The following is a 138,382-nucleotide window of genomic DNA, read 5'->3' as shown; positions in this document are numbered from 1 at the left end:
AGGCAGTCTACCATTTATCTCCTCCTCTGTCAGCCCTGATCTTATTAGGCACCCAACCACAGATCTGGGAGGGAAAAGACAGGCTGGAATATTCAGGTAACACCCAATAACTGGCTCCCACATCCAAAAGAAAGGATACAAGTAGCGTGCCTGCAACCTGGAGACATACCCTGGGCTCCTCCATCGTGATGCTTGTGGGATCCAGCGGCCCTGGGCACTATCACACTTTCGTTGCCACGCTGAGTATCTTGGATAAGTTGGGCTCCTCCCCATGTGCGGGGGGCATGGGAGGGACTGGCCCACCTTGCAGAGACGAGGAGGGACAGCTGGGACACTAGCGAGTCAGCTCCCCAGTGTTCTGGCTGTCCACACTTTGGTAGGATCCAGACGGTGGTCGCAGTAGTGTCACTGGGTCCTTCTCGGATGTCTGGGAGTGGTGTGAAGTGGGGACCGAACCCACGAATGATTCCTGGACCACAGACTCTGGAGACCAGACTCCAGGTGCAGATCTAACTTTATTGAAAAAAATGTGCTCGCTTATATACAGATCAGGCAATGGCTGCCATCTCATACCAGCAGCAAATAGGGACCTTCCTGATGCAACCGTCAGCCCCACTTACTGGGAGTTTCTGGGAGCTCCTGCTTGAGGCGGAAGCAGCCAGGGCCCTCCGGTTCCGGTTCCAGACGGCCCACACGTGCCTGACAGCACAGGGTCACGGAAGCAGAGAGCAATCTAGGCTTCTAAGCCACCAGCGAGGAGGCCCCACAGCAGAGTAGGGCAAGCTCTTGCCCAGTGGCCTTCCTTGCCACACTTAAAGCATGGTCTGGGTGGTGTAGGTTGGGTGCCTCTTCTTTGAGGAGCAGCCAGGAACTGGCAATTGTTCCTATTACAGGCAGCCTCATCTGCTTTTTTCTGTTCCTCCTGGTTGTTAAAAACCTTAAAGGCCATGCTCACCAGATTCCTTGGGGGGTTTGAGGGCCATCCTCAGCCTTTTTCAACCATATATATATATATATATATATATATATATATATATATATATATATATCGGGAGCTGATTGGGAGATAAAATAGGTATTAAGGATCACCATATCTTCCTTTGACTCCAGGTCCACCCTAGATAATGCTGGAGTGAGGTGATCGAGACATTCAGCTGGGTTTTCAGTGGGTCTCTGAGTTTATCATAGTTGACTGCATGGTGGGCCGTCACCCACCATGTGGAGGCTAGCCACCATGTTACCATCCTATTTCTGCTAACCCTTCCAGGAGCATTATTTTGATAATTCCATTTGGGCCCTTCCCTGGGCACAGCCGTTGCCCCTACTGGAAAGTATTGTCTAGGCGGTGGGCTTCATCAGCATGTGCCTGGGTTGTAATCCAAGCCCTTTCCTTTTCTTCAGAGGTAAGGGTAGAGGACAGGACTGTATATAAGTCATGCCAAATGAGGCCATAGGTCTGAACAGGTATTTAAACTCTTTGGTATAATTATTAGGGTCTTGGGAATAAGATCCTAGTAGCTTCTCAATCTAGGAAAGATGGGTCATTGAAAAGGGGTCTGCACTTCATCCACCCCTGCCACCTCTCACAGAGGAAATAAGGGAGCTGCTGGAGGCTGTGAGCCACCAGTGCAGGATTGGGTGTGAGCTTTGGGGGGTGAGGAAAAAGGAGATGAAGGGGGAGGAGAAGGCACAGAAGGTTCAGCTTGGGGAGGAGGAGCCGAGTCTTCAATGTTGAGTAAGGAATCAAGCACTTTAGGTTTAGGAAGAGACTCCACGCTCTTAGGTGATACGGCAGGGACAGGCTGCCCCTGTGTCAGGAGGCTAGGGAAAGTTGAGCAGGATTGGTAGAGAGAAGGGCAAGAATGGAGAGCAAAGAAAGCCTGAACATATAGAACCTCTGGTCATTTACCATTGCATCGGAAGAAACTCTAAATTCCTGAGAATATTATAAGCCCAAGTGCTGTTTTGGGGCCATTGAGACCAATTGTCATGCCTATACTTTGGCCAGACATGACTGCAATAAAAGATGAGCCAGATTGGCTTTATGGAGTCCCTGAGTAGAAGAACATCTAAAGAGTGTAAGACATCCCAAGGAGGTGTCCTGGCTTGGGCTTGGGTGAGACTGATGAGACCCCATTGTAATAAGAAACGCTAAGAGGAAGTGAAGTCTGGTGAGAATGGGGGGTGGTCAGTGAGGAGGTAGGGGAAGAGTTAGTGAGGACATAGGGGCGGAGTCAATAAGGATGTAGACCGAGAAAGTAGAGTGTGGGGGAGGTGGGGAATCAGTCTCACCAGAGCAGATTGGGGTGGGGGGGACTGGTTAAACTAGACACACACCTAGAGAGCCCTAGGCAGGGGTGGGTCAAGCTAGACAGAGAGGGCCTGTAGACAGGAGTCACTCACCAGGTGCAGACAGGAAAAATTGTAGCGAATGTACCACAGCCATAGGAAAGACAGTGGTCTGATGGTGGAGTTTCCTTTCTCTAGTTCTAGGGGGTGGCAGAAGGCAGATTGACCCTGGGAAAAAGGGAGGAGATCCAGTGACTCCTGACCCGCTCCCCATCCGAGTCACAGCACCAAATGTAAAGTCTGCAGAAAGGAAACTCCATGCAGTTCAGAAGAGCAGACTCGGGCTGCCCGAGAGCTTATGGTGGAAAATGAGCAATTACATAGGAAGAGAGGTGTGGCCACAGTGGAAGTGGATGTGATCTCAGAGGATGGATGGGGAAATACCTCGGACTGGGGGACCTCCCATTGCTCCCAGGCATGCCAGTTGCCAGGGTTATAAGGGCTGGGGGGGATCCCCCTCCCCAGCGAGGGGGGAAAATTACAAGGGGGGGAAATTACAAGGGGAGAGAGCCAAGGGAAGCAGTCATTCCTTCCAGGCTTCCCTAACACTAGGGATATCTGGAGGGAAATGGAGATGGACAAGTGTAGAGGAGCATGGCCCAGTGGTAGGGTGGCAGCCTAGCAAGTGTGAGGCACTGTGTTCAAATCCAGTAGAGCCAAGAAAGAAATAAGTGAAAAAATGCAGCCGTTCCACATTTGTGTGTATATGTGTGTGTGTGCGTGTGCATGCCAGTGCTGAGGCTTCAACTCAGGGCCTGGAAGTTATCCTAAGTGTTTTTCCTTAAGGCTGGTGGCTCTATCACTCGAGCCACAACTCTGCTTCCAGCTTTTTTGCCGATTAACTAGAGATAAGAGTCTCACAGACTTTTCCAGGCTGGTTTCACATTATAATTCTCAGATCTCAGAGTTGTAAGTAACTAGGATTAAAGGCATGAGCCTTCAACTCCTGGCCACTGCAAATAATTTACACATTCATCAAATTACTAAAAATTGAGACTAAAGAAGTTTCTAACCATATAACATATACATTCAAGGATTTAACTCAAAGATGTAAACCCCGTAGACCCTTAAATACTCACGAGCTAGTTATTATCTACACAGATGTGAGCACAAATGCTGTGAAGCATGTAATAGGATTGGATATGATATGTGTCGACTCATCACCCATTGTATCTGTGAAAAGTGACTTAAAAGATAATCTGGTGCTGGGGAAGGGGATGTATTTCAATCAGTAGAGTACTTGCTTAGCATGCACAAAACTCTGCTTCACTCCCAGTATTTTGGAAATTAAAGCTTCCCACAATAAGCAAACACTAGTATATAGAATACAGTATTATAATAACAATGAGGTGGAGCGTTCAAAGAAGACAGAAAATAGGGGAATTTAAACCAATAAAAAGATGACTGATGGAGCACTGGTGGTTCACATCTGTGTATCCTAGCTACTCAGGAAGCTGAATCTAGAGAACTGTGGTTCAAGGCCAGCTCAAGACAGAAGAGTCCCTTTTCAAAATAACCAGCAAAAACCTGGACTGGAGGTGTGGCTCAAGAGGTAGAGCACGAGCTGAGCAAAACTAAAAACAAAACAAAAACAAAAAACAAAGGAAACCAAACCAAAACCAAAGAAACATGGAACTCAGACCATAATCTGTTCTTTATTCAGTTGCAAAAGAAATTAAGAAGTAATTCAACAAAACAGTTTCAGCAAATACTCCTGACAAATAACTTTACATCTTTCTAAATAGCTTGATGCCTGTGTTTATGTAATCATTAAGTATTTGAAAGGGTCATTTATGGTTTTTAAGTGACAGGTTATAGCATTTTATGGGAGAAATTACAGGCTGTGAATGGTATCTAATGTGGGCATTTGATGAGGTCTCTGGACACATCCTTTACACTTATCAAGGGGCTAACATGGTTGAAATAATGGAGTGATGTCCATACCAAATACTAATTTCAGAATTACTCCCTTACATTTATGTGGCAGACTACCACTTTATTTATTTATTTTTGTTGGTCTTGGGGCTTGAACTCTGGGCCTGAGTGCTGTCCCTGAGCTCTTCAGCTCAAAGCTATCACCCCTTCCACTTGAGCCACAGTGCCACTTCCAGTTTTCTAGTGGTTAATCGGAGACAAGAGTCTCATGGACTTTAATGCCAAGGCTGGCTTTGAACCGAAATCTTCATATCTCAGCCTCCTGAGTACCTAGGATTACAGGTGTGGGCCACCAGCTAATTCATGGTCTTGTGTGTCGATAGGCAATATTTATGGAGGAAGTAGCTTGGATTACAGGGGTGAGCCACCGAGCCTGGCTTGGCACGCTACCATTTTAAAACTGTTTCCACACCCATGATCTGGTCTTGTGTGTCTTTTGTGTGGCACTGGGAGAGAGAGAGAGAGAGGCCAATGTGGCTGCAAGAGCAGAATTAAGTCCCAGGCTTGATTGTAAATTGCAGAACCTGGACCCATCATATTGCCTGACTCAGGGCATTCTCTAGCTATCATGTGAGCTAGGAGAAGGTCCATCTAGTGCTGTGTGAACTTGTAAGAGTCACATGAGGTCTCTGAAATTTAGTTTCTTCATCAGTAAAAATAAATGTTAAGTAAGCTAGCAAATAGATGGGCATAGCTCAGGACCCAGCTCTTAATAGACACTCACTAAGTTGACATAAGTTACTGTTATTGTTGGACCTTTGGGAAATAGATAGTACAAATTAAAATCAATGATGTGGTGAGGAATCTGTAAGTTCAATACATCACAGGATATTAACAAAGAAAACCCAAGGCCGGTGCCAGGAGCTCATATCTAGTAGCCTGGCTACTCAGGAGGCCAAGATGTGAGAACTGGAATCTAAAGCCAACCAGAGCTGGAAAGCCTGTAAGACTCTTTTCTCCAATTTGCCACCAAAAAGCCAGCAGTGGCATGTGATTTTATATAGTATAGCACCTGCTTTGAGCGGAAAAGCTAAGGACCAGCACCCGACCCTGGGTTTAATCCTCAATACTGGCACAAAAACAAAACAAAAAAATCTCAAGGGACTGAACGACTGCTGTTTACCACATGGAAACCCGTGGGTTTAATTTTCAGCCCCAAGAAACAAAACTAAACAGGCACCGTGGTGCAAGTCCATAGTCCCAGCTACTCTAGAAATCAAGGCAGGAGACTCTTTGTTTTGTAAGAAGAAATTCCTGTGGGGGTGGGGGGAGGGAAATGGGGACCAAGACATGAGAAAGGACATCAATGTATGTGAAGTAATGCACCTTCTATCTGGTGAATATAATGTAACCCTTCTATTAATTACAATAAAAATATATGGAAAAAAAAGAAGAAATTCCTACAAATGCACAAAAGGCCGACCACGGGAGGACACGGGGAAGATGGTATCCAAAAGCCAAAAGAAGGATGGCCTCACAGATGCCAACCTGCTCATGCCTCATAGGGACATAAATTGCTCACGTTTTCTTTGTGTTGGAGGGAGGTACTAGGCATTGAACTGCACATAGGCAGTGCCTGCTCTGCTGTGCCAGCCACGCCCCTGACTGCATGAGCCACGCCCACCACAGAGCCACGCCCCTATACTGAGCCATGCCACTCCCATGAAGTCACGACCCTCCCACTCAAGCCCCCAAACCCTTGCTTTAGTTAATTAATTAATTAATTTATATTTTATTTGCGGGGGGTGGTGCTGGCCTTGGACTATGATTTTCTTTCTTTTTTTAATTTTTTTTTATTGTAATTAGTAAAAGGGTTACATGATATTTGTGGACTATGATTTTCTTACCTCTGACTCCCACCTGACTGGTACAACAGGTATGTGTCAGTCACCACCCCTGTCCTCTGCATTTCTGGTTTGAAGGTAACCAGTCTGAGGTGCTCTGTTATGCTCAATTAACCAACGAATACAATGTGCTTCAGGAAGAAGGAAAAATAGTATTAAAAGGAAGGTCTAGGGCCACGACTGTGGCCTAGTGGGAGAGTGCTTGCCTAGCATGCATGAAGACCCGAGTTTGGTTTCTCAGTACTATATACACAGAAAAGCCAGAGGTGGTGCTGTGGCTCCAGTGCAGAGTGCTAGCCTTGAGGAAAAAGCCCAAGGACAGTGTTCAGGCTCTGAGTTCAAGGCCCAAGACTGACACACAAAAGAAAGTAAAATAAATAAAATCAATTGCTTGTCTCCATCTGAGTCAGACACAAGGGAGGACAAGTTTTCTGGCTCACAGGCTGGAAAGTTCTACAGGGTGCCCTTCAGAATGAGAGGTGACACAGACCGATATCTGGCACTGTAGCCTTGACTAGAGCCACCACAGTCCACATCTGCTGTCTTGCTTCGCAGCTTCTGAAGTTCCTAGCTCCCATAGGGAACCCCCCGCTTCCTAGGGGATGGGGTAGAACCCAGCGTCCAATAGGGAAGTCATGTCTAGAAGGCTCTGGTTTCACCCCCCAGCACCCCCAAATCACCACAGGACAGAAATAGAGAAGCATTGACAGCACGAGACCCACGTCTCACGGCTAGCTCTTCCTTAAAAATGTGCTGACTTAGGGGAGAGACATAATCCAAAAAGAAATGCACTCTTTAACTGTAACTCCACTCTACATTACCTTTGTAATAACAAGAAATTAAAATAAAAAAAAAAAACGCTGACTTCTGGGGCGGATAATCAGCCATCAAGACAGCAAGAATAACCCCAAATGTGTCTGGCAAGCACCCTGCAGAGTCCTAGAAACTAGTTCCCCAAGTGACAAAAACCCACTCTAAAGAGAGAGCAATGCTCTCAACCCCTGACAAGCTAGGCACCCATCCACACGACCATCCAGCTACCCAGGAACTAAGTTGGGTAGAGTAGTTCATGTCTGTAACCCCAGTGACTCAGGAGGTGGAGGTAGAAGGACCAAGATCCCAAGTCAGCTGGGCAGAACGCAAGACCCATTATGTACAAGAGTGACTAAACCCAGTGGACGTAGTGGTACAAGCCTACAATCCCAGTGACTTGGGAGGGGGAGTAGGAGAACCAAGGTCCAGAGCCCACTGGGCAAAAATGTACAACCACTCTGAAAAATAGCTACAGTAAAAGGGATTGGGGGCGTGGTTCAAGTGGCGGGTTTGCCTATGAATGCCCTGAGTTCAAATTCTAGTGCTGCTAAAAAAAGAAAAGGTTCAGAATGGCAAGATGCTGGGGCAGAGTTGGGCACAGAGGCCGGGCAGCAGCCTGGCTCGGGCTGCGCCCTCCCTGAAGCTCCCAGTCTTCAGTGATGACAGGCTCGGCTGGGAGGCCTCCAGGCCCCAGGGATGAGCGTGCCCCGCTGGACAGTCTGTCCTCTGCCGGCACACACAGGAAATCGTGGCCTTCTCCCCCACTGCCGGTGACTCACTCGTGTTTGGCCTTGTCCTCTCTAATCATGGCATCCTGTCCCTTTCCTGCGGTCTGGCTGTAAAGGCCAGTCTGGTTGACTCTAAAACTTCTACCTCGTATCCAACTTCATTTTGTCCTGTCCTGTCCAGCCAGCACAGGAGAGGAGGAGGGAGCAGGAGTGGGGGAAAGAGGAGGCGAAGGAGGAGGAGGAAAAGGAGAAGGGGGAGGAGGAAGAGGAGGAAGAAGAGGAGGAGGAGGAGGAGGAGGAGGAATATACAATAGGGAGGAGGTAGGGGAAGGTGGAAGAGGAAGAGGACAAGGAGAGGGAGGAGGAAGAAACCCCCGTGGCTCCGTGGGGTGCCTTTGGTCACCGCTGTCTAAGGCAGCTTCTGTGGTTTCACATCCAAGCCTGGGTGCTGTCTCTGGCTCTCCAGCTTTCCTGTGCTGCACTGTCTTCTGATTTTTTCTGATGTCTTCTCTTACTCACAGGACCCGGGCAGGGGAGGAGGGGCGGGCAGGAGTAGAAGGGAAGAGAAGTGATGATAAGTGACATGTGACCCCCTCTTATCCATTTGGAGACGACAGGAAGAGGTCCACAGACAGGATAAGATGTAGCAAGACACATCAAAACTAGGCTTGATCTCCAGTACTGTAAAAACATTTAAGAACAAACAAACGAGGGGCTGGGAGTTTGGCCTAGTGGTTAAAGTGCTTGCCTAGCATGCATGAAGACCCGGGTTCGATTCCTAGGTACCACATACATAGAAAAAAGCCAGAAGTGGTGCTGAGGCTCAAGTGGTAGAGCTCTAGCCTTGAGAAAACTCAAGGACAGTGCTCAGGCCCTGAGCCCAAGCCTGGGACTGGCAAACAAACAAACAAACAAAAAAGTATATAGAGAAGCCAAGCACGAGTGGCTCACACTTGTAATCCTAGCTACTCAGGAGACTCAGATCTGAAGATTTTGGTTTGAAGCTAGTCTGGGTCGGAAAAGTCTGTGAGACTTAATCATCAAAAAGCTGGCAGTAGAGCTGAAGTCGTAGCGTGCTAACCTTGAGTTCCATCCCCAGTAAAACAAAGGAAAACAGAATGTGCAGATAATATCAAGGTTGTGTGTGTGATGATTCTGCTCATGTTGTATCAAGGAAAGGCTCACAGAAGTGACCTTTGGGTTTAATTATAATGGACAGGCAAGGTTTGCCAGAAGAAGGAGATGGGAGAATACTGCAGCTAGAGGAAGTGGCTTGTGCCAAGACCCTGAAGCACACGTGGCACCTATAGATTAGGACTTCCTGAGGCTCCCCGCTTCTGAGTCCAGCCTCCACCTTAGCCTAGAGAGAGCACCCTGGGTGGGGGAAATGAGGTGTCCCAGGAATCCTGGGAGACAGAGCATGAAATTCCACCCTTGACCACCAGGTGTCACTCACGCCACACACAGCAGCCATGGTTGGGCTCTGTGGAGTTTAGTTCAGGACACAGGTACAGATGAACTGTCCAGGAGGCCATGAGTCCTCTGAATTTCATCCAGGTGGATGTGGCCTGCACCATGGTGCTTCCCCCAGCTCTGAGCTGCGGTAGCAGGATCATGTCCGGGGAGGGCTGTTTGTATCAGCCAGCCCTTCATGCCCTCCTGAAACCCAGCTTTGATCTTGGCTCCCCCTGGAAAGCAGGCTGGGCAGCATGGTCAGCCTCAGAATATATCTGTAATAAACAGGGCTCAGGAACAAACTCCCATCCCAAAGAGCAGATTCAGCCTCCTGCCCAGTTCTTATCAGGGTGAGCTTAGCAGGCACGCTGCGAACCCCAGGGGTCCTTTATAACTCTTGCTCAAGCTGGATTGCTTGATCCTACCTTCAACCTTCATGGCTGACTTCTGAATATTTCCAGGCCAGCGTGGGAAGAGGTGGTGGGGATTTCTCCTGGGCTCAGAGAAGCCAAAGCATTTCTTTCCTAGTTCTGACTGACACTGGAGAAAAACCTCCCTGGCCTGGTCTTGCACCATCTGGTTGCTGGCACTCAGAGACTCCAAGTGTCCCTTTGTCCTGGAGGGGCCACGGTGCTCAGAGGTTTGTCTGCATTCACAGCTGTGGCAGGCACCCGTCATTCTGCTGTGGCCTCCTGGAAGGACACTGGCCTGAGGTCCCTCTGCACAGCCTGCTGAGTGTCCTTTCAATCTCCTGTCCATCATCTCCAGTGGTCCCCAGGGGTCATGTCCTTCCTGTCCCACCGCCAGCTGTCCTGTGCTAGTGTCATGGGCTACCCCATTTCCCTGGATACCATCTGTTCCCAGTGCCAGCAGGCTCTGCTGTTTCTTCCCTCCCATCCAACCCCCTGCCTAGCGCTCACCCTGGCTCTCCTCTCTGCAGTGGGAAGGTTCTGGTTGATTCTGGGGAGGAGAGAAGTAGCCCTCTGCATGTTTTCTTCTCTTTTCCTTCTTGTTTTCTTTTCCTTTTTGAAAGACCAGGTCTTGCCCAGGCTTCTTTAGGACATGAGATCTTCCTGTCTCTGCCTCCCAAGTGCTGAGATTACAGGTATGTATCACCACACCCAATTCTGAGTTGTTTATTCCTGAACTTTTCCATTACGTATGTTTGGAGCAAGGTTGACTGTGGACAAGAACTCTCTCACCAGAAGGTGGGTTCCTATGTTCTCATGACAGAGGGGAGAAAAAGTAAAACCCAGGGAAGAGAAAAGGACAGTGCCGTCAGTTCTGCTTTTGCCTGGCCACTGCCGGCTCCAGGGGCGGGTCCTCTGTTTCTGTCTCTCATGCTGCTGTGGAAGTTCTTCCTGCCTCCCCACGGAGTGGGGTACGTTGTCTCCCAGCACACACGCACACATGCATGATCTTGATAAAGGCTGTGCTATTGGTAAGGTCTGGAACATCAGGGAATAGTGTGTCTCAATAGGGAGGGAGGGGTTATCATAAAGAGTAGACCCCTACAGCTCTGCTGTGTTCCTTCTGTCCTCTGAAAGCCTTTTGACCAGCCTGGCTTCCAACAGAAATGCTCTGCTTTTCAATTCCAGAGGCCCGAAATGTGAAAAGGACTCCAGCAGGTCTGCCTTTCCATTGTATCCCTTCTGGCCTCCTGTAGCTGCCTCTGGTGGCCTTGAGCTACCAAAGAGGATGGTGAATTGCTTGAAATCAGCCTTTCCATTTCTTTCCCTTTGTGTGTCAGCTTCTGTCACTGCTACAGAAATGCCCAAGACCATCCAGTTAAAGAGAGGAAAGGTTGGCGGGTGCTGGTGGCTCATGCCTGTAATCTGAACTACGCAGGAGGCTGAGATCTGAGGATTGTGGTTCAAAACAGGCCTGGGCACAAAAATCTGCAAGACTCTTTGTTTAAATTTTTTGTCAGTTGTGGGACTTGAACTCTGGGACTAGGCCCTGTCTCTGAACTCTTCAGCTCTGGTTTTCTGGTGGTTAATTGGCGATAAGAGTCTCACAGACGTTAGTGCCTGGGCTGGCTTTGAACCACAATCCTCAGATCTCAGCCCCCTCAGCAGCTAGGATTATAGCAGTGAGGCACAGCGCCCGGCTTGTGAATATTTTTGGCTGGGCTGGCCTTTTATCTGGTAGAGCCATAGGCTAGATGCTAGGTTCAATTCATGGCCTTTTGGGGGTCACACTGCCAAAGTCCAGTATTCTCTGGACAGTGGTTCCTCTTGGCACTCTGGCCTACCCAGTGGCTACTCCAGGTTACATAATATTCCCAGTGGGCATTGCTGCGGATGACTTCTGGCCTTGGTTGAGGAAACATGTGCAGATCACCTGAGGCCAGGTAAGGGGACACCGGGCTAGCCAGCCCAGGAGAGTGCCTCGGCAGAAACCATAGCCACATAGACTGGCCAAAGGGCACAGGGTGTTGGTGTGAGAGCGTGGGAGGGTGATGTATGGCAGCGTGGAAGCCTGGACGGCGATGCTGTGGACAGCAGGAAGATGAAGGAGGGCTGGCAGGATGCTGCTAGAATGAACGATCTGCATTTCATTGAGACTCGTGTGCCGGAGTCCACGAGGCCCGAGATTAAATAGCCCGTCGCCTGAATGCAGAAAAGCAGAAATAAATCAGCCTTTACTGCAAGCAGGGTGGCAGGGAGTTAATTAGGAAAGGAAAAAAAAATACATTTGGACTCACAAAATGCTAAGCAGGAGGGCAGCAGCTTGGCCCCCCTCCCTCCAGAGGGTACATAAAGCCTGCGAGGGTCACCCTTGAAAGTGCCAGTGCCCCAGAGAAACAGGATGCCCACCCCCTGCCTTGGGGAACTGAGCAGGTCCTGCCTGGTGATGGGCTCACCTTCAGTTAGTCTAGGTGATGCACCCTGGGGAGTCTGCCATACATCTCCAGGCTTTGGTCTCCTCCAGTCAGGCAGGGCTCTCCCAGTCTCTCCCTGTCCCTTTTCTACTACGGGGGCTTCTGGCTACCTCTGTGTCATTGGGTATAGGGGATCCCTTCTCATACCTGAATAGCCTGCCATATGTCAGGTCCACTTGGACTTCAATGCTCAACAGTTTCAGCAGGGAGTGCCTGCTGGCCTCCTCCCTTCCCCGCCTGCCTCGCAGGGGGCTGAAATGTGATGAGACCACGCCCATCCCTCACAGAGAGGGTGAGGCCACACCCCTATCTCTTCTTTTCTTTTGTCATTCATAGCATTTGAACTCAAGACCTGGGTGCTGTCTCTCAAGGCTAGCACTTGTCATAGCTATACTTCCAGTTTTCTGTTGGAGGTAAGAGTCTCAGGGAACTTTCTTGTCTAGGCTGGCTCCCAGCTCAGCCTCCTGAGTAGCTAGGATTACAGACATGAGCCATCAGCATTGGGGTTTATTCATGGATTTCTAAGGATGGGAATAGAGAAGAGTGATCACAAGACACAATGCCAGATGCCGAGGACAGAGTGAAGCTCAAGGCTGTCCTAAGGGAGGTTAGGAGTCTGGAATGGTTTACACTGGCAAGTGGTCATATTGCAGAGAAAGATCCTCTGGACACAGGAAGGGGAGTAGACTTTGGAGGTTTGCACAGGTGAAAACCTTACTGTGTCCAGCAGGAAGGGGAGGGGAGGTGGCCTACACTGGTGTGTGTGTGTGTAATGACATAAAGAAAAGGCAGGATGGAGTGGTATGCTCAGGCTTGAATTCTACTGTGTGGGGCTGCCTTTGGACCTGGGCAAAGCTTCTCGGGCCTGGCCCTGCCCCCTTTTCCTTCTGCTACTAGCCAATCCCCATGGCTTGTTCTGTGGCCCCACTCCAAAGAGCAGCCAAAGGGGACCAGAGGTCGGGGGGGTCAGGACTCGACACCCAGTCTTGGTGAAGAGCAGCTCGAGAGTAGCCGCAAGTCACATCCTGTGAGCTTTACCTCCCTGGATCAGCTGACAACATCTGATGCCCAGATGGGCGGCATGGAAACTTCTAGATACAGCCAGATGCCCGACAGGGAGAAAATAGATCTTAAAAATAAAATCTTTGTGGCTCTTAGGCTGACAGTGTGAAATCTCCATTTGCAGATTCCTGGGCACATCTGTGCCTCATGTCTTTTACATGTTTCATGCGTGTATCACACATGCTGCCTCACACTTGTTTTCCTCTTTCTGTGGGAGATGCAGGGAGCGGTCTTGCTCCATCCTACATCCTATCAGCCAGATTCCATGGATTGCTCTACTGGTTTCCAGACGTGTATTTTCTTTTTTTTTTGCCAGTCGTGGGCTTGAGCTCAGGGCCTGAGCACTGTCCTTGGGCTTTCTCAAGGCTAGAGCTCTACCACTGGAGCCTCAGCACCACTCCCAGCTTTTTTTTTTTTCTATGTTGTAGTACTGAGGAATCGAACCCAGGTCTTCGTACATGCTAGGCAAGCACTCTACCACTAGGCTAAACACCCGGCCCCTCAGACATGTATTTTTCTGTGATTTTGGGTGATTGTGGGCAGTGCTATCTGGACACTAGGAAATATTTCTGAGATGCAGAGGCTTAGGGTGTCCATGCTGGGCCTTCACACTGCCTCTGTGGGCCTCAGTTTCCTGCTTTGTGGCATGGGATGTCAGCACTCACTCCTTCCCAGAGTTCAGAGCACCAGCATTTGACAGTGGACACAGCCAAGCCGGGCGGATCGCAGGTGTCTGCCTTGGACAAGGGTGGCTTGGAGGTGTGGGGGCTGGCCCGAGCCAGGCCAGCCAGAGGACAATGCCCAGCCCTGCAGAGCAACAAGACCTTCCCTTGACTGTCAGGCGCAAGGATTAGGTGCGGAATAATGCAGTCCGGGATCAAACCTGCAGCTGTAACTCAGGCCGCAGACACTGCCAGCTCCATAAATTTCACCGGAAAGTGCAGCTTTAGCAGTTTGTGGACAAGAGCAGGGGGAGGCTGGGTGAATTACAGCCGCGGGAGGCGGCGGGGGCCCCCTGCCCACCATTGTTAGCCCAGCCGGCGATTGATTACTCGCTGGCTCTAATGAAATTGAATTTTAATTTATTTCCAGACCATGGTGGGGGGCGAGGGAGTGCCAGGGAAAGGTGGACTCGCCTCCGGAGAGGGGATCATTCTGTAAGGGGAGACTGCAGATAAGTCCTAGCTGATGGAAAGAAGAGTCAAACACCCCTGGGACTCTAGCATTAGGTTTTGGCAGCTTTGGCCTCTGGGCGTTCTCCCTATAAAGGTGTAAATTTGTAGGAGCCCTCGGAAGGGGGTCCCCCTCCTGTTTGTAGGTACTGGAAGCTTTGTCAGGTAAAAGGAGATGTTGGTGGAAGGTAGGGGATGATGGTTAAGAGGTCCTCAACTTTTTCACTTTTCCAATTGTCTTCCCCAAATGATTTATTGAAAGCCCCCTTAGCTCACTGCTAAATATCTGTCCGTTGGCTGGTCTATCTCTATCATTTATTTGTCTATCTTTTTAGCTGAAGTTTAAACTAAAGACCATTTGCTAGGCAAGTACTCAAGAGATGCCCTTTACGTCAAAATTACGCCCCCACCCCTTGGGCCAAACCCACCACCCATGACAGGCCCCTCTTCTAGAGCCACACCCTTTGGCTCAAGCCATGCCACTATATGCCCCTACATTTGGGCCACACCCCTGCAATTTGAGCTTCCTACCCTATCTTGAGTCACACCTCTACTGCTTGGGTCATGTCTTCAGTCTCCCTTAACAATCTTTTTCTTTTCAAAGAATTGTTATTGTGATGGTGATGTACAGAGGGGTTACAGTTATGTAAGTCAGATGTTGAGTACATACATTTCTTTTGGCGTAGTGGTACCTCTTCCTCCCTTCTTCCCAGTTTCTCCCTCCTGGTCTCCCTCCGCTACAAATTGTGTGGTTTATTTTCAACACAGTGCCAAGTGAGTATCACTGCTGCATTTGTTCACCCTTTCCCCTATTTCTGTGCTCTCCCTTACCTTCCCCAAACAGATTACATACCAGACAATAGGCACAGAAAGCAGAAACAGCAACAAAGCAGAATAAATAAGAGGCAAAATAGCATAAAGCCTCACTTCTGTTTTCTTGGAGTTCATTTCAATAGGCATCACTTTATATGATCTTATGCCTGTAGTTATTGAGCCCTTGTGGTCCCCTCCTTGGGTGTCGCTGTCACTATGGTCATTTTCTTTTTTCTTTTTCTTAATTTTTTTTTTTTTTACCAGTCCTGGGCTTGAGCTCACGGCCTGAGCCCTGTCCTTGGACTTTCTCAAGGCTAGAGCTCTACCACTGGAGCCTCAGCACCACTTCTGGCTTTTTTCTATGTATGTGGTACCGAGGAATCGAACCCGGGTCTTCGTGCATGCTAGGCAAGCACTTTAACCACTAGGCCAAACTCCCGGCCCTCATTTTCTTCTTTCTTTCTTTCTCCCTCTTTTTTTTTTTTTTGGTCAGCTGTGGGTCTTGAATTGTGAGCCTGGGTGTTGTCCCTGAGCTCTTCAGCTTGAGGCTAGTGCCCTACCCCTTGAGCCACAGCGCCGATTCTGGTTTTCTGGTGGTTAATTGGAGATAAGACTCTCACACACTTTTGTGCCAAGCTGGCTTTGAACTGCCATCCTCAGATCTCAGCTTCCTGAGTAACTAGGCTTACAGGTGTGAGCCACCACGCCTGGCTGGGACTAGTCATTTCAAGTAGCACCTGTGTTACTTGATGCCTGGGCTGGCATAGGCTATGTTCCTCCTCCTCCTTCCCAGTCACACACCACTACACCCAGCCATTGGTTGACATGGAGTCTCACCAACTTTTATGTTCAGGCTGCTCTCCAACCACAACCTCCCAATCTCTGCCTCCCCAGTGGTAGGATGATAGGCTCCAGGCACACTCCCCATGTCAATCTGGTTTTTGGAGGGATTTCTCAGCTTGGGGTCTTCCATGCATGGCTCCCCCATGTCAGCCCTCCAGTGCTTGCTTTTGTAGGCCATGTGGGTCAAGCTGCCAGGGCTTCCCCCAGTGGGAATGAGCTGGGGTGCGGGGCAGAGGAAGAACTGGGGTCTCTCGAGGGCTGGCCGAGGAGGGGCTGGGACACTGTGGTAATCCGGGGACAGGGTTCTGGGTTGGGGTGCCAGGCCCCCTCTGAGGACACTTGGAGAAATAGAGGGCAGGGCATCCACCTGCTTGGGGAGGGCTGTGTTCTGCCATCGGGGGCACAGGTGCCGCTCATGGCCTGGCTGGGGCTTCATGGACCTTTAAGACACGTCACCTCAGCTGCAGGCTCTCAGTAGGAAAATGGCTCGGTGGGCACCTGGGGACAGGGGCCTCTTCCTGCCCCAGGTCTTGCCAGCGTGGCTTTAGACCTCTGCCTCGCTCAGATTTGGGATCACGTCATGCTTCACTTTTTGGTTGAGATGAGGGTCTTGTTAGACTCCCCCCACCAACCTCAGAGCTTGCCTTGAACCATAGACCTCCTATTTCTGCCTTCCAAGTAGATAGGATTATTGCCATGAGCCATTGTGCCCAACCTTAGCTGTCACCTTCTGTGTTGACAGGCCCAGATAGGGACAGACACATGTCTGTGTTCCCACAACACATGAATGGGAGAGCTGGGACCAGCCACAAACATGGGCTCTGGCAAGTTTGACTATGAAGTAAGTGCAGGTGGGCCTGGAACTCATAGTCTTTCTGCCTCACTCTGGGATTACAGGAACTCACCACTGTGCCCAGCCTGATCGACTGAGCTTCCATGGATTCCACAGCCCCAGATCAAGACTGATGGGTCCCTGTGAGTGGGACATGTCCATCAGGTGTCGGGGTCAGGAAGAATGCCCCTCCCCCCAGCACCCACCAACCGCGATCCTCTGGATCTCAGATTCCTGAGTGGATAGGATTACAGATGTGGGCCCCCATGCCCCATCCCTGTTGTTTTTCAGAAGGAAAAAAAATGAGTGTGTCTAAGCTTCAACAAGCTGGCTTAGGACTCTGCTGTTTGGCCCATGTGAGGTATGTTTTTCTGATGAGCGATCAGTATAATGGAGCAGAGATTTCTGACTCTAAGATGGGATAGTGGGCTTGTGAAGGTGGGTCTTCAGGGGTTGGGGTGCCCAGCTGGCCACAGTCTGAGGAGGAGGATGGGAAGAGGGGAATGGGAGGGAGTGGGAGGGAGGGCAAGACACCTGTTAGAGCCTGGAGGAGGGACCATCACCAATAGGGCTGAGGAAAGTTGAGATTGGGTTTGCAGGAAGGCTCAGAGGACAGCGGTCCCCATTTACCCCTGTAACTTGACACCCCATGGCATAGTGTGAGCAGGCACACCAGTGTACCCACCCCCACACCAGCGTGTGTATGAACAAGTTCATACCCAAACCCAGACACAGCCACTGCAGGGTGCAGAGAGTGTACCCACCCCCACACCAGCGTGGGTATGAACAAGTTCATACCCAAACCCAGACACAGCCACTGCAGGGTGCAGAGAGGCCTAGATGCCACTAGAGGGGGCTAGAGGCCTTCTCAGCTGCAGCATTTGCCAATCTCCCCCCCCCCCCTCTCTCTCTCTCTCTCTCTCTCTCTCTCTCTCTCTCTCTCTCTCGCTCTCCCCCCTCACAGGCTCACATGAAAAGGAAAGAAAAAAAGAGAGAGAGAGAGAGAAAGAAATCCCTGGAAAAGTCTAGCAGTTGATGGTAATTCAGGCCGATGACAGCCATAAATTCTGGAGGCCAATAATAGTAATAATAAAGTAGGAAAGCATCAGGCCAGATTAGAGCTGTGTAGTACTCTCCCCTGCCAACGGGGCCATTGGCTAGGTGTGAGGGCATCGGGAGAGCCCTTCTCCACCCCACCCCATCCCAATATAGAGAATTCAGGGAGCTGTCAATTTATCTCTGGCCTGGTGGTACTGGGGTGGGCTTTACACTTGCTAGGCAGGTGCTTTGCCACCTCAGCTATACCTCTCACCTCTTTTTGCTTTAGGTTATATATATGTTATTATATATATATATATTAAAAATAAGCCAGTCACTGGTGGCTCATACTTGTAATCCTAGCTCAGGAGGCTGAGATCTAAGGATTGTGGTTCAAAGCCAGCGCAGGCATGAAAGTCCATGAGACTCCGATTAACCACCAAAAAACTGGAAGTGGCACTGTGGCTCAAGTAGTAGAGCACTAACCTTGAGCTGAAGAGCTCAGGGACAGGGCCTAGGCTCAGAGTTCAAGCCCCATGACAGAGAGGGGGGGGGAATGTCTTGGAGGTTTTTCCCCAAGCTGTCCATGAGCTTTAGCCTTTCTAATTCTTGCTTTCCTCCCTAGAATCACAGACATAACCCACTGCACCTGGTTTGGTTTGTTGTTTGACATGGGAACGTGTAGCCTCTTTTAACTTTTCACCTGGGTTGGATTTGAATTGCCAACTTTCTCATCTCCACACTGAGATGATAGAGAGTGAGTGGGCCTGTGGATTTTAACTGCAAAAACTGCCTTCAGTATTTCCCATAACCTCAAATTAAAGTTAGCATTTTCTTCCCTGGGGAATGGAGTCCAGAAACCAGGGGGCATCAGGCAGCACCCTGGGGTGGTGGTCATGGTAAAAAGCATGGGTAGCTCCTGTCCCTCCCTCCCTGAGTCTGTCACAGGTGACCGGAAATATCATCCATGCTCATGGTAGTTTTGAAGCAACTGAGCTGTTTGGCCCCTCATGACTGAGTCTTGTTATTCCTTATACTCACAAAAACCCCTAACTGACCACATGACAAATGTACTCTACGTATTTTTTTATTAAAGAATTTATTAACGTTGATTTTTACATCATATTTTAAATGAGAAGTTTAACAAACAAGTGTTTAAGAAGGGAATCTCTATTTACAATCACTGGGACTTAGTATTTAGAACTTAATCAAAATTAGGCTAAGGGTTTGTATGTCATAGAAACATATTAATTTATGAAATAAAACATTATGTCTATAGAGTCATAGGTTTTTACTCTATGTATTTTGAGAACAGCATGTCTACCACGTTGATTTCCTGCGCAATTCTATGGGATTTATTTTATTTACTTCAAAATGTTATTTTGAAGGGCGTGTGTGTGTGTGTGTGTGTGTGTGTGTGTGTGTGTGTGTGTGTAGGATGGAGGGTTGTCCGTGGGCTTGTAGAAAGCTTCGAGGTTCAGCTGGGCACCGTGGCTCACACGTGTAATCTCAACCAGGAAGAGAAGAGGTGGGGAAGATTGAGGTTTGAGGCCAAGCCTAGGCAAAACAGTTGTGAGGAACCCCTCTTCCCCAGTCTCAACTAATCAATAGTGATTCCCGTTGTCATCTCTGGGATGCCTATGTCATGAGCGTCTCCCAGTCCCCGGCTCCCAGGGACTCCTTGCTGCGAGGCCCAGGGCAGGCCCAGGGCACAGCTGCTTCACACCCCCGTGCTCAGTGCCCGCCCTGTGCTGGGGAACGGAACCGATCTTGATAAGGGCTGTTTTGAGGGGCTGAGGGTTTCTCTCTGTCCTCTTCCCTCCCCCGCCCCTCCCCCACCTGTCTTACGAACTTGGGGGGAGAGGGAGGCTCCTGGCACTGACCGGCAAAGAGGAAGGGAAGCTGCTGTGTTACGTTCATTTCCTGTCAGCCAGCCAGTGTGGAAACTTTCAATACAATTTTGAGCCAGGCACTGGGGGCTTCAAAGCGGCCCAACCTGGGTGTAGCATGTGAGGTGCCATAACCCCCCCCCCGCCCTGTGTACCCCCTTCTCCAGTGCAGCCAGGCCCTGCTGCATGTCAGCCTGGCTTCCTGGCACAGGTGGTGGCAGCTATGAACTGAGAAGGAAGACACTGGTTCAGAGAGACAGGCTTTGGGGGTACCGGGGAGAGAATGAGGGGTGCTGGGGGACCCTCAGACAGGCTGGCTCCTCAGTGCTGGGGGGCAGTGAGAGGGTCATAGGGGACCTGCCAACACTGGGTGTGGCTCCTCTGCTGTGGCCCAGTCCTGAGGGTGCCCCAGTCCTCCATCTGCCCCTGGTTTGACCTTGACCTTGAGGCCTGACCTCTCTGGGATTATATCCAGGGAGGCAGCAGGGAGAACTCCCCACCTTTCCATCCCAGCTGCCTCTCCCTTGCTGTGAGACCTCTCCCTTCTGAGCCTCAGTTTCCCTAGCTGTGAACTGAGGGTGGGGCTGACTGTGGGAATGGAGAGGTGCCAGGTTTAGAAATGGGTGTGGATGGGACTGGAGCCTGGAGAGGGTGCACAGGGGAGGACCCAGCAGCGAGGGCCAGCACAGGGGACTGGGTTGGCCAGGAGGGTCAGCCTGTGGCCCTGCAGGTGCAGCCGGGCAGTGCCCCGCTCCCAGAGGTCCCGTTAGCCAGCCGGGAAGGAGCCGGTTCCACTGTCTGCTTTCTGCTGCTTGACTTTAATGAAGACAAAATTTCAGAAGACGCCTGGCTCAGAAAAAAACTTAAGATACCAACAGAGGAAGCCAGGTGTGGTGACTCACACCTGTAATCCTGGCTATTCAGAAGGCTGAGATCTGAGGATCACGGTTCAAAGCCAGCCTAGGCACTAAAGTTCTGAGACTCTTATCTCCAATTAATCACTAGAAAATGGTAAGTAGTGCTGTGGTTGACGAGTAAGGTGGTAGCATTGAGCCGAAGAGCGCAGGAACAGTGCCTAGGCTCAGAGTTCAAGCCCCATGACCCACAAAGAAAGAAAGAAAGAAAGAAAGAAAGAAAGAAAGAAAGAAAGAAAGAAAGAAAGAAAGAAAGAAAGAGACACCAACAGAGGAATCAAGGAAGGGCACCGGGCATCCCAGCTCCTTCTGCTCCTTCCCTGAGCTGCCAGCAGGTGACCTCATCCCCTGTGTTGTTCTAGATTTTTCCTCTTCCTCCTCCTCCGGCCCCTCCTCCTCTGCAGTATATTGGGGGGGTGGGGGAGGATAAGACCTGGAAGAATGAGACCAGCTCTAGGAAAAGCCGGATTCCAGAATGGGGGGGGTGTCTTGAGGGTTGGGGTGCCTGCCTCAGGACCTCCATTCTGAGAAGGCCTGGTCCCCCACTCAGTGGAACAAAAGGCTGGGCAGTGGCCACCCCAGCGCAAGAACTGGGGGCCTGGCAGGTGCCATTGGGGGCTAAGCAGCAAGGACAATAGGCCCCCATTATTCTAATCCTCCTGCCTGCTTCTGCCTGTTGCCCTGGGCTGCAGAAGGGCGGAGGACAGACACCACGGGCACCACGGGCACCACGGCCACCACGGCCCCAAACGCCCACTCAGGAGCCTACATTTACCCTCTCAGCCAATCTGCAGAGAGGCCCAGCTTAGTAGCTGTGTGACGCTGGTCAAGTGACGTAACCTTGCCAGAGCCTCAACTTTGGGCATCTGTCTAAAACAGAGAAGAGAGACCAAAGGAGGTCTGCAGAGGAGAATTTTAGGAAGAAGCGAAATAGCATTTTAGGATAGCGGAGAACTCGTTGTAGCCAGGCACCAGTGGCTCACATCTGTAACCCCAGCGACCCAGGAGGCTGAGATCTGAGGACTGTGGTTCAAAGCCAACCCAGGAAGCAAAAGTCCCCCGTAAACTTTTATCACCAATAAAACACTCAAAAACTAGAAGTGGAACCTCAGGGACAGAGCCCAGACCCTGAGTTCAAACCTCACAACTGATCCCCCCACAAAATAAAATCATTGTAGGTTTGATAAAACCCAAGAGCAATGGTTGGAAATGTTCTGGGAGTTATGGTGCCTTTTAGGAGACTGAGAAAACTGCATTTTCTCCCCAAAGAAGTTCTTTTGTTTTCTGCAGTCATGGGTCTTGAACTCTGGGTGTGAGTGCTGTTCCTGAACTCTTCACCTCACGGCTGGCTCTACCACGATCCTCAGATCTCAGCCTCGCGGTAGCTAGGCGTGATCCACCAGAGCCTGGCCAGACGTTCACTTTTGCAAGCGTGATGTGGCCCTGGTACTGAGCTACGCGGCCAGTGTCTGAGTTACCAGCCTGATACAGGCACCACGCCTGGCAAGGTCTCCAGGCTCAGGGTGCAGGCCCCGAGCCTGGCCAGCAGTGACCAGCTGCACAGTGGCTCCGCTCCCTGGAAAGCCAAGGATGTCCAAGCCCAGTGACAAATCAGAGCTGTAGCTGCAGCCTGGAGTCCGCCAGCTAGGTTGGGGACCTCCATCCATTCAGGAAGAGTCCTTGTCCTCAGTTGAGTACCATCAGAAGACAGGGGGCAAAACCAGCACTGATTCTTTCCCTTTTCTCTTTTATTCATGTACTTTTGGAGGGGTAGTACTGGAGTTCGAACTTAGTGCCTCACCATTGTCAGGAAAACTCTCGCTCAGGTGGTAGACGCTTTCATGTTCAATGTTTATTCCTTAGAGAATCTAGCACTTCCTTCTAAAACTGTGACGCGCCTCCTCCTCCTCCCGTGTAAGCTGGGATTGTAGCCTGCGCCAGCACGTGTGGACATCCTTTCCAGCCTCTCTCACGCGTCACCCATCATCTCCATCCACCCCGTTCCTCCGGGCTCCGCACAAGCCGCAGGTTTGGTTATTTTTCCACAACCCGCCAGAGGATTCTGAAGTTAAACACACGAATGTAAATAAATCAGCCACGCTTTTATCTGGGACTTATTTCTGGTCACATGTGTCCCCTTGGCACAGTTTCTAAGTGGGAAGCTCCATGGCCTCTGCATGGTGGACATTTACTATTTAATTCCAGGCTCCGCAGGGGTGGGGGCAGAAGGCCTTCCAGTCCAGCACCTCCCAGTCCCGTGCTTTATCTTGCCTTAAATAGCCAGGGCTGAACTCCGAAGGGAGCCCTGGGTGCCTCCGCAGACACCATCCAGCTTATTTCGCTGCTTGGGAAAATGATACCTCGGTGCTAACAGAATCCTGGAGGGGTGCCGGCTTTGCTCAGACTCAGACCCGCCGTGCAGGGGTGGTCAGATCATAGATCTAGGAGGGACTATGGATCCTAGCTCCCTGGATTGTCCTGCGAGAGTGCAAGTGCCAGAAATACAACTGGCTACATAGCGCGCTGTGTGTGTATGTGTGTGTGTGTGTGTGTGTGTGTGTGTGTGTGTGTGTGTGTGTGTGTGTGTGTGTGCTTAAAGGATGAGACTCTTGATTTACTAAGTTCTTCCACTATTCATATCTTGATTATGTGGCAAAAACCTAGCAGAAGATCGACCCAGGGAATTTGAAATGAGGTGCTTTTTTCTTCCTCCTGTGTCTATGGGAATTGCTGCAGGCTATAAAGTAAGGGAGGCCAGAACAGCCACTTAACTCAAGATAAAAATTTATTTCTGTTGCAAAGAAATCTGAGCGACAGTCCTGGGTGTACAAATGTCACCAAAGGCTGTAACTCCTATCTTTCTGCCCTGGTGCTCACCTCAGAATTCCAACATGACTACTAGAGCTCCAGCCATCACGTCTGCATTCCAACCCACAAGCTGAAGGGATAGGCAATGGGTTTGTCTATTCCCCTGCCCTCCCCTGCCCCCCCCCCCGCCAAAATACTGGCTTACATTTTTTTTTCTTTTCTTTATTTTGTGTGTGATACCAGCGCCTGAACACAAAGCCCTAAGCTCTCGAATTGCTCATGACTGCTGTTCCACCACTTGAGCCACACCTCCAGTCTGGCATTTTGCTATTTAACTGGATATGGAGGGTTGAGGACTGCTTTGCATGGGCTGGATTTGAACACAACTTTATCTTTACTTTCATTTCACTTCCCTCTCTCGCTCTCTCCCTCCCTCCTTCCTTGAACCACAGTCTTCTTGATTTCTACTGAGTAGCTGGGATTACAGCCATGACATAAACCATGCCTGGCTGGCTTATACTGTCATTGATTAGCCCTAGCTGTTATGTAGGTGCACACAGATTCCCAGAATGAAATCACTGGAGGGGGATCCCAGCCTGGAGGGGTGTGGCTGGCTGCGCTTGGGTCTGTCCTTGGCAAGTTCACATCAAACAGGGAAGGTGAAGTTTCTACAGCAGCAGGGCCTTTGTCCCTGGGCAGGGACAGCATGCCCCCTCGAGGGCCCTGCCCCGCAGGAGCCCCAGGCCCTGCAGCATCAAGAATGAGAAAAGCTGCCAAGAGGGTGAACTTGATCAGTGTGTTATCCACGTGCATGGAAGAGCACAAGGCAGTTCTTCCGGGCGATAAAGGGATGCTCATCAAAATGTTTCGACACACCAGAATGGATACAGCCTATCCAGAAATGAGGGGCATGTGCCCTACTGTGAGTTGAAGCCGAACCCCACCCCAATTTCCCAGCATCAATGGTTGTGAAGTCAGAGCCCTCTTCCTGCATCGCTCCCTGTCTTCTTTTGGGGGATTGGAGATGGGGGTTCCAGCCTCGTGAGCCCAATATCTAAGGTGAGTACCTCCCTTTCTGGGGACCTCCTGGGTCCCTGGGGGCTCCGGGGACACTCCACATGGCTCTGAGTCCCTTGGGGCTTGAGCCAGGCTTGCTGGGGAGATAGCCAAAGACAGAACCCCGTGCAGAGCACCGAATGGAATAGAAAGAGGGAGAGATTTTAATGCAATACAAACAACGGCATGTCTTCTGCAGCCCTGGCGAGCAGACGGCGCCTCCCCGTGCCGGCAGGAACTCCATACCATACATTCAACTGTGTCCCCGCCGTGGAGGGGCCTGGGGCCTCGGGCGCTGCATCCCATCCCGGGCTGGCCCTGTTGCTTGACCGCCGCCCGCTCCTCCCCACACGCGCCTGTCTCCTGGGACTTCATGGTGGGAGGGCACAGCCCGGCCAGGCCGGCTCTGGGCACGGTGGGGTCAGTGCCTGCGGGCTCTTGGCTCACAGCTGGTCCTCGTCCACCCAGATGGTCTTGCGCTGCTCCTCGGAGATCTTGTCCTTCACGACTCTCAGCAGCTCCTCCACGCTGCTCCACGAGTCGGCCTCCACCGTGGCGTAGAGGCACGGCAGGGCCTCCAGCTCCTTCTCCTTCAGCCGGCACACCCGCAGAAACTCCTCCTCTGTCTCTGGCCGGGGCAGCAGCTTCCTGGTGGGGAGACATACGGGGCCCCGTGGGGAGGCTGCAGGACCTGCTGTCCACCCTCCTGCCAGCCAAGGGGCAAGGGGGGGGGCTGAGGGCAGTGGGGCTACACCCCAGCTCCACCTTCTCTACCACCGGTCCACTCTGCTCTGTTCTTATTCTGGTCCTGGGCCTTCAACTCAGGGCCTGGATGCTGTCTGTTCTTTGGCTTTTCTGCTCAAGGCTGGTGTTCTACCACCTGAGCCACACTTCCACTTTGAGCTTTTTGCTGGGTCATTGAAGATGAAGAGTCTCATGAATCTTCCTGTCCTGTCTGCCTTTGAACTGTGATCTTCAGCTATCAGCCTCATGACTTGCTAGGACAACAGATTGCGAGCCACCAGCGCCTGGCTCTACTGTGTCCCTTTATGTGGTACATTAGAAGCATTTTTTTTTTTTAAGGAGTGAGGATTAAAAAGAAAGTTTTATGAGGGAAGTGGTGAGTATTTGAGCTCACATTTGCTAGGCAGTGCTCTATATCCCGTTTTTCCATCCCGTTGCCAGGTCTTTTGCTTTTAGTTTTTCACGTAAGCAGTCTCACACTTTTGTCTGAGGATCCTGGCCTCAGACAGTGAGCCTCCTTACCTCTGCCTCCTGAATTGCCAGGATTACAGGCACTCCACACTCTACCCAACTGCTTTCAGAAGCAGAGCCCAAAGGCTCAGAAGTGGGTCTTGTAATTCTGTGCTGCTTTTTTGTTTTCCTAGCAAATTTCATCTCCTATGTGACACCATGTTCCAGTCTACCCACGGAGCACCTCCCCGGAGCAGCCCCGCACGTGCTGGTGTGGCTTGGTGGGAGGTGGTGAACAGGGCCAGAACATTTCTGCCTTGTTTGTTCTGAGACACAGAGTCTTGCTATGAGGCCCAGACGGTCCTCAAATTCATGCTCCTCCTGTCTCAGCCTCCTGAGTGCTGGGATTACAGGTGGCGCCATCATGCCTGGCTCAGTGGCGTGTTCATCTCCTCCCTTCGTGGACAGACTCCCCACTGACAGGTGTCCTGTATCTGGTGAAGAAGAATCTAGGGGTCTACGCTGTCCCAGTCCCAGTCCTGCCATCTGGATGATGGCTTGGGATGTCTATTTGGTGGCTATATGGAGACACCAGGGACCCTGGATGTTGTCCATTCCGGTTACTCGGGCCCCAGCGCCATCCTCTTGCTGTCCCACCCCACATGGATCCTGAAACAGTTCTCAGAGGCGATGCCTTGGCTACAGCCAGAGCCAGAGAGCCTCCTGCCCCTGCCCGGGCTGGCTCCTCCCACACTGCCATTTTTGCCTGAGGGCACTGGTGGCTCGTACCTGCAGTCCCAGCTGTGCAAGACACTGAGATCTGAAGATCTGGGTTCGAAGCCAGCCTGGGCAGGAAAGTCTGTCAGATGTATTTTCAAATTAACTACCGAAAAGCCAGAAGTGGAACTGTGGCTCAAGTGGGAGAGCTCCAGTCTTGAGTAAAAAAGTTCAGGGACCGCTCCCAGTCCTTGAGTTCAAGCTCCAGGACTGGCATATAAAAAAAGGAGGGGGAGGTTCACCTTGGACCCCAGCTGGTGGCCCTACTAGAAGGTGGTGGTGGCTGCAGGGAGTTGGATGTCACGGGGTGCCTCTGATGGGGCTGCTTTTTCCTGGGGCTTGCCCGCCCCCTCCCTCCCTGCTCCCTGGCTGCCATGAGGTGAGCAGCTCTCTGCCATGATGCCTGGACATGACACAGAACCAAGCCACTGGGTGTTGAGCCTCTGGAACCAGGAGCCATAATCGCTGTCCTCTGCTTTAGGCTGATTTTCTCAGAAGTTTTGTCATCGTGAGGGGATGGGGCAAACGGACTGACACACTTGCCTGTGCTCTCCACACACGTGAGCTAGCATCTGCCTTCGTGTGGGTCCCATCTTTGGGAAGGCTCTGTCCTAACAGGAGGTACCTGGGTAGCCCTGGGAGGTGTGTGTGGGGGAGGTGGTTGGAGGGCAGGGCCCACCTGAATCTCTTGATGTTCCTCTCCGACACCCGTATGAGCAGCACGATGGGGTAGATCTTGCACTTGATCAGGTCTCGCACGCAGCTGATCCCTGCTTCCAGCAGGCAATGCTTGTTCTGGAAGCACAGCAGAGGCTGATCAGTGGCCGCCCCGCCGCCCCTGTGTGCACAGGGACAGACAGACATGTAGGGACAGAAGCTCCGAGTGCTGCCAAATGAACCAGGCAACAACACAAGGGAAACTGGCCTCTGAAAGATGAGACCACACACATCACATGGTTTGTCCCACCATGCAGAGTCCGCAGAGACATGTGTCGACAGAGGCCAGGCCAGCCCTAGAGAGGGATGAACGGGCCGTATGCCACTCCAGCTGGAGGGGAGAAAGCGCTGGAAAGATGGGCTGGCTGGAGGTCCTGAGAGCACCCAGGGTTCTCACCCGTGGGCCTCACAGTTCCCTGCTTCACTGAGCTAAGCAGAATATCAGGCCTCATATCAAAGGAACACATAAAAAGCTGAGCATGATGGCAAATGCCTGTAATCCTAGCACTTGGGACGTGAAGGCAGGGAATTGTGAGTTTGAGTCCAAGGAAGGAAGGAAGAAAGGGAGGGAGGGAGGGAAGGAAGAGAAGAAGAGAAAATAGGGAGTGGGCAAAGAGGAAGAAAGGAAGGAAGAACTAGAAAAGAAACAGTGAGCTGGGCACAGTGGCTCATACCTATAATCCCAGCTATTCAGGAGGCAGACATCAAGAGGAAAGAGGTTCAAGACCAGTTGGACGAAAAGTTAGCAAGACCCCCATCTCAACCAATAAAAAGCTGACTGTGGTGTTTTTTTTGCCTATCATCCTAGCTATGCAGGAAGTGTAAAAGGGCGGATCACAATCCAGGTTAGCCTGGGCACCACACATGAACCCCTGTTGGGAAAATAATGAATGTGAAAAGAGCTAGGGTATGTGGCTGAGGTGGGTGAGCACCTGCCTCGTAACTGGACTGAGAGAGGGGGGGAGAGATAGAAGGGGGGGAGGGAGAAGAAAGGCAGGAGGGAGGGAGAGAGAGGGGGGAGAGGTGGGATCCTACAATGTATCTGTGAATTTGTGCAGTGCACACAAGTGTAGACCCAGCACCCAGGTAGAAGCAAGTACCCAGAGTGCTTGGGGCCCCTTCACCCGCCATCCTGGCTCCCATAGCTGGCATTTGCCTGACTTTGCATCTGGGCCCCAACCACACCTGCCTGCTTCCTCTCCACTCTGGCCATCAAACTTCTTAACTACTCAGACCCAACCTTAAACATGACAAAGTATTCTGGCCCTCCAGAAGCTTGGCCTCAGCTTTTACCCACATATTGGGAAACCCACCCAGGCACTAACCTCGCTGCCTCAGGCCCAAGTGCTGCACACAGGAAGATCTCAGTGTTTGGGGCAGAGTCACACATGCCTGGCTCCAGCATTTTCCAAAGGGCCTCTGTGCAGACACATTGCTGCCTCGCTAGCCCCCTTTCCCCTGGCTGGGCTATGTGACACCTGTCACCTGCTGTCTCTCACCCTTGTGTCACACCCCAGGTACACAAGGATGAGAAGCAGAAACAGAAGGTGGCTACAAAATGAACCTGTGTCAGAGCCCCTAGAATATGGGCAGAGGAAGGAAAGAGGTCACCGGGGTGGGGAGGGGAGGCAGCGCTCACTGGCTGGAGACCTGGTAGTGACCAGACAGGGGTCTCGGGCCCACCTGTTTCCCGGCACCCTCACCTTGGCTGCCACTGCTTGGATGTTGGCTGGGACGATGCATTCAAAAGTGTTGGCGTTCTTCTCCCGGAAGTAGATGATGGGCTCTGTCTTCTGCTTTTTGAGGAATTCATCTCTAGTAATGATATCTGGAGGAGGTGGACACAGGATGGGTGAATGGGAGCCCTTCTCAGGCTCCACAGAAGTCAGTCAGATCTGTTTCCAGTCACTGGGAAAGACTCTCAATGTCCTCACTAGTCTGAGTCCTTGAGGGTGGTGTTGGGGCCACACACTCCCCATATCTGGTGGGGTGGATGGGGTTACAAGTACAGGATCCTGGATTCTCAGGAACTGTAGTGTGACATTGTTATTCCCACCCCCCAGAGTTCAACCACAAAGAATCCCATCCATGAACCCATGTGTCCATCCATCCATCCATCCACCCACCCATCCATCCATCCAGCTGTCTATCTGTCTGCCCACCTGTTGATCCATTCATCTATCCATCCATCCATCTGTCCATCCATCCATCCATCCACTCACCCACTGGCCCACCCATCCACTCACCATTCCATGTAGCCATCCATCTGTCCATCCATCCATCTGTCCATCCATCATCAGTCCATCCATTCACTCACTCATTGGCCCACCCATCCATTCACCATTCCATGTAGCCATCCATCCATCTACATATTTATCCACCCATTATTTATCTACCAATCGATCCATTATTATCTATTTATCATCTGCTCATTCATCCATCCACCCACAACCCACACATGCATCCTTTTTTTCTACCCATTCACCCTTCTACCCAACCATCATCTATATACCCACCCATTATTTACCCATGGCCCATCCATCATCTGCCCATCTATCCATCCACCTACCTATCTACAGACTCATTCACTTATTTATCTACTGCCTACCCACTCTTCATCTATCCATTTACCTATCATCCACCCATCTATCTACTTATCTGTCCATCCATCCATCCGTCTGTCCATCCATCCATCCACCCACCCATCCATCCACTGATTCAACTCTACTAAGGACCTAACAGGGATTTTTATGCCAAATTAGCTGTTACTGATCAGCTAGGACCACAGACAATCACAAGACAATTTCCTGGGCACAGTTATGGCTCCCTTCTGTGGAAGCATTGTGGAATGGGGGAGGGGAGGAGGTCCCACTGGCTTGCTGGGTGATTCGGATTACATATTTAATTTCTCTGTGCCTTAGGATCTCCTTTTATTTGTGGGGGCTGGGGAAATAAGTCCAAGCCTGGAAATTCTGCTTGGATCCAGGCTGACCTCAGTGGCTCTCACCAGCGACCAGGGTACAAACTCAAGGTATGTAGGAAAAGGGTCTGGAAGGAGGATAAACTTTTCATTTCTACCACAACAGCCTCTCTGAAAACTAAGTAAAGCAAAACGGCTGGGGTGACTCAAGTGGTAGAGCATTAGCCTAGCAAGCGCTAGGCCTTGAGTTCAATTCTTGGTCCTGCTACTAAATAACTAGCTAGCTAAGTAAGTAAATAGATCAATATAGATGACTCTAGCTGAGATTGGGGGGTGGTGAGTATCTAATGTCATGCCAGTCTGAAAGGTGAGCCCATCATCACTCCCCTTCCATGTGTGGGGAGGCCAAGTCCCAGAGCGATGGGGTGACTTGGCTGAACCCTTATGTGGGTGTCCTGAGCTTTGTCTTCCTCAGTATAAAACAGGGCAGGGGAAGGCCAGGGCACTCTGATGGTGGCAGGAACATGAAGATGCCCTGCCGAAGTGGGCTCTTTGGTGGGGAGGCGATGGGAAGTGGGTCTGGGAGGCGCTGAGGTGTCCTGGTGATGGGGGTCCCCGCAGCATCCTCTTGTCTGAGTCTGCCCGTCAACCCACCTGATTTGCAGATGGTGAACTCCATGGCACCCCCCGAGTTGAGCAGCTTCTGAACCAGTGTTTTGGCCAGCACAGTGGGCGTAAAGAGCACAGGCCGCCGGCGCTCACAGTGGAAGGCTCGCACCAGGCTGTAGGGGGTGAGGCTGAGGTTTTTGCTGAGTTCGTTCTCGGGGTCCAACTCTGGCAAGGGACAGGAGAGGTGGCTGTGAGAGGCATGAGAATCTAGGGATGTGTGAGGTGACCAGGCCCACAAGGAGGCAAGGTGAGGAGTTTGCACCTGTGTAAGCCCTGTGTCTCACACCTGGCCTGGGCTGGGAGGTGATGGATGATCAAGGAAATCTGCTCAGAGTTGGGCCTAGAGGAGGAGGCAGTGGTGGCCAGGGAGAAAAGTGATCCAGGCAGGGGAGCAGATGGATGCAGGGATCATGGATAGTGAAGATCAGCAGGGTATTGGAAAGCCTTTGGGGACCCTTAGGTTCTGGTAAGCAGGCAGTGGGAGCAGGGCCTCCTACTTTCTCCCAAGTTCTGGGGATGGGATGTGTGTGTGTGTGTGTGTGTGTGTGTGTGTGTGTGTGTGTGTGTGTGTGTGTGTGTGTGTGTGTGTGTGTGTGTTTTCCAGGCAGCTTGAGGCCCTCCTTCTCACAAACCAGTGACCTGCCTGTCCTTTTCTTTCACCCCTGGCCTGGCCAATCTTCCAGACTAACAGTGCTGGCCTTTGTCCTCCCATCCCCTGAGCAAGGCACAGCCTGGGGAGAGGAGGGGAGTAGGCAGAGAGGGGGTGGCTGGCCATTGGCTGGGGGACAGGGCACAGGGCACCAGGTGGCCCCTCATCAGTGAGATAAATGGCAAAAAGCACTCAGTAGAGAGAGAAATCAATAAATAAACACTCCACAGCCAGCAGCTTCAATTAACGTGGGAAGCTGGGCTAGAAGCCATGATGACAAGTGTCAATCATGCGAGAGCTTGGCACTGCAAGGTACCCAATGGAGGCCAACTGTATCTTCCCTCCCTTACCTTTTGGGAGAGCAGGCCCCATCTGGGGATGGAGACACCCCTCTAAGTGAGCGTCTCCACGAAGCCACCAGGGGCCCAGGCAGTCGCCACGCACCTTCATGTTTCTCTGCCAAGAGCTTGGTGGCATCCAGCGAGGACCGGGCCAGGCCGCCCAGGGGACCCCCAGAGATGATCCGGACACGCTCGTTGCTGTTCATACGCTTGTACTTATTTTCCGATCTGCTGACAAACTAGAAGGACAGTGTGTGTGTGTGTGTGTGTGTGTGTGTGTGTGTGTGTGTGTGTGTGTGTGTTGGGAGGGGGGTGGGGAATGGATGGGGGCGTGGCACAGGGAGAATGGTCCTCTGTTACTAAGCTGCCTCAGTAGACTTCGGTTCCAACTCTGCCAACCCCAGAGCCTGTCCTGTAAGGACTGAAGATACCCAGCAGGTGGCTGCTGGTAGGCAAGTAGATACATTCCTGACTCATAATGTAAGAAATAGTTATGAAGACTGTGTCTATGGACCTGATATTCCTGATACTACCACATAATGTGTGAGCCAATATTCCTTATATAAGGAAAATGGTCCAGACAAAAATGGTTTCTTTTTTGGAATTAAACACAAAAGAAAAAAAATCCTTTCTGGTTTCAAAGAGTTAAAAATGTTTTCATGGCCGGGAGTTTGGTCTAGTGGTAGAGTGCTTGCCTAGCATGCACAAAGACCCAGGTTCGATTCCTCGGTACCACATACATAGAAAAAAAAAGCTTGAAGTGGTACTGAAGCTCAAGTGGTAGCGCTCTAGCCTTGAGAAAGTCCAAGGACAGTGCTCAGGCCCTGAGCTCAAGCTCAGGACTGGCAAAAACAAACAAACAAACAAAAATATTTTCATGGACAGATAAGATTTAAACAATCTGCTAGCTCCCCCTACTCCTTTTTTTTTTTTTGGCACAGGACTTGAATTCTGGGACCCTGTGCTCACATGGCTTTCTTGTTTATCACTGGTGCTCTACCACTTGAGCTAGGCATCCAACTTTTAGCTGATTACCTGGAGATGGAATCTCATGTACTATTTTTTTTTAATCTGGCCTAATCATGAATTGAGATCACCTGAAATTAACCTCTGCTAGAATGACAGGTGTAAGCTACCTGCATCTGGCTAGTTTTTCCTTTTTGTTTGGTTATCAGAATGCTCAGATAAATTCAAAGTTCAATCTGAGGCAGTAATCTGAACTAAATATTTGGAATGGTTTTGTTTTCTTGACACATGAGATTTTCTGATTTTTTTTCTATTATTCTTTTAAAAATACAATTTGACTGCCATTATTAAGGTGCTATTCAGAGAGGTTGCTAATTCAAATATTCTAAGATGCTAAGATGTTTAAGCTGCTTTGGGCATAAGTTACTTCAAAGCAAGTGGGACATTTTCCTCTACCAGGAGCAGAGAACTATCTAGCAATATGTTATGGAGTGGATTAAACGGCAGGGGTCCTAGGGCATGGCGAAAACTTGTCAGTTATAAACAGAAAGCCTGTCTATGCTGAGGTCACCCACCCATCTCTTTGTGGTAGGCAGAGGGTGGAGCCAAAGACAATGGAATGGGAAAACCAGTGGGTTCTAGAGGGCTTTTACCTGGAGGAGCTGGCCAAAGAAGAAACTGGCTCTGGAGAGGCGGGGGCTGACTCGGGGGTCACTGATGGGAGGTGGCTCTTCAGGTTGTAGGGTGTTCTGCAAGGAGTTGATCAGTCAGGGAGACCAAGAGAGCGGAAGGGGTGTGGCAGGAGCTGAGAGCAGGAGTTACTGTGGAGAAACAAACTTCCTTCCCACCTCCCCTCTGCCTGTCAGGCAGCAACACAGAGCTGCGGCCCGACGGGGCGCAGCCTAGAGGCTGGGAGAAGGCCACCCAGGTCCAACAATGGCATTCTCACATCATTGGAATGATCCAGCCGCCATAAGCTTCCCTGTTAAAAAAAAAAACAACGGTAGCCCAGGAGCTATCTGTTCTCAAAGGGAACAAACTCCTCTGCAGCTCGCCATCCCAAAGATTTTCATGGGTGCTGGTTCCCAGACTTGAGGAGGTAAGTATCAAGTTAGCAAGGTTTCCATCCCTGTCCCCCGGTGAGCCTCCTTACCCGGAGCGTCCGCAGTGTGTGGTGGGTGCCATCTGTCTCCTCCCGGATTCCCCGGTGGACCAGACGCTGAAGCTTGACCAGGAGGAGCTGCTGGGCCCTGGAAGACAAGATGAGGAGCCTCAGGGGCTAGAGCATGAAGTGGCTGGAGCCCCACTGTGGAAGATAGGGCTGGGACCAGTATGTATCTCCTGCAGACCCACTTCGGGACGGGGGCAAAGGCTTCCTCAGGCGAGGGCATTCTTATCTGTGAATGTGGTAGAAGCGGGGCTGCTGTCTGTCTCCCAGCTGGAGGAGCTGTATGGAAGTCCACGGACAGTGGCTAGACAGGGGATCCAGTCTCCAAAAGTTCCCAGGTTCACTGTGATCAGTGATTAGGGGGTAAGCACCAGGCCTGGTCATTTTTAGGCTTCATTAGCACTGGGAAACTTACTGAGGGAGCAGGGCATGGTCCCTGGGCTCAGGACAGATGACCAGAGGAGGGGTAACACGGGATCTTGTATCCACCAGGCCAAGGCCGGGGGTTCAGGCTTCTCTGTGAGCCCCCTGCAGACACCCCATCTGCCTTCCGCCCCTTCCGGCCCCCAGCCTCACCGGCTGTAGCTGGGGATGGTGCCCATGTCCAGGTCGTGGTCTGTGAAGGGGTCGACCCGGGCGCACAGCCATTCATGTCTGTCCTGGTACATGGTGTCATGGACGTGCACCACGTCGTCACAGCGCAGCGACATGGAGCAGGCGTCCAGCTGGCTGGAGATGTTCAGGTTGAGCCGGATGTAGAATGAGTCCCCTGACGTGATCACACCGTCCTCCATGTCCTTCAGAAGTTTCCGGTACCCTGTGGAGGCGGTCCAACCCCTGTCACCTCACAGCCACCATCAAAACCCTGAGTCACCCTCCATCCCCCCTCCTGGGCAGGACAGTGGTGGGAGCTTGTGGATGGGTTAATTTCTCCCTGAAGGGCAAGTGTTCACCTGTGAGTTTCTCTAGTTGAAGCTCAGAGCTAAAATTTGTGCCGAAGTACAATTACCATTATTAGTATTCCTGCAGTGGAATTTTTTTGTTCCCAGACAAGGTCTTTCAGTCCTCCTGCCTCAGCCTCACCAGTACTGGAATTACAGGCATGTATCACCATGCTTGGCTGGCACTTGCTTGTTTTTTTCTGTGGCCAATTCCTGTCTGTGAATGCCCCTTCCAAGGAAACTTTATCCAGATCGCTATCACCTCGCTCACTGTGCCTCATTTTCTACACAGGGAAACAAATACAGAAAACCTTTGGTCCGGATGCTAAAGCTCAATCTAGATGGAGCAAAATATGGCAGTGTGTTATTTTTAGGACTGCATTGTTACTCTACACTTCAAGTGCTCATTCTTTCTCCTTGTATGTACATTTGTCCTGGTGGCAGGTTGAGGTTAGGATGAATAACTCTGCTATGTGTTATTTCTGGTGCTCATTTCTCTTGGACACAGACATGCAAGTGATTGCTGAGAGTTATGTGTTTCCCTGGGGCATACCCTTACCAAGGGATTCTCTCTAAGTTGGTTTTGGGGCTTGAACTCAGGGCTTGGACACTGTCCCCCTGAGTTCTTTTGTTCAACACTAGTTCTCTACCATTTTAAGCCACAGCTCCACTTCTGGTTTTCTGGTGGTTAATTGGAGATAAGAGTTTCCCAGACTTTCCTGCTTAGGCTGGCTTTGAACCATCATTCTCAGTTCTCAGCCACAGGCCTGAGCCACTTGTGATTATCATTTTATTTTATTTGCTAGTCATGGGGCTTGAACTCAAGGCCTGAGCACTGTCCTTGGACTTTTCTCAAGGCTAGCACTCTGGCACTTGAGCCAAAGCACCAGTTCCAGCTTTTTCTCTGTATGTGGTACCGAGGAATCAAACCCAGGTCTTCGTGCATGCTAGGCAAGCGCTCTTACCAGTAGGGCAAACTCCCAGCCCCATTTTTTTTAAATTTTTGAGTAAATGTTTTGTAAATAACTTTGGAAGAAGGAATAAGCACAGTATGAACTGTGAATATTATGAAATCAGCAAACTGTAAACATCTAGGGTATCAATCCATAATGCAGGGGACAATGCAATGAAGGGAACTAAAATACTTTCACAGCCCTCAAATGCCACTCCACCCAGTGCAGGGACATTCCCACCAGCAGGAGACAAGCTCCTGTGACCTGGGTGTGGAGAAACAAGAGATTTCATATTGGGTTGCCCTTGAGCCTCTTTGTTTTGTCCAGGGCATCTCAGAGCTCCTCCCCCGACCTGGCTGGGATAACCTGAGCTAAGTTCAAGATGGCAGGGCCATGCTGATACACAACTCCAGAGGGTGCTGCTTGCACCTGTTAGGCTGAACAGCCAGGCTGCAGAGATGCGTGTATGAGAGGGGGTGCCTGCCTCACCCATGGTAGAGGGATGGGGTGGGGGAGGACTCAGCCCTGTGTTTGGGGACAGAGCATCTTTATTATCTGCAGCAGTGCAAACACTGCTGGAAGGGACGAGGGATCCGCTAGAGGAGTTGGCTATTTATTCTCTGCTGAAACATTCATGAGCCCTGTGGTTAAAAATAAGATCCAGCTGCAGAGAAAATCATGCAGGAAAACCCAAGGTGAGAATAGAAATCAGATTTGGGGAACCAAACAGAGCCACATTGCCCGGGAGCTAGAACCGACAGAGGAGCTGTGATTGGAAACCGCAGGGGGTGAAGAGATGAAGGCAGGGGAGGCCAGCTCACCCTCCTGGGGTTGGGGGAAGAGGACCCCTGGATGCTGTGATGTGGTCCAGGGAAGATGAAAACTTCCACCAGGCAGAGTCTGGGCAGAGCTGACCCGGCTAGGACTACTGCGTCCAATGAAACCAGTTAGGCAGCAGGAAGCCCAGCATGACGGGGCATGGAAAAGCTTTCATTCCCCAATTCTCCTCCAAACATGCCCGCTGGACCACGCTCCCCTCACTGGGGCTGACAGGGGCTTGGTGGGCCCAAGGTCGGGGAGCCCTGGTGTGTCTGGGTCCTCACCTTCCTGGTTGACCTTGTAGTGCAGTGTGATGGGGCCGCTGCACCTCTGGATGGTCCAGCGGGCCTCCTCCTTCGTGCATGCGTCTAAGGGGACGCTCTGCCGCTCCCCTCGGATGCATCCTTCCAGCTAGGAGCAAAGGCATGGTTCCTCAGGGCTCTGCCAGCCAGCTCAGGGCAGAGTGGGTAGGCTGCTTGTCCCCTCCCCCGGGCAACAAGATCCAGTGGTGGCTAGCATGGACAGTGGTGGCCAGCTCAGGGCCTCCTGGGGGGTTGAGGAGGACATGTGCATGGAGGGGGGCTGGTTTCTTGGGCCTTGGGAGCCCCCAACTCCTCACCAGCAGCAGTTGGTGGCCCTCGTGCAGTCCTGCCCTCTCCGCCACGGAGCCTGGCTTGACGCTGTGGATGAAGCTGCCCCGGGCATTGCCCCCGAGCAGAGTGAGCTGGCTGATCAGGCCGTCGCCGCTGAGCGTCGTGTGCTGCACTGAGGCCCCGGGTCCCCGCACATGGCCCCCCAACGTCACTGAGGGCCGGAAGGGTCTGGGGTGGGAAATAAAGCAGTGGTCAGCTGGCAGCTGGGCTGCCTAGGCCACGGCCCTCAGGGTCTCTCCGGCCTCCGGGTTCCAAGTCACAGATGGATCTACGACCCAACTACTGGCCCTAGTTCTGTCTTCTTGTTGCCACCAGAGACGGGACTGCCCAAGCCCTGGACTCTGTGCCTCAGTGATCACCGTGGAGCCTGGAGACTGTGAGGTATCTGCATCCTACCTCCTCCTCACTCACTCTATAGCTCCAGAAAACACCCCTCTCCCCTCTTCCCCTGCCTGCCCCCGCCCCCCAGGCCACCTTTGCCTCAACCAACCATACCTTTCTAGAGAGAACTTTCTAAACATGAGGTTGACCTGCTCCAGATCGTAGGCATCCAGGCCCTCAGACTGGTGGGAGGAGGAGGAGGAGTGGATGGAGGGGGGACCGAAGGAGCAGCGTTCATCTGCAAAGGAGACAGGGCAGGCTGTTAGAACCCAGGAGCACCAGCAGGGAGCACTGAAGCGTATCTCTGGATAACCCCAGCACAGCCTGTGATGACCTTCTTTCTTTTTCCTTCAGGTTTTAGATTAGATTGTGTGTTTTGACCAAGGCCAAGCTCTGATCCTGATCTTCTCATCTCTACCTCCTGATTAGCTATGACTACATGCCCAGCTCTCTTAGTTTTTTGGGGGGGGATTGTAGGGGGTTGGTTCTGGGGCTTGAACTCTGGAGCTTGGTGCTGTCCCTGAGCTTTTGTGCTTAAGGCTAATGCTCTACCACTTTGAACCATGGAACCACTTCTGGTTTTCTGGTGGTTACCTGGAGATAAGAATCTCATGGTCTTTCCTGCCCCAGCTGGCTTTAAACTATGATCCTTACATCTCAGCCTCCTGTGTAGCTACGATGAGAGGCATGAGCCACCAGTGCTTGGCTCAGCCTGATTGATTTTTAACTAGGCTCCTAGATTTTCATTTTGTGACCTCTTGAAATCTCATCGCCCCTACCTCTCAGATCCCCAGGTTAGGGGACCGGGGTCTCTCCTACCCCTCCCACTCAGGCCCCAGGGAAACATGGGGTTGCTTTGCAGAGCTTTGGACTCTGGCTTGCAGATCCTGTTCAGGGCTGATAACAAGAACTCTGCAGAGAGGATTCCCCCGCCCCCCACCCTGACACTGCAAAGTACTTTGGATGGTTGCCCAGGATTCTCTTCCTTACTTCCCCTCTGCAAGACTCATCCAGCTCCACTCATTACCCAGCCTTTAGTAGGTGCTAACCTCCCTTTAATACTCCAGCGCATCTGACAGGGCCCAATTAGGGATGGCCACTAGTCTTTTTGGTTCATCCACAGGCCAATCAACTGGCAAGAGGCCCGAGGCAGGGCTGGGGATTTCAGGAGCTGGCATGGCATAGCAGCAGGGGTGGGGGGGCAGATTCTGAGCCAGGCTCCCTAGCCGCCAGCTCTGCAGGATGACAGGGCACAGCCACCCGCCTGCCCCCCCCTCCTCCCGCTGACCTACCCAGATGTGGCTCAAGCTTGCCCATCTGCAGCTTTTTGCTCTATTTATTCACAGCAGTGACACTGTGGTTTGTCCTGGGGAGGACTTGGGGATGGAAAGCTGTGTTCTGGGCACCTGGTGTAGGGTTGGCTGGACCCGGCTTCTTGGCTGGCACAGCACATGCACATTCTGTCCCCTGAGGCCCTGGTTCCTGGCTCTGTGTATGACTGTTTTGGGTTCATAGGCATGTCCACATGGCCCAGCTCTGCCCTTGGGAGGCCATACCTCAGTGATGAGTGTCCACCTCTGCTTTAGGGGACCAAATATCAACTCCAGTGCCCCTGCAATGCAAGCACTGCCCCCCCCCCTCAGCCTGGCACTCTTAAGAAATGGAAACTGAAGCTTTGCCAAGGTTCCTGCTCCCCTCTTCCCCACCCCCTTGTTCTTCTGTACCCCGGAGACCCTAGTTTTTCATCCGAGAATGACAGGAACCACAGCCCCTCAGATAGCTGCTGTCCCCAGCTTGGCCTTGCCTTGAGTGACAAAGCTCAGGGACAGCGCTCAGATCCCAAGTTCAGCAACAACAAACCTCTGTGGCCTTGTGCAGCATCAGGTGGATCCAACTGGGTCCAAAACCAAGAGCAGCTCCCCACCCCACCCCCATTACCCTTACCTCAGCTCCAACCCCAAGCAAAGCTCTGAATGCCTTCCACACACTTCCTGCAGCCCTACTATGCATCTCACCCACGCACCCTGGCACTTCTGCCCTGGCCAGGGCTCCCCCCGGGCCTCTCGGAGGCGGCAGGCAACATACCATCCAGGTCCAAGGTGTCAAAGCCACCGCTGTCGTTATCCTCTTCCACAATGCTGCAGGGCGGGAGGGTGGGAAGGGCTCTGTGGTGAGCATGCAGGGAAGGGGGAAGCTTCTAGAACAACCAAGATGCCCAGGTTCTGAGAGGGCCATGTGAAGGGAGAGGAAGGGTGCTTTAGGGTGCAGAGGAAGGGAGAAGAGGGCCAGAGGTGGCTGGAGGGTAGAGTGGGGGGAGCTGGCTGTGTGGGGAGCCTGGGCTCACTCTCGATGCATGAGACCCCGACAGTACCTGCCATCCCATTTTGGCTTTGCTGGGTCCTCGGACAGCAGAGGGGCATAAGCCCCTTGTGGACCACAGGGCTGGCCTGGGGCGGGATACCATGTGGGGAGTTCCCACATGCAAGGCCAATGGAGGGGCTCAGGAAGGGCTCCAGATCAGGCCAGGGAATGTCATGCTGTGAGGCCCCAGCCAGCAGGACTGGGGATGGTCCCTAGTTTCCCGGCTTCCCCTTGCTCTCAGCCCCAGCGAGCTGTCAATGCCATTATTATTATTCACACTCCAAGCTCACTGGGAACAAAGGGCTGCCAGGTGCCAGTGACTCCCGCCTGTAATTCTGGCTACTCAGGAGGCTGAGACCTGAGGATCAAGGTTCAAAACCAGTCCAGGTAGGAAAGTCCATGAGACTGTTACCTCCAATGACCACTTAAAAGCCAGAAGTGGAGTTGTGGCTCAAGTGGCAGAGCAACAGTCTTGAGTGGAAAAGCTCAGGGCCAGTGCTCAGGCCCTGAGTTCAAGTCTCAGTAGCAGCATAAGAAGGAAGAGAATCCTCACCTCCATAGCCACCTGGCCCTTACAGATTATGATGGCTCATTTTGTATAGAGATAGATAGATATAGATGAACAGATCAGGTGGATTTGGGGAGGTGAAGGAGGGCGGGAGCAGCGTGTACTTCTTAACATTTGTCCAAAAAAATGCCGCGTTCTTGTGCCTTGAGATCAGGACCCTTCTTTCTGGGCAGCAGGGGCCAGGGCCACAGGGTGTGTGTGTGCGTGCTTGTGTGTGCGTGTGTGTGTGTGCGTGTGTGTGTGTGTGGTACTGGGGTTTGCTAGACAGGCTTTCTACCACTTGAGGCATGACGGTTTTTGCTTTCGTTGTTGTTCAGGCAGGTTTGAGTTTTTGCCCAGGTGAGCTTCCAACTATAATCTTCCTCATCACTGCCTCCCGAGTCAGGGGAAGGAATTACAGGAGTCTATCCACACGCTTGGCTTGTTTGTTGAGGTGGGGGCTCATGAACTTTTTGCAGGGCTGAGCTTCTAACCTCGGCCCTCCCAAGTTCTCTCTCTCGAGTAGCTGGAGTCAGACAGGAGCCTTGTGCCCAAGGCAGGTTTCATCATCTGACAGTCGCCCTCCCTGCTTGCCCTAAGGTCGTGGCTTGGGGGTGGGGGCGCAGGTAAGTGTGCATCGCCTGGTGGTGGTGCTCACCTTCGGTGAGGCATGTCTTCCTTGCAGCGCCGGACGATGGAATCGGTCCCTGGGGGCTCGGCCGTGGTGGACATGAGGCTGCTTCGACTGCGATGAGGCTGCTGGAAACAGGGGCACAGTGGGGCTATGGCAATGCCCCCCCGCCCCCGGGCCTAATTGCTAAGCAGCTGGGACCCACAGCAGATGTGCGGAGTGATCTCAGCCAGCGGAGACTGGGGACCCACAGGGCTGGAGGCACAGCTGCCCGCTGAATGGGGTGGGCCCCGAGCAGAGCTGGGAGCTCTGCCTCGGGACTCTGAGCCCTAGGTGCTCCTGTGCTCTGAATACAGAGAAGATCATGTGTATGTGTGGGGGGCAGGTAGAGGGGGTCTGCACTGGAGGGGTGGGAAACACTGACCCAGGCCACTGTCCGTGGCTGTCGTGGCTAAGAGTCTCTGATAGGGCTCAGGTACCTGGGGCTGGGAATTTAGACTCCTGGGCTTCATTGCTGTCTGGCTGGGGTGAGGGACCTCAGGTGGTGTTGGGGACCCTGGTGCTGGGGAAGTCTCCCCCAGGTGGCTCGCCAGGATGAGAAGCAGAATTCTGGAGTCGCAGCCTTGCCTGGTGCCAGACCCTACCCACCCCCCACCCCAGCCTGGGGCCCTCCTCCCGCCAAGTGTTAAATTGGGAAAGGAGGAGGCAAAGAAGGTGCAAATGTGTTGGGAAGCCTGCGGGCATTTTTCAACAAACATCTGGGAATGGGGGCTGCAGCCCCAGGGCAGGGGTGTGTGTGTAGGGGGGCGGGGCTCAGCTTACCATATCACAGAAGGAGCCCGTGGTGGCCGGGAGCGAGCGAGAGGAGCCGGGGCTGCAGCCTGTGCAGTCATCTTCTACCCCCTTTCCTATCCTCAGTGGAGGCCAGACCGGGTGGGAGAGGGAGAGGTCATAGGGGTGGGGAGGGTTGTGGCAGAAAGGAGGGAGAGAAAAAAGGAAATCAGAGATGGTTGGTGCCACAAACTGCCACTCCTCCTGGGCCTTGCTGAGGCCTCCTCTTCCTTGCTCTGTAAGGGGCTGTCTGGGCTGCTGTGTGTCCACCACGCCATCCCGGGGGAGACAGCTAGGCCATCCGAGTCCCCTGACCTCCCGCTCTGTGTCTGCACAGCTCATCTTCCAGCCCCTCATGGCCAGGCCCTGCCCTGCCCTGTTCTTAGCTGACCCAGAACCTGGAACGAGGAAGCCCAGCAGGCCCAGCCCCCTTAGGAGTGGAGTCCAGGCCCTGGGGTGTGGTTCTCTGTCTGCTTGGGGACACCACTCTGCTTCTCACAGGCCCCAGGCTCTATGCATACTCCTTTCAACAACAAAAAGGGCCTGGAGATACCAGAGCGAGCTGGACCAGGCCTGAAAATATTTGCCAAGAGCTCAGGCCAACTCCCCCCGCCCCAAAGCCTCATTTCCAATGCTGTCCCGCTCTGGGTTCAGGACTCCAGGGTAGCAACGTTCAGCACTGTGCACTGCCTGGGTCTACCCACTCTCCTGTCCTCCCATCTACTGTCAGTCTGTGGGACAAACTCCATCTTCCTTACCAGGCAGCTTCAACTTCCCTCTCGCCTTCCCACCTCCCACCTCCGCACTGGGGCATCCTCCCCACATGCCGCAGGGAGGGGGGCAGGGGCACGTGGGATTTTGATTACATGGGATTGCTCCCTGCTGAGATCCCCAGGACGCCCCCAAGGTGGTAGATGAGGGTGAGAGGCAGGAGACACTCACTAACCTTGAACTTCCGACACCCGCTTCAGGCTGATGGGGGATTTGGTTCTCTGCAGCTGAGAAAAGAGAGGGCATGAAGTTTGAATTCAGGACTTGATGCTTGCTAGACAGGTGCTCTGCTACTTGAGTCAGGCAGACAGTCTTTTTGGTTTCACTTTTTCCAGGTAGGGTCTCTTATGTTTTGGCCTGGGTTGGTTCAGGACTGTGTCTCCTATGTTAACCACAGGGTAGAGCTAGCCTGCCTGCCTGCCTGTCTTAAGGGTGAAGGGAACAAATAAAACAAACAGACACCATGCCTTGGTATGAATTCCCTCTCTAGGGCTGATATGGCAAGTCATTCCAGGCAGAGCCCTCGGTGGCCTGCAGGGGGCGCCTGTTCCCCACCCTCCAGGTTGGGACTGATTGACAGCTGGTACCTGGACGCCCTTCAGGTTCATCCTGCGCCTGGGAGGGTGGTAGGGCAGGAAGTACTTGCTGTCCTCCGGGGAGTCCTCGGAGGTGGAGGAGTCATCCGCTTCCTGCCCGTTGGTCCTGGGGCTGGTGTCCCCAAAGTGCTGGTTGATGATGGCAGCTGGCAGGCTTCGGGGTAGACTCTGCACACAGGGGTGGGGGGCTGGTGCCCGGAATTGCAGCTCCTGATCCTCAGCCCCCCCCATTTCTCCTGCCTCACTTCCTCCCAGCAGGGCCTTGGCCTTCTTCTCGGGGGACAGGCTCCTGGACTCATACTCAGGGGTGTGTTGTGTGTGTGTCGTGTGTACCAGTATACCGGGGCTTGAACTCAGGGTCTGGGCGCTGTCTCTTAGCTTTTTCACTTAAGGTTAGCCCTCTGCCACTGGAGCCACAGCTCTACTTCTGGTTTTCTAAGGGTTCATGGGAGATAAGAGTCTCATGGACTCCCCTTCTCTCCTGGCTTTGAGCCTAGATCCTTAGATCTCTGCCTCTGAGTGGCTGGGATTACAGGCATGAGCCACTAGTGTTGGACTTTATTTTCCAACTTTGAAGCTAATTCAGGTTCTGTCGGCAGTGTGCACAGGGGGACGGGGCGTGCTGGCCAGCAGTCAGCTGCCTCCTGTGGGGGCCTGGTCGTGCGAGGCCCGGCCCACCCACCTGGTCGAGGCTGCTGCTGTCCCTGGACAGGCGTCGGAGCTTGCTCTCCAGGTTGATGATGCAGGCCTCACGCCGCACCATCTCGATGCGCATCTCGTCGTTCCTCTCCTCCAGCTCTCGGATCTGCTTCCGGTACTTGTCCTTCTCCAGCAGGCACTGTGAGTACTGCGTCTGGGCTTCATCGCGGGAGTGGAAGGCCTGCAGGATGGAGACACCTGACCTTTCACCCAGGAAGACCCCCGGGGGTCCCAGGGACATCTCCCACCCAAGGTGGCGCACTGTGTCTCTCGACTGACTCTTGGTGAGATGGGCCTCAAGTGGCTGAGCATTGGCAAGGGACCATGTGAAAACTCCAGCACTGCCAAAAACCAAAACAAAACGAAAAACATGTTCTGCAGGTGAGCCCTTGGAGTCTTACTTAGGCCCTGTGAGCCCCAAATGCCTGTGGATTCCAGAAGCCTCCTAGATGGCCAGGGTAGGTTTAATCTCAGTGCCTTGTGCTCCATCATGGAGTCACAACCTGGCCTTTCATGCTGCAGCTATTTTCCAGATAAGGTCTTACGCTATTTTTACCTTGGAGCCAGCCTCAGACTACAATCTTCCTATCTCTGGGACGGCAGGCATACACTTCCATGCCTGGCTTGGGATTTACGGGCCATTCCTGTGTGAATGGCCTGGGGCCCAGGGACTGGGTGTGGGTGTGGGTGGGGCTGGGGCAGCGGGGCTGGGGCTGGCTTGGCGTACCTGGTCCCGCTCCCGCTCCACCTCCTCCAGCTGCAGCATGACAGTGTTCATGCGGTGCTTGTACATCTCACAGTCCTTCCCCAGCGTGGAGCACTTCAGCTCCAGGTCCTCCTTCTCCTCCAGGTACTGTGGGAGAGCAACGTCACAAATCAATGCGGGCCACAAGCCATCAACAGGTCAGGGTGGGTGGCTTACTTTCTAGCTGTGCTGCCCAGAGCGGCTTGTCCCACCCCACATGGCCGGAGCATGGCCTGCCCAAGAAGCAACTACCTCACCCAAAGGGATCATGATCAGATGCTGCTCAATCAGCAACAGATGCAGGAGGACAACGCAGAAGCACTGTGTGCCCTGAGTGGCTTCTTTCCCCAGTTAGTCCTTGGGAAGCATGTGGCTCACGCCTGGAATCCTAGCTACTCAGAAGACTGAGATCTGAGGATCATGGTTTGAAGCTGGCCCAGACAGAAAAGTCAGTGAGACTCATCTCCAATAGCCACCAGAAAACCAGAAGTGGTTTTGTGGCTCAAGTGATAAAGTGCTAGCCTACCACAATGTTCAGGTCCTGAGTTCAAGCCCTAGTACTGTGTACTGTGCATGCATGTGCGCGTGTGTACGTGCACACACGTGCACGCACACACACATGTGCACACAAGCGCATAGCTCCTAGCGGGCAGGGATCAGGCTGGGCAGACGCTGAGCCTGGGACTCCCCAGGGGCCGCTACCTTGTCACGAAGCTCCTCGGCCTGGCGCACCTCCTCCTGAAGGTTGTAGATCTTATTGACAAGCTCCTGCCGGTCCTCTAGCGCCTCCTTCCGGTCATGTTCCAAGATGTCCAGGATGGCTTTGTCCGAGTCTGGGAGGCTGCGCTTGCCGGCCTGGGAGGTGGGAGAAGCAAGGTGAACAGGGAGGGCGGGAACAGAGGAGGTGGATGGGGAGGGGGCTGAAGGTTTTGTGCCAGAGGAGGCGGAGTTTCTCTTGGGGACTTTAAGCAGCTTATCATCTAAGAAATTGATCGCCTGGAAAGATGCGGAAAACCCACTGTGTCCAGTGGGAGCTCACGCCGAGTGTCCTGCCAGGAGCTGCAGCTGCTTCTCCTGACTCGTGGGCCATGATGAGTACACCCCCAGATCCCCAGAATGCCACACCCAAATACCCAATAATCTGCTCCAACTAGTGCAGGATTCAGCCTCTGCTTGAAGCCTAGCCATGGCCCACCACTGGTCAGCCTTGTTGGGCCATAGTTTGTTTTATTTATTTATTTATTATTTATTGCCAGTTCTGTGGTTTGAACTAAGGGCCTGGCACGGTCCCTGAGCTTCTTTTGCTCAAGGCCAGCACTCCACCACTTGAGCCACAGTGTCGCTTCTGGCTCTTTCTTTCTTTCTTTCTTTCTTTCTTTCTTTCTTTCCTTCCTTCCTTCCTTCCTTCCCTCCCCCCTCTCCCCTTCCTTCCTTCCTTCCTTCCTTTCTTTCTTTCTTTCTTTCTTTCTTTCTTTCTTTCTTTCTTTCTTTCTTTCTTTCTTTCTTTCTTTCTTTCTTTCTTTCTTTCTTTCTTCCTTTCGATTGTGGGGTTTGAACTCCGGGCCTGGGCATATCCCCAAACTCTTCAGCTCAAAGCTACTGCCCTGCCCCTGGGCCTGGGTACTGTCCTTGAGCTCTTCAGCCCAAGGCTACTGCCCAACCCTTGGAGCCACAGCCCCACTTCTGCTTTCCTAGTAGTTAATTGGAGATGAGTCTCTTAGTCTTTAGTGCCTGGGATGGCTTTGAACCTTGATCCTCAGATCTCAGATTCTGGAGTAGCTAGGATTACAGGCATGAGCCAACCATGCCCGGTTTAGGCTTTTTCTTTTATGTGTTGCTGAAGAATCAAACCCAGGGGTAGATGCATGCTAGGCAAGCCACATTTCCAGCCCCTAGGGGAACATTCTATAGGGTGGAGAGGGGGCATCTTTTCCTTTTGAGGTGGGCATGTAGTTGAGTCTCTGACTGTCTAAGGATAAGGCTACTGATGCGCATTTTCCTTCTCATGGCACAAGGCATTAATTTCTGGGTAGATGGTGATTCTCAATGCATGTGACAGTGAGTGGACCTTTTATTTTGCAGTACTGGGATTTGAACTCAGGGCCTCATGCTCTTTAGGCAGAGGCTCTACCACCGGAATCATACTGCCTGTTCTTTTTTTCTGTTTCTTTTCTTTAGGTAGAATACAGTGCTTTTCCCTAGGCCTGGACAACGATCTTCCCATCTGCCTCCCACACAGCTGGGTTGACAGGCCTGGGCCTTCATTTCTTATTAGACACAAACTTACTTTTGTTTAAAGTATATCTCCTATAATGTCATGTCTCTGATAAGGGGGTGTGCTGTGTCACCCCGCTTCACAGAGGAGGAAAGCAAAGTGGTCAAGGTTGACATGCATTATCTGTGCCTTGCAGTTGGCAAAGTGGGACTGTGGACTCACCCAGACAGGGGTGGGCACGATGGCAAAGTCTCACCGGGCCCCGCCCATACCTGCATCACCATGGCAACGCCTCACCTGGATGACTGACTGCAGCTCCTGGATCTTGGTCTTCAACATCTCGTTTTCCCGCTCTAGCTCCAGGACCTGCTCTTTCTTCGGCCGGCTTTCAATGTCGTTCTTCAGTTTCAGTGACTGGTTTCTTTCCAGTTTACATTCCTCCTCCATCTTGTTCAGCCGGTGCTTCAGTTGGTCGATCTGAAACCCCAGAGAAGCAGAGGGGTGGGGGTACTGGTGGGGGGCACAGGGAGGTGCCCGTGGACCCCCAGACCCCACCCCAGACCCCTTCTTGCACAATCCAAACTCTGTCCTCCTCCTCCTTCCTGTTGGTGGCAAGGAAGGACTCCGAAACACTTTTCTGATAGCCATGCCTTCATAAGCTCAGTGGTAGAGACTTCCCTGGAGGGTAATTTAGATTTTTTTGGGGGGAGGGGTTTGCACTCACTAGACAGGTGCTCTGCCACTTACACTGCACCTCCAGTCCTCTTTTCATTTTCAGATAGTGTCTTAATTTTTTTTTGCCAGTCCTAGGGCTTGAACTTAGGGCCTGGACACTGTCCCTGGAAAGGGCTCAAGGCTAGCGCTTGGTCACTTGAGCCACAGCGCCATTTCCAGCTTTTTCTGTGTATGTGGTACTGAGGAATCGAACCCAGGGCTTCGTGCCTGCTAGGTGAGCACTCTACCACTAGGCTATCCATCAGCCCAAGTGTCTCAATTTTTATCTGGTGGGTCTTGGGCCATAATCCTTTAACCTAGCTTCCTGTGTAAATGAGACAGCAGGATGTGGGCCACTGTGTTGTGTCTGGCTTGTTGGATGAGATGGGGTGGTAACTTTTTGCTCTGACTGATCTTGAACTGCAATTCTCCCGATTGTCACCTCCCAAATAGCTGGGATTAAGGGCATAATGCCTATACCCAGCACCATTTTCTGAATATAAATATATGAGAGAAAGAACCTTAAGAAATGTGGCAGGCAGAGAGCGCAGCTTTGCATAGGACAAAGCCACTTGTACCGGCCTGAGATCTTGGACAAAGGGCCACACAAGGAAGCAACCTGGAGCAGAGAAATGACCAGGGACTCGGCTAGTGGGACGGCCTTCCCTTCTGACACATCTTTTCATTTTTAGTGTATCTTCAGGTAAGTGTCTAGAACAGGAGAACATTTTAGTGTGCAACCTCTCGGATTGATCATGCAAAACCAATTCCTTTCAGCATCTCTGAAGATTAATTAGCCCAGTGTTCCAGGGAGGGAAGGGGGGCGGCCCACATTTCCTATACCATTGCAGGTCTTACTCTGCCCAAAACTCACAGTGCAGAAATTCAGCAACCCAACCACACCAATATTATATCTCTTACAAATGGAACAAAACAACACCAAAAAACCCAAGACCAACAGCCAAGAAAGCGGTAGAGGCAGAATCTAATATAGAATTTCACTGCTCACACCCTGAGCTGAAATGCTCTACTGCCCGCCAGACCACAGACTCAATTCACCGGAATGCTCCTGGATTGTTTACCGATCTGTCTGCCTCACTAAATCCTAAGTCACCCGAGCAGAGCTCAGGTTATTTATCCCTGTGTCCCTCGCGGTGCTTAGCACAGTGTCTTACACATGGCAGGTGCTTCATAAATATTCCGAGAGACTATTTTCCACCCAGCAACCAGAGTGATCCTTCTCAGATATAAATCAGCTGTCACTCTCCAGCTCTCAATCCTTCAGCAGCTTCCATCACAACTGGAATAAATCCCACAGTTCTCACCATGGCTCCTATACATGGAGCCCAGCTGGCCCCCTCATCTTTCCCATTTCCTCTAGTACCACTGGCTCATTTGGTTTCGACCTCACTGTCTCTCCTGACATTAAGGGAGAAAAAAAAAAAGCCAAACTTAAAAAACCAAGCAGGCCTCTTCTCTAGGGTCCCTGAAGTTATATTATCTTCCCTTTCATGGCTTGTTCCCATTCTTGTTCACTGGTTCCCTTTTTAGATACCATTCCTGACCATTCTAGATGAGAGAGCACTTTGCTGGGCATGGTGAGGCATTCTCATATTCCCAGCTAATAAAAAGAATTGTGAGCTGGGCGCCCATTATCCTAGCTACTCTGGAGGCTGAGATCTGAGGATCTCAGGTCAAAGCCAGCCTGGGATGAAAATCCTGGGAGACTCTTATCTCCAATTAAACACCAGAAAACCCGAAGTGGTGCTGTGATTTAAGTGGTAGAGTGATAGCCTTGAGCTGAAGAGCTCAGGGACAGTGCCCGGGCCCAGAGTTCAATCCCCATGACTGACAAAAAGAAAAAAAAAGAAAGAAAGAAAGAGAAAGAGAGAAAGAAAGAGAAAGAAAGAAAGAAAGAAAGAAAGAAAGAAAGAAAGAAAGAAAGAAAAGGATTGTAGTTCAAAGTCAATGGGGACAAAAATTTAGGGAGAGCTCTCCAACTCAACAAATAGCCAGGTATAGCTATACATATCTGTCATCCAAGGAGGCAGAGGTAAGAGGATCTCAGTCTGAGGCTAGCTTTCAGAACTGGTGAGTGACCCTTTCTGAAAAATAACTGAAATTGAAGAAGGGATGTCAGGGTAACTCAAGTGACAGAACACCTTTCTAGCAGGTATCAAGACCCTGAGTTCAAACCCCAATATCACCCAAACAAAGCCAACATAAAAGCACCTTTCTTCATTCTGTTGTCCTTCCATCTTCCAGTCCTGATAGCACTCAGCCTACCAGGGTTTGATGGACATGTTTTCTGATTATAATGTGCGCTCGCCGACAGGCAGCACTCTCAGCCTTAAGGGTCAGAGCATTGTGACATTCGATAAATGCAAGGAAGGGGTGGATAACACAAGCCCCCTCCCTCCTCTACTTAGCAAGTAAACTTGTGAAGCATGTCAATCATGTGGCTGGTGGGTGTGCACTGATAAATGAAATGACTGTCCCAGTGGGCTGAGAACAGCATGCTGAGCGGTGTGGATACAGGCATGATGGACAGGCCTGGCCCCAAGGAGCTCAGCCTCTGATGAACAGGTGCTGTGTTTATTTCCTCACTCCTTCTCCTCAGCCTGGTAATCTGCAGCCCAGGTGCTCCAATCTCCCTATCATAATAGGGCGGTGTTCTCCTATTTCTCCTCTCATTTTTCCTGAGGCAGAGAACAAGGATGCATGCTTGCACATGCACAGAGCAGATCTAGGTGTATTGAGCTCATGGGGGCTTTAGGCGCATACTTGCACATGTGCAGAGCAGATCTAGGCGCACGGCGCTCTTGGGGGTTTTACTGCATGTGCTGTACATGCGCAGACTGGATCAAGATACATGAAGCTCCTAGAAGCCTTCTGCACATGCCAGCACATGCACAGAGAAAGCACAGGTGTGAAGCACTGCTGTCTGCTCACGCATGTGCAGGACATCTGTAGACCCCTTCCCTCACTGTGTGGGCAGGAAGATCCTGGTGGGGAGAAGGGGTGGGAGGAGTGCAAGCATTTTTCTGCAGGTGCCTATGATTTTTTTTTTTTTTTGGTGTGCCAGTCTTGGGCCTTGAGCTCAGGGCCTGAGCACCGTCCTTGGACTTTCTCAAGGCTAGAGCTCTACCACTTGAGCCTCAGCACCACTTCCTGCTTTTTTCTATGTATGTGGTACCGAGGAATCGAACCCAGGTTTTCATGCGTGTTAGGCAAGCACTCTACCACTAGGCCAAACTCCCAGCCCACTCATGATTTTTAAAATGGTATTTCTATTCATTTATTTTTTGAAAAAAAAAGAAAAAAAAGTAAATTCAAATATATCTGGGGTCCAATATTTTCTTCAAATTGTACTTCAAGCAAGAAAAATGGGGGCAGGACCACCACAAATGCTGCAGTTATTAAAAGGTAACAAATGAATTCTGTACCTCCTGCTGGTGTAGAGCCCTGGCTTGGTGACCAGGACTCCATCCCTCCCCAGCCAGCCCCCCAACCCATCCCCCCAGGCCCCACCTCAAGCTGGAGGTCCCGGCTCCTCATCACCGCCATGTTCTTCTCCTCGCTGAGCTGGGCGTAGCGCATGGCCAGGTTGTAGTTGTCATCCTTGACCTTGACCAGCTCGTCGTTGTAGCCATCGCGCTCCTCCTTCATCTTGTGGTAGCGGTCCTGGAAGGTCTGCAGCTCCACCCGCGTCAGCAGCAGCTGCTTCTTTTCATCCTCCAGCTGCCGTGCCTTGGCCAGCAGCTCGCAGCGCTGCAGGTCCTTGGCCTTCATCTGCTGCTGCAGCTTGATGACCTCGTTCATCAGGAAGTGCGTGAGGCCCTCGTGGCCCTCCTCCACTGTGGAGAGGGGGCTCTGGTCAGGCCCCAGGCTGGGGAGGGGCAACCAGCTCCCACGAGGCGGGGGAGGGGGGCAGATGTCATTTATTTACTCATTTGTTCACCAACGTCTTTCTAAGCTCTGACAGACCCTTCAGCATTGGGGAGTCAAGATGAGCAAAACAGCCCAATGTTGGTAGAACGTAATGCCTAAGAAGAGGGACAGGCATTAAAGAAGAACAAAAAAATTCAGGTGGTTCTGTGGCTCAAACTGGTAAAGGGCTATCAATGAAAGCTCAGGGACAGTGCCCAGGCCCTGAGTTCAAGCCCCAGGACTGAGAAAGGAAGACAGGAAGGAAGGAAGGAAGGAAGGAAGGAAGGAAGGAAGGAAGGAAGATCAGGTCACACACATATAGCATTCGTCTGTGTGGGTTTCACAAGATAAAGGCATTATGTGTCCATGACTGAGTGCAGTGTGGGACCAGAGCCAGTCTGGGTGGCAGCAGTCAGAGAAGGGAGAACTTTTCCTAGGAGAAAAAGTTCAAGGGAAAGTGCATCATCCTGGAGGGTATACCACCACTGTCAGGGCCACATGGAGGAGGGAGGGGCTTCCAAAAGTGAAGGACGATTCAAGTGTTGGAACAAAGGAGAGGAAGAGTGAGATGGAGGCAGAAAGGGGAGGCCAGGAGGACTTGGGAGTCCAGGTCTTTATATAGAGGAATGGAAAACCATGGGAGGGGCCCAAGCAGGAGACAAGGCATGAAGAGAATGGAGAAAGCATTAGAGCCAGCCAGGAAATGAACGAGGGGTTGAAGGTCTGGGAGGGGATGGCCTGGAGACAGAGGTCTGAGTGAAGAACGTTTAGGAAGGAAGATTGTGTAGACATGGTGTCCCAGGGCTCTGGCCCACAGACCCTGGCAAGAGAGCAGGGAAGGCAGACATAAGCTGCGTACCCCCTCCTCCCAGCCTCTGGCTCCACAGATGAGATGTTTCACCAACACCCCACCTACTGTGGTTTGCCCCTGTCATCTGCCTCTCTCCATCAGGTGAAATTTGTGGTAGACATCCCAAAAGTCCAGCATGTGACAGACTCACAGCCTTCACATTGTCCTTTTGTGGGACACACATCTCCTGGTAGAGACTACATGTTTCTGAAGGCAGTGTCACTCACCCACAATGGTGGAGAATCTTCGAGTGGGCTCCTTTCCTGTCACCAGTTTGTACAGCTCTGGATAGTAAAATTCTAGGCTCTCCAAGAAGACCACGTAACCCCTTTGTCCCTTGGTATGCAGAATGTCCAACAATCGGCCTGCAAGGGGGGGGAGATGGTGAGCAAATCAGCCCTGAGAAGCCTGAACAGGGGTGGTCTCCCTTTGGGGGTCATATCCCAGATATGTCTCCACCAGCTTCTAGCATTTGCATTACCTTGGAGTCAACATGGCAGGCCCTCAGCAGGTTTTCAGTGAGTATTTATTTATCTTAGTTGAATAAAAAGGTAGAAATGGGATACGTGGGATCTTAGCCACAAGAAGTCATGAGTTTTGGGAGTTTTTTAATTGGCCAGGGCCAAAATCACCCATGCATGTATTGGGTTTTCTGTGGCTGAAGGAGGCTGGAAGCACACGGGATATATGTTTTCAGAGATTCTCATGGGAAGATCAGTATTTTAGTGGGAGCTAGGGAAACCACAGGCAGGAGACAGAGCTCTTCAGAGGGGGTGTGCCCTCAGAGATGACTGTGGGATCTCAGTTGCTATGAGGGCTCCTGGTGGGAAATGTGATCTTTTCCCACACAGAGCCCAGAAGCCCCTCCCGGAGCTGAGCATCATGCCCTTGAAACTCTAGGCAATGTCCTTGAGCTTTCTCAAGGCTAATGCTCTACCACTTCTGGTACTACAGCACCATTTCTGGCTTTTTCTATGTATGTGGTACCAAGGAATCAAACCCAGGGCTTCGTGCATACTAGGCAAACACTCTCCCACTAGGCCAAACTCCCAGCCCCCGGTTGTGATTTTTGAGTGGGAAATGAATGCATTTTAAGACATTTGCAAAGCTGTAATGTGGTATCAAGGTATTTATTTGCTTATGGTACTGAGCTTTGAACTCAGAATTCCACAGGCAAGTGTAGCAGGCCCAGATTACGTTGAGATGGGGTCTTGCTAACACTTTTCTTTTTGCCCAGGTTAGCATGGACACCAATCCTCCCATCTTTGCCTTGCAAATATCTGGTATTACAGGCACAGGCCATCACACTTGGCCTATTTATTTATGCATTAGCCAGTAATCAGGGCTTGAACTCAGGATCTAGTGTCTTGCTTGGTTTGCTGGAATTAGCTCTCTAGCCCAGCTTTTTCCCGGTTATCTGGCAGTAAGAGTCCCATAGACTTTTCTGTTTGGGTCGGTGTGGACTTCCAATCCTCCAGATGTCAGTCTTCCGAGTAGCGAGGATTATAGGTGTCTGGCTGTTTACTGCTTTCTATTTGTTGACAAAGTTCACAGGGATTATGAATCACTAGTATGACTTATTGTCTGCCAACATAATTGAAGGTGGTGCTAACATTCAGCTTATGGTTGTCAACTCCAGCTATAAATTCCAGGGGTCTGGGGGTGTGGCTTAAGTGGTGGAGTGAGTTCAAACTCCAGAAGTAAATAAATAGGAGGTATGAATTCCTCCCCGTGGCAACCTGAGGGAGCGTCTGAGTTATACAGTGGGGACAGCGGTGGGTAGTGCTCTATGGACCCCTGGCTTGGAGCTGGACCATCCTGCAGCAGGTGGGGGCACGGTGGGGGGTTACCTGCACGGTTGATCTTGGAGGGCAAGGTGGGCGCACTCAACACTTCATCCTCATCCTGCTCATCAATGACCTTGCACTGCCGCAGGTAGGGCGTGAGCTTGGCAGGGTTGATGTAGCGACTGAGCATGTGCCGATTGCACTCCACGTTCTCCCACAGGGCATCCTCCTCGTCCTTCAGTGTCTCCATGTAGTCCTCCATCTCCAGGCCTCCTTCCCGGACACCTAAACTCCAACAAGGTGGACCCAAGAGTTGGGGATAGCCCTGAGCATTTCTCTGAGAGTATCTTGGTAAGTTTTATTATTTCTTTTCTTCTCCTTCTTCTTTTTTAAGTTTTACTGTTAAGGTGAGATACAGAGGAGTTAAAGTTACGTAAGTCAGGGAATGAAAGGAAAGAAGAAAAAAAGAACAGCAAACAATACAATAAGAAACCTCTTGCTTCCATTTCTTTGAGTTTATTTCAATAAACTTCATTTTATATGATCATATGTATCTACTATTGAGCCGTCTAATTAACCATGTCCAGGTGTAATTATCTGGATTTACTTGTAGATATATAGGCACATTCTAATGACTACAATGAGGAAAACTGTGCAGCCTATGTGTCTTTGGGTCTGGCTTACTTTGCTTAGACAATGAGGTCTGCATGCACAATGGAATTCTATGTTTCTATCAGAAAAAATGCCATTGCCCCATTTGTAAGGAAATGAAAAGACTTGGAAAAAATTATATCGTGGTAAGTTAAAAAAAAAAGTGTAAGTTGGGTACTGGTACCTCCCGCTACTAGGGAGGCTGGGATCCTGAGGATTGCAGTTCAGCGCCAACTCAGGCAGAAAAGACGCTACCTCCCAAATAAGAAGCATAAAATGCACTCATGTGTGGTTCAGGTGGGATAGTGCCTGTCTAGCAAGAGGCACTGAGCTCAAACCTGTACTGGAAAAAGAAAAAAAAAGTTCCCCTTCTACAATTAATAGGTGTTAATAAATAAGTACAGTGGAGAAAAAAAGTACAAAGTATATATGTGTGAAAGGAGGATATGAACATAAATGCAAATATAAATGTATTCATTTATATCTAAACGTTCACAGTGAAAAGATAAGCCATAGCACTTCACGCTTGTGTATAATTTGGTGTATGTGCTGGTATTTGGGCTTGAACTCAGGGCTTTGTATTTTTACTTGGCTTTTTTTCCCCTCAAGGCTGGTGCTCCACCACTTGAGCCCCACCTCCACTAGTTACTTGAAGATAGAGTCTCATGGATGTTTTCTGTCTAGGCTGACTTTGAACCTTGATCATCAGATTGCAGTGTCCTGAGTAGCGGGGATTACAGGCGTGAGCCGTTTTAGGGAAAATACATGTAGATATAATTCAGTCTTTTGATTTCATTTTGCTCATTTCATTTGATTAAGATGTGGTCTTGATAGTCCGCCTAAGACAGATTTGAACTCATAACCCTCCTAGTCCAGCCTCCTGAGTGTTGGGATTAAAAGTATGCACCAACCATTGCACCCTACATAATTCATTCTTTTTTTCCTTTTCTTTCTTCTCTCTCTCACCCCCCCCACTCCCCCATCCCTGGTGGCACTAGGGATTGAATTCAGGGTTTCACACTTGATACTCAGTCACTCTACCTCTGAGCCATGCCCTCTTCATGCTGGTGACTGTTTTGAGGTAGGGTTTCACTTCCTTCTAAGGAATGTAGCTGGTATGTGATCCTCCTATTTTCAGCTTCCTGTCACAGCTGAGACAACAGAATCACACCACAATGCTCAGATTCTTCTGCTGAAGTAGAGCCCTGCGGACTTTTCTTCCCTAGTTGTCCTGGAACCCTGAGTTTCCTGATCTCAGCCTCCCAAGTAGCTGGGATTGTAGGGGTGAGCCACTGGCGCTGGGACAACACAGTCGGTGTGGAGATGTTTTCTTCATTTCGTGAAGAAACATTATCCTTTTAAAAGTCATTATTTTTCTCTAATAGCTGCCCTTCCTGCTCCAGAAAAATACATTTTCTGGGCTCTCCCCACTAATGGAATTATACTGTCGTCTTTTGTGGCTAGTTTCTTTCATTTAGCATAATTTTTAAGAATTCATTAATGTTGAAGCACATATCAAATTCTCCTTTAAAAAAATTGCCAAATGTAAAGAAAATGAGAAAAAATAAAAATAAAAAAATTGCCAAGTGATTTTTTTTTTTGGCTAGGCTGGTCTTGAACCACGATCCTACCCCTGCTTACAGCTGGGATGACAAACACTTGCTACCACACCTTGTCCTTCAAGATTAAGAGTCATACTAACGTTTTGCCAGGGCTTCCCTTGCACCGGGATCCTCCTATCTTCACTTCCCAGGTAGCTAGGATTATAGGCGCTGGCCACTGCACCCAGATCCCAAATGATTTTTCATTGTAGGGCTATGACCCGTGTTGTCTTGCCCCTCATCCATGGATGGACGTTTGAGTTATTTCTGTGGTATGAGCGGTGCTGCTATGGGCATTCCTGAGCAGGTGCTGGTGTGGATGTATGTTTTCAACCTCTAAGAGTGCAATGCCTGAGACATACGGTCAGTATGCATGTAACGTTCTGGGGCGCACGGCAGCCCTGCCATCCTGAGCTCCCCTGAGCAAGGTCTGGGCTCTCCTTCCCCATGTTCTTGCTAACTCCAGCTCTCCTCTATCTTTTATTACAGTCATCAGGCTGGATATGAAGTCTCACTGTGGTTTGGATTTGCATTTTCCTAATGACTAATGATGTGGAGCATCTTTCATTTGCATATTGGCCATTTGTGAAGAGAATTATCTATTCAAATCCTTTGCCCATTTTAAAACTGGGCTGTTGGTCTTTTTAGCATTGTGTTGTAGGAATATTCCGGATGCATGTCCTTTATCAAATGTATGACTTGCAAGTATTTTCTCCCTTCCTGTCTTTTTTCACATTCTTAGGGTCTAGGCTTGGGGCCAAGTGTGGTAGTGCATGCCTATAATCCCAGATACTCAGGAGGTGGAGAAAGGAGGATTGTGATGGGAAAAGTTAGATCTTATCTCAAAAATAAACTGAAACAAAGTGGGTAGGGCCCTGGCTCAAATGTTGGAGCATCTGCCTCACAATCAAGGACCTGATTTCAAACAGTACTTAAAAAAAAGAATCTAGTTAAAAAATTAAATTCTGATATCATCCAATGGGTTTTTTCCTTCCATTTTGATTTTTGGAACACATAGAAAAATTAATTGTTGCCAGGTGTTGGTTGCTCATGCCTGCAATCTCAGCTACTTAAGAGGCCAAGATCTGAGGACTGTGGTTGGAAGCCTGGGAAAGTCTGTGAGATTCTCATCCCCAATTAACCACCAAAAAGCTGGAAGTGGAGGCCTTGTTCAAGTGGTAGAGTGCTAGTCTTGAGCAACAAAGCTCAGGGGCAGTGCCCAGGCCCAGAGTTCAAGGCTCAGTACCTACTGGTACGTGCACACACTCACACGTTTCATTTTTTTACTTCTTGGGCTGGTGTTGTGGCTCAGGTGGCAGCATGCCAGCTGGGAAAGCACGAGGCACTGGTATCAGCGAAAACAAACACAACCAAAACTTCCAAACAGTTGCTTTTTTTCCCTAACAGTTTTCTACTTTAGTTCTTACATTCAGTGCTATGATCTGTTATGTGGCTGGTGTAGTCGGGCATGTCTCACTGCAGTGTGTCACGTGTGGATAGTTACTTGTTCCCAAGAAATCCATCCAGAAATTGTTTTTTCCCTGTGGAGTGAGCTTGGCTCCCTTGTTGAGAATCAGTTGATCCTAAATGTGGAAGTTTGTTCCTGGACTTTCAACTTGATCACACTCATGTCTGTTTATTTTCATGCTAGAACCACATTGGTTTCCATAGATTTGTAATAATTTTTGAAGTTGGGAAATAGGACCCCATCTCCCATTCTTGGTACCCTATGATTGTTCTGGAGATCAAGTGACCCTTTATTATTCCATGCGAGCTCTAGGATTTGCTTGCCAGTTCCTGAGGGAAAGGTAACTTTTTTTTTTTTGTCAGTAGTGGGGTTTGAATTTAGGGCTTTGCCCTTGATTGCCTAGCTTGCTTGCTCAGTGGGTGCTCTACCATCTAAGCTATGACTCCAGCTCAACTTTTCGCTGGCAATGTTGGAGATGAAATCTCACACAGACTTTTTTTTTTATGTGAGACTTGAACTCTGGGCCTGGGCACTGTTCCTGAGCTCTTCAGCTCAAGGCTAGTGCTCTACTCCCTGAGACACAGTGACACTTCCAGTTTTCTGGTGGTTAATTGGAAATAAGAGTCTCATGGTCTTTAGTGCCCGGGCTGGCTTTGAACCTTGATCCTCAGATCTCAGCCTCATGAGTAGCTAGGATTACAAGCGTGAGCCACCATGCCCGGCTCTCACAGACTTTTAATCTCAGCATCCTGAGTAGCTACAATTACCGGCATAAGTTGTGACCATCTGACTGACTCATTTATTGGTTTTAGGAGTAGATGACTTTTGATTTTCTAAAGGTAGGATCATGTCCTCTGCAAATAGTTTTTTACTTCTAGCTTTCAAACTGGAGATCTTTTGTTCCTTGTCATCTAGCTGTCCTGTGACATATATTACATATCCATGACTCCCACATACTCTGAGCTCATGCACCCACAGCTTACCTTTCGGTGCCACACTGCCTGGAGCCTTTTGCTAATACCCAGTGACTCCCATCCACCCTGGGTGGAGCCTGCTACATTAGACGCCCTCCTGCCAGTGCAGCAGGGCACCAGGGAGCTCATTTTTACTCAAGAAGGAAAACAGGCTTTCCTCTCCTCACATGGCCTGTGTCCTAAGCCAGTGCTACCAGGTGTTATTTAGTAAACGCACAGCAGGTATTGAAGCTACCTGTCCACTACTACTAACAGAACCGAATTCCCATTGTTCCCCTCAGGAATCCCAACTCACAGGTTTTGGGGATCCTGGGTGTCTTGTGAACTGCCAAAGTGGCTTTTGTATGGTATTTACCCACAGTTTCCAGATAAGCTTGTGTAGTACCCCACAGCTCCAGCCACCTGCAGAGAAGTTCAAGCTCACAGTGAACGGGGAACTCCCCATGTCAAGTGATGGGAGGCACAAGGCAGATGTTTGCCTTCTTCTTGGACAGTAACTCACAGAGAGGAGACCCTGTTACTGATCTTTTGGTTGTCAAAGTGATGCTCAGTATATCAGAGCCCAGTGTGGGATCTGAGGATCCCCTGGGACATACAAATCTGGAATGCTGTCCAAGGCAGAGAGACAGAAAGATGTTGGGCCCTGGGGGATGTGAGAAGAGTTGAAAAAGTCGCTCAGAGGTGCAACCGCAGGGAAGAACGGCAGGTCAGGTGCTAACAGCTTGTATTTCTGTGGGGCTCTGAAGTTCCCTGTCTAGGAATCATGGTTCCTGTCTCTCACAGAGTGGCTGTGGAGACTAGGTGTGAAACTAGCTGCAGGAGCCTTGGTGCCATGGCAACACTTCCTGCAGAGCCCAGGGTGGTAGATGCTACCTGAGTGAAGCAGGAAATGACTGGAATAAAACCTTTTTCCTACAACAAGCAGAGAGAAGGCCATTGCTGCCCTGTGAGTCTCCCGTAGGTGATGACATCACGAGTGGCCCGTGCTCAAGGCTGCTTGGACTCTATGGGTTGGCAGGGCTCAGGAGTGAGGAGCTTGTGACATTCTGTGAGTGTCATTCTGGGCACAGAGGGTTCTCAGAAACTTCTGACATGGTACTCACAGTGTGGTGGTACGGGTCAACTAGCTACACAGGCACAATGCAGCCCTGAGAGTGGCACCAGGAGGCCCTTTTAAAGGCTGGCACTAAATGCAGAAACAGAAACGGAAATGCCTTGCTTTGGGTTGTGTGCCTGCCAGGCACCACACCTGACCCTTTATAGAAATCACTTCATTTATCACAGAGGTGGGCATGGTCCCCTGTTCTGCAGACAAACATTAAGATGCAGAAAACCCCAACAACCCACACTGACCCCAAAGCGGGGCTATCTTCTGGGCCTGCCCTATACTACAGTGGCCCAAGGTTCCTCCTCTTGGACAGCAGGTGCCACTTTTGAGTGGGAATTTACTGGGAAGAGGGAGAGGTAAGAAAAGGACAGGAGAAAAAGCCAGGCATGGTAGCACACCCTTGTAATCCTGGTCACCTGGGAGGCAGGAAGAGCATGATTTCAAGACTCGCTTTGGTGAAATGGACAATAGTTTCCTTTTCTTTGCCAGTCCTGGGACTTGAGCTCAGGACCTGGGCACTATCCTTGGGCGTTCTCAAGACTAGCGCTCTACCACACAAGCCACAGCAGCACTGCAGGCCTTTTCTGTGCATGTGGAGCTGAGGCATGGAATCCAGGGCTTCGCGCAGGCTAGCCGAGCACTCCACCACCTCTTAGGAAATGGTCACCCTTGTGTACAACACCTTAATAGTAACAAAGTTATATGAAGACAAACAATCCAACAAGTTCCCGACTCCTGGGCCAGGCTCCAGCGTTGAGGGTGGGTCGGCCCACCTCCATCTGGGAAGCCCGGGACACCAGGCCACCCGCTCGGGGCCAAGCCCCAGCATGGCTGCTCGCTCCCTCTTCCCTCGTTCAGCAAAGACATTCATCATATGACTGTGATAATAAATCCGCTGTGATGGTACATTTTGCAATGTCGACCTTGATCTCTGGAGGTCTGTGTGATTTACCTTCTGTCACAGACCCGCCACGGCTGTGTCACAGGCATGCTGGACTCCGTTGACTGTCTCCCAAATTCAGGCTAACGTCGGATCTCACCCACTGCTCCCCTTCTGTTCCCCCTTTGCCAAGCCTCTCTATCTAGCTTTTCAACAGAAAGGCAACAGTACAAGTACCTAGCATATGGGAGCTGCTCAATGCACAGGAACTGCTGGGTGATTGTTGAGGTCTGACCCTTACACGTCCTGGTGGGATCTTGTCTTTCTTGGAGCCAGTCTCTTGCTGGAGCTACAGTTGAGATGGTTGGGATCTGAAATGGGAAGATAGATAAAGGTGGAGCAGAGCAGAAAAGAATCAAATATAGAGGGTGCTCTGAGGCGGGGTGTGGTTGAGTATGCCTGTCTACCCCAGCTACTTGGGAGGCAAGGATAGGATGAGCACAGTCAAAGCCCAGCTGAGGTAAAAGTATGAGATCTTGTCTGAGAAACTAAGATGGAAAACTTGGAGCATGGCCCCAAGTGGTAGAATGCCTACTTAGAAAGTACAACCCTGACTTCAATCCTCCATGTCACAATAAGAGCACAAATACGAGTGCTGTACTTTGGGAGAAAATGGCAGGAAATAAAATTCTGAGGTGGGAGAGTGTCAGTAGACAGTCACAGGTATACACTCCATGGAAAAGGGCTTCTGTTGTGTCCAATGGTGAGGACGACCTGGCAGCCCACCCTCCACAGGACCCTGACCTGTGGCACGGGAGGGGAGGGGAGCGGGTGGCCCCAGGGTAACTCATGGCCAGCATGGCAGATCTTCATGGGGCTCCAAGCAAGGCTGTGATCAGTGGTGAATTCATTAGCTCAAAGGAAGCAAAGCACATCCCTAACCAGAGAGTTCCTTTCACTATGAATTACGCCGTCAGCCTCGTGGGCAGGAACACACCACTGCCTCACAGCCCATGGTGATTTCCCAACGGAGGCATTCCTTAAGGGGTCCGACAAGGGCCAAGGCCACTGTCCTTGCCCAGCATAGCTGCTCAAGGCTGATGGGGAGGTTTCTGGGGGAAGGAGCAGGGCTGCTTTGAACAGGCAGGCCAAGGATGGAGCAGGTAGGGTTCAAACCCTACAGAGGCACAAAGGGACCTGAACTCATGTTGCCAGCTGCTTGGAACTTCTGGAGTTTCCAGAAGCTGCTTGGAGCCCCTCCATGTGGGAGGGACACATTAATCACAATTCAAATCATAAGAAGTGTGTGTGTGTTCAAAACCGAGGCTTGAACTTGCTCAGCTGGTACCCTATTGTCGTAGCTATGCCTCCAGCCTAGCTTTTCTGCTCAGACCATGCACCAACCGGATCCTCCAGATCTCTGCCTCTAACCACTGGTACCCAGCTGTAAGAAACATTTAATTGCAAGCAGAGTTGCAAATTAAAGGTTGCCACCGTTGCCCCTGCTGCTCTAGCTTCTTTCCTTTCCTTCTTTCCTTCTTTTTTTCCTTCCTTCTTTCCTTCCTTCCTTTTCTAGTTTCTTTTGGGTCAACACCCAGTGAGGAAACTGAGGTACAGGTTATCCAAGAACGAGAATGAGCCTTTTCTGGCCTAGACCTTGGACTACAGCCTTTGGGGACCTGGTCCTTAGACCAGACAACCTTTCTAGGTCTCTGATTTGGACAGTTCATCTCTTTATCGCTTAAGCTAGTGTCGGCCAGGGATAAAGGAGTAGCCACTGGGTGGAGGCAGCATGGACTGTACCCACCCACCTCTTGCTTGGTGCCTGGCACAGTGTTGGATGTGACTGACCGACCTTATGAACTGTCTGAAGGTGGGCATGCTGGTACACCTGAAATCCCAGCTGCTCAAAAAGCAGAGGCAAGAGAATCTCCAGTATGGAGACCCTGTCTCAAAAACAGAATTCCAAAAAAAAAATTAGGGGGCATGGCTCAAGTGGCAGAGCTTTTGGTAAGCATGTGTGAGGCCCTGGGTTGTGTCCCCTGTACTGTACAACACAAACCAGACAACATTCATCAGTGGGCATCTTCAGTAAAACCACCATTTACAGCTAACAAAATAAAGCTTGAAGCTGAGTGCTGGGGGTTCATGTCTGTAATCTTAGCTACTCAGGAGGCTGAGATCTGAGGACTGCAGTTTGAAGCCATCCTAGACAGGAAAGTCAGTGAGACTCTTATCTCCAATTAACCACAAAAAAGCCTAGAGGGACTGTGGCTCAAGTGGAAGGACACCAGCATTGAGTAAAAAAGCTACAAGACAGTGACCAGTCCCTGAGTTCAAGACCTAGTTCCAACACAAAAAGAGAGAGAGAGAAAAGGAGAGGTGGAGAGGGATGGAGGGAAGCAGGGTGGGAGAGAAAGGAAGAAGGAAGGAAGGAAGGAAGGAAGGAAGGAAGGAAGGAAGGAAGGAAAAAGAGCTTGGAGAAGTTCAGTGTCATTGGCAGAAAGGGAAGATTTACACTTGAAGTTCTTTCTTTCCCTTACTAATTAATATCCATCCTGTTTACAAAAAAGTTTATGTTTTAGGGCTGGGGGCACAGCTCCAATGGTAGAGTGTCTCTGAGTTCAACTCCACAAGTCTTCCCCCACCCAAATTGCTTCTGTAAAGGGCCATGATGGAAGTATACATACGGAACTTGAATTTGTCATCTTAACAAAAGAGTTGGAACTAAAACTAGGTTCTACAAAGACGGGCTGGTGTGAGTCCTTGGTGAAGCCATTTGTTCCCATGCAAGGCCTAGCTGACTCTTTTATCTGCCTCTATAAGAACAAACAGAGCCAAAGAAAGGTTGACTTCGGAGGGAAATCTCCACATGGACCAAGAGACCAAGAGATAAACTGGGGCCAGAAACTTGTAGGAAGCAGAGAACATACTAAGAGAAAACTTTTTGAAAGAACCCACACCCTAACTGGCATATTGGCACCTGCCTGTAATCCCTGCCCTCAGGAGGCAATGGCAGGAGGACTGAGGGAGGCATTGAGGTACATAGTGAGTTCTAGACCACCTTGGGTTAGATCTGTATTGAAACAAACAAACTAACAAAAAGTCCAAAAATTCTAACACCACTAACAAAATAGACAAATGGCCACTCCTTTAGCCTGAGTCTATACTATAACTATAGGCAATAGTAGGCTTTTCTCAAGAAAGTCAGTCAAGAAACAATAAAGAGCTCTTTGAGATTTGGAGGATTAAACAGAAAAGTTCAAGGATAGCATCTAGGCCCTAAGTTCAAGCCTCAGTAATGGTGTGTGCGGGTGCATATATGCACATGCAAACACACACACACACACACACACACACACACACACACACACACACACACACACACACACACACACACAGAGGCTGGAAAAGGCCAATAAAAAGCTGGGAAGATAACACTGAGGAAATTTCCCAAAAAGTTAGAGAGAAGAAAGGTAAGGAAGAGAGACAAATGAGGCCACTGTAAAAGGTCCACTATCTGATAAACAGATATTCTATGAAGAGATTACAGAAACAGGGATGACCTTATCAGAGAAATAATATTAGAAGCCAGGCACAGTGGCTCATGCCTGTAATCCTAACTAGTTAAGAAGCAAAGATTAGGAAGCCAGCCAGGAAAAAGGTTAGTGAGACACTCTTTCAATAAATAAGCTTTAATTCCAACTATGTGGACACATAGAGGATGGCAGAGAAACCATGAGATCTCATCCTAAAAGATAATGAAAGAAAAAAAAATGTACTGGAGGCTTAAGTGATAGAACACTGCCTAGAAAGCACAGGACCTGAGTTCCATTCCCCATATTATTACACACACACACACACACACACACACACACACACACACACACACACACACAGAGGCCCCTTCAAATACTCAATATATCAACCAAAAAGATCTTATTCTAAAGTTTCAGGCTAGCAGAGACTAGGAGAAGCTTCTAGAAGGAACATCTCAGGTTGCATGTCAAGAAGCATAGATGTTCACCCTTGCAGAAAGAGAGTTGCTGGCCCTCTGTATACCAGCACTGGAAGCTTGGCCACAGTGGGGTTGTGTTGTCCTGTATTTGAAAGAAAATGCTTCAAATCTTAAAAATTCCGTAGCTACCTAAACTACTTCTTACATGTGAAAATACAAAGTGCCTATTTGAAGAAAGGCCAAGATTCTAAATTTTTATCTTCTGTGCCTTTTCTCAGACCCCAGCAACATGAGGGAATAAAGCAATAAAGAGAAAGAAGGCAAAGAATTGATTTGGAAGAAGCAGCCAAGCAAGGAGGCCCCAGGAGGGTAGCAAAAAGTGGCCGGGAATAGCTGATCATCATTATGGTGCAAGGCCAGGTGCTGGTGATTTACATCTGTAATCATAGCTACTCAGGAGGCTGAGATCTGAGGATCCAGATTCAAAGTCAGCCCAAGTAAAAAAATCCGTAAACCTCTTATCTCCAATGAATCACCACAAGACCAGAAGCGGAGCTGAGCTCAAAGTGATAAACAGCTAGCCTTAAGCAAGAGAGCTTAGGGACAATGCCCAGGCCCTAAGTTCAAGCCCCATGACTGACACCCCCCCAAAAAAAGGAAAAGAAAAAATAATGTATTGTCTACTGTTAATGGTCGCTGAGAGACAATTCTTCAGTATTATCTGATATAGTTAATAATTTAAGTCATACCATTAGGGAAATGATAGATCTGAGAATCAAATGGGAAAAATTACTAATAGGTTAAATAACTGGGCCCCCGAAAAAGAGGCAATATTAACTCCAGGAAAACCCTAAAACCTACAGTCAGAGCACACAATTGGTTATTTGATGTGTATAGTGTTTACCTAACCATTCCTGGGATTCCAACACAAATAAATAACATGTGTAGAGTGGAGCAAGAAGAAGTTCTTGGAGTGCTAGTGGAAAAAAAAGCACTAAACTTTAATTTCCCCAACCATTTGCTAGCCATGCAAATCTACTGTTTATCAATAAGGGATAATGCCCAAGGAAGCAGCAGAGGAGAGCCTGGGAAGGGTGGAGGCTGTGGCCTCTGCCTTCGGGATTGGGACTGGTTGTGGCAGCGTGGCAACTGGTTGCCCCTCACCAGCCTATTTACTTTCCAGCCCACAAACAGCTCATGTATAATTGTGTCTCATTTAGTACCCACAGCAATCCTATGAGTTAGTGGCTACTGCCATGGAAGCTCAGAGAGATCTAGCAACGGTTTGTTTTAGCTCTGTATGCCCAGTTGGACTTAGCTGGGGGAGGGAGGAGGGAAGGGGAGCTTAACTCTTAGGAGATCTCCAATATACATTTTTTGGGTAAATAAATAAAAAGAAATATAAACCACGAGGCTGCTGTTGCTTCAGATCCAGAGAGGGAAGCCCAGGTCTCCCAGGACAGATGGCTTGCTCTTGTCTCCAAGATGCCCTAGCACAGAAGCTCTGAAACTCCAGGAGGCTGGAAGTCAGATTAATGCATCTGTGGCTAATTCATTTGCCTGGGTGATTGGAGCACACAGTTTGATATGCAGGGTTTAATTATGCCAAAGAAGCAGCCACTTAAGTGACAGGACATTGGGGAAAGAAAAAGAGGGGAGGTATTTAAAAGGATGTTCTACTGCCTAAGAGAAGGGATGGAAGAGACATTAGCCCACACCCAGACAACTGCCATCATCGCATTCACAGCCCTGAAATGAGAGCCTCGGGAAAGAGAGCCAGGACCACCCTCCATGGGCCCCACTTGAATTCTCTTTGCCCTTACAGACAGGGCTGGCATTCCCTTGGGAGAGTCTCCCTTACAGCCCAGTTAACTTGTTAACCTCTGTCTGTCTAAGCTCATCCAGGGAAATATTGACAGAATAATATTTCCCATCAATTAACATGTGTACAGCAATCAGCAGAGCTTCACCGATACATGTTTTCAAAGCAGCAATTATCATCTTAAATTCACAGTGGAGAGGCAGACGCTGCCAGCTGTGGAGCCAACACCCAGCCTCTCCTACTTGTTCACAGATTCCCCAATATTGTGTTTATGGTGTTGACTGAGCCTGTCTCAACAAAACAAAACAAAACCTCCTCCACCTACCAAACCCTACTTCGCTCCCAGGATCCCTTGCAGGTAGAGGTAGCTGTATGGCACAATTCTGGCCAAGTGGAAGTTTCTGGTAAAGACATGTAGGAAAGGCTCTTTAAAGTAAGCAGGATCAGGTAAGAAAAGCCTGTTACTTGTCCTTATCTTCCTGTCTGGAACATGGATGTGGTGGCTGGAAGCAGGGCAGCTACTCTGTGGTGATAAAAAGTGGCTATACTCTGAGGATGACCCGGTGAGCATGTTATGAGCATGGGGTAATTGGTGGCAGCTCTGGAAACAGCTAACCTTTGTGCTCTTGGTCTGTGAAACAGCTCAAGATTGTATACCACTGGGTTACGTTTCTATTACTTGCAAACAAACACAATCCTAACACACACAGGATATATAAGGTCATGTCTTCTAAGTCATACTGACCACAAGCAATACTGGGATTTGAACTCAGGGCTCTACACTTGCCAGGAAGGCATTCTCTCCCTTGGGCCAGCCCTTTCTTGCACTGTTTTGTTTTTGAGATAGGGACTCCCTTTCTGCCGGAACTGTGATCCACGTATTTGAGGTTTCCCATCATAGCTGGGATGACAGGCCAGATTCGCACCACTGCATCCAATGTCTTGCACTGAAGTTCTTTCTTACTTTTCTGCCCTGAGTTGGTCTGGAATCATCCGGCTCTGCGCTCTCAGCTCTGCTCACACGGACTCTGTACTCCTTGACCTGTACGTTAGTAGAACCTTCTATCTGTCCTTCCTGGGCCAAACTGCTGCAGATCCTCAAATTGCTCTCTTCAGACAGCACACATCCTATTCCAGCCTGCACAGGACTCACAGGGCACTTTCTCCATCCGCCTCATCAGTCCACACATACCACCCTGGTTTCCACCACACCTAGGCTTTTCCCCAGCCCACCCCACAGTTCCACCCAGGCAGCTGAGAGAACAGGAGGCTGCCTGAAACATTTCCATCTGTGTCCCTTAAAGGCCTGTATCCATCTCTTCTTGGGGACTCCAGCCCATGGCCAATGTTTTCTGTGGATAAAAATATTTCAGCTTGTGGAGCACTGGTGGCTTACATCTGTAATCCTACGACTAGGGAGGCTGAGAACTGGAGGATCACAATTTGAGGCCAGTCTGGGAAGAAAAGTCTGGGAGACTCAGCTCCAATTAACCAGCAAACTGTCTAGCCTGGAGGTGTGGCTCAAGTGGTCGAGTGCCAGCCACAAGCAGGAAAGCCCAGTAAGAGCATGAATTCAAATCCCCAAATGGGCAAAATATTTAATTTCTCAATTTGTTTGGACAAGAAGAAGTCAGGATGGGAGGATATGTTGTGTTGGGAGCCGAGTGCAGGGTCAGGCTGGCCCATGAATCTGCATCACTGAGTAAGATAACCACATAAAGAAATGAGCTGCCTTGTATGACGCCATGCCTATGAACTTGGAGCTATATCATCGGTATTGTGAATCATCTTCTGCTGAGACTTGATTATCATTATGTACTAATGTGTTATTGCTTTATCACTCTCTGCTGAGACCTCTAGTGAGAGTAAACACGTGGACCTCCCCCGCCCTGCCCACCTTTGTGCTGATAGGCTCCTGCATCCTATATTAGCTAAATGTACTTTCTCAATAAACAAGTTCCTGCCTTGATGGGTCTCTCTGATGCATCTGATTGTCCTCCAGCGAGGGAGGGCTGGGTGCGGGCGGTCAGTCTTGGCAGGGGTGTCTTCTCCTTATCCCTCCTGCGGGTCAGGAGCGACCGAGGACTAAAAACCCCCGACAGTGGTGGGTTACTGAGCCAGATGTGGAGGGTGTGGCCAGACACCAGTCTGTTCCTACCAGGGCCCTGCCACATGTGCAGAATCACTGCAGTGACTTCGGCCTTGGGACTGGACTATGAACCTCAGAAGGACAGCCTCGGGAGCTCCGGCAATGGAGGGCATGCCCCCTTCCCACTCCACCCCCAGTTGTTACCTGTGCTGACACTACTGCACAAGAGTGTGTGCACACGGCTCAGGAGCAACGGATGGAAGAAGCTGTTCTGCAGTGCATACCCCTTCATCACACTGACCCCGTCTGCACCCCCAGCCTGCGTGCACAGCAGATTAACACCTGGCATGCCCACCTCAGGGCAAGCTCACCTTCCTGGACTCCCAGGAAGCTGGGCATGGCCTTGGTGGGATGGAGGGGGCACCTGGCCTTCCTGGAGGAGCAGGCTCTTCCTGCTGTACCCTTTGTTGCTGGCTCCACAAAAATCCTTTGCCAGGTCCTGTGGCCACCCTCAGGATGGGGCGGGGGGGGGTGGCTGTGGGGGGGTGCACTTCACTTTGGCTCCAGGCATTCTTCTTCAGTGTCCTGCCTGTCCTCGCCTGGAGTGAGAGGGAAGTCAGGGAGCCCTCTTTGAATCCCTCTTGGGGGTTGGCTGGAAACCTGTTTTGTTCTTTTTTTTCTTTTGAGAGATGTGGGACTTGAACTTGGGACCTCGCAGTGTTCCTGAGCTCTTTTTGCTCAAGGCTAGCACTCTATCACTTTGAGCCACAGTGCTATTCCATGTTTTCTGGTGGTTAATTGAAGATAAGAGTCAAATGGAGGGCTGGGAATGTGGTGTGGTGGTAGAGTGCTTGCCTAGTACGCATGAAGCCCTGAATTCAATTCCTCAGTGCCACATAAACAGAAAAAGCCGGATGCAGCACTGTGTCTCAAATGATAGAATGCTGGCCTTGAGCAAAAGAAGCTCAGATACAGTGCCCAAGCCCTGAGTTCAAGCCCGAGGACTAGAATGTACACACACACACACACACACACACACACACACACACACACACACACCCCAAGTATCACAGACTTTCCTGTCTTGGCTGGCTTTGAACCCTGATCCTGAGATCTCAGCCTCCTGAGTAGGTGGGATTACAGGTGTGAGCCACTGGCACCCAGTGAAACCATGGTTCTGATGATAAAAACACTTTATTCTCACAGTCATATTCAGCTTCAGTCACCAAGGACTAAATATTTATGTATTAATTTATTTTTGCTGTACTGGGGATTAAACCCACAGCCTCATGCTTGCTAGGCAGACCCTCTACCACTTGAGCTGCACCCATTTAGTGTTTTTTGTTCTAGTTACTTTTTTCAGGTAGAGTCTCACACTTTGACTGGGCCGACCTGGGGCCATGATCTCCCAACCTCAGACTTGTGAGTAGCTGGGATTACAGGTGTGAGGGCCCATGCCAGGCTATGTGGACTTCTGATTTGAGGATTGGGCAAGAAGTTTGGAAGGAGCGAAGGCAGAGATGGTAGCATGGACGCAATCATCCACGATCACTTGATTGCGATTGTGTGGGGCCAAGCCCATGGGCCTGAGAGCTTCTAAGTGACAAGGTCGAGCATACATAAGGTCACCGGCATCATAAAAAATGAGCCCCTCCCAGAGAGCAGTCAGGGGAGAAGCTTGAGGGTTCTTAGTTTTCCTCCTTGCCTCTTCTTCCCACCTGCCTGGCATTGGAGTCCCAAGGGTGTGTGTGACCTGGCTAGGCTCCTGATGTCTTTGGACACCAGGAAATGTCTGCAAAGTGTGATAATAAGGACACTCCCAAGGGACCAAGAGACAGGGTGGAGTGGGAGCCTACCCATTCATTCACTCTGTCATGCACTCCCTCAGCATTGGTGCATACAGAAGGCAGACAAGTAAGATGATGAGAATTGGGGGAAAGATAAGACTGAGAAGAAGGTACAAGGGCCCCACACAGGGTATGGGCTGATGAAGGAAGCAGCAGAGGACAGAGAGGGAAACAGAAGAATGAAGGGGCTGGACATGGTAGTGCATGCTTATAATCCCAGCTACTCAGGAGGCAGAGATAGGAAGATCCAGCCTGGGCAAAAGCATGAGACTCTACATGAAAAACAAACGAAATGCAAGATGGGCTAGAGAGTGGCTCACATGGTACAGTTTTTGCTTAGCAAGCTTGAGGTCCTGGGTTCAAACTCCAGTATGAGAAAGAGAGAGAGAGGGAGAACAGGAGAGGGGGGGAGGGAGTGAGAAAGACAGAGCAAGCAAGAGAGTGAGGGAGGTTAAGAGGAGGGAGAAATAGTTGCAAGCAGACGAAGCAGTAATCATTAGCCATGGATGGGGCTGAGATCAAGAGGATTTTAATTCCAGGCTACCTGAATAAAAAAATTTCTCAAGACCTGATGTCAATGGGAAAAGCTGCCATCCTGCCTGAAGAGGTAAGCATATGACAGGAGCAAGACAGTTCAGGTATGGACTCAGGAAGAAAGTGAGACCCGATCTCAACAATTACCAGAGCAGCCAGCTGCTGGTAGCTCAGCCTTGCCATCTTAATGGCTGGGTGGGAGGCTGAGAAGGTGAGGTCTGCACAGTAGATGCGTAGCACTGAGGTCTTGTTGTTCTGGGTGCTTAACTAAGTGCATTCTAACCTCCCTTGAGAAAGTTAGTATGTCTCTCTCCTTTCTGGTCTGAATCCCCACCCAGCCCTCTCCATTTTGTATTCTGAGATCTCTAGGCTGGGCCGTGTCTCCTCCCCTTTGCTTAGATGCTGTCTCACAGATGTGATCCAGCTGTGTGAGGTGGATCACAACTGTCTTCCCAGCTACTTAGGAAGGCTGAGATTAGGAGAATCATAGCTCATGGACAGACTGGCAAAAGTTATAAGATCCCCATCTCAATGTAAAAAACAACAATATTCCCCCTCATCCCCTGAAGGCTTTAGTAACTCATTCCAGCTGCATAGGAAGTATAAATATGAGGATTGAAGTCTAGGCTAGGTCAAATCCCAAAGCCAGATCCTTATGTGAAAATTAAAGCAAAAAAGGGCTGGAAGTATGGTTTCAGTGTGAGGTCCGGAGTTCAAATCCCAAGAAATGCTATGGTAAGTCTCATGCAAACCTGGTGGTCCAGATGGAGGAGCCTCCAAACTCCTCAATCTGTCCCTTCAACTTGGCTCCTTCCTTCTGGGGATGAGATTTCTAGAAGAATCAAGCATGATGCCTGGCACTGGGCGGGCACAGAGGCTACACCCAAAGCCTTCTGGGAATCTCCATCAAGGAGGGGGCAAGGGGTTCTTTAGTGAAATACCCCACTAGACAGCTTGTATGCCGAGCCCCCAACTCAGTATTAAGGTTCTAAGAGCTGGCTTTCGTCAGCGCCATGCTCTTCTGCCCTCTGTGGCCCCAGGGCATCAGGTTGGGCTGCAGTGAGCTGCTACAATATGTTCCACAGGCCTCCATAGGTCTCTGGGCCTCCATAGGCTGGTTCTGGCTCAGCCAAGAGGCTCTTCCTCTTTCCCTTCAGTACTGGGTGGCGATGGAACCCGGGGCCTCACACTAGTGCCAGACGGGCACTTTACCACTTGAGCCACATACCCAGCCCTTTTGTTTTTATTTTTCAGACATTATCAGGACCAACTTTGCCTGGGTGGTGGGTGGTGGGGTCACCACACAATCTTCCTATCTCTGTCTCCTGAGTAGCTGAGATTCCAGCTGTGCAGTGCCATTCTTGTGGCTTTTGCCTCTATGTGGTCCTTGACCAAGGTCCCAAAGTCCAGACCTCTCAAAGGCAGACATTTAAAATAAAGACAGCTTATCCAAGCCATGGAATATTACTCAGCTACAAAAAGGGAATGACAGCATGGCACACTGGGGTGGTCCTTGGAAACAATGCACTGAGCCAAACAAACCACTTTATTTTAGGAAGGCCACAGGAATGTGATTCTGTATCCAGAATGGGCAAATCCAGACAGGCAGAAAGCAAACCAAGATAGTCAACCCTCGAGATCCGTGACTTCCAAAATTTTTGAAAAACAAAAAAACCCTGAAAACAACAACAGAAAAGGCGAGGCACAGAGCTGACTCCTGTCTGTAATGCCAGCTACCTGGAAGGTAGAAATTGAGAGGAAGCACCAGCCTGGGAAAAAAAAAAAAAACAAAAACAACCCAAAACAAAAAAACCAAAACCAAAACTAATGAGACCCTGTCTTAACAAATGAAGTATCTAGGCCTGGTGCATACTTCTGTATTTGCACATGGCCAGCAGGCAGCTTGGTCCTCACAGCAGGACGGGGGGGGGGGGGGGGGGGGGTTGGAACCTGTCACTTCTCCACCACAGATCCGGGGCTGCCTGTACTTGTGGGGTGAGAGCAGAGGAATGGCAGGGGGATCCCAGGGCTGCTGGGTTGGTGAGGGAGGAAAGGGGAAGGGCCCCTGAGGGTTTTATTTAGCATCCACAGGTGCAGAGCTGAGGAAAGGAAAGAGAAGCCAGGAGAGGTTAACTCTGGGGGAGGGGGGAGGGGGAAGCTGGTGGAGAGGTGTGGGGGAGCCCTAGGAGGCTACCATGACTCAGGTTGGGGTCTCGGATCCCCAGATCACAGGCCTCTCCTGGTAATGACACTTTCTGGTTGTAAGGCCACTGGTGAGACTCCCCTTTTTCTCCACCCCATGTGGGTGCAGTGATGGGGTCTGGGGGGGCACAGACCCCTACAGAGCGGCCCCCTCCCCAGGGGTCACCAGTGTCCCCCAACTTCTGTTGGAAATCAGTATCCTGAACTCCAGATGTCCTAGTGAGGAGGCTCAGGGCTCCCCCTCGTCTCCACATGCTGGTGACGAAGGGGCGCCTGAGTCAGCCTGGAGGCCGCGTGTGTTGGGGGGACACACATGTGTGTGAATCACACAGTCACCTCCAATGCAGCAAGACACCCATCAAAACTGTACCCAGAAACCATCCATCAGCGTTACATGGCCCCTGCAGGGAAATGGGGTACCCAGCTTTGCCATCGCTCCCTCTTCATCTTGAGTGCCAGGAGCTCGAATGACTGAAGGTGACCCCAGTAGGCCGTGGTCCCCACGAGGATGTCTAGAGTCACTTTGAAATGTCTGCATGCACGGACCACTGCACTCCTCACCTTAAGGGGCACTGGGGCCCCTCACCTCTGGTCCTCAGTGGTCTGTGAACATTCCACGAGGAAGTAGGAAGGCTTTGAAGGGGGCCTACAAGACACGGCATGCTCTAGGAGTGTTTTTTGTTTTGTACTAATCTTGAGATTTGAACTCAGGGCCTGGGTGCTGTCCCCTTCCTTTTTCACTCAAGGCTGGTGCTCTACCACTTGAGCCACACTTCCATGTCTGGCTTTTTGCTGGATTATCAGAGGTAAGGGTCTCCTGGGCCTCTCCTGCCTAGGTTAGTTTTGAACCATGATCCTCAGATCTCAGCTTCCCAAATAGCTAGGATTATCGGTGTGAGCCACTGGTGCCCGATCCTCTAGTGTTATTCTGTCCTGTTGTGGCAGAGGTGGACTCTTAGTTTACAATCTCCAGGCTGCCCAGGTGGACTAGGTGATGGAGCTGGGGTTCAGGGGAGGCAGGAGACCTTCCCAGAGCCAGTCAGACCCAGGCTGAGTGGCCACCCTTAAGACTCACACGATCCTGAAGCAGACGCGGCCAGCAAAACCCTGGTGTAAATCTCTGGCATGTCCTCAGTGAGAGCTGAAAGCTACCAGAGTCTGGGGACAAAGGACTATCTATCCTGTGCCCGTGGCCTCCCTCGGGTGGCATCTGGACTCTGCACAGGCACACGCAGTCCTCACACGGCCCGCACCTGCTGTTGACACTGGGCATTTTGCTCAGGGAATTAAGTGAGAAGGGACACAAGGTCACTGGGCCCACGTGATAGACAAGTGCAAAAGGCCTGACAGGAGAGGGCATCAAGAGTTCACGCAGCCCCCATAATGTAAGGACACCCCATAGTTGGGGTCTCCAGTCAGGGGACAAATACTCACGGGGGCCCTGGGTCCTGCTGGAGTTTTCTGGTGTTGACCTGCAACTCTCTGTGCGGTGCTGAGGCTCAGCGGGGTACAGCGCCTGTCCAGGGGTGCAGCGCCCATCCCGGAAGCGCCCCCCTGCCTTGGCCGCACCTATTTTTGGCATAGGGAACTGGGGTGGGCGTCACACTTCCCTTTTTTGTTTCGGAGCTGAGACTGTGGGTGTCTAGCCACACGCAAGGCTGGAGGGCGGCTTGGAGGGCTATGGAGGAGCCCGGGGAGGGCGAAGGGCAGCTTACCCCTTCCCGTAAGCTCATTTGCTCAGGAGACCAGAGTCCTCTGCCCTGAAATTTCCTCCAGGAGGGAATATTTTGAGGGGGGCATCTACATGTACCCACCCTTCTATCCACTCCTCCTGTTGGCTCTTCATTTCTGTTAGTATACGTGGGGCCTCCAGGCCTCAGAGCCCGCGCTTTTGTCTCTCCCATCTGCTGTCTGGGTTTAGGATGGTCTTGTCTGTCTCTGCTTTCCTGCACATGGGGCAGGCTGCCTCCTTGGGACAGCCCTAGGGCAAAGTGCAAGTCCCATGGGGGATTTGAGCCCTGTAGAGTGGGAGAAGGATGGACAGAGGGGGTACACAACAACGTGGAGGCAGACACAGGTGGCTGTGTGTGCCTGAGGTCAGAAAGCCCCCCATCCATATAACTGACCATGAGTTTCCCACACTAAGCTTGGGGCTCCACACCACAGGCCTGAGGCCTCCCCAGTCCTTCCCGCCTGGAGCCAGATCCAGGGGCGCTGGCTCCCCTTTATCCTTTCCCAAATGCCAGAGGCTGGACAGGATTAGTAGATGACTAGAGGAAGATAATGGCTTCATTGAGTGAAGAAGGAACATAGCCACATGGAGTGTGTGTGTGTGTGTGTGTGTGTGTGTGTGTGTGTGTGTATGTGTGTGTGTGTGTGTGGTGTGTAGACCCCTAGAGAGCAAAGCTCTTTGTTCTGTTCTACCCCCAGTCCTGTGATCTCCAACAGCTTCTCTCCTTCCTTTCTTCCTTCCTTCCTCCCTCCTTCCTCCCTTTCCTCTGGTGGTACTGGGGTTTGCATTCAGAGCTTCATTCACACTTTCTAGGCAGACACTGTTGCTGAGCCACGCCTCCGTGCTGGTTTCCACTCGTTATTTTTAGGACAGGGTCTCACTTCCTATGAAATGAGAGTCAAGCCCAAGCCTCCATCTGTGTCTATGAAGTCAGACTTTTCTGCCCAGGCTGATCTTGAACTTCCATCCTCCCCATCGCAGCCCCCCCTCCCCGATGTAGTTTGGGAATACAGGCGTGAGCCACTGCTCCCAGGTATGGATTAAGAGAAGGCATTTCAGCTTCGAGACAGTTCTCTGAGCCAGTCAGAGGTGGGAAGTGGAGTGGGGGAGAGAAGGCTCAAGAAGTGATGGGCTTTCAAGCTGTGATGGTCCCTGGGGGCTGCTGGGCCACCCATCCTTCTGCCACAGCCGGAGGACCCAGGACCACCTGGCTCCCACTTGGTGCAGGTTCACGCACATATGTCACTTTGCTATGGTGTCCTCTGGCCTCCAAGTTGAGTAAGAGGATCTGCAGGGGACCTGGAGGTGAGGGGAGGGGGCCCTGGGCCAAGAACCCCAATAGGGATTTAGAGAAGCAGGGTCTGGGCAGTGTTTGCTCAGACTAATGCTGGCTCATCTCTCCCCGAAGCCCTGGTCACTCACAACAGACAGGATGGCAATGGTGTCCACAGAACACAGCTGGACCTGGGGCAGCTACCATTACAGAGGAAGGGGGACCAGACCACACTGAAGGCCTTTCCAATGCTGGGGTTCTGAGTCGATCCCCACTGGATAGACGAAGACACAAATGTCAAGGTGAGGCTCCCCCATGGGGCTCCAAAAGAACCATCTCCCCCAACCCCAGAACAGCCTCCAGGGGTCCCTAGGAAGAGGAGAGCAAAGTCACACAGGAACAGGAAGTGGCTTAGGAGAGCTTCCGGCCACACACCCCTGGGGTGCAAGTCAGAGCTTGTGGGTAGCAAGTGATTTGTCTATTACTACAAGAATAAAATGTACAACAGCTGGCTTCACAGCCTAGCAGCTCTGTAAAACCTGGGGACCTGAACACGGAGCACTCGGACTTCAACCGGGGGTGTGGGCATGAACCCCAAACCCTCAAGGGGACAGATGGGAGCTCCTTTTCCTGTGGTGTTGCCAGGGTAAATGTAGGTCCCTCACCCCCTCTGCAAGATCTTCCCCTCCCCAAACCAGTTCAGGACTTGAAAATCGGAGTCTGGGCTTGGGCCCCTGGCATTCTTGGGTTTATTTATCTCTGCCTTGAAGCCATGTGGTTCCAAACCGCCTGGTTCTCCCACTGCTGACTCAGCGGCCTCAGCCCAAACCCATAAAATCCTATTTCAAAAAGGTCCAATGATTTTATTTTCTGATCATAAATATGAAATTTAATTAGCAGCTTGCCGCTAATGATGTCGCCATGGAAGCCAGCATGGATACACAGGGAGTCGCATAAAGCAGAATCAAATCCTGTTAACTCTTCACTGCTCTCTGTCCAACCAAGCTGGGTCCTGCTCCTTCCAGGGATTCAGTCTACAGGCTGAGGGTGACAGAGGGGCAGCCCAGGGCCAGGAGGAAAAGGGACAAATGTCCTCTCTGGCAGAGCTGGATGGGGAGGTGTGGCTCAGACCTCCCCTTCATCTTGGGAAGCTGAGGATTCTGCATTCTAGTTAATTCCCTATGTCACCTTGACTCGACTAGTGGCTGCCGAGAGGGCTGGTGAGACATTTCCAGTGGGTTTGGAAAGGTGTTTCTGGAAAAGACAAGCTATGGGTAGGTGACGCCGGGCCAGCCCCCCTCAACATGAGTAGACAGAGGCCAATGCGTCACAGACCAGGAAGGATGAGAAGGTGAGCAAGGGCGCATTGTGTCCTCGAGCAGGGGCGTCCATCTTCCTCCATACTGGAGTGTCAGAGATGCTGGTTCTCAGGCCTTAGGACTTAAAGATAGGTGCCCCCCCATTTCTGTCTCTATCCTGCAGGAGGTCTGTAGGGGGCTCCTCTGCCTGACTCAGTTCCTGGAATGAGAACCCTTTGATCTCTTCCTCTCTGGGTCCTATTGCTTTTGTGTATCTGACACCCTGTGCCCCTACCCACGGCTCCACTCCGGTGATGGTTTCATGTCCATGACAGACATCAGTGTGCTGTCTCTGTAAAGGAGCCAGGGAAAAACGCCACTGGAGCTGGGAAGGGCTCGGCTACGCTGCTGGGCACAGCAGCTCGGGCCACTCTGCTGCGAAAGGAAGGCAGAGGTAGCAGCGGAGGGGCATCTGCTCGTCTCCAGTGCTCACTTTCCCATTGTCTTGCCCACAACCCAGAAGGTCAGAAGGACAGCCCAGTCCTCCTTGAACTCCCCAAAACCCTCTGCCCCAGCACACACCCTCTTGCTCCCATTCTGCCTGTCCTCAATCTCTAGAAAGCAGGAACTGTGGTGTACAGTGGTCTGGTCATTGAGTGTGAGGGGTGAGCAAATGCACTTCTAAAGCCCAGGCCCATAAGTGAAGAGTTCTCACAATCCTTAATCCTTAGGACAAAGATCTGAAAGCCTATTTGTAATAAATGGACTGTTTCACATATTCTCCAAGGGGCTGAGGTTCAAATGTAATCGTTGGGATAGGGCATGGTGGCTCACTTCTGTCATCCCAACTACTAGGGAGGCAGGGATTGAAAGGGTCATAGCTTGAAGTCATCCAGGGCATGCCGGGATTACAGACATGCATTGCCATACCCAGCCTCTAGTAGGTTTTGATGCTGAGCTGGCAAACCTGTCAGTGATGTTCCTTGTGCTGGGTGCCCAGCAGAAACTCTGGATGCCTGGCCGCCTTCTCCAGCACCGTTATCTCAGATGAGGTATGCCTTGCCTCTGAGGCCTGGAGGCCCACAGTCACCCTAGGACTTCCCCAAATCTCATTTACACTCAGGTATGTCTAGCTCCGGGCCTCCAAGTCTTCTTGGTATCAGGCTTCAACTTCCAGCTATGCTAAATATGTCTGCTGTCCTGTGAACACCTGCTCAGAACAGGGAGAAGTTATAGTCTTACCAGAGCATTCCATACACCAGGACCGCAGGGTAGGTGGGAGACAGATGCTTCTGACAAAGAAGAGGGATGAGCCTAAATCCCACTGCTGGCCTGGGCTGGTAGAGCACCTGCTTAGCACAAGCGAGGTCCTGGGTTCCAGCCCCAGCACCAGACAGCATACAAATAATGCCACTCAATCAACCAGCTAACAAAAGCAGGAAGGAAAACAGCCTTGCTTAGACATGGGAAGATTGGTCCAGGGGGCCCAATGCTGCAGCTCAAGGCCCAATCCAACACTCAGACACACCTGGATATCTGCAAAACCCCCCAAAGACACAGTTTTCCTGAGCTTACTATACTAGTGGTGTGCTGTAAATGAATGACAGACTGAGGGCTAGAGGAAGAAACATTGTTGGGGGCTGGAAGGTCAAAGCCAAGCGTAAGTTCATTTTCAAGGTGTAACAACAGGGTAGTTTCCTGGTGAAATCCTTCTACCTGCCTTCCAGACACCCACCCACCTTGTCACTGGGTCCTCCCCTCCTCCTGTCCTCCCACTCTTCCATAGTCTTCTTTTCTGTGTCTCCCCTCCCTTCTTATCATTTACTCCTCTTCTCCCCCCTCCCTCCATCCCTCTCTCCCTCCCTTCCCTTTGTGCTCAGGGGCTCTATAGTGAAATTCAAGCTTGTATTGGTAGAGATCTGCTCTGAAAAAACAAAACAAAACAAAACAAAAAAACATGGTCTCTTTTCTGATGGTTACCGGAATTTGAATTCAGGACTCCTTGCTTTGTAGGCAGGCACTGTAACATTTAAGCCACACTACCAGCTTGAAATCCTAGATCTCTAAATAGCTCCATGTACCACTCTTAGAGGTTGAATCTCAAATTCTTGGCCTCTCTGAGGCTGATTGGAGCTTAAGCCTTCTCTCCAGGAATCTGGGATTATAAATGTTCAACATACAGGAAAGCTAGAGGCATAAGGTTCCAGCAGGCCCTAGAGATGTTTTGGGAGCTGAGTCTGGTGTGTGTGTGGTGGGGTGTGTGTGCTGATATGTGGGCCTGGTTGCTGTCCTGTAGCTGTTTTGCTCATGGTTAGCACTCTCTCACTTAAGCCATGTCCCTCGTCTGGCTTTTTGCTAGTTATTCTGGAGATAATGTCTTTGGGACTTTCCTGCCCAGGCTGGCTTTGAACTGTGATCCTCAGATCTCAGCCTCTTGAATAGCTGGGATTACTAGCATGAGCCACTGCTAGTTGCTATTCATTTCTTCAAAATTTCATCCTTTTGTGCTGATAGCTGGCATCACAGAAAGTGAGGTGAGGGCCCGCCCTGTCCTGGAAGAGCTGGAGGTATTGACAATGACAGAGGTCATTTTCTAGGTTGCCTCTCACCCCAGCTGTGATTAATTTGCAGCTTTCTGCCTGCTAATATTTTCCTGCCTTCTGCCAGTAATAAATAACCAATAAGCCTTAATACCTAGTTATTATTCATCCCTCTCAGATATTTAGATTTTGACTCTTTGCTGCCGTTCAATCACATTGAATTTCTTTAACCAGGACAGCTTCATTGAGAGTCACAGGAAGGGCATGCTGGACAGTGTGGCGCTGGTAATAGATGATGGGTGACGAGAGAGTTGGGGGATGCCACCTGAAGTATTGGCAGTGGTAGGGACAAGGGGAAATTGTGTTCTCTTCACCAAATCACACTTGAGTGACATTCAAGGTTACACGCTGTGGACCAATGAAACCAGGAAATGGCAAAACCTGGCAAACAGTCCCACTAGGATACAATGATCATGGCTGGGTGCAGTGGCTTACGCCTGTAATCCCAGCTACCAGCTACTTGGAAGGCAGAAATAAAAAGAGGATCACAGTTCAAGGTCAGACACTATTTCTGGTTCCTTGCAACCAGGAAAAAGCAAGAGAAGGCTCATCTGGAGGCCAATTCTCAGCCTCTGCCTCCCGGGGCTGCCTGGCTCTTCCTGCCAGGTGAGAAAACCCTAGGATGTTTCTAATACAAGAAGATTTTCCTGGAAGGCAGCAATGTTTGGACCCATTGATTCTCTGGGGCCATTTCCAGAACAATGTCTCCACATGCCGAGGACCACAGGGAGAAACTGTCACACTGAAATGTATTGACTGTATGGACCAATGTGGCTGTTCCTGCTTGTAATCCCAGCTATGTGCCAAAATGGGCTTTCTACTGGTCAATTGGAAAGAGAAATCACACAGATTTTCTGCCTGGGTTGGCTTTGAACCTTGATCCTTAGATCTCAGTCTCTTATTTAGCCAGGACTGCAGGTGTGAACCACCAATGCCCAGCTTTGAGAGACAAATAAAGTAAGCAAAAGCTCAGGCAGGAGTTGTGGCCCAGTGGTACAGTTTTCTAAGGAAGTATAAGCCCCCGAGCTCAAACTCCTGTAGCACAAAAAGGAAGAGAAAGACCCTAGGCTGTGGAAGGCTTCGGTAAATTCACGCGGCTGTGTGACCGCTGTCATTATCCGATTCCAGAACATTCTTCACCACCCTAACACACCCCTCCCTGTGTGCTTCTAGGGCCTGGAAACCCCTCACCTGTTTCTGTCTCTGTGGATTTCCCTATTAGACACTGCCTGCAAACAGAATTCCGCCTATGTGGGCATCTGGATCTTTTTATTTACTGTGGTGTCTCCATCATTCAGTATGCAGCAGCTTTGTCAGGGCATTAAAAATTAAATTCAGGACATTAAAAATTACTTTTTGGTGGTGTTGGGGATTGAACTTAGGGCCTCACACTTGCTAGGAAGACACTCTACTGCCTTCCCCAGGCCTTGCCTGACTTCTGAGGTAGGGTCTCCCTTTACGCTTGGACTGGACTGGACTGTGAACTTCCTATTTGTGTTTCCTGTGTAGCCAGGATGGCGGCACGCTCCACCGTGTCCAGTCATTGGTTGAGATGGAGTTTCAAGTGATTTTGGTTTTGTTCTTCTAGACCTTGAATTGAAATTCTTCAATGTCCACCTGCCAAGTAGCTGGGACTGCAAGCTTAAGCTGCCCCATGCTGACTCCTCTCAGAGCTTATGGATCACAGGCAATTATGTTTTCACTATTTTCATGTTCATAAGTACGGATCTGGCACTGCACTCTATTTGGAGATAGGTTGTTTTCTTGGGGTGGGAGTGCTAGGGTTTGAACTCAGGGCCTTAGTCTTGCTACTCGGGAGGCTCTGCCACTGAACCTTTCAGACTTTTTTAGTCTTTATTATTGTTATTTTTTTTGGTTAGGGACAACCAGGACTGTGATCCTCCTCTTTTAGGCTTCCTGTCACAGCTGGAGTGTAGCACCACTCCCTGCTTTTTGTCAGCTGAGATGGGGTCTTGCTAACTTTTTGCCTGGATTGGCCTGAACCCAGGCTCCTCTTGATTGGCAGGCACCTCCAAAGTTGCTGTGATTCTAGTCAGACCTGGCTTTAAAATTGAGGAGGAAGTTAAAAGGAGATTTTTGGGTTTTTTTGGATGGAGCCCTAATCGAATGAGACAATTATCCTTTCGTGAGACAACGGAATTTAAATGAAACAACATTAAAGACTACACAAGATTCCTATGCTCTGCCAGCAAGTGGGGGGGGGGCGGTTAGCCGGAGGGTGGGTAAGGAGGAGTATGGCTGGTGTTGTTCGTGTGGATGCATGAAAGGAGAGTAATGAAAGCTGTTGGGATGACTTGAGGAAGGGGGAGGAGGGACAGTGGTGGGGGGGGAGAGGTTGACGGGCCCATTATTTACACGTGTGGAAATGTCACAAGGAAAACACCCTTGTACAACGAATGCATGCTAATTCAAAAAATAAACACATTTATCATTATCTGTCACTTTTCTTTTTTTTTTTTTTTACAAGAGGAATAATTAGCTACCGGATTGTTGATAGATATTTCATGACAGGTTTTAGCACAGGTAAAGTCAAACTTATAGAAACACGAAGAAAATACCATGGTCAGAAACATTCTAAAATCCATCAACAAGTTCACTCAGAAAAAATTAAAATATCCCATCGCATCGCTCTGCCAGAGCACAGGACTCTGTCCCATGAAGGCAGAATGAGACTTCTCCGCAAGCATGAGTGTAGGACATTCACCAGGCACAAGCCATGGAGGAGCAACAATGCAGAGCGGAATTCACATGGTAGCTACAGTAATTCTAACATATACACAGATAAAATAACAGGGAAATCTAGACAGGTGGTGAAACCTGAGGCCAACCACTCCAGACCACAAGGGCTCAATCACTATGGGCATGTGATCGTATAAAATGATGCTTACCAAAATGAACTCCAAGAAATGGAAGCATCTCACAGAGGTTTTATGTTAGTTTGCTTTTTTTTTTTTAAATTAAATTTTTCTCCTTTGTTGCTTCTTTTCTTTTCTTCTCAGTACCTGGTGTCTTGTCTGTTTTGTATGTCTTTGTCTTTGGGAGGGTAAGGGGGCACAGAAATGGAGGGACAAGGGATTAACAAATGCAGCCCTGACACTCACTGAACACTGTGTTGAAAATGAACCATACGACTTGCTGATGGGAATGGGAAAGAAAAACTGGGAGAGGGCAAGGAATGAGGTGACCACTATTCAAAAAGAAATGTTGTCACTACCTGATTCATGTCACTCTAACCCCCCTGGACACCATCCTTATAATAACAAAGAAAAAGACTGCCATCCAGCAGCAGTGGGTGGGTTTCCATGACAGGATGGAGGAAGGTGTGCCACAGGTATGATTTGAATGGGAGAGCCGTTCTGTGTCCGCAGTTATGAATGCCCATGTGCACAGACGCCCACAGCGCCATCAGCCAAATGGAGTCAATTTTCCAGATGTTAATAACAAAATAGTAGCCTAGTCTGGGCAGTAAATTATAAGGTCACCCTCACTGGCCAGGGAGGAGGCCAAATGAGTGATTAATAATTAAACACACACAAGGGTGGTGGAGGAAATTGGGATTGTAAATATACATCATGTCTGTCCTTGTTAGCAGCTGATCGGGCCAGGCGTGGTTCTCACCATCTCCTCACCCATTATTGAGGGACAGCAACATCACAGCAGTGCTGGGTGGGTGCACTACCCTCACCCCCATGCACTCCTGAGTGAATGTTCCATCTCCAGCTGGTGGCGCCATGTGGGGAGGGTCTGGAAATTTGAGGAGACCAGGCCTGATTATTGGAGGAAGCAGGTCACAGGGTGGGTGGGCCTTCAGGGCCCGTGCCTCTGCTTGGCCACTTCCTGTCTTCCCTCCCTGCTTCCTGTCCACCATGAGGTAAAGAAGCTCCTCTGCCACATATCTCAGCTGCCTGGGAGCTGGGGCCAACAGATTATGGGGATGGATCCTGTGAAACCAGCAGTTAGGAGAAATCTTGCCTCTTTCCGGCTGGTATTCACTCGCAGCAACAACAGAACAGTAATGAATACCATGCTTATCAAAAGGCAATGAGTATCATACTCGTCTGAGGAGAGTTTGAGGCTCAGGGGAATGGAGGGCTCACACCTGTCCCAGGCCAGCTGCAAGGGCAAGCCAGATTTAAACCCAAGCCCAAAGACTTCATTAAACACAATGAGCTGACAAGCACACAAAAAATAATAACAAACTTCCACAAGTTTCTCTGTCTTTAGAGTAGCTGGAATTATAGACATTAGCCACCATCCCCGAACACCACAAGGGGCGTGTGTGTGTGTGTGTGTGTGTGTGTGTGTGTGTGTGTGTGTGTGTGTGTGTGTACAGATCCTGGGGCTTGAACCCAGGGCCTGGGTGCTGTCCCTGAGCCTTTGTGCTCTGGGGTAGGGTTGGACTGCTTGAGCCACAGCTCCACTTCCAGCATTTTGGTAGCTAAGTGGAGGCAAGAGTCTCATGGACTTTCCTGTCCGGGCTGGCTTTGCGCTGCAGTCCTCAGATCTCAGCCTCCTGAGTAGCGAGGATTACAGGGGTGAGACACTGGAGTCCCACGAATGTTTTTTTAACCTAATTAAGAATCTCTGAAATCTGCCCCCAAGCACTATTTTTTTTTCTTTCACCAGTCAACAGTAAGCTGGAGAGGTTACATTTTGTAAGAAAGGAATGAAATAAGAAAAGAGAAATAGAAGATATAAGAACGTGGGGGAAAAAAACCTGTCATAATTCATAGGGGATATTATTATTAGCTATATATATATGCTCTCTCCAAAATTAGACCTAAACTGCTAACATTTGTAGAAAGTCTAGCATAGCTGCTGAATCCAAGATTAAACACGAAAATACAAACGTCCTCTCTCTACACTAGTAACGCACACATAGGACAAGAAGATATTCTTAATAATAGTCGTTAAAACCAGAAGAGAAGAAATGGAACAGAACACTAAGCAAGGTGTTTGCAGAGACCTAACAAATTCACAGAGAGACAGGATGGGTAACTCAAGGTGAGGGGATGATCAACCAAGTTCTCAGAGGCAAACACTGAATACCACTGAGCTTCCTGCTCCTCCCACAAACCCAGCCCCAGAGCTCCCAGGAGAGTTGTGGAGAGAACAGAAAAGCTGGATCTCAAGTACGGATGGATAACTAAAGGAGATGGTGAGGCTGAGTTCAAGGGCAAGGCTTCCCACAGACACGAAGGTGGAATATAAAGCACCAGACAATGACCACTGAAGTATTATTCAGCCCCGAAAAAGAATGAATCATGCCATTTGCAGGAAAAAAAAATGGATGTAACAGGAGATGACCATGTTGGGTGAGACAAGCCAAGTTCACAAAGCCAAACAGCTGGGTGCCAATGGCTCATACCCAATATTCCTAATTACTCAGAGATTTGGAAGATCATAGTTCAAAGCCAGCCCAGGAAAGAGAGTCCTCAAGATCTCAGCTCCAATTAGCCAGCAAAAAAAAAAATCCATAAACAGGGCTTGGAGGCATGGCTCCAGCTGGTAGAGTTGTAGTTGAGTATGAAGTCCTGAGATCAAAATCTAGTACTGCCAAAGGAAAACAAACTAGAAGTGAATCCTGTATTCAGTGAGTGTGTCAGGAGCCCGGGTATGTCTGAGAAGAGAATGTGTGAACATGCATAAAAGTCCTTGGGAATTCTCAAAGTAAAATGCAAAGAACAGAAAGAGTGGAGACCCCCACTATCACCCACCAGCCTAGGTCATCCAGCAAGCATCAGATCAGATGGGAAGCGGAGTGTGTGCCGGCCTGGATGAGCCACAGAAGGAACAGGAATCGCTGTAGCAGAAATAGCCAAGAATTTCCAAAAATAAATAAACTGAGGTCAGTGGGTGAGAGCTGGCTCCTGGTGCTGGCCAGCAAGCCTGACTGTACCGCTTTGGTGTCTCCTGGCTCCCCTGCACCTCATCACCAGTAACTAATGGATTTAGGCGGCCTTGAATACAGAGCACAATGGAAAACCTTGGAGAACAAACTGGCTGGGCCAGCCCCCTAAGCCGACATCTTTCTCTGGATTTTCAAGAAGCAGATATGCCCAGAGGGCATGTAGGCACTCCTGAATCACTGAGAAAACGAATGAATGGCCGTTCTGGTACCCACCTAGTTATGGCTGAAATTACTTCCCAGTTGGTGGGCATGGTAGCATGTGCCTATAGTCCTAACACCAGGAAATCTGAGGTAGGAGGAATATTAATTTGTGTACAGTCTGGGCTACACAGTGAGACTGCCTCCAAAAATAAAAATTAGGACTCAGAGATGGATGTAGTTTTTAGATAGATATAAGCTTCTGTGTCTGTGATCCCTGGCAAGACAGACTTCAGGGGTGAGCCCCACACCATCCACCTGCCCCTGGCTGCTTTCCTCATTTTTCTTGCTTTCTTCACCACGGCTGGCTCTCCAGTTCCTGCTTCACAAAGTGAGAGTGGTGGCTCACCCCTGTCATCCTAGCTACTCAAGAGGCTAGATATGAGGATCACGGTTGGAAGCCAGGCTGGGCAGGAAAGTCCATGAGACTCTTACCTCCATATAACCACCAGAAAACTGGACATGGAGCTGTGGCTCAAAGTGGTAGAGAGCTAGCCTTGAGTGAAAAAGTTCAGGGCTGGCGCTCAGGCCCAGGGCCTACCCTGCCCAGCCAAGGGGGTAGCAGCAGGAGGTGGGGTGGAGAGAGGAAGAGTGATGACAGACTCTTCAAGTGAGGAGACATGGAGCTGCAATGCTCCACGCAAACTCCCTGCCTAGCATGTCCCCATTTCCTGTTCTCATCAGGAGTTTATCCATTAGACAAAAGGCTCAGGACAGGAGGGGCTCTGGTCTTTGACAGGATGGAATTCAATCTACTGAATTCCAAGTCTTCTGTAGACGAGCAAAACCAGACAAAGTAACCCAGACCTGCCCTGCAAGACATATCAGAAGTAAATGTTCAAGGCAGAAGAAAAATCACATGAAGAAAGAAAGAGTCTGGGCTGGTTGCTCAAGTGTGTAATCCTAGCACCCACACAGGTTGTGAATGGGGTAGAGAGGTTCAAGGCTATACTAGGCATAAAAGTAGATTTCCTGTGGAGCAATGGCTAGGTGAGGTGTAGGTATTGCTGTCCCTATTCCTTCAAAGGCTGAAATCAGGAGGACCATGGTACTAGGCTTGCCCTGATTTAAAAGAAATTCGGAAGACTCTAGAAAAGAGCCTAGAGTAGTCCCACACGTATATTATTCCAGCTACACTAGAAGCACAAATAGGAGGATCACAGTCCAGATCAGCTCAAGCACAAAGTGAGAGAAACAAACAAACAGAGGAAAATGGGCTGGAGGCATAGCACCTGCCCACTAAGCATAAAGGCTCCCCCTACCCCCACCCGTGAGGAGTCAAACTCCAGTGCTGCCAAGGAAATTAAACATTTAAAAAGCAAACTATGCCACATATTTTGGACTTGGCTAACTAGTGGCTGTGTCCACTCTGGCTCACAATGCAGTTGAGGAAGCAGCAAGCCCACTGTGCCCCAAATCTTGCCTCCAATGAACAGATCTTATATCCCAGGATGTGGCTGTGCCAGGCCTAAGGAGAAGAAGGGGCCTTGGCCCAGAAATCCAGGATGATTCTTGCAAAGGCTGGATCATGTCTCCCTACTTTTAGCCTTCTCTTATTTTTTCTGTTTTACATTTCCTTTTTTTTGTCAGTCATGTAACTTGAACTCTGGGCCTGGGCATTGTCCCTGAGATCTTCAGCTCAAGACTTCTGCCCTCCCCCTTGAAGCACAGCACCACTTCTGTTTTTTTGTGGTTAACTGGAGATAAGAGTCTCATAGACTTTCGTGCCCAGGCTGGCTTTGGACCATGATCCTTAGATCTCAGCCTCCTGAGTAGCTAGGATTGCAGATGTGAGCCACCACACCAGGCTTTTCTTTTCTTTCCTTTTTTCTATTTTTCCCCCCCAAACTCAACCTTCTCTCGTGGCAGCCAGATCTGCTCCCAGCTCCAGTAGTTATGAGAGCAACAGTATTTTGGACTTGTCACCTTTCTCCAAAGGAACCAGATTCTGTCTATACTGTCACATGCACATGGTGTGGCTGGGAACCTGGCTTGATGCAGGTCTGGATTCTGACGGGGTTGGGGAGGGGGGTGTCTAGAGAAGCCTCCCTCATGGCTCCGCACACAGGGGGCCGCTGCCATCCACTGGGGGCGACGGCGTCTCCTTAGGCTTGACTGAGCCTGTGGTGAGGGCGGGGATACAGATTTATCAAGACTCCAGTGGAACGGTGTGAGTTTAAATGGGTGCATGCTATTGGGTTGGCTATAAATCTCAATAAAGTTGACTTCAAAAGAAAAAAGTATCCTTTTCAGATGGATTATGGTGATCAGTGTGGGAGATGGAACAATCAAGTTTTTAGAAGGGAATAGACATTTGGGGCAAGACATATCTTTCTTAAACAAACTAAAAAAAAAAGAGCATAAAAAAACACATATACACACACACATACACACAGGCCATGAGTTGTGTTTTACTGAAGTAAAACTTCTGCTCATCAGAACATTGAAGGTATATACTGAAAGTCATAAAAGGAAGAAAAACATATGCAATCCAGATTTCTCTATGTGAAGAGTCATGGCAGTTCAAAATGTAAAAGCTGAGAGAGAAAAAAAAATGGGCCAAATTCTGGAAGAGGCGTTTCACAGAAGAAGGTCTTCAAAACGGTCACCAAAGCTGGGTGCTCACACCTTAATCCTTAGCTACTCAGGAGGCTGAGATCTGAGGATCACAGTTCAAAGCCAGCCTGGGCACTAAAACCTAAGAGACTCTTATCTCTAATTAATCACCAGAAAACCAGAAGTGGCACGGTGGCTCAAGGGGTACAGCTCTTCAGCTTTGAGCTGAAGAGCTCAGGGATAGCGCCCTGGCCCAGAGTTCAAGTCCTATGACACCCGCCCCCCCCAAAATGGCCACCAAACCCAAGAAAACGTGTAGTCTAATTAGTGATCAATGAAATGCGAATGAAACTCACAAACTAGTTCATCTGAAAATGTCTACAATGCAGGCTCAAACAGGACTATGGACGAGCAAGGAGGCAGAATATTAAGGCCATCACCCTTTTCTGGATCAGAACCCAGACAGAGTGACAGCCTGGGATAGTTATTTGGGAGTGTTTATTGGGGAAAAACATGAAAACACTCCAGGACCCAGTAAATCTATGTTTAAGCAAGCTAACGCACTTCTGGAATACAAGTATAATGTACATAAGCACTCATGGCTCATCCCTGTAACCCCAGCAACTCAGGAGGCTGAGATCTGGAGGATGCTGGTTTAAGGCTACCTAAGACAGAAAAGTCCAGGAGACTCTATCTCCCATTAAGCAGCCAAAGGTCATCTGGAAGCCTTGCTCAAGTGGTAGAGAGCCACCCATAGGCAAGCTTGAAGCCCTCAGTTCAAACCCTAGTACTGGCACATGATCCATGATAGTACAAAAATTAGAAACAATTTAAATATCTACCACTAGACGTATAAATAAGATATAGAATACTTGTACTATAAACTACCACCACCAACAAATATGACCTGCTACTTCAAGCAACCCAAAGGTCTGAGCTATGGTTGAGAAAACAAAAAATATTTTGGTGCCAGCCCTGGGGCTTGAATTCAGGCTCTAGGTGCCATCCCTTAGCTTTAATTGCTCAAGGCTAGTACTCTATCACTTGAGCCACAGCTCTACTTCTGTCTTTTTGATGATTACTTGGAGATAAGAGATTCATGTACTGCATGGGCTGGTTTCAAACTGCGATTCTCAGATCTCAGCCTTCTAAGTAGTCAAGTTTACAACTGTGAGCTGCCAGTGCCTGCACTTAAATACTTTTAAAATTATTATTGCAAGAATGTTCCATCTGTTATTTGGGTCGCACACTAAGAATTCTCTGTGAGAGATGACTATCCCATTACAATCTTATGTTGAAGGGGATCATGTTCTTGTTTTGTGTTTTGGATCCAGGTATTGCAGAGTGTGGGGGATGGGCCTGTGGGGCGCACCCCATTTTTAAAATCCACTAAGCGGCATGTTGAGGGTCTATGCCCGTCTCTTGTGTGCATGCTAAAGTCCCTACAAAACGACAGCACTAAAAGAAGCTGGCCGGTGTCCTGTACTGTTAAATGCAGGCCTGCCTCTTGCCGGGTCTGCCCTGTGCAGATCATTGTAAGGAGCTACAACATTTCAACAACTGGGACCTCTGCAACCTGAATGTCTGCCTTGGCCAGACTTTGCTTAGATGCCCAGACACCCAGCCTTGCTGGTGACAGCACCTGCCCACCCTGTCACTGCATGCAGGGCTCTTGGTGGTCCCCCCCCCCCTCCCCCAACCCCTAGGGCCCAACTCTGGTCACAAGCCCCACTCCCCACTTACCCTCTTCTCTGGCAAAAACCTCTTACGTTTTTGCATGATCTCTCTCTCTCCCCCCTCTCTCTAATTACCAATTCTCTTCATTTCCTTGTACAAAGGGCTTTCAATTCGACACGTCAGCTTTTTAGGTGTACTGCATCTTGCCAGTGTCCCCGCTTTTGTTGTTCTCCCCATCTCTCCCATCCCCCCAAGTTTCCTGGCTCCATCTCACCTATGTACACTGCAGATTATGATAACCTCTTCCTTTACCCTTTCACTGTGTGCCCACTGCCTCAGACCAGGCACACTTCAGTTTCTCATCTGCTGGGCGCAAATGGCTCACACCTGTCATCCTAGCTACACAGGAGGCTGAGTCCTTGAGGACAGTGGTTTGAAGCCAACGCAGGCAGGAAAGCCCATGAGACCTTTTTTTTTTTGTCAGACCTGGGGCTTGAACTCAGGGCCTGAGCACTCTCCTTTGGCATTCTCAAGGCTAGAGCTCTACCACTTGAGCTACAGCACCACTTCTGGCTTTTTCTATGTGGTACTGAGGAGATGAACCTGGGTCTTGGTGCATGCTAGATAAGTACTCTACCACTAGTCAAACTCCTGGCCCTCCATGAGACTCTTATCTCCAATTAAAAACAACAAACAGAAGTGGAGCTGAGGATCAACTGGTAGATCACTAGATTGGGATGGAGTGCCCGGGCCCTGAGTTCCAGCCCTCTGGGCACCCATCCTTTAGTCAGTCTGTGTGTCACACCCGCATCTGTCCTTATGGAGTCCACAGGACGCGTTGCTCTCTCAGCCTGAGTTAATTCACTCAGCGCCGCTTTTCCCAAGCCCATTCATTTCCCCACAAATGGTGTAAGATTATTCTTCCTGATGGAGGAATAAAATCCCTTCATAAATGTATACATTTCCTTCCTTTTTCTTGCCTCCCTCCCTCTCTCCCTTCCTCTTCCTTCTTCCTCTCACTTTCTCCCTCCCTCTCCCTCGCCCCCTTTTTCATCAGCTGTGGGGCTTGAACTCAAGGCCTGGGCAATGTCCCTGAGGTCTGTTACTGAAGGCTAGTGCTCTACCACTTTGAGTCATAGCTGCACCTCCGGTTCCCTGGTCATGACCTGAGTAGGAGTCTGTAGGGACCCGGACTGTTTCCATGGCTTGTCGGCGGAACCCAGTGCCGTCACAAACATGGTTGTGCAGCCATTGCTGACCTGGCTGGCTCACCAGCTTCCACAGAAATGCCCCGATCTGCTATGCGGGCCTTCGCCCACTACTTTTGTACACCTGTCTGTCCCTCTTGTACATCTGTCTTCACCTGAGCACCATTTATAGCAGCCAGGCTGGTTTGTGGCTGACAGTTCTGGGGTCTGGGTGCTTTCTGGCTGACCCCTTTTTGGGCGTTGTGGTGCCATCTTTCCCTCTTTGCTTCCCTGACACCTAGCAGAGGGCCTGGTGGGTGTACTAGATGCTGGACAGGCATTACACAGAGGAAGCTGTGGCTCTTTAGTCCATTTTATGCTGCTATAATACAGCATCACAGGCTGAGATGAAAGGGTAGAAATTCAAAGCTAATCCAGGCAGAGAAGACTCCAAAGTAACTAGCAAAATGCTGGGCTGGAGGTGTGGCTCAAGTAGAAAAGAACCAGTCCAACAAACAAACTAAGCAAATGCAAGACCCTGAGTTCCTGACTTGAAGGTTTGATACTGGCAAGATAAAAGAGAAGGAGGAAGAGGAAGAAGAGGAGAAGGAGGAGGAGGAGGAGGAGGAAGAGGAGGAAAAGAAGGAGGAGGAGGAAGAGAAGGAAGAGGGAAAATCAAGCCACCCTGTCCTGATAGATTTCTGGGGGAAAGCCACATAGAAGCCTTGAAGGTCAAAGCCAAGACAGGCTAGGAAGAGCCTTAACTCAGTGACTGCAGAGTTCATTAATAAAACCCACTGCCCCTCCTCAGAAAGCTTTGTTATTTTCTGCTCCATTTTTCAACCACACATCTCCTCAGAGCAATTTTGTGCAAGAAGAGGAAGGGTTTATTTGTCTCTATCTAGTTCCCAAAGAAATGCAATCTTGGGGAGGGTGGGAGAGTGAGTGGCTGAAGGTCACAAGGTCATTGTGGACTGTTGAAACTGGAAGGGTTCTCAGTCGTGGAGATGACAAATGGTGTGTCTGTGGGGGGTGAGGGGGGCTGAGCCAAACTTCAGTTCAGAGTTTTATCCCATGGCAGACATCAGTAATCGATCACAGAATTGTGCCCCCTCCCCTGCAAAAGTGGATTCTCAATAGTGTCCCAGCCATTACTAGTGGATTGGGATTTGCTTACAGGTGAGTTCCATCTGTTATCTCAAACCCTCTCTAATCCTCTTTCTTGACACAGGGGGAAACTGAGTACTAAAGAGATGAGAAGACTACACCAAGGCTGTCCAATGATAAAACCTAAGTCCCTTTCTGGCCCCCTGGTCTCTTCCTCACCAGCCGCAAACAGAATTCTTTTTCTCCACTAAGACGCATTAAGGAGGCAAGCCAATGCCATCCATCACCACCTCCACACAGCAAATTGGTTTTTCCCTGCTGAGCAAGCGGACAAATGATGAGGCCTCCAAGCCTGCTCCGAAGTTGGCAGGACGGTGGAAAAGAAAGCTTCAGAGGAAATGAGAAGATGAGTTTCTGGATTGTTCCATGTTCAGGTAAAACAGGTGACTGTTTAAGCCTCAAGTTTGAGAGGACAGGTGGGCAGGGGCTACAAAGTTGGGGTACTGGCTGCTGGATGACTCTCTTTGAGTGATATGGAGTCTCAGTGGGAAGACCGTCCCCAAGTATCCTCCTGCCCCACTTAAGCCCACTTTAGCCAGGTTTTGTGTTTTTTGTTGTTGTTGTTTTTTTGCCAGTTGTGGGGCTTGAACTCAGGGCCTGAGCACTGTTCTTAGACTTTTCTCAAGTCTAGGGCTCTACCACTTGAGTCACAGCACCACTTCAGGCTTTTTTTCTATGTATGTGGTACTGAGGAATTGAACCCAGGTCTTCATGCATGCTAGGCAAGCACTCTACCACTAGGCCAAACTCTCCGCCCCTCAGTCAGGATTTTGCATTGGGAAAATCAACGGTGGATGAACAGCTGCCTGCACAAATGCTGCTGTATCCACAGCATGCTGTCTGTAAGATAACATCTTTCACTTACGTATTTATTTTGCTAGGCCCAGGGTTTGAACTCAAGGCCTCACACTGCTAGACAGGGAAATGCTTTATCACTTGAGCCACGCCTCCAGCCCTTTTGGCGTTAGTTATTTGGGGGAGACTTTCATCTCTCCATTTGTGCCTCCCACACAGCTGGAATGAAAGGGACATTCCGCCATGTCCAGCTATTGTTGACATAGAGCTTAGAGAACCTTTTGCCTTGGTTGTCCTCAACCTGTGATTCTCCCAGTCTCTGCCTTCTGGTTAGCTAGTTACAGGCATGAGCCACTCTGCTGGGCCTGCGGAGGTCATCACCTGGAGGCAGAGTGTGCCTGCTGGTCTGTATATGGCTGGTAGACGGTGCTTAGCATGTATGCATGCCTGCAGCCATTCCCCCAGGTTCATTTTCAGCCCCGCCCCCATGTTACTTCCTATTGATTTAACTATAATGTCAGCAGGCTGGGGAATCTGCTCTGGTTCTGGTTCTTTTTGCTTATTCCTCCCCATTGGCCATTTTTCTTCTGGGATGAGTCCTCCAGCTCTAGGGTGGATAAAGCATCAGCAAGGCCTGATCTGGAGCCACCCACACTCCACATCGGACGGGGATGGCCACGACGCCTCCTCCAAGCTGTGGCTCCTGGAACTGTGGCTCCTGGAACTGAATCACTTCCACAGAGCCCAGGGCTTTTCAAACAAAGCAGTGGTGTCTCAACTGATTTACAAGGGTTTGTTGGTGTGTGTGTGTGTGTGTGTGTGTGTGGTGTTGCTGAAGGACACAGCTCCTTGTCATCTATTCTCTGGTTTGCATTCAACTCGACCCTGGGTACAATGCAATACTATTCAGCCTGGAAAGAGGAGTGAAGGGTCCATGGAGACCACAGCCTGGACCCGGCACGGGTGGCCTGAGGCTGGGTGAAGTGTTACAGACACTGAGGGGAGAAGAGTCCAGCGAGGGGGCATGGATGAGGCTCCCGAGCCCTTAGAGGCACAGACAGCTCCAGGGTGGGGGAGCCGGGCGGGCAGGGGAGGAAAGGTAGGGTGCAGTCGGGGGGAGGGCGCAGGGTTTCAGTTTGGAAAGAGGAAAGTTCTAGAAGCAGATGGTGGCTGCCCAACTGCCAGCCGTCCTCTATGACTTCTGCACAAACTCACACCCTCACCAGTGCCAGGCGATGGGGGGGGGGGGCGCCCCGGGATCCTGTCCTCCAGGCAGCGCCGGGGGCTCTGGGGCTCAATTCTTGTTCTCCAACCAATTCCGCGCTCCGGGGTTCCAGGCGCGCAGCTGGGAGGACACGGGTTCGAGACCCCGATGGGGAGCTCGGGGTGCGGAGCGGCCCGGAAGTCAGCAACCCGGGCAGCCGCGCAGGGGCAGCCGCGCAGGGCGGCCCCACCCCGCGCCCCACGCGGAACCTCGGCTCCCGGCGGCGCACCTGCCCGGTCCGGCCGGCCGCGCGCGGCTCACTTCCGGCCCGCAGGCGTCCCCGGATTCCTCCGGGGGAATCCGCCGCCCACCCCTGGCCCCGCAGGCCCTGCCCCCCGGCCCCCCGCCCGCGGCGCTTACTTGGGATGTTCATGCTCCCGCGCTCCGGGGCTCCGCGGGTTCGGGCGCCGCCTCCTCCACGCCGTCCGCCGGGGCTGCGGGGCCGCAGGGGGCTGTGCGAGGCCCGGCCTGGGGGCCCCGAGAGAAAGTGTGTCATGGGCCGGGAGGGGCGGGGGAGGGAAATGCAAAACCCGACAGGAAATGAGACTACGAAAAAAGCAAAAGGTTAGGGCGAGATAAGGAGGGGGAGGGCGGCCCGGGCGCGGGGCGCGGGCCGTGTGTGCGCGGCCCCACCGCCCCTGCGCGCCCCGCGCTCTTGATCCGCCGGGCGTTTTGGGGGCGTCCCTCCTCCGCGGGGGCTCTGGGAGCGGGGCCCCCGGTTCAAGGCCGGGCCAGGCCGCGGGTTCCACCCCAGCATCCCCCAAGCAACTCTAAACATCTGGATGTAGCCGAGAACAGTGGTCCTGCCCGGAAGCCTCCCAGACCCTTATTCTCTGCCTCAGTTTACCACGCTCACCTCTCCTTCCTGCCTCTCTTTTGCATGAAGCAGGTGGAGGGATAAGCAGTCCACCGGTGAACAGCTCCACGGAAGCAGCCAGATCGCAGGAGGACGGGGTTGAGGAGGAGGAGGAGGAGGGCCGCTGGGGATGGAGAAGCAAGATTGCTTCTCCTCAGTGAGGGAGCTTCCAGCTCTGTCATCCCAGCCATCACGCAGAGGAGGCAGGAGGACCAGAAGCTCAGGGCCAGCCTGGACTACATTGCAAGACCCTTTCTCGAAAGGAAGAAAGAAAGGGAGAGAGAAAGAGGTTATAGAAAAGGTCTAATCTGTTCCGGACTGATTCTTCGGTAAAATATAACAAAATTAATTACTAGAAAATAGACTTGTTTAAAAAAAATGATGGAGATAGAAGCCAGCTGATCATGTTGGTGATCTCCACAATGTCAAAAGCGCCATGAAGTTTCCTTTCCCCATCTCACCTTGGAGTAGTACCCAGAGGAGGCAGGCAGGGCCTGGGGCAGGGCCAGGACAAGGAAGGAGCTGTCCTGACCCCCACACCCCGGGAGAAAGTGCAGGGCAGTCAGTATCTGGAAGAAGTGAAAGCTAATTATTAGAATAACTGAACAATTCAATGAAGACATGAGAAGTAGATATTTATACACGTATTTTTTTGAAAGTCAAAACTATATAAAACTCAAAAGAAAAAGAAAAAGCTGAGACCTAAATGATGAGTTCAGAAAGATCAGTGCCCTCTCAGAATTCCAACACAGCAGAGGTTAGGACACAGTGATATACACCTGTAATTCCAGGTACCAGAGAGCTTGAATCCAGGAGTTCAAGGCCAGCCTGGGCCACACAGTGAGACCCTGTTTCCAAACAAATGTATGTGGCTTGTATTATCAAAAGATCAACCCCTAGATAGAGCCTCTTGAAAGTTTTGGGAAGAAAAAATGGGCAGACACTGAGAAGATTTGAAATCCTCACTGAGCATCCAGAGCTCTCGCCTGCAACAACGCTAGAACGGAAAGACAAGGAAGGAATGCTGGGGTGAGGGAGAGATTCACTCTCATGTTCAGATGAGAAATCATGAATGAGAGCAAAGGAAACACCTTCTTAGATGGACAGAGAGTTCTGGAAGTTTACCTCACCTATCCTCCTCAAGAAAAGAAAAGTTCCCTGAGCATGTGCTACGATAACGTGAAAAAGAAACCAGAGGAGAAGAGGAAGAAGCCATGAAGGAATGAAATAAATCCAGAGGGGTAATCAGGATAGGGGAAATATAGTGACAGAACAGCCAGCTGCGGGTAGCCCGCGCTTGGTATCCTAGCTACGTAAGAGGCTGAGATCTGAGGATTGGGGTTTGAAGCCAGCCCCGGCAATAAAGTCCATGAGACTTTAAACTCCATTAAACTACAGAAAAGCCAGAGGTGGTAGAGTGCCAGCCTTGATCAAAAGAAGCTCAAGGACAGTGTTCAGGTTCTGAGTTCAAGCCCCAGGATTGGCAAAACGAATTCAGTGAACATCAGACTGTGGAGCAAGAACCCAGCCTCCACCAAGGACCGACAGGAACGGTTGGAGTTGATTGCGTCTTCAGTTTTAAGCCAGCTCCACTTAGATGTCTTATTTGTGCAGAAGTGGCGAAGGCGTTGATCCGGGAAGGAACTGGACAAGAGTGATGGCCTATCTCCTCTCCAGTTAAATCCTGGCTTCATCAGCTTTTCGTTGCTCTAACAAGGTGCTGGAGGCAGGCTATATGAAAGAAAAAAGAGGTTTACTTGGCTGACAGGCAACACAGCATAGACATGTAAGAGGGAACAAACAAACATACATCTGGCTAAACTCTAGCCCAGCCCAGAAGAGTTCTTGTAGGTAACGCTGGGTCTTTTGAGAATAAACACGTATCGTTGGTTTAGTCTGTCCTTAGCTGCCTCCTGTCACTTTCCTGCAGGATACTGGGGTGAGAATAAGCACGGATAAGGTTCGTCAGCATGGTGGGAGGAAGGCTCAGGGGTCCTGAGCCTCAGTCCTCCAGTTGTGGGTCTCCCTGCCGGGACGCCCACCTTGCTGGAATTCAGGCTGCCATCTAGAGTCTGTGTGAAGCTCACAGTGTGCCCTCTAGCTGTCCATCTGTCTGTCTCTCTCTTTTCCTTCCCTTCCCCTCTCCTCCCTTCCTCCCTATCCTCTTCTGGATCCTCCTCCATCCTCAGCTCTACCTGTGTCTGTGCCCAGGAACACAGGACAAGCTTGCAAAGCCCTGCAAAGGGCGGTCGAGACTACACGGGTCCCTTGCTCATCCCCTGTGAGTCCTGCCTGTCTCCTGACAGGGTCAACCAGCAGAACCCCATCACCCCGCCTGGGGAGATGGCAGGCCAGATCTTCCCCCAGTGCATGCATCTCTGCCTGCAGGCTCCTTGTCCACAGACACAAAGGACATCCCCAGAGATGGGAATTTGGGGTGACTTACTGAGGGGGTGTCCCCCGCAACAGGAAAGAAAGGAGACCAAAGGACATAGGGAAAAGCCACACAAGTGTGTCCATCAGTGGTCACCTGGGTGGGCTTCCTGGAGGAGGCATGCAGGACCTGTGTTCTCCAAAGATGAGGTCACCTGAGCGAGGGTCAGATTAGAAATTGGGAGACCATGGGAGCAGGGGCCGTGTTGTGACTGCAAAATTGATTTCTGCTCCTCAGAAGACCTTCAGTCCCCAGATTGTCTCCCTCTTCTCTGTCAGTGTCCCCCAAATATCTCCCATCTTCAGGCCCCACCCCCCACTTTCTTCTCCTGACAAGCTTTGGCTGTCTGCAGTGACATGAGGGCCCCCAAAAACCTCAAAAGAGATCAGAGATGGAAGAAAGCAAGGCGGTGGCTTTCCCCAGAACCCAGCGTCCATGACAAGGCCGTGTGGCACCAGATCTGCACTGTGCAGAGTCAAGAGCAATGGCAGAGAGATCGGGACATGGCTGCATCGGCCGCCTTTAACTCCAGCCCATCCTCCCTCACCAAGGAACCACAAGGGCGCATTTCACAAACGATTGATCTGTGAATTAATCTATTGCTTGTTCACAGAGGTTTGCACCCGGCTGCCATTGTGTATATGGAACCCCACTCCCGCTGCCCCCCCCCCCACGGCAGCGCAGAGCAAGCAGAACCTTCAATTATGTTTTACATACTTTATCCTTTCATACTCTTGTTGTGCTCTCTGCCTCTGGGAGCCCCACACTCCGCACTTCAAATTCTTTCCTCACCATTCCCTGGAGAAGATTCTAGAAAGATTTAGATGCATCTACCTCTACCACCTTCTCTCTTGGCAAGAAAAAAGAAAAAAGCCAGGCACCGGTGGTTCACATAAGCTACTCTGGAGGCTGAGATCTGAGGACTGAGGTTCAAAGCCAGCTTGGGCAGGAAAGTTTGTAAGACTCATAGCTCCAATTAACCACCAAAAAGCTAGAAGTGGAGGTACAACTCAAATGGTAGAGCACCAGGCTTGAGTGAAAAATGCTAAAGAAAAAAGCCTAGCAACAGCACCTAGGTCTGAGTTCAAGCTTCAGGACTGACATAATAATAATAATAACAACAACAATAACAACAGTAATGGTGATCCTTTCTGTGGGCTGGAATATTGAACAGTTCTCAATGAGTTATGACATAGGACAGTGATTCACCCCAATAGAGAACCTGTGTGAACATCATGTGAGGGGTTGATGGGCTCTGGGTTGGGGCAGCTGTAGGGATCCTGACAGGGTCTGGTCCCAGCCTCTGTGGGACCCACAAAAACATCATTCATTCATTCATGGGGCTTAAACTCCAGGTCTGGGTGTTGTTCCTGATTTTGTTTGGCTCAAGGCTAACACTACCACTTGAGCTGCAGCACCACTTCCAGTTTTCTGATGGTTAATTGGAGACAAGAGTCTCACAGATTGGCCAGGAACTTGGCCTAGTGGTTAAAGTGCTTGCCTAGCATGCACAAAGACCCGGGTTCGATTCCTTGGTACCACATATATAGAAAAAGCCGGAAGTGGTGCTGAGGCTCAAGTGGTAGAGCTCTAGCCTTGAGAAAGTCCAAGGACAGTGCTCAGGCCCTGAGCTCAAGCCCAGGACTGGCAAAAAAAAAAAAAAAAGAGTCTCACAGACTTTCCTGCTGGGCTGGCTTTGACCCATGATGCTTCCATCTCAGCCTTCTGAGTAGCTAGGATTACAGGTGTGAGTCACCAGAACCTGATAGTATCCTCTTTAGTTTGCCTATCACAGATGTCAGGAAGAGAGAATCCTGCCTGCTCTTGGCCCATTTTCTCCTTCCCAGGGAGAGTGACAGCAGCACCCCTTCCCCCCCAACATCCCTTCCCAGCCCAGTTAATCGGCAGAGGGACCACAGGCCCAGCAGCACACTGTTCCAGTATAGTGGAAGTTGATGTTTGTGGCTGCAGGTAAATAATGCATCACTCTAGAGACACCTGCAGTAGGCTGCAACCATTGCATTGTGGGAAAACATTTGGGGGCTGGGCCTGTCTCTGATGACCGACTGACATTGGGTAACTGATTTTGTTTTAAAACCCTCGGGGTTACCTGAGCTTCCGGTGGCTTTTGGTTTTCCTGTTTTAAAATGGAAGATATTTAGTCTTGGGCATCCATCACCACATCTGCTCACTGCTTCCCCTGCCCCTGACTCTGCTTTTGGGCAAATCCATTAGAAAGAGCCAGGCAGTCCCCCACTGGCTGTAGCTGCGCTCTGCTTCAGTACTAGAATTGGAGGCTCCTTAAACCCACCAGTGTGATGGTTTGTGGAATCCCTGAGGCTAGGCCCAGGGAGCAGTCTCAAACCAGTTTATGGTGCTCTGGTTTTTATGAGGTGTCTCTAGCTGTCAATGCGCACAAGCCAGTGCACAATGGCTTGAACCCCCATGCACAGAATCACCCCAGCTGGAAAGGAAGTGAGTACTTATGATGAACCGGAAGGCGCAGATGGGCCGTTACTTGAGCAAGGCTGGCGGCAAGGTGAGGAGGCCGCTAATTTAGAAGAGTCACCGAGTTCTATGAGCCTGCACTTATGCTGTGTGTGTGTGTGTGTGTGTGTGTGTGTGTGTGTGTGTGTGTGAGAGAGAGAGAGAGAGAGAGAGAGAGAGAGAGAGAGAGAGAGAGAGAGAGAGTCCTAGGGCCTGGTTCTCAGGCCCTGGGTGCAGTCCCTGAGCTGTTTGTGCTCAAGGCTGGTGGTCTCGAGCCACAGCTCCACTTACAGCTTTTAGGTGGCTTATTGGTAAGAAGAATCTCATGAACTTTCCTGCCTGCGCTGGCTTTGAACTGGGGTCCTCCAAACTCAGCCTCCTAAGTAGCTAGAATTACAGGCATGAGCCACCAATGCCCAGCTCTGTTGAAGTTACTTTAAGGAGGGGGGATGGAGGATAAGAGAGTGACAGAGTGGGAGAAGCTGGTGGAGTAAATGGTACACACGCAAGCATAGAAATGTTACAACTAATTGACCCTAGTTAAAAAAATTTCTAAAGAACGGGGGCCGGGAGAATAGCCTGGTGGTAGAGTGCCCACCTAGCATGCACGAAGCCCTGGGTTCGATTCCTCAGTACCACATACTCAAAAAAAGCTGGAAGTGGTGCTGTGGCTCAAGTGGCAGGGTGCTAGCCTTGAGCAAAAAAAACCTGTCCAAGGACAGTGCCCAGGCCCAGTGTTCAAGCCTCAGGACTGGCAATAAATAAATAAATAAATAAATAAATAAATAAATAAAGAGAGCCAGGCCTCCTAGCTAATCAGGAGGCTGAGATCTGAGGCTCACAGTTCAAAGCCAGCCTAGGCACCAAAAGTCTGTGAGACTTATCTCCAATTAACCATCAGAAAACCAGAAGTGGCACTGTGGCTGAAAGTGGTAGAGCGCTCCCTTTGAGCTGAAGAGCTCAAGGATAGTGCCCAGGCCCAGAATTCAAGCCCTACAACTGATAATACATCATGCATACATACATACAAACCAGGTGCCAGGAGCTCCCATCTGCAGTTCTAATTACACGGGAGATTGAGTTCTGGAGGACGGAGGTTCAAGGCCATCCTGGGCAGAAAAGTATACCAGACCTTACCTTCAAAAATAACCAGTAAGCCAGGTGGGGCTGGCTCATACTTACAATCCGAGCAACTCAGGAGGCTGAGATCTGAGAACCACAGTTTGAAGACAGCCTGGGCAAAAAAGGTTTGTGAGACTCCTATCTCCAAATAACCACCAAAAAGCCAGAAGTGGAGCTGTGGCTCCAGCAGTGGACCCCTAGCTGAGAAAAAATAAAGCTCAGAGACAGAGCCCAGGCCCTGAGTTCCCCCAGGACCATTAAACACACACACACACACACACACACACACACACACACACACACATGCAAAATACAACCAGCAAAAAGCTGGGCTGGAGGCATGGCCCAAGTGGCAGTGTTAGCTGAGCAAACTTGAGACCCTGAATTCAAATCCTAGTATTGACAAAACAGTACCACATAAAACACAATCCATCTCCTGAGTAGCTGGGATGGTAGGAGTATGTCACTATATGTGGCCTTTATAGTTGCTTTCAAATTCTCCACAGACAATGAGTGTTTCGGCCTACATCCTGAGGAGCCATGGCTCTTTGTGGCGTGTGCACCCCAGCTCTCCTCACATTTCTTCAGTCCCTTCTTGGACCCCTCTTGGACACAGCTTCTCCTCTGGTGGACACATGGGGTCTGTCTTGGGCAGGGACCATAGCCAATGTCTTCTTCTTGCCTCTGTTACAACCCAGGGCAGGTGTGTACCTGAGTGCACAGGCCTCTGGGTTGAGGCACAGCTCTGGCTCTGGGGTTGGTTGAGTCAGCCCAGGACAGCGGTCTGAGTGTTTGAGTCCACAGGCCCTGGGTGGGTAGAGGAGGTAGCTGAGGAGGCTGCGGAGGTGGGCGTGGGCTGTGGGCTCTGCTGCCACCAACAGGGTGCTGCTCTTTCAGTTTCTCTTCTGTGAAATGGGTGAGGAGGGCGGGTGGCCTCCTTCACGGAGGCTCACCGTGGAAACTCTGGTGGCTGTGGCTTTGTTGGTGAGCCTCTGAAAGGAGTGAGGGGTGCTGGATAAGGACGAGAGCAATCCTCACAGTGCCTGTCTAGAACCTTCCGTGCCGATCAGCAGAGCTGGAGATGAGTTCCACTTATGGAGCTTGGGGGATGGTGAGGAGAGGGGGAGGACAGGGGTGGCTTTCTTGTGGAAGTCTTCTCAGAAAAGGGTGGGAGAGACTGTGGATGCTGTGTAAGAGGAAGTGCACCTCAGAAGCCTCTGCCAGGGCCCCACCCCAGGTCCCTGGGCCATGCCTCCTCTGGGGATGCCTGCGACAGTGCCCACACCTGGACCCTGACCCCCAATTTCTTAGCTGTGGCTGGGCTTCACAGGGCAGCCCCCCTCCCTCACCTCCTGCTACTGGAGGGAGTAGAGGAAGACACAGCTAGGCCAGGCCCATGTGTTTTTTATCCCATGTCCTGAGTTCTAATCACCCACTCTGGCTACTAAGCCAATGACAAACCTCTTACACACTACCTTCTCTCCCAGGGCTCATATCCATCTTTACCAGGGATGGCTATGTACGTCACCCTAGAAACAACTTGTCAGTGTGGTGGGGGGGGGGAGGGAAGCGTTATTCAAGAGCAAGGGGCAGAGGCTGAGCTCAAAGCTCCAGTGTCACAAAAGAGAAAGGAAAGAAGGAAGAAGGGGAGGAAAGCGGTAAGGAAGGGGAGAAAAGAGAGAAGAGAGGATAAGAAGAAGGAAGGAAGATGAAGGAAAGAAAGAGAGGGAGGGAAAGGCAGGCAGGCAGGCAGGCAGGCAGGCAGGAGGGCTGTTTTGCTGCACACACTTTGATATAGCAGCTGAGTTGAGCTAATGCACACTATGCAGGCTGACATTGCTGGGGAGTTCCCGGGGCCTCTCTGTGGCTCCTCTCTGGTGATTCTTGGCTATCTCAATGGCACACACCAGGAAGCCCCCCACCATCCTGCCGTAGCCCACTGTCCTCAGAACCCCCGTCGTCTTCAGTCACACGAACTTGGATCTGTCACCTGGGGCCCTCGTCTCCCCTCATTTACAGCAACCTCCCCCCCCCCCAGCAGATGAAAGTCACTGGTATTATGGAGATGGACCAAATCAGCATTCAAAGAGAAAGGGGCTTTTCCTCCTTCCCCTTCCCATTTTCTGTCCCCTCCCCCTTCCTCCCCCCTCCCCTCCCCTTCTCCTCCTCCTCTTCCTCCTCTTTCTACTTTTCTCTTTTTTTCTCCCCTCCAAATCACATAACTCTAAATTACCTTCAATTTCCTAAATGGAATTTGGCTGGAGATTCACTCTGCTTCGTCTATAATGAGATTAGATTATGTTTGGAGAAAAGCATTCAAATGACCAAGATAATTAACTTTGCATAACAACTAACATATAGCAAGATCGAGGGCTGTAACACAAGGCCTGAATGTGCAGGGGTCCCCGGGGTGGTGGTAATGTTTCTTTCAAAACACAGCAATGAAGATTAATCCTAGAGACCCTTGAAATACAAGAGGTTAAATGTTACAACGGTAGGATTCTTTCTGTACTGGTCACAGTCCTTGGGTTTTTTTGTTTTGTTTTGTTTTGGGTTTTTTTTTTTGCAGCTCTTATTTACTGTAATGACTCTCTTGGGTTTTTGGAAAGATAAAAGATGCCCTTGGTTCCCCCCAAAAAACATCTTGAGGGGGTTTGCTGTGAAGGATCTTTGGAAAACAATTATTTATCAGAACTCAGCTGAAACAGGACAGCGTGTGTGCATGTGTGTGCGGGTGTGCATGTGTTAGTGGGCCAGCGTGCACTCGACTTTCTAAGGAAATAAGATCAAACTTCTTGATTCTTTGAATCCTCAGGGCCAGGTGACTCTGTTTGTATGATATTAGGCTGGGTTGAGCATCTGGGATGGATTTGATGCAGTGGCAATTTCTGGTTCTGATTTACTGTGGAAAAACAAAACAAAACGAAACAAAACTCACATATAGCCAGGACCTGGCGGGCTGCCCGGTGCTTTTGCTGGAATCCCTCGGCTGCACCTAAGTATAAAACCATGTAGGAATACACATGTACTTAGAAACCAGAGAACTTCCATTTTCACCAAGGATCTGTCTCTAGCTGTCAGCATGGCCTCCCAAATAAATTCCTGTACTCAAATGATCATACAGAAATGTTCGCGTCACAATGGCTCTTCCCAATGACCAAAAGGTGAGAGCACTTTAAAGGTCTGCCAATGGATGTGTGGGTAAATAAATGGCGGCACACCCGCACAATGGAATCTTACAAAGTCATAAAAAGGGAATGCCCTGAGACTAGATCCAAGGTGGATGGACATTCCAAGCATGCTCAGTGAGAGGAGCTGGACCCACGAGGATGCCATGTTGCATGGTTCCATGGCTGTAAACTTTTGTGCAGACACAAAGCTTATTGGTGGGAACAGGGAAGAAGGGAAAGCGATGGCTTAGTGAGTATGTGCTTTTCTCTTACGGAGATGAAAATGTTCTAGAACTAATGGAGGTGGTAGATGTCCAACCTGGCGCCCCAGAGGGGAAGAGTGAGCTACAGCGCTTTTTCCCATGACTGCAAACTGCAGCCCTGCTCCCACCCACCCCAAGGTGGCAAGACCATTGACTTTAATTGGGATTTAAAAGGTATGTTAGCTTGGGTGACAAATATGGAAACTCAATGAAAAAAAGCAAGCTAATTAAAAAGAACAAGTGGTTGCTCCGGGCAGTAACTGCTTGGTGTGTGAGTGGCAGTGGAGGTGGGACGGAGCAAGAGCAGTGTTGTCTCTCTCCCTGGCTTTCTCCTGGGTCTGTGGGCTGGGATAAGGCAGATGATAAACTTCAAGGCCAAGGAATGGATGATCCTGAGACTTGACCTATATGTCTGTTCCCTCATGTCTGGGCCCTTGGGTATGAGGAGGTTACATAGAGGAGCTTGAAGCCCCCCAAGTTCTGGGGCAAGCAGAGAATCTGGGGTTAAAGTTCTGCAAGACCCAGCCCTTACTGGATATAGATTCTCACACTTGCTGCCAGTGCCTTATCTGGATTGTCTATTGTTTATTGCCCAGGATGCCCAGAAAACCAGCCCAACACTCTGTATGGGACAAATTATTGTCCCTATTCATGTGTGTGGGTACCCGCTAAACCTCCAAACCTGTGTGTGTTCATGTGTGAGTGGGTGCTTTGGAAAGCAATGCAGATGACCCGACTATGATGAGGGTGACAGAGGGGCCTCCCTGCGAGGATGCAGGGAGAGGGTGGTGTCTGCAGGCCAAGGCAGGCCTCTCCAGGACCCTGGCTTCCAACCTCCAGGACCTTGAGAGAGTCCATGTCTAGTGCATGTCTTTAAGGTGGCCTCTTTTCATTATGGTGGCCCTGGGATACCAATGCAGAGTTGGCATTTATTATTGCTCAGGACAAAAGGTGGCTGCAAGTTCTGTGGCCTTGACTGAGCTGGTCAGGGTCAGGGTCCACCAGGGTCAGGCCTGTGTCCTCTGTGGCTGGGCTCCATCGGGTTCTCATGCTCCAGGAGGGGCTGGGACACGTTGCCATGGAAACAGATTTTTTTTTTTTAAATTTACCCAAGTCCCAGCCTGGGAGGGCAGACTCTTGAGGTCTCGACTCCTAATTGGCCCTCTTTTGCTGCCACCACGTTCTATTGGCCATGGCAAGTCACATGACCAGGCCAGACTCCTGGGGCACAGGTGAGAGATCTGATAGACTGAGGAGGGAAAAAGCTCAAAATAGGGAGCAGTGAGGAAACACAGCCGTTTTAGTATCAATGAAGGAGATCACTAGGCATTTTTGTTTTTGAATGTAAAAAATGTATCTTAAAGTTGGAGTCATTTGGAAGGCTAGTATTCACTTTAAAAATGGATTTTTTTTTTAGTCAGATACCATTGGCTCATGTCTGGAATCATAATCGCAGGTACTCAGGAAGCTGAGATCTGGAGGGTTGTGGTTTAAAGCCAACAGAAAAGCCCAGAGACTCTTATTTCCAATGACCCAACAGAAGGCCGGAGGTGGACCTGTGGCTCGAGTGGTAGAGCACTAGCCTTGAGTGAAAAAGCTAAGGGGCAGTGCACAGGCCTTGAGTTCAAGTCTCAGCACCAACACTAAAACATAAAATATGGAAAGATTCAACAGAGGATCTCCCAATTCCAGAACCTTCTGGCATGTTCAGAGATCACTGGCACTCACTGGGAAAGCAGCGATGGGAGGCTCAAAAGAGGGACAGAAATGCTTAGTGGCAGAATTAGGAGGCCTTGCCAAGCAGCCATCAATCAGACTATAAAATACAGCTCCCTGAAGTGAAGCCTGCATCATGAAACTTCCAGCGATGGCTATCTTAAGGTTTCTAGTATATCCCGGGAAATCTTTATATATATTAAATAATAGCAGTGGTGATAAGCCTGGTGGCAGCCCCTTCCAGGAGGAGGCTGGAAAGTTCTTAGAAAGAACTAGACCACACTTGGGAGGCAACCCCAGGGGTAGCACACTTGCCTAGAAAAAAAGTAAAAATGGAAGAGAAGGAAAGGAAGAGGACAAGAGGGGAGGGGAGAGGAAGAAAGGAGAGGGAAGGGTACAGAAGAAGGATAGGGAGGCAGAGTGGTCAGGGGGAGGGAGGGCCAGGGAGCCCAAGGCTGTTTAACAAACAGCAGAAATCCCTGCTTTTGCCTCTTGGCAGCTCTTAAATTTATTCCCAGACTAGTTTTTCTCATTGTGAGTCCCATATATATATATTTTTCTCTCTCTCTCTGTGAGTGTGAGTGTGTGTGTGTGTGTGTGTGTGTGTGTGTGTGTCTGTGTGTGTGTTGTGACTGGGGCTTGAACTCAGGACCCGGGCAATATCCTTTAGTTTTAGTTTTTTTTTTTTTGAGTGGTTAATTGGAGATAAGAGTTTCACAGACTTTTCTGCTGGGCTGGCTTTGAACCCTGATCCTTAAATCTCAGACTCCTGAGTAGCAAGGATTACAGGTGTGAACCGCTGGTACAGGCAACCTTTGTGACTTCTGTTGCTATGGAGTAGTGAGTTTCTCAAGGGCGGGACTTTGCAGGTTGTTTGCCCTGCCCAGGGTCAGCCTACCATAAGTATCGGTTGATGGACGCCCTTCTCTCCCCTGTTTCCTCTCTAGAGTGTACAGTTTTATTGCTTTCTGGAAAGAAATGGAACTTCCTTGTCTAGCAAAGTACAAAGTCTTTTCCTGATAGCCCGATTCCTTCTGGGCAGCCTTGGGGAGGAAAAAAAAAAGCAGGGATTTATTTCCAAGGAAATAAAAAAGGGTTTGCATTTCTAATGGGCTCAGAACCATTACGTGCATGTCGTCCTCAGCCTTGCCTGCCTGCCAGGGATGTGGGAGACGCAGATGGCATAAAACCATGGCTAGTTTTGGAAACTCAAAACAAATGCATCCTCCCTCAAGCCCTGTTGCAGCTCCAGGGTGAGGTGGGGGCTCCACTCTCTGGGGGAACTTAAAGCTAACAATGGTTGGGTTTATAGCTTTGTTCGAACCCAGCTTTTGTCCAGCAAGATGCTTTTAAACAGCTCTAAAATATGTGGAGTGCATTGCTCGAACACTGGTAATTTAGTTCCAATTGCTACTTGCTAGTAGGACACTGCAGAGGAAAATAAACATGATTCATACTTATTTTGGAGCACATTGCAATGGGAACAAAATTAACTTTGGTAAATAAGACCCTCCTGAACAAAGATGGAGTTTGTAAAAACTGCTCTGTACCCTGAAACCTAATTCTGTGTCTGAAAAGACCCAGTCATCAAGACAAGAGCAATTTCCAGGATGGTCATGGAAGGGGGAAGTAAACTGGGTGTGGTGGGGGCGGGGGGGGGAGGGTGTCTTAAGAGGACAAATCTGTTCTCATCTCATTTCTTTCTCTCTAGTGGCTTTCACAGGGAAGTTTAACAAAATGCTGCACCAGTAAGACTGATTTTCTATGCAAATATGAGCAGAAAATGTGGTTTGTAATTCATCAACTGAATGGAGCCAGGAAGCAGGGCCATCCCAGAGCTGCTGTGCCCCCAGAGAGTGTGAAAGGTACCAGAAACCAGGAGCCCAAGGGACTCAGGTGTTGCCAGAAAGTAGCTAAGATGTCTTGCAGAAAATAAAGAATCAGTGTCCAATGGCACCTGGAAGCTGACCCAAGAAATGCCAGTTTCCTTTGGGGGTCTGTGGAATACTGGTCCATTTCATTTCATTGCCTTGCATTTTTTATGCCAATGCTGGGGCTTAAACTCACGGCCTGGGCATTGTCCATTAGCTTTTTTGTTCAAGGCTGGTGTTCAACCACTTGAACGACATATAGTTCAACGTCTGGCAATTTGGTAGTCAATTGGAGATGAGAGTCTTATGGGCTTTTTCTGCTGGCTTTAAACTGAAGTCCTCAGATCTTAGCTTCCTCGGTTGCTAGGATGATGGGCGGGAACCACCAGTTCCCAGCCTTGGGGTAATTTCTGGAGGACACATTGCCACTGCTGTTTGATGTGGACAGGAAGCTAGTAAGGTATGTGGTTGGGGTAAATGAATGCAGATGTCCTGGCATGGGGAGGAGGACAAGGCAGTCATGGAATGGAGGGTCATGAACAGGTGTAGGGGAGTCTAACGGGGGGGGGGCAGGACACCCAGCCTTGTGGGAGGCAAGGGAGGCCAGGCAAAACTCCCCTCAAGTCTCTGGATACCAGCAGGTGACACAATATCGAACAAAGTATGCATTTGGGGGGGGTTGAGCTGACATTGTTGGAATGACAAATGGGGGTGACATAGGTTGGATCTTGAAGGTCACTAAGAGGTCAGGGGGCCCTGTCCACTAAAGACACGGAATCTTTAGAAAGTAGGCAGGTCCACAGGGCTGCAGTCCCCACTTTCTGGCTGAGAGAAACTCAGGGTTCAGGGAAAGGGGATTGTTAGGCAAATCCAAGTCTGTGTTGGGGTGGTAGGCTCCCAACTCTAAAATTCCAGGCTTGTCAACTTAAACCTGATAAGAACAACACTAGAAATTCATGTGTGAACATTTCCGTGTCTCCACCATGCCAGGTGATCTGGAAATAATAAAGGGGAATCGATCACATCAGTTTTTGTCAACCTATAGATCCTAAAGGGGAATAAAAGGGAGAAAAGAAGCCAAGGCAGAAATCAGATGAATGAACTACTGCTGAGCTACACTCCAGCCCTCTCAGCCCTCTGCCGGGAGTGCATGGTTCTGGCCAATGGGAATTTTACTCCTTCCTTTTTCTTTCTTTTCTTTCTCTCTTTCTTTCTCTCTCTCTTCTTTCTTTCTCTCTCCCTTCCTTCCTTCCTTCCTTTCTTTCTTTCTTTCTTTCTTTCTTTCTTTCTTTCTTTCTTTCTTTCTTTCTTTCTTTCTTTCTTTCTTTCTTTCTTTCTTTTTTGTCAGCCCTGGGGCTTGAACTCTGTGCCTGGGTGTTGTCCCTGAGCTTTTCAGCCCAAGGCTAACATTCTACCACTTGAGCCACAGTGCCACTTCTGATTTTCTGGTGGTTAATTGGAGATAAGAGGCTCACAGACCTTTTGTGCCCGGGTTGGCTTTGAACCTTGATCCTCAGATCTCAGCCTCCTGAGTAGCTAGGATGATAGGCGTGAGCCATGGACACGCAGCTTGCTCATTTTTTTTCTTAGAAAACAGAAGGTGATTCTCAGATTCACCGCCTAGAGGAGCTAACATGTGCAGCCCAGCCAAAGAAACACAGGCTCCTTCTTTAATATTTCAAAGTCCCTCTTCTTTTATTTATTTCAAATAAATATATCTAAACATGGAGCCTTCTGTTTTCTCTGGCGGTGCTTTACCACTTGAACCATTCCCACAGCACCCTCTTTATCTGGTTTTACTTATTCTCCAGAAAGAGTCCTGAAATTTTGGCTGGACAGGCCTGGACCTTGATCCTCCTAGTTCAGCATCTCACTTAATTGGTATGAAAGGCATGCACTAGAGTGCCCAGCTTCCTTCTAAATGTCAGAAAATACACAGAGTCAAGGTCAGACTTCGATGCTAGCCTGAAGGGGAGGGGAAGCTATCCGCCTTCCTGAAAGGAAGAATTACAGCATCTTTCCCCTCGTGTCGTCTTCTGCTGATGGCCAGAGGAGACAAAGATAATATTTATTATTTTGTCCTCGCACACCATGGCTGGGATGAATGATGATCATATATCTGAAAAGCAGGTCCTTCATATTTTAAGATGGGCTAGAAAAAAAAGAGTGACCAGTCTTGCCTTATTAATGTATTAGAGGATGACAGTGAACTCATCTACACAACTCCTGTGTGCCACACTTGAAACTACAAGGCCATTGTGTGAACACCAGGAAGAATGAAGTTGTGTTGTTTTCACAAGACATAGGAAACGGGCAGAAGGAGGGATGCTGGGAGCCAGGCCCACCAGCTGCTCCTGGCTGATTCTCTGTCACAGGCGATGACAGCAGTGCCCCAGGCTGCAGGGCGAGGACTTGGTGCTCTGAGGATCAGCCTCTCCTTTCTATGGTGAGTAAACTGAAGAGTGTCATTTTTCATTTGTCTGGTTTGGAAGCTCAAGTCCTCCCTGGCTAGCGGCGGCTGCCTCTCTCCCGGAGAAAAGTGGAAGTGACAGGCAGGTGGGCTTCTTGCACCTGTGGGAGAAGGCTGGGCTGCAGAGCGGGTGTGGGCACAGTCATGGTGCTGGGGAGCGGGGTGGCACAGGACTGCCGGTGTCTGGTTGTCTCTCAGCAGCTCAGGCCTGGTGCCCCCTCCTTTAATGCTCTAAATCATGGGGCCACCCTCCTGCTGTGGCATTTCTCCCCTCCAAGTCCTCAACACGTGCAAGGTTTTCAGCAGTGTATTTTGCCGAGTCCAGGCAAGCTGCGTCTCACCTTCTGGCATTGATGGATGATGGGAAGAGCTGGAGAAAATGCCCTGGCCATGCACTGATGATGTGCTAGGAACAATTCACTGTATTACATTTGTTTTCCCTGCAGGGCTGGGAATGGAACAGAAGGCCAGGAAACAGAGACGCTGCTCTCCTCTTCTGGCAGGTGGTTTTTGGCTTGACCTGTGCCACTGGGGAAGGGGGGATTGCATACCTGTCTCCTGCTCCCAGCTCTGGCATAGGCCAGCAGCCTTGGTGAGGTGGGCAGTCAGCTGCAACTGCCCTCCTTGAGCCTCAGACCCCAGTGCACCTTGAATTTCTGCCAATAACTGGTGGAGTTTTTGTCCTACTGAGAATGAAGAAAGAAGCAGCAGAGAGGTGGCTGAGAGCTGACAGGACACCCAATGCCTGCCGGTCCTGCCTGTCCTGGCTGCTTGTGAGACCCCCTCCCTGGGCTTGTGTTTTTCATGAGCCTCCTGTCCTGCTCTTGGAGCACCTGTGTGGCTGGCCAGCCCTGGGCCAGTCTCCCCTGCTGTGACACAGCAGCTCGGCCTGGTGCATCCGAGGATACTGCAGGCCCCAAGTCCCAGGAGACATCTGGAGGAGCTGTTGGTGCTGGTACATGGCTTGGGGATGGAAGCAGGAAGCTAGGATTTTGTAGACTTGGGACTGCTTTGCAGAGAAGTAACCAGAGCAATGGGCCTAGACAACCAGAGGGCTGGTCCTTAGCAACCAGAGGGAGGGAGTAGTCTTTAGTAACCACAGGGAGTGGTTCTTAGTAACCAGAGGGGTGCTTTTTGGCTATTTGTCCATGGTCTTGGCCACTCCTCTGCATGAACAGGGCTTCGAGGGGCGCATTTGTCACAAGTGTGTTCTGTGTTCTCCTCCTTCCTCCTGACTCTGTTGCGTGTTAGCCCAGGATACTCAGGGCGGGAACATGCCCTGTGTGACAGACAGTGGCAGTGCCCCAGCTCCCATTGGGAGACTCTGCCCACTCCCAAAGCCCACGGGATCTGGGTCAGGCCCACCTTGAGGAAAGCAGGATCTTCCTCTGCTCACTGGAGACCATGTTAGTCCTCTCCCCACCCCCCACTGCTGCAGTGTGTTCTGGGCAAGAAAGATGGTTCCCTCAGGCCCTTCCAGGCCCTCTCACCGCCCCCCTGGGGGCCAAGGACCCATGCCTTCAAATAGCTCAATCCTGTTCTAACTTGATTAACTAATTAATTAATGTGACTTCCTGTGACACCCTTGATTCTAGTGCATTACAGACTACTGGTGGCTGAACTAAGTGATGAGCTCACTAACAGAAGTTAGTGAGGACCAGTTCCAAGCCATGTGGGGCCAGGAAGATGAAGAAAAGCCAGGTGTGGCACCTGGAGATCCAGTCGGAGGCCAGTGGAGCCAGAGCTTAAGTGAGAGAGTGCTTGTCTTGAGGGGAAAAAGCTAAGGCACAACATACATGCCCCAATACCTATACAAAACAAATAGAAAACAATCAATAAACCATGAGATGGAGCTCAGGAAAGGAAAAAAGAAAAAAGAATGCCCCTAAGAGAAGAGCATATACGAAGATCCTGTGGCAGAAGGGAGCTAGAAGGTGGCTGCAGTGTGGGTAGAGGGTTAAGTCACTGAAAGCCCAAAAGAAGGGCCTTGGTCCCTCCAGCACAAGAAGGGACCAGAGAAGTATGGGGCATGGGAAGACATTTCTGAAAGCCAGGCAGGGTTATAGGACGGATCTGGTTGCTTCTCTGGGGTAGCAAGAGGGGCCTGTATGGGTTAACTCATACCTCCCAAGGATGCCAGAGCCCCAGTGTCTGTGAATGTGGCCATGCAGGGATTTGGACTCTGACCTAGGCACTCCAGCAGACACTGAAAGCAGAGATTCGATGGCGCATCTATAAGTCAAGGTTGCTCAAAGATTGGCTGCAATCAACCTGAGACCAGGCCGCACTCTGCAGGAGCCAGCCCTACGATGCCTTGGTCACAGAGTTCCAGCGCCTAGAGCCATGGACTGAGGCATTTCTGTTGTTGAAGCTGCCTGGGCTGTGGCACTTGGTCATAGCAGGCCTGAAAAAATGAATTCAGAGGCCAGGAGATGACTGGTGACAGACTGGACTGGCTGTAGCACTTCTTCACACCTGGGCCCGGTGTTCAAGCAGGACTTAAAATATGGGTGAGTTTGGGGCCTGGAGCATTGCCTAGTGGCAGAGTGCTTGCCTAGCACGTTCAATTCTTCAGTACCACATACACAGAAAAAGCCAGAAGTGGTGCTGTGGCTCAAGTGGTAGAGCTCTGGCCTTGAGAAAGCTCTGGGATAGTTCCTAGAAAACTGGCCAAAAAACAAACATATATATGTATATATATGTATGTGTGTGCATATATATGTGTGTATATATATATATATATATATATATATGGGCAAGTTGGGGGAGGGGGCAGAGCTTTAAAAAGTAATCTGTTGTTGAATGGCAATACCTCTGTATAACTACTTAAGATACTAAAAAAAATTTTTTTCATCGGTCGTGGGGCATGGACTCTGGGCCTGGGTGCTGCCCCTGAGTTCTTCAGCTCAAGGCTACTGGTGGTTAATTGGAAATAAGAGTCTCGGGGCCTTTAGTGCCCAGGCTGGCTTTGAATCATGATCCTCAGATCTCAGCCTCCTGAGTAGTTAGGATTACAGCTACCATACCTGGCACTAAAAATATTTAAGGGCCTAGAGTTTGGCCTAGTAGTAGAGTACTTGCCTAGCATGCACAAAGGCCTGGGTTCAATTCCTCAGCACCACTTACATAGGAAAAAAAAAAGCTGGAAGTGGTGCTGTGGCTCAAGTGGTAGAGCTCTAGCCTTGAGAAATGTCCAAGGACAGTGCTCAGGTTCTGAGTTCAAGCTCCACAACTGGCAAAAAAAAAAAAAAGAAAGAAATTGTTGTCAGGCATCAGTGCTCACACCTGTAGCCCTAGCTACTCAGGAGGCTGAGGTCTTAGGATTGTGGTTCAAAGCCACCCTGGGCAGTAAAGTGTGTGAGACTCTTATCTTCAGTTAACAGAGAGAGAGAGAGAGGGGGGGGGAAGCGGAGCTGTGGCTCAAGTGGCAGAGCACTAGCCTTGAGATAAAAAAAACTCAAGGACAGCACCCCGGCCCTGAGTCAAGCCCCAGGATAGCACAAACATTTTTTTAAATTTTATTTTTATTAAAGAATTTATTAATATTGATTTTTACATAATATTTCAAATGACATATTTAACAAACAAGTATTCAAGAAGAGAATCTCTATATACAATCACTGGCACTTAGATTTTGGAACATAATTAAAATTAGGCTGAGGGTTTGTATGTCATAGATACATATTTATGTAATAAAACATTATGTCTATAGAGTCATAGATTTTTTTCATATATTTTTATTGTAATCAATAGAAGGCTTACACTATATTCATCAGATAGAAGGTGCATTACTTCACAAACATTGATACCCTTTCTCATGTCTTGGTCCCCATTTCCCTCCCCCCACCCCCACCCTCATCTTGTTTTCTTCCCTTCCCTACCCCACTTCAAATAACCAAATACACATATCTACAACATATCAGATAACCAGGTGAAATACTGTAACAATATGAGATAAAGAAGGGACAGCAAAAGAGATGAGAGATAACATAGTACATTAAGGACAACAATCACTCATTATACGGCTTTTGTTTCTATATCCTGGAGGTCCTTTAATTTAGCATCATACTATATGGCCTTATGTATCTAGGTTTTGTTCTATTGTAAATCTCTGCTAGGAGAGCCCAAGGTTTCTACTGATTATGACAAATGGGGAAAACCATTGAGCCTATGTTCCTTTGAGTCTGGCTTACTTCACTTAATATGATTTTTTTTCTAAGTCTTTCCGTTTCCTTACAAATGGGGCGATGTCTTTCTTTCTGACAGCAGCATAGAATTCCATTGTGTACAAATACCACATCTTGTTGATCCACTCATCAACTGAGGGGCATCTGGGTTGGTTCCATATCTTTGCTATGGTAAATAGTGCTGCAATGAACATCGTTGTGCTAGTGGATTTAGTGTGTCCTTGTTTCTGGACATTTGGGTAAATGCCAAGTAGTGGAATTGCTGGGTCATAGGGGAGCTCTATGTTTAGTCTTTTGAGGAACTGCCATACTGCTTTCCATAGTGGTTGAACGAGTTTGCACTCCCACCAACAGTGGAGTAGTGATCCCTCCTGGCCACATCCCCTCCAGCATCTGTTGTCATTTGTTTTCCTGATCCTGGCCATTCTAACTGGAGTGAGGTGGAATCTTAGAGTTGTTTTGATTTGCATTTCTTTTATGACCAGAGATGTTGAGCATTTCTTCATGTGTCTATAGGCCATTTTTGTTTCTTCTTCAGAGAAGACTCTCTTTAAGTCTTTGGCCCATTTTTTAATAGGATGGTTGTTTCTTTGGAGAATAGTTTTGGAGTGATTCAATTTTTTGAGCTGTTGATATATTTTAGATATGAGGCCTTTGTCTGTTGTATGGTTAGTGAAGATCTTCTCCCACTTTGTAGGCTTTCTATTTAACTTGCTAGCTATGTCTTTTGCCATACAGAAGCTCTGCAGTTGAATGCAGTCCCACTTATCCAGATTTTCTCTGATTAGTTGTGTTTCTTGGTCCTTATTAAGAAAATTTTGACCTGAGAGTCATAGATTTTTATGTCTATGTAGTTGTGTGTTTGTATTTCCAATATCATGTCCATACCATTGGGTACACAAATATTGAGTCCTTGATCTTGTACTGTTTGGATATAATAGAGACATGTTAAGGATACCATGTGCCTTTTGTTCCTTAGGTCTTGACTTGTCTCACTCAACATAATTCGCTCTAGATTCATCCACTTCCCTGCGAATGTCATTATTTTATCTTGTCTGTTGGCTATGTAGAATTCCATTGTGTATATATACCACATTTTCTGTATCCATTCATCTGCAGTAGGGCATCTGGATTGTTTCCATCGCCTGGCTATTGTGAATAGTGAACATAGCTGAGCAGGTGTCCTTATAATATCTTGGGTCATGATGTTCAAGATAGATGCCCAGAAGTGGTATGGCGGGATCATAGGGAAGGTTTATTTTCAGTTCTTTAAGAAACCTCCACACTGCTTTCAGCACAAACATTTTTTAATTAAATAAACAAAACAAGTCTGTTTTAGCCATGTGCCAGTAGCTCATGCCTGTCATCCTAGCTACTCAGAAGATTGAGATCTGTAGGTTCAAGGTCATCTGGGATAGACAAGCCTGCAGGACATTTCTAATTAATCAGCAAAAGTCTGGACTGGAGTGTGGCTCAAGTAATGGAGTAACAGCCATGAGCAAACAAACACAATGCTTAAGCCCTGATACCAGCAAAAACAAAAACAGAAAAATCAAATCTGCTTCTGCTATGGAAAGAAAGGCAGGGTTTGTTCGCCCCCAGCCTGCAGCAGTGAGGCCTGGTTTCCTCCCTGTCCCCCTCCTGTGATGTGGGCTGGGCTGAGCTCTCTGCACACAGTTCAGGATCCCCAACACCCCAGTGTCTCAGGGCCCCCCCTCCCCGAGGCCCAGGGTGCTGAGGCTGCCACACCTGTCCAGTTTACCTCTGTTCCTAGATCCAGATCTCAGAAGGAGGCCCCTGTCATCCAGTCCCCTGGGGTGGGGATGCAGGAAGAGCGGGAGCTGCCTTCGGGGGCCCCTGCCTCAGGAACTGTTGCACAAGCAGGCAGGCAGCTGCAAACCAACCATGAGAACTTGAAAGCCTTGAGTGTCTAGGTAGTCATTTGTGTCATGCAGCCAGTACTAAAATCACACTAGTTCCTGTTGAGAGAATCAGAATGGCCTTCGAACATTCTAAAGACAAAAGCAAGCAAGCAAGCAAGAATCAAGTCAAAACAAAACATAATCTTTATCTTTGGACCAGAAAAAGGACCAGCAATAAAAAAATTTAAAAAGAAGAAGAAAAAAAAGTGGGGGCCAGGAATTTAGCCTAGTGGTAGAGTACTTGCCTAACATGCATAAAGACTGGGGTTCAAGTCTTCCGTATCACATATGTAGTAAAGGTGGACGTGGTACTGTGGCTTAACTAGTAAAGCTCTAGCCTTGAGAAAGCCCAAGAACAGCACTCAGGTCCTGAGTTCAAATCTCAGGATTGGCAAAAAAACAAAAAAAAAGAACAGAGTAATCCAAATAAAATATCTGGGAGGCTGGGAGTTTGGCCTAGTGGTAGAGCGCTTGCCTAGCATGCATGAAAACCGGGGTTCGATTCCTCGGTATCACATATACATAGAAAAAGCCTGAAATGGTACTGTGGCTCTAGCCTTGAGAAAACCCAAAGACAGTGCCCAGGCCTTGAGTTCAAGGTCCAGGACTGGCAAAAAAAAAATAACAAGATTAAAATAATCACAAAGGTGTGATTTAGTCCTTACAATGTTATAAATATTAACAAGGCAAAGACTTTATATGGGGACAGACCCATAGAGAGAGAGAGACAGACAGATAGACAGACAGACAGACAGACAGAAGAGACAGACAGAAACAGAGACAAAGACAGAGAGAAAGAGAGGGAGAAGGAGGGAAGAAGGGGAGGGAGGGAGGAGAAAGGGAGGGTGAGAGAGAATAGCTAGACAAGCAGTGGAGCTGGAACTTGGTAGTTGGGACTGTGAATTGATGGATGTCTGCTTGGACATTCGAAGGCCTCAGACATGCAATCCAAAGGGAAACCTAGCCTGAGCCAGAAGGGACCAGACACGGGATCTCACACTAACTAGATAGCTACTCTACCACTGGAGCCACACCTCTAGCCCTTTGTGTTTTAGGGTTTTTTGTTTCGTTTTGTTCTGAAGATGGAATTGCAAGCTGGGATGCAGTGGGTCGCACCTGTAATCCTACTCAGGAGGCTGAGCTCTGAGGATCGCAGTTCAAAGCCAGCTCAGGCAGGAACGTCTTCCATGAGACTCTTATTTCCAATGAACCACCAGAAAACCGGAAGTGGTGCTGTGGTTCATGGGGTAGGGCGGTAGCCTTGAGCGGAAGAGCCCAGGGACAATGCCCAGGCCCAGAGTTCAAGTCCCACGACCACCACCTCCAGCAACAAAAGATGGGATTTCAAACCTTTGCCCGGGATTATTGTCAGCCTGTCAGACTAGGATTGTCATTCCTCCTCCCTCCTGTGTATCTGGGATGACAGATCCCACCCACCACCACACTCAGCTTTCTGTTGGTTGACATGGGGATTTCACTAATATTTTTCTCCCACTCATGCTGCCCTGCAACCACGATCCCCCTAATCTCTGCCTCCTATGAAGCTGGGATTACAGATGTGAGGCATTGCACCTGGTTGTCAAACGTGTTTTTCATCTTCTTTTTAATGTAGCCTGGTGCCAGGCATGAGGGAAATGAAGCTCAGCTGGCACAGAAAGACCCCATGCTTCCTTATAGAGACCCAGCCCAGTAACTCTGGGTGAGAACTGGGCAACATAGCTTCTGTAATTGTCCCCAATTTTTCTTATTTGCGAGCAAAGAGCGGGTGGCGCAGCCTTGTTAGAGAGCTAATATGGGATGAAATGGGACAAGTTATGTCGCCAGGAACAAGCCGGCTCCTTCGCGAAGGTCTGAGGAGCGATCAAGCTGAATTAATTTCTGAGAGCCCCCCGTGACAGATTCTTGATTATGATCCCCAATTAAGGAAACCTCAGCTTCGCTTTTGTTTAATGTCAGGAAGCAAAGAGACTGCCGGGCAGATGTCTGCGAAAAGTGCCGAGTGAGTGAGGAAGCCAGGCCTCATTTGAGCTGTGGAGGCCGTGTCTGCAAAGGCTTTCATGCTCCCTCCAAAGAGGAAGCTGCTGTGTCTGTGCTGCTCCATCAAGGCCCAGACAGGAGAGCGGAGTAATGAGCTGATAACAGGTCTCCATCCATCCCGGAGCCCACAGAGGCTACAAAGGGGGCAGACATGTTCTAAGAGAGCTGGAAGGGAAGGAAGGCCCGAGGTGTGGCTCAGAGGTAGAGTGCTGGACGAGCAAGCCTGATGTCCTGAGCTCAAACCCCAGCCCTGCAAGAGAAAAAGCAGGAAGAGCTCAGACTGAGATCACATATGTGTGCCTGGGACAGGCGAAACAGAAATACAGAGAGGACTCATGCCCTCCAGTATCATGAGCAATTCATTGCTTCTGCTTACCTGGGTTATATAGGGCACAGGCCCAGGGTTAGCCAGGCACGGGGATGCACACCTGTAATCCCAGCTGCTCAGGCGGAGGAGGTAGGAAGATCATACCCCGAGGCTAGTCCCAGGCACATGTGAGAGTTGTTTTTGTTGTTGTTTGGGGTTTATTTTGGTGTCAGTCTTGGGGTTTGAAACAGAATCTGGGCACTGTCCCTGGGCCTTCCCCTCTCCCCTCCCACCCTCCCACTTGCCGTCATCAAGGTTAGTGCTTACCCACTTGAACTCTAGCTCCACTTCCAGCTTTTTACTGGTTAATTGGAGCCAGGAATCTGAGGTAGCTGGACTTTGAACCACAATTCTCAGATCTCAGTCTATGAGGAGCTAGAGTTATAGGCATGAGCTACCATTGCAGGGCAAAAGTGTGAGACTGTATCTGAACAAAACAAACAGGGCTGGAGAGAGGGTGTGGTATGAATTATAGAGCACCTGCCTAGCAATTGAGATGCCAAGAATTCAAATCCTAATACTTGGAAACAAAAAAAAACCCACAACCAATAAAACCAAAAGCAAACAAAATAAACTGGTGGACCCGTGAAGTGGAGGAGATGACAGCCCGCTTGGAGCTCAGGCCCTCCGAACACTTGCAGACAGCCATGCACTAAAACCTGAGCAAACAGCAAAACATGGGCTTACCTCTCTGGCGCTGGACTCACAGAAAAAGCCAATAAAATAACCACACACAATCATTTTAAACCATGTTTAGTCCCTCTGCAATTCAATAATCAAAAGATGGAATGATTTAGACAGGGGATCCAGTGGATCGTGGGTAGATCACACAGCAGAGGTTGGAGAGCCATTCGAAAGTCGTGCATTTGGCTGGTAGGACAGTGTGGCACTGTAGCAGGTAGCGTTTCCTCCAAGAGCTGATTTTCCTGACAGTTTCAGGATTCCTAGTGTATCTCATGATTTTTTCTTTTTTCTTTTTTTGGTCAGTCAAGGGGCTTGAACTCTGGGCCTGGGTGCAGTCCCTGAGCTCTTCAGTTCAAGGCTACCACCCTACCTCTTGAGCCACAGCGCCACTTCCCGTTTTCTGGTGGTTACTTGGAGATAAGAGAGTTTAGTGCCCAGGCTGACTTTGAACTGAAATCCTCAGATCTCAGCCTCCTGAGTAGCTAGGATTACAGGTATGAGCCACCGCGCCTGGCACATGATGTGTGTGTGTGTGTGTGTGTGTGTGTGTGTGTGTGTGTGTGTGTGTGTGTGTGTGTGCGTGCATGCGCATGTATGCATGCGAGCACAGAACATGTGCACACACTTCTACATAGGGCCTAGGTGCTGTCCATTTGCTCTCCACGGACGGTGCTCTACCACCTGAACCTCACCTCCAGCATAGCTTTTTGCTGTTGAAAGATGGTGTCTCAAGGAACTTTTTTGGTTCCCTGGCTTTGAGCCCGGATCCAGATTTTAGCCCCCTGAGTAGTTAGGATTACAGGTGTGAGCAGCTGGCACCTGGTTGGTTGTATTATGTTTTTGAGACATGTGCTCAGGTCAGCCTTGTACTTTGATCCTCCTGCCTCTACCATCCAATGAACTGGGAGGGTAGGCATGAAGCACCACCTGCCTTGCATGCCCAGTTTTACTCTGTATTTCTGCTGCAGGATTTCTAGTGCACAGAACACAGTCCTGCTTATTACCCAGAACAGCAGGACTAGCATTTTTTGCTCTCCTTTAGCCCCAGGACAAATGAGGGGCTCAGGAAAGCCTATTTGAACTCAATTCGAACCCAGAACTTTCCAGCCAGTTTTCTAGCAGAAAAGACTTTCAGATCTGGAATTAAAAAAAACACTTACCAGCAGGCTTCTGTGACAGAAATAATTTTAAAGTGAATCCAGCTGGGTGTGGTGGCAGACACCCGTGGTCCCAGCTTCTCAGGAGTCTGAGATAGGAGAGGCACAGGTTCAAAGCCAGTCTGAACAACTTAGGGAGAGTGCTTCAACATAATAAAGACAAAATTAAATTAAATATAATGAATACATGTCTGGAAAAATTTTATCGCCTTTAAATTTTTATTATTTTTAAAGGTGATATACAGAGGCTGTTACACAATAAAAGAGTGCATTCTTTTTGGACATTGTCATTTTTTCTCTCACTCTCAATTTTTTCTTTCTGTCTCCACCCACAAGGGGATATGTTTTTTACTGTCTTGTTGAAGCAGTCATATTTTTGGTGAAGAACAAGGAAACGGGTGGTGTTTTCAGTCCTTCAGTCATGAAAGGGGGAAGTGTGCTGTGGCTGGCTCAAGTGATAGAGTGCTAGCCTTGAGCAAAAAGAAGCTCAGGAATAGTGCCTAGGCTCTGAGTTCAAGTCCTGGAACTGGCCAGAAAAGAGAAGAAAAAAAATGAAACGGACCTCTCAAATAGGAATACTCTACCCGAGTTTTGCAAATACAAAAGCCCTAAGGAGAAAGCTCCAGGAACAAAGGGAAGGTGGGTGAGGCTGGAGCTTGGCACTGTGCTGGTCAGTTACCCAGGTGTGAACAGCTCCTGGCTGGCCCATTACCAAGGTGAAGGCTAAACACAGGTGGGAAGAGGTGGCATGACCATCCCACACCGGGCTCCTGAGAGCCCACGTGTCCAGATCCCACCAAACAGGGAAGCCAAGCCTGTCATCCTTGCTACTCAAGAGGCTGAGGTCTGAGGATCACAGCTTGAAGCCATTCCGGGCAAGAAAGTCTGTGGGAGAGTCTTATTTCCAAGAGACCACCCAAAAGTCAAGGTGGAGCACTCAGCTCCGGAGTTCAAGTTCCAGTACTGGCAAAAAAAGAGAAAGGATGGAAGAAAGGCAGGCAGGCAGGCAAGCAGGGAGGGAGAAGGAGGGAGAAAGGAAGGGAGGAAGGGAGGAAGGAGGCCAGGAAGAGTTTCAGGCAGAGGCTAGAGGGCATCCCCAAACACCCAGGCTCCGAGAAGCAGGAAGCAAAAAGAGAAAACATGGATCTCTGGAGCTTCGTAGTCCAAGCTGAGGCTCCTTCTTGCATTTTGGGCAGCATTAAAGATCTATCATAAATTAGCCCACATGGAAGAGTTACAAATAACAACCGACAATCTGCCTTTCCCAGTGGGTTCCATTTACTGGAGTAAGTGAAAGGCACTGTCAGCCATAAACACGCGCGTCGGTGACTTTTGTCAGCTTAAGTAAGACCTCTAATACTCCTTAAGTATATATTTTTTTCAAGTAATAGAATCATGGCAGAGAGATGAAGCCATCTGTCAGGTAAACGCCAGCCGGGGAAGGAGCTGCTGGAGCAACGGCAGGGCCACGCTGCCAGCCTTACCTGTACAAATAAAAATTGATTTTACTCAGGGTCTTTGGCTTGGTGAAATAAATTAAATCTACATTTACTTCTATTTGTTTAAAAACCACTTTGTTAAAACAAGTACAGCAGTGTATAGACATAATCTAATAAATTAGAGGGAGATAAATGATGTCTAATAACATTCCAGGCTGAGAACACACTTCGCAGGAGGAAGCTGTGTGGAGGCCCGGCTGGATGGCCCTTAAACGCACGGATTAATTTTATTTGTAATGATGAAGCAGACCCACAGATTCATTTCAGTCTCCTCAAGCTTGTTGCTGTTCGCGCTCTCTCTCTCTCTTATTTAATTTTTTTCTCCAAATCAGTTTATGATCACTTTAATTTGGGGAAAAAATTCATCTCTTGAGTTTCCATGTAGCTGGAAGAAATACAAGTTTAGCTAGGTTTTAAAAGTTCACACAGCTGGGTGCTGGTGGCTCAGACCTGTAATCCTAGCTACTCAGGAGGCTGAGATCTGTTCAAATCCAGCCAAAGCAGGTAGCCTGTGAGATTCTTATCTCCAGTGAGGCACAAAACCAAAGTGGAGCTGTGGTTCAAGTGGTAGAGCACTAGTCTTGAACACAAAGGCTTACCCAGTCCCTGAGTCTAAGCCCCAGCATACACACACACACACACACACACACACACACACACACACACACACACACGATATCAAGACAGGATTTCTGCACCCAGGATCTCTTTCTTAGAAGTGAGGTCTTGTAAAGGTGGGGCTGGGCTAAGACTTAAGCTGTTGCCAGCATCTCCTTTCTGTCTCCCCCCACCTCATTGTCAGAGCTTTAAACATGCATGTTCTTCCAAGAAAGGAGTCTGGGGCCACCCTATGGGGATTCACCTGCTGATCACATTTGTCTGCCCTGAGCTGCTCCTTTTAGAATGCCAGCCAGCTAAGGACTGGCACACTGTGAATGTCGATCACTTGGGGGTGGTGATTTGCTTTCTGATTAGAGCTGCGGGCCCCTGTCTGTGGAAGGTTCACTCAGGAGGAAAAGTTCTGAAGCAATCGTGTCAGAGGTTATAGAAGCACTAACATGACAAGTGTGGTCTTGCTTAGCAATTGGGGGCAGGAAAGAAGAAGAAATATTTGCCTCAAGCTGCCACTCTTTCCTGTGTCTTCAGTAGGGAAAGGAATGATGGTTTCCATCTTCTAAAGAAGGCAACTGTCTTTCTATATCCATTTGCTACACTGTCCCAACTTCCAAGGGGTGGGGGGGGGAGTTGGAGGGGAGGTGGGAGGGGATACTTTTGTGCTGGCCAGCAAATGCTTTCAAGTTGCTTTATGTGTGGCCAGAACTTTTCTGGATGAAGGTCACAGGTTTCCAGCTCCCCCTTTATTGTTTAGCAAAGACTTTCTAATCTTTCCAATCAAATCAACAGAGTTAAAGAATGGTATTTAAAAATAGTATAAATACCATTTTTCTCTTCTTTGTTTTTTTTTTCTCTATCTCTCAATCACTTGCCTTCTATTCTGTCCCCACAGGCCTAAACGGAACTCTTTAGTCCTGAGCCCATGCCTCACTATCCTGCTTTCTGTTGGGATTATCTGTAAGATTCGCAAGCTAAGCATGTTAAATCTCAGCCTAAACAACTCCTCCTCCTCCCTCCCATTTTCCCCCATGAGAAGCAAGAGCTCCCTCCCTGCCCTGCTCAGACCACTACACAAGCCAAAAGATGCAACATCTCTGGCCCCGCCCCCTTCACATCCTCAACAGCCAATCAGTGAACACCTTTGTAATTCAATCACCTCTTGGCCCCCACCCCATTCCCTGAGCCAAGCTTTATAGATGGGGTCACTCTCCCATCTAGTCTTGTCTCCTGATTCACTCACTCATGTAGTTACCATCGAATATCCTTTGAACATGCAAGATGGGCTGAGAGTGTGGTTCCAAGGATAGAGGACTTGCTTAATATGCTACAAGGCTATGGATTCAATCCCAAATATTGTAATCAGTCAATCAATCACAGCTGAGAGTAGCACATAGTAAAATGGAAGTTCAATGCTAGTATCCTAGCATCTTCCCCTCCAGAACTCTCATGCACTCCCCCTTGAGTATGGGCTGGACTTAGTGGTCTACTCCTAATAAATAGATACAGTGGAAATGATAGTGTAACTTCTCTAAGAAGCTCGAGGCAGGCCCTGTGGCTTCCTCCTTTGTTTCCTATCTTCAAGCCTGTGCTCTGGGAGAAGCTGTCGGCCATGCTATGGGGAAGCTCAGGCCTCTCAGGAGAGCCCAGGGAAGTGAGGATAAGAGTCTGCTTGACTGCAATCTCAGGGGAGGCAGTGATCCTCCAGCTGAAACAGCCACACAATCCTGACCCACAGGAACTGGGCCACCATAAAGTGTATGTGGTCAAAACATACATCATTGGTTTTAAGTGCTGTTAATTGGCCTCATAGCAATAAACAATGGCTACTGTAGTTTCTAGCATACTTGACTATCATGGCAGGCTATGTATAGTTGAATAATTAACTGTGGGATTCATTGTGTAGAGAGGTCCTCTGGTGGCCTCAGGGCCCTGACTGGCCAAAGGCTCATAGAGTTGGACTTGACAACCTTCAGCCCCTGGAAATGAGTCAGCCTGTGCTGGCAGAGGGGTGTCATAGTTTGCTGAGCACATGGACACCCCAAGTTCATCATTTCTATGCCCCCTTTCTGTATAACAAAATGATCTCCTATAACATTCATGCCATAGATGTTATTTGAATTCAGTAAAGCCTCTCTGATGTACACTAAAAAGTTGGTGCACATCAAACAAAAATATGACCCTTGTCAGCGCTTCCGTTCTGATGTCTTAAATTGTTAAATAAAAAACTCAATGTGGCCACGGTGAAGGGCAGAGCTGAAGCAACTAAAATTCTGTTTCTTTGTCTTCGTCATCCCTGTGTAGTCATTGATTTAAATCTACTGTTTAAATACAGAATCAGATAATGTGCAGGGGTTGGAAACCTAAACTAGACCCTAAGGAACCCCGGTCACTCAGAGCCTTGGTGCCCAGATTTTTCTCTATTTTAACATGTGCAGCTGAGCCCCTGAGTTTGGAAGTTGGGTAGGGATGGTAGAAACTGACTGAACACCAGAACCTTTGCCAAATTAACATCTATATTGCATGCAGGGTTTATTTAGAAGACAAGTCATCCAATGTGCTCATCAGAAACTCCATCAATAAGTGCAACTGTAACAACTGAGTAGAATTTAGGCCAGAGAAAAGATCTATGGGCTGAGGAAGCAGACAGAAACACTGTCATCCTATAGAATTACTGGCACATGGTAACATAAATAACTAGCAAAAATGCAGATAAAGCCAGCATGATGGTGTATGCCTGAAATCCTAGCTACTTAGGAGGATTAAGGTCTGAGGCCAGCCCTGCCCCTCTCTCCCAAAATAACAAGCATGAGACTATTTGAAAAACAAATTTAAAAAATAAACAAGCAGCCAGCACCAGTGACTTCTGCCTGTAATCTTAGCTACTCAGGAGGCTGAGAGCTGAGGATCATGGTTGGAAGCAAGCCCAGGCAGGAAAAGCCCAAGTGACCTCTCTTGAGTTGTTGAGAAACAACTCAAAAGAAGGAGGAGGAGAAGGAGGAGGAGGAGGAGGAGGAAGAGGAGGAGGAGGAGGAGGAGGAGGAGGAGAAGGAGAAGGAGAAGGAGGAGGAGGAGGAGGAGGAGAAGAAGAAGAAGAAGAAGAAGAAGAAGAAGAAGAAGAAGAAGAAGAAGAAGAAGAAGAAGAAGACCAGAAGCAGCAGTCAAGCTGTGGCTCAAACAGCAGAGCGCTAGCCTTGAGCAAAGGAAGTTCAGTTACAGAACCTCAATGTATGTGAATTAATGCACCTTCTATCTGGCGAATATAATGTAACCCTTCTATTAATTACAATAAAATATATGAAAAAAGTAAACAACCAAAAAACTAAAACCAAACAAATAAAACATAAACCTAAAACACTGATAAATTAAAGGAAAGAAGCAGATACTTTGTTACTGTTTTAGAATTCTCCTTTGAGCACTGTGGCTCCCCCTTACATTCCAAGCTACTTCAGAGACTGAGAAGCCAGTCTGGGGGGAGCAGTCCACAAGACTTCATCTTAGTGGAAGAAAGTCTGGTCTTCATGGCATGCACGGGTCATCAAGTTATATCAAGAAGCCTCAAATAGGAACACTGTGGTCCATGCATGAGTTTGGACAGGAAGCAAGACGCTGTCTCACAAATGACTACTGCAAAAGAGAACTAGAAGCGCAGCTCAAACGGCAGGGCCTCTGCTCAACAAGCAGAAGGCTCCAAGTTTGAAACTCCAACATCATCTAAATTTTGTTTCTAGCGATGATATATCCATCATGAGGTGTGTGTTGTTCCATCTCTGCATCCAGCTGCATCCATCTTGGCAACCCATGCATCTCAATGATGGCACTGGGACCTGGGATGGAAGGGCCCTGAAGCAGAGCAGAGCACAGCAGAGATTTGTGCAGAACACTTTGGATACTGTCAGGTTACAGCCCCATTGCCTACGCAGAGTCTTTAAAAAGGCATTTAAATATTTCAACTAGTCTCTAAATATTTTAGAATTCATAAATTTGGAACAGTAACAAGAGCATAAAAAAAATAAAAAGGAGGGGCAACCCCACTCCCCACCAGTGGGAAACAGAACTTACCTCATTTTGATACATTTATCATTTATTTCCTTTTCGCACCTGGAGTGTCCCTGGAGATCTGGATTTCATGTTTCCTGGAGAATCTAAAGACAGAAAGCATAGCTCGGTGTTAAATAATCTTTCCTCTACACCTGTTCAAACTACCTGCAAGACTCGAAGTCGTTTATCCTTATACACCAGCATCCATCCAGAAGACATGAAGTTTTAACTAGCAATAAATATTCCAACATCCGCACACATGGTGCATCTAATTTCAGCATCCACAGTCTATGCAGAGGCCCGAGTGAATATTTGGATTTAAGACAAAAGGACCCTCACCTGGGAGCGCCCCCCTATGAGCTTCTAGTGGGAAATGTTTGAGACAATGCCTGCTTTCCTCTGTCTATGTTTACTGAGTTGGCCCTATAATCTTGTTTAATTAATAATAAACATAGCAGGATTTTTACCCCCATTTGAATTATGTTTGAAATGAGATGGCTGGATGCTGCTTATAAAAAATCCTTTGAAAAATAAACCGTGTCAGAAATGAGTGATTTATTATCACTCACAATGCTGGCAAGAGGAATTTCAGAAGACGAGAGAATTGATGTGGCTTCTTATGGCATTTCTACTGCAGAGCGGCTCTAATTTGCTTTCTTCCCAGGCCACTGCATGGGGTATCTTTAGCATCATGCCCTCCCCTCTCCCACTATAAATTTCCTTTTTCTAGTGCTAGTCCTGGGGCTTGAACTTAGGTCCTGAGTGCTGAGGTTTTGTGCTCAAATCTAGTGCACTGCTATTTGAACCACAGCTCCACTTCCTGCTTTTTGGTGGTTAATTGGAGATCAGAGTCTCATGAACTTTAATGTGAGGGCTGGCTTTGATCCATGAGCCTCAGAGCTCAGTTCCCTGAGTAGCTAGGATTATAGGCAGGCGTGAGCCATTAGCACCCAGCCCAAACTTTCTTTCCTTAGGTCTGGAATCTTTGCAGGCCTCTGGAGGTTATCACACCCTCATGGCCTAGATTCAAGCAAGGGCAGAGAAGGAGCTGAATCCTGTGGGCCTCCCCTGTACCTGTCCTCTTCAGGTCCCAAGTCTGTGGCAAGGAGAATGGAAGACTTTAAATATACCACATTACGAAAGCTGGGTGCTGTGGCTCACACCTGTAATTCTAGCTATTCAGGAGGCTGAGAATGAGAGGATTGGAGTTAGAGGCCAGCTTGGGAAGAAAAGTTCAAGATAGCCCCCGCCCCCCGCCTTCTCAATCTGCATTTGGTGCAGTGGTACCTAGCTGTCATCCTAGCCTCATGGGAAGCTGAAACTAGAAGGATTCTGGTTCGAGGCTAGCCCAGTTAAAACAAAGTTGAAGAGATTTCATCTCTATGAAAGAAACTGGTTATGGAGATGTATCCCTGTATTTTGGGAAGCCAAAAATAGGCCGCTCACAGGAGTCTGGGTAGGAAGATTGCTTAATCCAAAACTAACTAGTGAAAAACATGGGTGAAGGAGTGGTTCTGCAGTACAAAACCTGCCTGGCAAATGTGAGGGCCTGAGTTCAAACTCCAGCATCACCAAACACCACACACACACACACACACACACACACACACACACACACACACACACACACACACTGAATTACATTGTGACATGAATTTCAGATCACATTCTGCCGCAGCAGAAGACACTGAGAGAGGACACTGAGGTTCAGAGGGTGAAGTGAGCTGGAGAGCCAGCCAAGCTGTTACTGCACATCTGTACTCCTGGCTACTTGAAACAGGAGAATCATGAGTTTGTGGCCAGCCAGGGCAAAGATAGCAAGCATCTGGCTCTAAAGCGACTCCTTTTCCAAATATGCTCTGTTGTGCTCTAGTTCTGTTGTAATGGCAGACTGGTGAGCAGCGTGACCTTGGTCCTGAGCATTCCAGAGGTTCACTCTCAGCACCCCATCCTTGAATTTCTTACATCTTATTCTGGTGCTAGCCTTGTCCAGTGTGCTGTGTGTTGGTCTCAACAGACAGCCAAAGAACAAGAGGAAAACCATCTCACAGGAAGAAAGCCTGGGATAGTAAATCACATTAAAGGATGGGCAGTAGACACTCTCTTGCCTTGCCAATGCAAGTGTGTATAGATCCAGATTTTCTGAAATGGAACCATTTTTCCCAGAATTGGTCCAGATCTTCCAGACTGGATCTGAATTTTCCTGAATGGACCGAGCTTTCCTAGAATGGATCCAGACATTCCAGAATTGTTCCAGATTTTTCAAGATTGGTCTGGATATTCCAGAATTGGTACAGATTTTCTGGAATGGATCCAGGTTTTCCAGAATGGACCCAGGTCTTCTGGAACTGATCTGGATTTTTCTGGACAGCAATCTGGCATGTTCAGAGAAGTTGAAAATGTGAGAACCACCACCAGACTTCACAGGTGTCTGTGATCAGAGTTCACATCAAGTCTGCAGAAGAGCACCCCAGAGCCCATCCACCTACATGTCCACCAATGTAAGAAACATGGACACAGACGGAAATTCCTACCATAGGCTTCTATGGCCACTAAAGCTGAAGTAAATAAGCTAATTGTGCCCAATGCAATGGTCACCACAGAAGCTCTAATATCCTGGGACAAAGCACAAGTCTGACTCTTCAAGCAGTTCAAACAGTACTACTCTAGGTTGTGCCTGGGAGCGGCTGGCAGAGGGTAGGGCATTCTCACGAGCCTTGGGTGCATTTCTCATTGGGCAGGAGAGGGAGGAGAGAGGGAATGGCCTGTGGGTAGGATGCTTTCTAAGGTTGATTCATGTGTTATTTGCTGTTCCTCTTTTTCCTTTTTTTTTCTTGACACTACTGAGCTCACGGCCTGGAGCTTGAGCCACACTTTTTGCTTATTTATTATGATGATTTTTTTAGTTAGGGTCTACAGTTTAGCCCAGTCTGGCTTCTGCCCCAGAGTAATAGGTATTACAGCTGTGCCCCACCATGCATGGCCCAGGTGCTGTACTTTTCTGAGTTTGTAGATAGACATCCCTAAAATATACAAGCCAATGGAAAGCTACATGCTGAATTCATACTTCATCCTTCTCCTGCTGCAGCTGTTCCTTCTACTCCTGTTCTACCTCTTTCTCCTTCCATTTTTGCTGCTTCTGGGACATGAACTCAGGGCTTGGCCTCTCTGGGCTCAAGGCTAGCGCTCTACCACTTGAGCCAGCACCACTTCCAGCTTTTTCTGTTTATGTGATATTGAGGAATTGAACCCCAGGCTTCTTGCATATTAGGCAGGCACTCTATCACTAAGCCATGTTCCCAGTCCTCTCCTTCTGGACAGTACTAGGGTTTGAGCTTAAAGCCTCACGCCAGGCAGGAGCTCTAATGTACGAGCCATATCTTATCCCTGTTTGCTTTTGTTATGTTTTGAATAGGTCTTGCGCTTAGGCCCTGGCTGACTTGTTTCTCCTCTTAATGTTTCCTGTACAGCTGGGATGACAGGCGTGCATCCTCATACCCAGCTATTTTTTTTAAATTAGTTGAGATGGAGGTCCCATGAACTTTTGTCTGAACTAGCCTCAAACCACAATCCTTCTAATGTCAGTCTCCTACGTAAGTAGGATCACAGTGTGAGCCATGATGCCTTGCCTGATTTTAAAGAACAGAGAACTATGTTGGGGGCAAGTCTGCTGGCAGAAGACACAAAAGTTATCTTCTCAAATACAGGAAGTTTTTGCTTTTACCAGAAGGTCAGTGTTGGGACAAGACAAGGGCTGGCTGGCTGGATAGCTGAATGCAAGAAACCTTTGAGAAAAAGCTCTGGATGTTGTGGACATTATTGATTATCATATACACAAAGGAGCACAAATGGGGAGTGGGTAAAAGCCACTCAGTCAATCAATCAATCAATCATCAATCAATCAATCAATGAGTCAATGCCTTTCTCCAGCTCCTGACCTCAGATAAAGTAAATGCTAGCCTAGAGCTCCCCACTTATTCTTAAAAGCAGAGTTAAATATTAATGATGACTTATGTGGCTTGGCCCCGGGGATGAGCCTTCACCTCCTTCCTTCAGAGTTCCCTCGGGGCTCCCAGAAGACTTCCATCCGCCACCCCCTCCCGCTGGGGAACTCTGTGGATTTAAATTAGAAACCACTGTGATTCTTGTTCTAGCTCCCAGCGGAACTGCGGACAGGACAATTACGGAGACAGAATTCATTGTTCGAACAGGCCGAGCTCATAATATTAGTGTGGATGTGAAAAATATTCCTGGCCAGGAATTAAAAATAGCTCCTTTTTATTCTCCTGCCTCTCTCTCTCTCTCTCTCTCTCTCTCTCTCTCTCTCTCTCTCTCTCTCTCTCTCTCTCTCTCTCTCTCTCTCTCTCTCCTTGGATAGAGAATGCAAGGAAGCTCAGGAGGTTACCTCTAGCTGAAGCATGATTGAAAACCATTTGATTTTTAAACAGCAGTTCTATACCAGATGCCTCGGAGGCACTTCTGGGGCCTGAGTTTAGCTCTCAATGCAAGGAAACAGAAGCTGACAGGCTACTGAGTTTGGGGGATAGATTTTGTCCAAAGTCTCAGTGCTAGAGGAGAGAGGGAGTTCTGGCTCTTTCTTTGAACATTCCTGTACCATTTGAGCCATTCCCCAGGCCTTCCTGTTTTCATTATTTTGGAGGGTTAAAGCCTCTAATTTGCCCAGGACCAACCTGAACCACAGTCTTCCTATTTATGCTTTCCTTATAGCTGGTATGATAGGCCTGTGTCACTACACCTGGCTATTGGTTGAAGATGGGGCCTTGCCCAATTTTTTTTTTAATTTGGACTGGACCAGTGTCCAATCAAGATTCTTCTAATCTCTAAAAAGACAGCCTCTTCAACAAGTGGTGCTGGCAGAGTTGGTTAAACAGCTGCAGAAAACTAAAGTTGGATCCTTCTATGTCACTCTGCACCAGAATTAATGGATCAAAGACCTTGAGGTAAAAGCAGATACTCTGAAAACTTTACAAGAAAGAATACACTAGGTCTCCTTGGCACAGGTTGAAGCTTTCTTAATAAAAACCCAGAAACACAGCAAATTAAAAAAGTTTGGACAAATGCATTAAACTGCAGAGCTTCTGTATGGCAAAGGACATAGCTAGCAAGTTAAACAGAAAGCCCACAGAGTGGGAGAAGGTCTTCACTAACATACAACAGACAAGGGCTTCATATCTAAAATATATTTACAGCTCAAAAAATTGAATCTCTCAAAAACAAATCCTCAAAGAAATGACCATCCCCTTAAAAGGCGTAAAGAGAGACTTCTCTGAAGAGGAAATAAGAATGGCCTAAAGACACATGAAGAAATGCTCAACATCTCTGGCCATAAAATAAATGCAAATTAAAACAACTCTGAGATTTCACCTCCAGTTAGATTGGCCATGATCAAGAAATTTAATAACAACAGATGCTGGAGGGGATGTGGCCAGGAGGGATCACTACTACACTATTGGTGGGAGTGTGAACTCATTCAACCACTATGAAAAGCAGTATGGTGATTCCTCAAAAGACTAAGCATAGAGCTCCCCTATGACCCAGCAATTCTACTATTTGACATTTACCCAATTATCCAGAAACAAGGACATACTAAACCCACTAGCACAACAATGTTCATTGCAGCACTATTTACCATAACAAAGATATGGAACCAACCCAGATGCCCCTCGTAGATGATTGGATCAACAAGATGTGGTATTTATACACAATGGAATTCTATGCTGCCATCAGAAAAAACAACATCATCTCATTTGTAAGGAAATGGAAAGACTTGAAAAAAATCATATTAAATGAAATAAGCCAGACCCAAAGGAACATAGGCTCAATGATTTCTCTCACTGGTAATAATTAGTACACATCTAGGACTCTCCTAGCAGAGGATTACAATAGGCAAATGTCACTGAAGTCTGTCAGAGATGCAGAACCTGAGGCCACCCCTGGCCTCGTCATCAGAACCTCAGGGACATCGATCCATCAGGGACCAATTTAATAGACACTCTCATTCTGTAAGGCAAACCTAAACCTGGGGTAGGGGATATTGTGCAGAAGACAGCTGAGATCTTAGACAGGGACCGCCAAATTGTCTTGGCTTCTTTGAAGATCCTATTTTCAAATGAGGGTGCATTTGGTGATCCTGGGAGGACAAGGCATATGGGGTGGGTGGCACTGTTCAGCCCAGTCTGGAGGAAAGAGAATGGTAATGTTGAGCATTGAGAGGCACATCTCTTGGCAGAGCCTCGGTTCCATATGCATTTTTAAATGTGCCCATAGGCTGGGAAGTGATCAAGTGCTTGCCTAGCATGCATGAGGCCCTGGGTTCAATTCCTTGGTACCACACAAACAACAACAAAGAATGCCCTTGCCAGGAATGTTGGCTCAAGCCTGTAATTCCAGTTGTTCAGGAGGTAGAGATTGGAAGAACCCTGTTTTTTAATTGTCAGGATAATGTATAGAAGGGTTACAGTTACACTTATCAGGTACTAGGTGCATTACTTCTCGCACATTGATACCCCTTCTCATGTTTTTGTCCCCCTTTCCCTCCCCCACTCCCTCCCAATCATCTTGTTTCCCCCCCTCCCGTTCCTATTTCAAATAAACAAATATACAATGTATCAGGTAACAAAGTCAGATATAGGGACAATATGAGATTAACCATAAGGGCAAACAAAGAGAAGAGAAATAATACATTAAGAACAACAATCACACAGATAAAGCTCTTGTTTCCATATCCTAGAGATCCTTTCATTTAATCTCATCCTATATGACCTTATGTATCTAGGTTTTGCCTATTGTAATCCTCTGCTGATGGCTTCCTTACTTGAACCTTCTAGTATAACCCAGGGAGGTTATGCTAGAACTTGAACTCCAGCTTCCTGAGCTTGCTTGCTCAGTTGGCACTCTGCTACTTGGGCCATGCTGCCAAGCCCAGCTTTTCGCTGGTTAATTGGAGAGGAAGGCACATGGACTTTTATTTCTTGTCTGGCTTTGATCCTTGATCCTCAGTCTCTCAGGTAGCTAGGATTACAGGCATGAGCTACTAATCTTGGCTGAAGCTCTTGTTGGTGGCACTTTTCCCTTCCTCTTGCCATTGGGCACATTGAGAATTCTCTCCTGAAGTCTGGGAGAATTCTTTGTTGTCTCCAAAACAAACATTTGGAGTACAACAATCAGATTCTCACCATAAAGAGTTATGATTTTATAATTAGAGGCAATCAGAGCCACCCCAAACCTCAAGTCTCAACTACCCTTGTTTGGAATTGTTGCTAAATGAATCTGTCAGTGGTTTTCTTACTCTACGAAGCTCATCCTGCTTAGCTAATCAGCATGATTTGCTTTATTCCTGTATGATCTCTCTAAATCTTTTCAATTCTGCAGATGCTGCCCTCGTACACAGTGTTAGAGCTGGAGTCCAGTTGAAAATCTCCGTCTTCCAAGGGCGGGGAGCAATGGGGAAGCTCAGAAACAATTCAGAGATTATAAGAGGAAATAATGATAATCTAGCAAGAAATGTCATGTGGGTCCACATGAATGCGCTTAGCTGTCAAACAAAGAGATCTTTAAGATGATGAATGCTGGGCCTTGGGGGAGAAAAATGAGAAGAGAAAAAAAATGTGGCTACACTGTAGTTGGAGGACTGTCAGGGAAGGGATGGCATTGCGCCTGCCATCACTGGTGGAGAAAGCAGCTTCAAATGCGGGAGGAAGGGCTGAGTTTCTGAAGGCAGGCGGACAGGGGTGCCAACATTTACTTGCAGCTCAGACAGAGGCACATGGCGAGAGAAGGTTCCTTCATCAGCTTCCAAGGTCCAGTGCAGGGTAGGGGCAGCTGAAACCTTCAAAGCAGCAGCTCTAGAGGGGCTCGTGGCACTCCAACAGCCTGAGGAACGAGGTCATCCATGAGGGACTTCCTGGGGGCCAAGAGGTGCTCCCATCCCACCCCCCTCCTCACTGGGACAGCCCTCCCCATCCACAAACCACCCTTGTTAAGTGCTCCTTGGCTCCCTTTCATTTTGCTAAGCCTGTATGGCATTCATTTTGTATCTCTGCCATGTTCCCTCCTTGTTTGCTTTTATTACAGGGGACGCTAATTGCAGTCGAGGGGCAGACATTAAGAGAGTGTGTACACATCTGTCCTCCGGTGGCTTCATTAAGTGTAAAATAATTAGGTTATGGGTGTCTGAAACACTCTGCATTAGGCAGAAATACATAGTGGGTTATTGTATGGGAGGGTTGGAGAATTTTAGTCATTTTAAGAAATTGCTGAGATTCAAGCTCCAGGACTTGAAAAAAAAAGAAAGGAAGGAAAAAAAGGAAAAATTACTGGAAATAAAATATGATGTTTTCCCATGGTAAAAGAATAGAATGTGGGGTGGCTCAAGCAGTAGGGGGCGTGGCTCAAGTGGTGAATGCCTGCCTATCAAGCAAAAGGACCTGAGTTCAAACCCAGTACTTCCAAAATAAAATACAGTTTCCGAGACTCCAGAGCATTCTACTATGTCTTTATATTTATTCATTATTTACAATGTTGGAGATTGAATCCAAGGTCTGGTGTGTATGCGAGGCAAGCACTCTACCACTGAGTCACTCCTGGACTCCTTTTAAAGGGTGGGTTAAATTGGCTTGTCATTCAGGTGAAGAGACATCATCATCATCATCGTTATGATTATCATTATTATTTTGCCCATCTTAGGGCTTGAACTCAGGGCCTTAGTACTGTCAGTCTTCTGCCATCTCTGTTTTTTATGTTGTTGTTGTTGCTTTGTTTGCCAGTTGTAGGGCCTGAGAACTGTCCTTGGACTTTTCTCGAGGCTAGAGCTCTACCACTTGAGCCACAGCACCACTTTCAGCTTTTTTCCTATGTATGTGGTATCAAGGAATTGAACCTGGGTCTTTGTGCATGCTAGGCAAGCACTCTACCACTAGGCCAAATTCCCTGCCCCTGCTACCCCTGTTTTTCCTTTTGCTCAAGGCTAGTGCTTTACCTCTTGAGTCACAGCACCACATCTGGCTTGTTTTCTGAGTACTCTATGAGAGATAAGAGTCTCACTGCCTTTTCTGCCCTGTCTGGCTTCCAACTCTAATCCTCAGATCTCAGCCAGGATTACAGGCTCAGGACACCAGGGCTGGTTTAAATTCTTCTAAACTACTAGAAGGTAGATGAGTCTGAGTTGTATATCAGAATGTAACCAGCTACTCTGTTGGGGAAAAGTTAGTTTGTTTCCACTTTCTCCCATTATAAACCATATTAAAACTTCCTGGAAGTGTTCCATTCTTTTTTTTCTCTACATTGTGACAAAGTTGTAATAAATATTCTGATCCCACTCAATGAAATATTCTGGTCCCAGGCTTTCATCCATCAAGTTTTACTGGTAATGGGTAGATTTTTCATAGTGACGGTGTTTGCTCAAAGAACATAAACTTAAATTTGTATGTTAATCATATACAGGGGTTTCATGGGAGTATTTCACACATGCATAGACTTTAATCAGATTGAGTACTTCTATGCTTTTTCTTTCCTTATTTCCCTCTCTTATTGTCTAGTAGATTTCAGTGAATTTCCTTCTTGGTATATAGATGTCATATATTTTTGTATTATCCACCCTTCATCATTCTCTTTCCCACTGCCCTTTCCTACTCTGTCACACAACGACACATACATACACTCACACTCTCTCCTCTCTCTCTCTCTCTCTCTCTCTCTCTCTCTCTCTCTCTCTCTCTCTCTCTCTCTCTCTCTCTCTCACACACACACACACACACACACACAATCTGTGTACGATATGTATATATTTTAGGTCTATTTCAGAAATGAGCAAAAATGTTATATTTGGCCCCTTGCTTAGTATGATGAGCTGCAGTTCCATCCATTTTCCTGCAAATGACTCATTTCATTTTTCTTCATGGTGAATAATACTCCATAATATAGCAGTGCCATATTGTCTTTGTCCATTCATATGTTGTTAGACATCTTGATCCCATTGTTTGATTCTTGTGAACAAAGCTGCCATAAACATGGATATACAGATGCCTTTCTTGTATATTGATTCACATTCTTCCAGTGGTATGGTAGGTCATGTGGTAGATATATTTTTAGTTGTTTTTTATTGGGGGGGGGAAGTCATGGGGCTTGAACTCTGGCCTGGGCACTGTCTCTGAGCTCTTCAGCTCAAGGCTACTGCCCTATCCTTGAGTCATAGCCCCACTTCTCATTTTCTAGTGATTAATTAGAGATAAGAGTCTCTAGGTTTTGTCTTGCCCGGGCTGGCTAACCTTGATCCTCAGATTTCAGCCTCCTGAGTAGCCAGGATTAGAGGCATGAGCCACCGCGTCCTGCTATATTTTTATCTTCTTGAGAAGCCTCCATACTGATTTCCATAGTGGCAGCACTTGGGTGCATC

At 49.3% G+C, this 138,382-nt stretch overlaps 1 protein-coding gene across 1 annotated transcript; it reads right to left on the bottom strand.

Annotated features, from left to right (window-relative positions):
* Positions 1 to 24,576: 24,576 nt before the first annotated feature.
* Card11 (caspase recruitment domain family member 11) lies at positions 24,577 to 95,541 on the bottom strand. Its single transcript, XM_090329833.1, has 25 exons — positions 95,434 to 95,541; positions 61,180 to 61,313; positions 54,324 to 54,545; positions 52,701 to 52,838; positions 51,225 to 51,550; positions 47,277 to 47,456; positions 45,467 to 45,619; positions 44,747 to 44,872; positions 44,003 to 44,200; positions 43,312 to 43,488; positions 42,900 to 42,951; positions 41,945 to 42,030; positions 41,150 to 41,250; positions 39,669 to 39,721; positions 37,698 to 37,821; positions 37,169 to 37,370; positions 36,834 to 36,960; positions 34,413 to 34,653; positions 33,822 to 33,918; positions 33,322 to 33,417; positions 31,806 to 31,941; positions 30,698 to 30,877; positions 28,827 to 28,951; positions 27,086 to 27,201; positions 24,577 to 25,083 (listed from the first exon to the last, which is right to left on the bottom strand). The coding sequence occupies exons 2-25, from the start codon at positions 61,184 to 61,186 to the stop codon at positions 24,879 to 24,881; spliced, it is 3,468 nt and encodes a 1,155-aa protein (XP_090185959.1). The 5' UTR covers positions 61,187 to 61,313; positions 95,434 to 95,541; the 3' UTR covers positions 24,577 to 24,878.
* Between the last annotated feature and the right edge of the window lie 42,841 nt (positions 95,542 to 138,382).

The sequence above is a fragment of the Megascapheus bottae genome, chromosome 3, assembly GCF_031878675.1.
Source record: "Megascapheus bottae isolate mThoBot1 chromosome 3, mThoBot2.hap1, whole genome shotgun sequence".
In the NCBI taxonomy this organism is placed as follows: domain Eukaryota; kingdom Metazoa; phylum Chordata; class Mammalia; order Rodentia; family Geomyidae; genus Megascapheus; species Megascapheus bottae.
This window is presented reverse-complemented; position numbering and strand designations above follow the sequence as displayed.

What these genes read in the sequence shown, in the direction of transcription:
- Card11 (XM_090329833.1), bottom strand. An exon ending in TGGAGCGGGAGCGGGACCAG is followed by an intron (nt 44,201 to 44,746) that starts GTACGCCAAGCC and finishes TCCATCCTGCAG; the next exon opens with GCCTTCCACTCCCGCGATGA. An exon ending in AGAAAGTTCTCTCTAGAAAG is followed by an intron (nt 37,371 to 37,697) that starts GTATGGTTGGTT and finishes TTCCCACCCCAG; the next exon opens with ACCCTTCCGGCCCTCAGTGA.